Source organism: Oreochromis aureus, linkage group 14, assembly GCF_013358895.1.
Source record: "Oreochromis aureus strain Israel breed Guangdong linkage group 14, ZZ_aureus, whole genome shotgun sequence".
Taxonomy (NCBI): Eukaryota; Metazoa; Chordata; class Actinopteri; order Cichliformes; family Cichlidae; genus Oreochromis; species Oreochromis aureus.
In genome coordinates, this window is record NC_052955.1 from 2,505,977 (window position 1) to 2,641,370 (window position 135,394).

At 42.9% G+C, this 135,394-nt stretch overlaps 3 protein-coding genes and 1 long non-coding RNA gene across 8 annotated transcripts in view; 2 read left to right on the forward strand and 2 right to left on the reverse strand.

Annotated features, from left to right (window-relative positions):
* Positions 1 to 51,531: 51,531 nt before the first annotated feature.
* dlc (deltaC) lies at positions 51,532 to 71,791 on the reverse strand. Its single transcript, XM_031751866.2, has 10 exons — positions 71,580 to 71,791; positions 71,106 to 71,348; positions 70,853 to 70,910; positions 70,347 to 70,604; positions 69,096 to 69,284; positions 66,310 to 66,479; positions 65,305 to 65,524; positions 55,353 to 56,076; positions 55,003 to 55,117; positions 51,532 to 52,944 (listed from the first exon to the last, which is right to left on the reverse strand). The coding sequence occupies exons 1-10, from the start codon at positions 71,652 to 71,654 to the stop codon at positions 52,939 to 52,941; spliced, it is 2,058 nt and encodes a 685-aa protein (XP_031607726.2). The 5' UTR covers positions 71,655 to 71,791; the 3' UTR covers positions 51,532 to 52,938.
* An 11,085-nt stretch (positions 71,792 to 82,876) lies between these two features.
* On the reverse strand, positions 82,877 to 121,284 carry timm50 (translocase of inner mitochondrial membrane 50 homolog (S. cerevisiae)). Its single transcript, XM_031751868.2, has 11 exons — positions 121,005 to 121,284; positions 118,952 to 119,108; positions 114,958 to 114,989; positions 99,425 to 99,446; positions 92,229 to 92,287; positions 91,927 to 92,046; positions 89,816 to 89,920; positions 89,496 to 89,594; positions 83,408 to 83,564; positions 83,103 to 83,209; positions 82,877 to 83,026 (listed from the first exon to the last, which is right to left on the reverse strand). Exons 1-11 carry the CDS (start codon positions 121,218 to 121,220, stop codon positions 82,928 to 82,930), a joined length of 1,173 nt encoding a protein of 390 aa, XP_031607728.1. The 5' UTR covers positions 121,221 to 121,284; the 3' UTR covers positions 82,877 to 82,927.
* LOC120432880 lies at positions 113,059 to 113,735 on the forward strand. The gene is made up of 4 exons (XR_005608159.1): positions 113,059 to 113,076; positions 113,158 to 113,266; positions 113,471 to 113,541; positions 113,660 to 113,735. It is a non-coding gene; the product is annotated as an uncharacterized LOC120432880 (long non-coding RNA).
* A 12,590-nt stretch (positions 121,285 to 133,874) lies between the features above and the next one.
* Positions 133,875 to 135,394, forward strand: part of LOC116323309 (NACHT, LRR and PYD domains-containing protein 12-like) — a 41,548-nt gene continuing 40,028 nt past the window's right edge. For 3 of the 5 annotated variants that reach the window (XM_039622209.1, XM_039622210.1, XM_039622212.1), the window contains exons 1-2: positions 134,897 to 135,029; positions 135,167 to 135,188. In XM_039622209.1, the coding sequence (XP_039478143.1) occupies positions 134,921 to 135,029; positions 135,167 to 135,188 (131 nt within the window). In that variant the 5' untranslated portion in view covers positions 134,897 to 134,920. Of the gene's footprint in view, positions 134,011 to 134,115; positions 134,328 to 134,896; positions 135,030 to 135,166; positions 135,189 to 135,394 lie in introns of those variants that run through there. The other 2 variants (XM_039622213.1, XM_039622211.1) reach the window with 1 other exon arrangement.

A 135,394-nucleotide genomic window follows, 5' to 3' on the forward strand; every position in this document is an offset into this window, starting at 1 on the left:
TTGTCTGACATTCAACTGGTCTGTGGCGCAAAAAAGGTTGGGGACCGCTGAGATAATGTACTCAAAAATACTCCAAAAGGGTCCAACAGCACAAACACAGTCCAGAGGTCCAGTTTTGGGACTCCAGTTAGCTGAGGTGAAGCGTAGCGGACAGCTAGCAGCTACAGCTACCTGTCAGTCAAAGAGGCCACGCCCCTAATAATGGAAACTTTGAGTTTTTGCAGACGGCTGTGAGGCAGCCTCTTGTGGACGTTAGAGGTACTGCGGTGCAGTTTTGGCACTTCACTGGTGGTTGCTGATCATCGTTACTCCGATGTAACACAACAGTCTGATCCCAGAGGGAAATCTGAGGAGACAGAAGCATTCACCTCCCTGCTGTCCCTCTGCTTAAGTCTGGGGAAGTTGTCCTCTGGGCTCAGCTCTCGGAGAAAATCATCGACAGTGATGGTGTTGTCACTTTGGATCACAGCGTGACAATGAAGACACTGACTAACACAGAGGAATGTGCGCTCAGAGCTGCACGGCCACCCCAGCAGGAGGCGAGCAGACGAAGGTCAAACACATGCCAGAGTGGATGAACTCCTCACTGCAGCTACACAGCACCCCGACACTTCTGCACATGCTGCCCTTCCTAAACACTGAACACTTCTTTCAGATCAAAATACAAACCTGCTTCTTAGATTTTCACAACTCACATTTTTGAATAAACATAAGTGAGCAGATTGGTCTGCCACACAGAAACAGCTAACAGTGGGACATAAAAAAATCCTGGTGCACACCACACATCCAGATAAACAGATGAGGAGTGGATTGTTCTGCAGGGGAGGCTGGAATGAAGAGAGGGGGAACCAGCTGAGTGTTTCCATTTCAAACTCATCTGAACATCAACTGCATGTGCAGCGATTCCAGCGTTTAGTACGAGTACATGCAGAAGGAAAAAAGGGATGTGGGTTTTGCAGAGTTACTGTGTCAGATTCTTTATATTGAGATGGAATTAAGCATTAATTCCATGCTTAAGCTCAGAGGTTAACTCTTTGAGCTCCTTCGGGCACAGACTTGAAAGCTGCAGGCGTACAGCGATCCCTACGCGTTTGATACGCAGGACTGTGACTGCAGCAGAGCTCAGGTGGAGGCCGGTAGTGCCACATAGCAGAGAGGAGCTGAGGCGTGATGAGACATGCAGCACCAGAACACTCTGCACGCTTTTCTGGGTCACGGCCAGCCTCAGAGACACAGAAGCAGCAGCGCTGACGTGCCGATGCACAGCAGCTGCCGAACGCAAAGTTTAAAAGTCATGATAAGCGGCATCTGGCACCGTGTGTTCTGTTTTTACCCTCGTGAGGACAGAAATCTTAAAGCCGGGATGAGCTTTAGCAGCACAAATCCAGGGTTAGCAATACTGCTGCAGGTATCACCCAAGGATCTAAAATGAGGCCAGTCAGACTGAAGCTGTGCAAATACTCCCTGAGATACAGCAGCAGTGCGGCGACTACAGATCGGTTGCCCTCTGAGCCAACAGGACGTGACCTTTCACCAACAGGAAAAAGGATATAAGCTGAAAGGAAATGTTTTTTTCATCGAAACATTAAGAACCTTGGTAAAGGCACTGACTAGACGAAAGGAGACAGAGAACAACAGGAAAGCAGACAGAGGGGTAAAGAAATACAGAAATACTGTATTTATCTTTGTTTTGTCAGCTCATTAAGCGCCCCTCATTTCCCTCCACTCTCTGCGCCTTTGTTTACTGACCTGTGATTGGTCAGTCGGCCTTGATTAGACGTACAGAGGAAATGTATTTGTGCCTCCGCTCTTCCTCTTCATCCCTGTATGTATTTTTAGGCCGGCTCTTCCTGCCTCAGTGAAAGACACAAACAAACATTTTCAGAGCGGGCTCAGAGGTGGGAGCTGTCCTATAACCTGACCACACAGTAAAGCAAGTTTTAACTATTTTAATACAGGATTTAGTTCTCCAAAAGTTGATTCTGTTCATCTGGACGTTTTCAGTGGGAGAAACATTTCGTCACGTATCCAAGTGACTTCTTCAGTCTTAGCTGACTGCAGGTTTCCCCAATCTTATAAACAGGACATTTGCATAATGACTGAAACCAGCCCACTGACCGACACATCAAATTCACCAGGGAGGATATGAAAAGTGGCAGGTTAGCCTTCTTAGACTGTGAGATTTCCATCAGTAATGGGGGACATCTAAAAGCTGATGTGAACCATAAACCTACTCATACGGATCAGTATCTAAGGTTTGACTCTCATCATCCACTGGAGCACAAACTGGGTGTCATCAGGACGCTACAACACAGAGCGAACACCATCCCCACTGACACAGCAGCCAGGGAGGCAGAAGAACAGCACATCAAGAAGGCCCTGAGTAAATGTGGTTATCCCAGCTGGACTTTTGTCAAAGCTGGGAAGGCTCCTAAAGAAAGCTCCAGCTGATCCAGGCCTCGAGGGCCAGTGTCCTGCAGGTTTTAGATCTCACCCTGGGTCAGCAGACCTGAATCACATGACTAGTTCATTACCAGGCCTCTGGAGAACTAAAAGACATGTTGAGGAGGTCATTTAGCCATTTAAATCATCTGTGTTGGATAAAAGTCACATCTAAAACCATCCAGGAGATCACAAAAGAACCCAGGACGACACCTGCACAAACCCACTGAAGAACACAAAGGCTCGTCTCATATTTGCCAGAAAACATCTGGACGATCACCAGAATTCCCAGAAGTGACTTCTTCAAACTTTTGGGAAAAGTATGCCGAGACAAAAGCCGAAGCTTCATCTGGCATCAAACTAACACAGCATTTCATAAAAAGGAGATCACAGCAACAGTCAAACCTCGTGGTGGTAGGGTGATGATCACACATCGTGAGGGAAGAAGAAACACCCAGTGCATCATGGGAATCTCCCAGCATCCGAGGCCTGCTGGGAGAATTCTGCTCTCCATGTCCGAGCGTCAGTTTGTGAAACTGAAGCAGACAACGCTCCGAAACACACCAGCAAGTTTAGATCATGAAAGGATCTCACGATGTTCATCGTAGGCTTCGATTTCGCTACACGTCAGTAACCCTAACCCTGTGCTTTAGAGTCAGAACTGAGTGGAACTGTAAGATTGCCACCAAGATTCCCAAGCTAAAGTGTGTGTGTGTGTGTGTGTGTGTGTGTGTGTGTGTGTGTGTGTGTGTGTGTGTGTGTGTGTGTGTGTGTGTGTGTGTGTGTAGACATAACAGGAAGAACACGTGGTAAAGTCATCAGCAGTCCATAAATCTGCGAGGTGACCATCTACATGAAACAGTAGTCACAACATCCTCCGCTATCTCGGCCCTCATCTGCTCCCAACTTATCACTGTGAACTTTTTGCCATGTCAGCCGGGACTTTCTCTTCCTATTGTCCTCCCTGCACCGACCTGGATATTAACGGATATCAATTTAACAAAACCTGGAAAAATGAGTAGATTTCTTCTGTCCACTAAAAGAAAACCAAAAACCCCCACGACATTTAGACATTTCTATTTTTTAGGCAGAGCAGATGAAGTTGAAAGGTAAATCTTTCCACAGCGTCACTGCTTGATTATTGTTGTACGGATGTTTCTGCATCTAAAAATGGTCCAAATTAAAATGGCTTTGGACTCATTCATGATGACTTTTTATTGTCTGTGTTTAAATGAGCTGAAAACTGTTCACAGGTGGACACATGCACCATAATTTACTCTTTAAGATGAGGTTTTTGATCAAACACTTCAAGATAATGAAGATATGAATGGAAATGGATTCTGCTTCAAATCAGATGTGTCTTTTTATATGAGGTCACGCGCCACCATGAAGACGTCTGCTGCATTACATACACATATATGAATAACCTGCTAACAGCAGTGGAGTCAGTAATACTCTGTTTCAGCGCCTTTCCTGGTTGGAGCCCTCACACTCCTCACTGATTATTCCGTTCTCACCTTTGTCCCCCAAAAACAGAATAACTAGCTGACTTTCAAACTTGATGATTGGCTAACGTAACAAACAGCAGTCACAGTAGTATCTTCTACATGCAGGGCTGCAGCCTCCTGATAGGAGGATGACCCGCACTACCTTCGGAGCCACAGCTCCCCAAATACAGTCCTGATCAAAAGTTTAAGACCACTTGAAAAAAAATGGTAACAAACCCATATTTTGCATGGTTGGATATTAACACATCCTGCGTGTTCCCATGATCTAAATTCAATTGAGAACCTTTGGGGATGGATGCCAATGGAAGTTTACAAAAATGGACACTTGGAGAAATGTTCCCACTCATCTCATGGAAACGCTTGCATCAAGCATGACGCAACAAATTTTTGAAGTGATCAACAATAACAGTGGAGCGACTCATTACTGAGTTCATGTTTGGAACTCTAAATTCTGTCTTGGGGGGTTTACAGGCTCTTTTGGAGGTGTGGTCCTAAACTTCTGATGAGCTGTAAAACAGCCTGTTTCAGTTTTCTGTTTCCATTTCTGCATGTTGAATGTTGAAGCTCTACTTGGAACCTTGTTCAGATCCAACCACGCAAAATATGATTCTTTGCCATTCTTAAGGGGTCTTAAACTTTGTATCGGGACTGTAGCTGCTTGTCAGGTTCATTTTTGTTGATGTGATGGTAGATGATTATCTAGCTCTCTCTGTTAGCCCGTTAAAATAAGGAGCACACACACTGATGACAGGGTGCCACAGTATGAGAGAGCCATGGGTAAAGGAGTCCTTGTGCATCAAATACATGATTTCATTCAACTGCATGGTAATAAATCAGCACTGGATTCACTGAAAGCAATTCAGTGGTTCATTCTGAAGTGAAACAGCCGTTTCGTGACATGGAAGTGAGCTCGGAGATCTGTTAGGTCTTGTTTTTAATAAAACGGCACTTCTCTGGATGAATTTTGTGCTGTGAGCTGTCAGATCTGTTCCTCCCTACCCTCAAAGATCCCGAACAGTCCCAGCAGCATCTGTTGGGACTGTTGCCTCTCCTCGATCTGAGCTGCTTTGCCATTTCAGATTGGCCCATTTTCTGTATTTTACATTTGCGAACTGACCTGGGTTCATCTGTGCGCTGTTTGGTCGCCCGCTGTTAGACTGACTCCACGACAGTGAGTTTATGGTTGTAGTTATCTCCCACTGTTTCCTGTCTGTTATGTAATCCCAGACTCCGTGACATCACGTCACATCGGGGCACTGCATGTTTCTGGACGTGGTTCAGGTCCTTTTTGAAATTCGTTTTGGAGCACATTGAAGATTTCTGTGGGTTTAGGCCTCTCATTGTGTTCTTTATGAGTCTGGCTGGGTGACTGTCTTTGTTCTGCTCCCATCGGATGAATTTGGGACAAACATCCAAAGTGAACACAAATGTTCCGCGCCTTCAGCCTTTTGTGAATCACAAACCTTCTTGCACAGGGGAAAACCAGGTTTCCACCCCCCCCCCGATTACAGGACATGGCTTCAGGTCACGTCCGAGTAAAACTATGTGAGAAATGAAATAACTGACTGAAAGCAAAGATTTTCCTTGTACACTTCTCTCTCCTGTATCTTTGTCATAAAGCTTGCTGTCGGGCTAATTTTGTCCAGGATTTTTCTGATTTTCCACAGCTGTGTTTCAGGTTTCTCCTCTCGTCTGTACCCAGCAGCAAAGCAACTTATTGCAAACATTAATGTCCCGTAAGCTCAAACTGAAAATGAGAGGTGGTCCTTAAAGGTTTCCATGGTGATGTGTAGATTACTACATCAATAATTAGGTAATAAGCTAGTTGCACCACATTTCCATCTCTGTAGTTTTTAACCACATTTAGCGTGTTATCTATTCCTCACACCCACACAGCAGATGTTCGCTGATACGCTCTTCACAGTCTTGCCAAAGAAACAGATGGAGTTTAGATTGTTTGAAGAGTGTTACAATAAGCGGAGGAGGGAAGTGCACTATAAAAATCACAACTTTCTGGGCAGAAATAGCAGTTAAAAAAATGGTTACGCTTACGAGCAGCTAAATGTGTCAACTTCACAGAGACCTGATGATACTGACCATTCAATCCTTCATGGACTTTCTGCAGCTGGCTGCTCTCAAGCTCAGCATCTGAAAAATGAAGCTGTGCAGCCTGGACTCCTTTTTAATGGGCAGCAGGGAGCGAATAAGAATAAGAGCGTATCAGGGTCTCCTCAGTAGCCACAGAGAGCGAACGATTATTGTTCACACATGGAGGAAAATGCCTCACGGCTCCCATGCTGTCTAAAACTGTGCAAACGCACGCCAGGTGTGCTGCTCGCCCCAAATGATGCCAGCCTCAGGCATCCTGCCCCACAAACAACAGCCACCATCACAAAGAAAGCAAAGACGAATTCAATGAAGTCTGTTTAGCAAAAAACAGCCACGGGAAAGTTTGTTGTGTTCACAAAGTGTCAGTTTTGTCGAGACTGAGTCGCACGTTTGTGAGATGATTGTTGGATTTTTGGCCTTTTAAAACTGACGCCTTCATTTACAGTGCATCTGTGTTTGGGTCTCAAACTGAAAGGTCTTCAACTCTGTAAAATCGCCTCTGCCTTCCTTTCATTCCTCCTGTCAGACGTTCTGCTGCTGTTTCAAAATAAATCGACACATAAACAGGATGTAAGGGTCAGCAGTCGCTGAATTAAAGAGGGGGTGAGGATATGTAATAATTCTTTTCAATAACACTTACAGTCAAAGTGAGAGACCTTGAAGAGATAAACAGTGGAGACAACAGCATGGAGAGGAAAGTGCAGACATCCTAAAACGATCAGGACATTTAGCGGTTTTGTAGATAAGCGTTTCTTCCATCAGCCTCAAGCATTTTCCCAGAGTTTAAAAAAACTTCACTTTTATCCGTTTAGGAGCAGCGGACAGACTGGTAAACACTACACCAGCTTTTAACCTTGTAGCAACAATTTAATCCAATTAAAAAGCCAACTGAGATATTTCAATAAATGTCCCGTTATTAAAAACAAATCAACTTCTCAAAACTTAACAGAACAGCGGTGAGTACAGCATCACGTAAACTACACTTCTGGGATGCTGATCAGGTCCGTGGCGTAGCAGAGAGGCGGATAATCAGGTTCAGCTGCTTTGGTGTTCATGAAATTAACAACAGGTGCACTAAGGGGGCAACGATGAAGCAACTCCAAAAACAGGAATGGGTTCCCTCCTCATCTTTTATCATTGTTTTTCACTAGTTTTGCATTTGGCCAAGGTTGATGTCACTACTGGTAGCATGTGTTGTCAGATGACGATATGAAAACATCTATGGTTTCATTTTATGCTATCGTTTGTTTCGTATTGTCGCAAAATAAACTGTTTACGGCAATATTTATTTGTCGTTTTGATGGTCACTGCAGTGGCTATATTAATTTCTTAAAGTTCTTGCTTTCTCTTATAGTTAAATAACCACACTATGGACGGATAAGCGACTGTTTTTACTTGTTGTTGTTAGCAATAACGACTGTAAAACCATCACCTGGCTCCGCAGGTCTCACAGGTCCTGTTGAGACTTTAAAAAAAAAAAATGAAATAATGACAAAATACATTATTCTCAAACATCAAACTTTAGAATATGCATCAAACAAATTTCCTAAAATAAAAACATGAAGTAACTATAAATGGCGCTTACAGTCACCACGTGGATGCAGGCACAGAGAATACCAGGATGGCCAGTAACGATGAGGCAGAACCGAGAGAACAGAGAGGCGTCAGGTGCTCAAAATAAACCTTAGACTCAAACGTTAGAACAGGCCTTTGCCCGCAGCACGCCGTGTAATGATTACTCACAAAGAAAATGGCGGCCGTTACAAATTATGTCTAAAAATGTACAGTTTCATTCATCGGTTGAAACACTTGACTCCAGGTACACCCAGCTGAAAACACTTCACACAAGTTGAGTTGCCTGAGATTCACAGAATTTACAGAAAATGTGAAATTTTTGTGATAAATATCGTTGTCAGGATGATAAATGTCTTTTATCGGGATATGAGAGTTTGGTCATATTGCACAGCCCTAGTAGCATGAGGCAATACCTGGACCCTGCAGAGGCCGGAGGTAGTCCTCCAGGTTGGCACATCCATGCATGCCAGTGCCAGAAGCTTTGTGGTGTCTCCCAGTTTGGTGGTGGGTCGAGGTGGTCTGGGGAGGCTTTTCCATGGAGCTACGCACAGACCTCTACAGGCTAGGCAACAACAACCTGCCGGCCATTAGGATGAAATCCTTGAACCCACTGTCAGACCCTACACTGCTGCAGTTGGTCCTGGGTTCCTCCAGGTGCTCAATAATGCCCGGACTCATGTGGCGAGAGTCTGCAGGCAGTTCCTGGAGAATGAGGGAATTGATACCATTGACTGGCCCCCATGCTCGCCAACAGAGCTCCCCTGGGATGTTTTGGCCCATCCAACACCACCAGTTTGGACCTCAGCCTGTCCAGGAGCTCAGCAATGCTCTGGTAAAGATCTGGGAGGAGATCCTTAGGACGCCATCCGTTGTCTCATTACATTTCAGACATGCACACACACTCACGGGGTCAAACAAACTACAGAGTACCACTTTAAATTTGCAATTAAAATTACGGCAAAATGGGCTCACCAACAGCATCACTTTTTCACTTTGGTTTCTGGGTGATTAATGATTTGCATTTCCATCAAAGTATTCCGTGCCATCCTTTCTTTTAAAAAGTAATGAAAGAACAAATGAAACCAAATGAAACCATTAAAAGTCCATATAAAATATAGATATCCTGCAGGATTCTTTTTCCCATTGAGATTTGATGTTTTTCAAAGTAAAGTATTCCTTTACATTTTTAAACACTGTGTATATATTTATTCCTTTTAAAAAAGTAATGAAAGAGCAAATGAAACCAAATGAAACCATTAAAAGACAAGTATGAAATAAACAAATGAAGTGGGGCTCTTGCATCCCCCTTTGTTAATCTGACAGATCATTTTTTAGTTGTTAAGAAAAACTGTTTATCCATATTTAAACAATCGGTTCAACAGTGGTTCCATGTTGACCAGGTCATTTGCATTTAAATCAGCTGATGGATCAAGGATACATCTAACACCTGCAGGACCCGGCCCCGAGGCCTGGAGTTCGACACCTGCATGCTTTTTTTTTGTACACAAATTGGAAGATGTTTTCTTTTAAAAGCTCAGTTGTTAGTGACACACCTGAATCAAATGAATGTCTTGTTATCAGCTCTTTGCCAAACTTGATGACATGCTGAAGAGGTCATCAAACCATTTGATTCAGGTTCTGTGTTGCCATGCCAAGAGCGACAGAAACATGCACGTTCACGCATGTAGTTCAGGAGCGAGGTCAGGCTGTGGCTGGATTTATTCCAGTTTGCTACGACATCGCCGACAGTGTCCCACGGCTCTGAAGATGCTCCAAGTTCTCCACCTTAAATCTTTTAGCTCCTCCCATTCAAGAGCCTCACAGCTTTTACTCCAGATGCCCTCCCTGTCTCAATCCTCCGCATTTATTGGGCTCGGGACCGTACCCCTCCGTTGCTGGCTCCACGTTAAATACATTTAATTGTTCAACACTTTATTTTTCTGTGCAGTAAAAATGAACTTCAGTTAGGATCCACTTCACAGTGAATTTAAGTTTGAGCTGGGTTCAGGTTGCAGGTGTGTCGGCTGTAGGAGATGATGGTTTGCATCCGTTTTGCATTTTGTTTTCTTTTTCTCACCTGAATTTTGATTCCATTTGTGGTTGTTTTGCGACACAGTGGGTGAGACTTGCCCAGAGTTTATTCTTGTTACTGTTAGTTAACATTCTGATTGATTGATTTAACCATAGCTCATCTTTATTCTGTAGTTTGCAAACATTTACTGTCCTGGGTTTGTTTATGTTTTGCACTTTTACAGATTCCTTAATATAACATTTTAGTCTTGTTAACATTTTATTTATTGTTTAAACTGTTAATTTGTCCAGTTTACTTTGTTTGAGAACTCATCTTACTTTCCTGTGTTCCATGAGCAAAAGGAGGAAGTCCTGCCTCACTTCCTGTATTTGTAGCTTCCTGTTTAGTGCTGATGTCACAGGAAGGGAGCAGGTAAGGGGGAGAAGATAATTGTTGTGATTTAGGGTTTTGTTTGTTTTAGTGTTTTTATGCATCATTGTAAAATGTGGCTACACTTTAGAGTTGGGTGTTTTGTTGCTGGTGAAAAGAAGCATCATAATGTTTAGTCTTACATGTTGTATGGAATATTCCACTGTGTTTGGATAGCTTTAGTATTTAAACAGAAGAACTCAGGCTACGTCCATGGGTATTTTTGAAAATGCAGATTTTTCTCTGTGTTTGGGCATTTCATCCACACATAAACGGCGTTTTGGGTCACAGAAAACTGAGATTTTTAAAAACTCCAGCCAGGGTGAAGATTTTCGAAAACTCTGTTTTTGTGTTCACGTGTCGACGAGGAAAACTAAGATTTAGTCATGCAATGCTGCCGTTTTTGGCATCATGTTGTGCGCCACGTTGTTGTTTACATGAGACAAATTTCTACAGTGATATAAACTGTACTGTACAATATAAAGCGCCTTGAGGCGACTGTTGTTGTGATTTGGCGCTATATAAATAAAACTGAATTGAATTGAAGAAACAAAATACTGCTGCTGTTAATCTATCTGCAGTTTTTACACGCTTACATGTACACACAGTTACTGCATTTGACTTTTTTTGTGTTTACACATGGACAGATTTTCTTTTAAAAACAATTACGGAAAATCTCCGTTTACAAGAATACCCACATACGTGTGTACGTAGAGGACCAGGTCAGTGTAGCTGAGCGCACTTCTCATTATTTTTGGTTCGGTTATGTTTATTTGTGCCAAGTTAACTTTGGAGTTATTGAGGTTTTTTTTTTTTAATTTTTGTGAATATTTTTGGTCACAGTGACTTTAAATAAATCACCTGCTACACTGAACAGCAGCGTCTCCTGCCCTGCTTCGGCCACCTTGGCCAAGCTATCTCATGTGTATTTAAAGCTATTTGATAAGATTTAGGCAAATATCTTGTTTGGTTATTAAAATAAAGCATTATTTTTATACCAGATACTTCAAACATTACCCACATGTGAGAAGCATCTCCACCAGTTTCCAGTGTGATGAATTTACAGAGTGCACTGTTTTAACTCGAGCATCAAAATCAAGCAGCGTAAAATGAATTTAAGCAACAATGTATCAATAAAAATCTGAAATGTGCTTTTTTTTTTTTTTTTTTTACTACAAAAGAATAAACAAAAGGTTTCATTTTGCTTCCAGCTGGAGACACAGATCCCTTTGTGGTTGCATCAGAAAGACAATCCAGCACCAAAGAAATTAACACACATGGAGCTGAAAGCAGAAGAACAAAAGCAGGAGCGGTGGGACGTCTTATTTAGACAAAAACAAAAAGTTGACACAGAGGTAAGGAACGTTTTTCAGGTTCATGACTTTGCAAAGTAATTTCTCATGAAAGCCACTCCACAGCAGTTCCCAGTTTGAGACAGGCGGTCTGAATCTGGAACAATTCAGCCCAGCAGCCACATTAGAGTGAAAATGACCTTTCATACAAAGAGCTGCATATTTACAGCCCAGCCAAAACTCCGAAAACAGCTTACAGAGAAAAAAAAAAATTCTCGAAATCGTATCAACAATCACCACAATCTTTCCGCCGATGCACAAACACATCAGATTTCATTCTGAGAAAATTATAAACAGGTTTGTTTCTCTGGAAGATGTCCTTGCTTATGATTAGGAGAAACACTGAAGTACAATTCGGGAAAAGAAGAGGAAAGGGTTTCCATATTTGGGGAATTTCTGTAAGGCCTTAAGACACAGATCATGAAGGAGTTCAGAGAACAATGTGGTGCCTATAAATAAAAGTCTGACCATAATCAAGTTTGATTTCCTTGTAATCAAATCTCAGCATGTGGAGAGAAAATGTACTGTGTGCATCTCAGAGCCTGATATACTCAATTCCCCTGAGCCTTAAAGCTCCACTGGTGTCCAAAACCCATCACAAACCCATCTGTGGGACATGTTCCATTATAACCCCCACACACACTGTCTGTGTATCTGACACAGATCCACACACACTATCCGGCTGCAACAATCAGATCACCACAGGTGGATTAATTCACAGGTTACAAAAGTTAGCGCAGACGATTCTGATGGGCTGCACACAACATAAGGAACCCACTGGGGCTGTGACCCAGTGTGCTCATGTCTACATCACTGTGAACATGAAGGACAACTGTTGAAAAATGTTTAGTTTCTATTATTTTTAGCCTTTATTAATTATTATTGTATGGAAAGGATATGCCAGAGGCAAGATTTAGGAAAATCAGTGCAGGTACTGAACGTGCAGTTGACTCAGTCTCGTAGACATCCAAGGTATCAATAAATGAGTCCATCAAAGCCTCATAAACCAACTTTTGATCATTTTTTGGTAACCGAATTGACAAACTCTAAGGATATTTCCTCTAGAGTTTTATTTTATTTATTTTGTTTCCTTCTCTGCTTAGGCTGCTGCCCCCGCGACCCGATCTCGGATAAAGCGGATGAGGATGGATGGATGGATATTTTGTTTCCAAGTTAGCAAAATTGTTTCAGTTTTTTCAAAAGGTTTAGTTTTTATTTTTATTTTAGTTAACAATGTTTTTTTTTCACATCTAGTTTTAGTTGTTAGGTTAGTTTTAGCAGCACTGTAGCCTCCATTTCTACTTTTTTTAACAGTAATCGAATCACCGTGACGACCACTTTAAATTGTCTTTGGGCTGTTTTTCATATTTTCTCTGTGTTCATATGTAAACACATATATGTTTCTCCTCATTAGAATATGGATTGGTGTTGGTTTGCAGGACGCTAGCATGTTTCAAAAATGTAACAAGTAGAATAACGAATTACTTTCTCCGATGAGTAATTAAGTAATGAACTGGAATATTTTTAAGAAAAGTAACGAGTAATGTGTAATAGATTACTTTTTTTGAGTAATGACCCCAACACTGGTTGTACATAAGATAACCTTTATTAGTCCCACACATGGGAAATTTGTTTTGTTACAGCAGAAAGTGGACAGTGCAAAGTTACATAGCAAAAATGAGAAAAGCACTGGAATAGGATAAGAATAAGAATAAGATGCTGCACACAGCTGTACACAATAAAACAGGAGGGTCGTCGACCAGGCCTGTGTAACTGAAACCGTGACCGAACGTTTTTCAGTGCTTGGGTCACCGTGAGCACTTGGATGTAGTCACGCTGTGAGTTTAAAAAAACAATCATCTTGAAGACGTACTGCCATGAACTTTCTAATAAAGAACTGAAGGATCGCGTGTGTCCAAAAAACCAAGAGAAAAAGCACTGCTGCGGTGTTGTCCAGTGAGGATGTGCTTGGACCACCAACAGAGTTTGTGCATCTCTTCACAGGAGAACCAGCTTGTTAAAAAATCCTGGGAAAAACAAAAAGACCATTTCTTTGAATGCCTGCACAGCCTGCTGTGATGCATCATTCGCTGGAATTACTGAGTCCTCAGAACGAAAGTGCCAAGTAGTGATGCGCGAATCATGAACGAATCGTTCAATACTCGAGAATCACTTTACTGACTCATGAATCATGATTCACAAGCCCACCTGACTCACTGACTCATCCCTGTTGCTGTTAGCAGCAACATATCTAGCTTATAGTTAAAATTGTGGAGAAAAACATAACATCCAGTATCTTAACAAAAACATTTCTGCTCTGAACTGGAAGAAAAATCCCTGAGTAGAAGCTCACATCAAGACAATAGCTCCTCGGTTCACAGTAGCATCGCTCTGCTAACATGCTAACAGCACATTTGAGCTACTCACCCCCTCCTTTCCTGTGCTGAACCATAGCGCAATCGAATCACTCATTCACTCATCCCCTCCCTTCCTGTTACGAATCACTCACTCACTCACTCACCCCCTCCCTCCTGGCTCACAGCTTCTTCTTCTTCTTGGTTGGCAACCAATGTTAAGGCGCATTACCGCCCCCTGGCTCACAGCTCAGTGGACATTTAGATGAGAAAATATATATTTGACACATGTAAGGGAAATACTAATAAAATAAAAATAACCAAAATAAATGTTCCCTTTAGAAATTTTTTGCTCTTTTTTGCTCTATAAAATAGTTGTTTTCTTTTACAATCACTGATCTTAGCAGTAGGATTTATATGAAAAGAGAAAAGAAATTAAGTTTGAGTGAAAATGTACATTTTTTGCACTCTCTGGTTAACTGACTCAGTGAATCAAATGACTCAAAAAACCCGATTCACTTTGGTGACTGACTCATTAGAACTCGATTCAGTAAAAAGAATCAGATTTACCATCACTAGTGCCAGGTTCAGAAGAGCGACAGATAAAAGAAATTCATGGGTAAACAACTGTTGGATGGGAATTCTGTGGGTCTTTTCCATGTCAGTAATTCTCAGACTAAACTCTGCCTATCCAGAGCTGCCTCAGAGAAATGTCTTCATTCCAGCAGAAGAGGTTCAAACTGCAGGCGTTTTTTTAGGATGATAATCTGTGACACAGTAGTTTCATAAATAATACCAAGGAAAAGATTTCTTCTCCTTCCAGCAGTGCTGGATGTGATTTCATATTTAGTTTGTGACATGCAGCTGCTTGATTCATGATCATCAAAACTCACCAAAGACTCAAGGCTAAATTTATTACACTAATAAAAGTGTTCCATAAACAGTGAACAGCATGGTTTCTCTTCATTTTGCACTTTGACAGGACCATGTGTCCATCTCTCAGCATAACAATGGAGATATAATCACACAAACTGCACTGAAGATTAAACCACCTTTTTCTAGATTATTTATTTTTATTTAAATGTATTTCCAATTAATGTGTGCATTATGTCTCCAGAGGCTAGTTTTCGGAGGGCGGTCACCTTCAGTTCTTGGCTCCAATGATGCACAGCCAGCAGGCTCTGATAACATAGATAAAAAGATAGGTACTTTATTGATCCCACAAGGGAAATTTTTGTGTTACAGCAGCATGATAAAAAGTTAAAATAGTACAGTCTACAATACATAACAAATAAACAACACACTTACATAAAAGTGCCGGCCTCAGGGGATGTACACATGTGGAAGTTTACCGGTGTACACTGCTGCTTGTCCATGCAGAGCTCCAACAGTCAAAGCCAGAATCCTGAAGTGCAACTGAATCAGAAATGCTGTGACATGTGAGGGCTTGGAAGCCTCGCTGTGACGTGCCGAACAACCAAGTAAACAATGAATTACACTAATCCAGATGTGACAAATTAAACGTTAGAATGACAGAATCTCCAGTTCAGAGGAAATCGACCTGGAACTTAAGGGAAAAAACATTTCTTAAGAGATGAACCCAAGAGCTAACTAAAGATTTCTTGGGAACATCCAAAGTCGAGTGTCACGGCAAGACACCTGACAGAAGAGTTCGCAAATGTAAGATTCAGCATCACCTTAGGCACAAATCTGTTGAGGACTTCTGTTTATTCTTCATTAAGTTGGGGAACGCTGTCTACTATCAAACTATCAAACGAGAATTTTAAGATAAGGTCTGTAGCTGCTAAGAAGTGAAGGGTCAAGCTTGACCCTTTGGGTCGACAACAGCATACTGAAAATAAACAAGGACGACCAGACACCCGTGTGGTGTTTACTGTAGTGAGCACAGGGACCGACTGACTGATTCGAACAGAGATGGAAAAAGCAGAAGGAGGAAGAAACGTGGAAAACAAAAGTAACATAACTGGCCGAGCAGGAACAGACAGCAAAGATGAAGATTATTACAGACACATGTGGGGTGACACGGAAAGACTACGATGCTGATAAAACTCCTGGCAAAGAGGTGAGAGTCATCATCAGTGTGTCTGCTACCTATATGTGACCTGGAGAGCTTCATGGTGGAGGATAAAAGCCCAGAGAACTCCTCTAAAAACAAACTATTTAGACGATGCACCAGAGCACAGTAAAGGGGATCCCTATTGCTGACTTTGATCTACTGCAGATTAAACTACAAAATATGTCTGAGAATCACTAAATGACATGAGAACCGGTTTCCAAACACGGCAGCGAGAGGTCCTCGATTGCACGTCTGAGAATGGCTAATGAAGGCATAGCTGCCCGGGTAAAGTTTGAGGGTTTGATACATGACACTCATCGAGGGGAAAGAAGACAGACAAGACCAAAGTGCAGATGTTTGTCCATAATGCACAGCATATCAGTTCAATCACTTCATAGCAGCTGTTAGCACGACGGTGGTGGAAGGATTTGGGCACATTGCATGAAATCCTCTGTATACCAAAGTACTCTAGAGTCAACGTGAGGCTGTCTATCCCACAGCTAAAGCTCGGACCAAACTGGGTTATCAGAAAAAGAAAAGAATCAAAGTACTGCAAAGATCCAAAGTCCAGACCTCAGCCTGACTGGGATGCTGTGGTGGGACCGTCATAGAGCTGTGCACCTAAATTGCTTCATGGTGATGTGAGACTGAAAGACTTGCACAGAAAACCATTACTGCAGGTTACTGCTGAGGATCCTGTAGAAAACCCAGTGCAATATCTTCAAAAGTAAATAAAAATAAATGTTCTGTATTCATTACATGCATTTTAATCCTAATGATCATGGCTCATAATTCATGAAAATTAAAGTCAAATATCTAAAATTATTAGTATATTTCATTTGGAGTTTCAGTTAATGGTTTTTCTGACAGTACAGAGATACCATATATCTCTCAGTCACACTCAGTACTCCTCCAGCAGCTACATGATGAAAAATCACATCCAGAGGTATCAGAGTATTTCACAAACTGCTGTGAGATGTCGCTGCCTGACACGAGCCTGCACGCTTGCTGGGAGACGACAGCGGTGCTGACTCACTGGCTGTGGGTAATCTGTAAGTGGAGCCGTGTGTTTGTGGGCTAGCTTGCATTGAAGTGGCTCTAATCCTGAAATCCTGCGGTGTGCTGTATCTGATCGTATCTGGTCGCTGATAATCCTGTCTGCATTCGTAACATGTTACTGGCTGTGATGCTTCATCACAGGAAGCAGAAGGCTGCTTGTTTCCCTGAAATGGCTCTTTTTGTAAACATTTCTAAACATATTCGTGCGGCTCATGCAGGAAAAAATCCTGTGACCCTGCAGAAGCTGCGTGCACCAGTTATATTCTCTAGAAAAAATGTGTGAACGAGGAAGCATCAGAGATGTGGTAGGTACATTTACATAAACAAAGTTTTAACTGTAATTTTATGTCCAGTCCCCCCCCCACCACTCATATCAGCTGCCACTTTCAGTTTAACTTGCTCATTGTAAAATTCATCTGACAGAAAGAACATTTCCAACCTTATAGTCATTTTTCATGATTCCTCATGCACTGTGTCTACACAGTACAGGGTGTATCAAAAAAGAAACCCCATTTGATTTCAAAAGGCCAAGTTTTATTTATATAGTGCCAAATCATAAGGGCAGTAACCTAAAGGCACTTTATACTGTGAGGTAAACACCGTACAATAATACATCAAACCCCTAACAATGAAACGAACTCTATAAGAAAGCACTTGGTGACAGTGGGAAGGAAAATCTCCTCCTTTAACTTGAAGAAACCTCCGGCAAAACCTGACTCAGGGAGGGGCGGGGCCATCTGCTGCGACCATTCAGGTTGATGGTAGGAAGACAGGACAAAGAGATGCTGTGGAAGAGATCCAGAGATGAATAATAACTAATAATTAAATGCAGAGAGGTTTATTATCACATAGTGAGTGAAGAAGAAACACCCAGTGCATCATGGGAATGCCCCGGCAGCCTACACCTATTCCAACATAACTAAGGGAGGATTCAGGGTCACCTGGTCCAGCCCTAACTATATGCTAAGGCCAAAGACAAACATGAGCCTAAAATCCAGAATTGAATCTGAACACAAATCCCATCAGTAGCATACAAAGGCTGAAGCACACAGTGCACAACACATGGGAGACACAAACAGCTGGTTACAGGAATCAAGTGTCATGTTCCCGGGCTGGACAGGGTTTTTCTCTCTGTTCGCTCTCACACGCCTTCTCCTTTCGGGTAAGTCCTATCTTGAGACTACCTTTTCCTGCTTCTCAGCTGACACACCTGTACTTCATCAGTGCACTGCCTACCAAATCTTAAGGACCAGCTGAAGATCCCAGCTGTTGCATATCGAGAGCCTCAGTGAACTTCCTGTGCTAATATCTTTTCTCTCTTGGCAGGTCAGGTGCCCTTTCTGTTAAAGAAAGGAATTGTTTTTATTTATCGGGAATCTCACGTGCCTGTCAACCCAGGAAAAAGTAAAAGAAGACAGAAGTAATTATTATATAAAAATCTTCAGTATAAGACTGCCAACAAGGCAAAAACTGCTCCCCCTCTCTGACACAAGTCTGCTCTCACTGTGTGACCAAACCTGAGGTTCAAGATAAACCTGAGTGCATGTAAAGAAATAAACCCTTTAAACTGCAGGCTGTGTTTGGGTCCTGCTTCAGGACCGTTGCATTAATTACTTGCATCAGTCATGACAACAGAAAATGAGACGGAAGAGGAAGTGAAACTAAATGCAAGCATGAGACAAATACCTATTAAAGTAAAAGAGGAAATGAATAACAGCATAGCTGAGGCACAAAAACATGAATGGAGGGGAACCCAGAGACAGACGGAAACATCAACAAATACTGGACACAAAAACACAGTAAACACAGTAACACAATCCAGACACCTGAACTACATCCAGGAGACAAAGTCGTGCCAGTTTAGCTGAAATAGAAAATGAGTGCAGGAAACTGGCACAGAAAGCATGGAGCACAGTTTTCTGGCTCATGGAGCCGTTTGTCCTGTTACAGATTTATTTTGTGAAAATTGGAGGTTTACAAGACTTTAAATAGAATTTGTGTTGGATATGCATGTGTGGGAAAGAGCGCATAAGTTTTGACATAAGTGAAAATTATCATTATTATAATAATATGATCATTCTTAAGATGGTTACTCGACTCCCGTACACTGGGTGCCGTTCAGTTTTCAGTACTTTCCACAGTATTTTTTGTACTTCTGTGATCTTTGAACAAACTTCCATGTGCTGAGCAGATGGTCCGGATTACAAACACAGGACATCGGGCCTTTGCAGTAGCTGCTCCTAAACTATGGAACAAACTGCCTCTTCACATCAGGACCAGGGCAATGTTTTAAACCTTGTTTTTATCCTTTGGCCTTTAAACCAACCTGCGCTCTGATTGCTTTTTACTTATTTTGCTTTTATCTCTGATTTTTCTTTAAATGCCATGTTCTGTTTATATTGCTTAATTTTCTACAGTTATAGTTCATCTACTTTTGTTTATTTTACCTTTTGTGTTCTTTTCATTTTTATTTTTCTTACATTTAAGATTTGACTTTTAGCACAAGGCTGAGTGAAGAATCTATAAAACATTTGAATCCAGTCTTTATTAAAGTTAGATGGCAGATTAGGAAAAACATGTTTAAGTCATTCAAGAGAGATCAAAAACATTCAGACTCCATAACATCTGACATATTTCTACCACTCTGTGATTTAAAAAATACATATTTGTAAACACTATATTTTAAAGTATTTGAATATCAACATTTAGCGTAAAGTCAGGAATATTCTACAGTTTCAACCTCAAGTACACTTAAAAACTCTGGTCACTGTTCAGCGATAGTGAATCTACCAGGATAGCAAAGGATTACGATCTGGCTCAGAGTTTTTCCCTGTTCGTGGAAGGCTGTCAGTTCGCTGTATACCTCCGCTGGCAATGCCGGGTGACAAACATCTTTATTTACTCTGGAGGTGGCTGTCAAACTTTAAGAAACAAGTCAGATAAGAGTCATGAATCACTAAAGCTCACTTCTGGTGACAGCGATACTGAGGACATCCTGAATTTTTCTAATGGTAGTGCTGCTGTTTTTGCCACTAAGCAAACCCTAACATTAGTTTGCTTAGTGTTAGCTTATAACTAGCTGTTGTTGTTGTTTTGCCACTCTTGCTAGCTGCCCAGAGATGGGAGTGTCACATGTCTAACCTCCTTCAGTTCAGGAGATGAGGCTCCAGGTGAGGAGGAAGTGGAGAACATTTTATTAAGAAGCTACTGTACCTTAAAACCAGAGTATTGCTGTCATATGACTCTGAAAAAACAGTGCCATTTAAAAGCATTTACTCCTTCCTCGTTCCTTAATTTTTGCATATTTGTCACACTTACATGTTTTCAGATCAACAAACCAATTTTAATATTAGACAAAGCTTTACCAAATAAACACAAAACACATTTTTTAAATGATGGTTTAATTTATTAGGGTAAAAAATCCTAGTGAAACTGGGTTTTGTGAAACTGGAAAAGCAATTAAATCCTGCATTGACTGTGATTAACATCTATTTTGGAGAGCAGAGTTCAGTTTCAGTGCAACACCCACATCTGATTACTGCCAGAGCTCCTGCATAAAGAAATCACTTAAATGGAAGCTGTCTGACAAAGTAAAGCAGGCTTAAAGATCTCAAAAAGCAACATGTCATTTTGCAATCTAAAGACACAGCTTAGACTCAAAGTCATTGATATCTATCAGCCTGGAAAGGGTTACAGAGCCATTTCTAAGGCTTTGGACTCAAGTGAACCACGGTGAGAGCCATTATTTGGAACAGTAGAGAACCTTCCCAGGAGCATCCGTCCAACCAAAATTACTCCAAGAACGTCTTCAACTCATCCAGGAGGTCACAGATGAACCCAGCACAACATCTAAAGAAGGGAGGCCTTACTTATCTCAGTTAAGGTCAGAGTTCATGATTCATCCATGGGAGAGCGCCAAGGAGAAAACCACTGCTGACCAGATTTTGGCGGAAATATTCTGTGGACATCAGACCACCAATCAAGCATAGTGGTGGTACTGTGACGGTCTTTATATTGCAGCCCGTCCAGACATGAAATGATCTTCTCTGTTAAACTGGCAGCGTCCAAGTGTCCTGCTCTGTGGTGTTCAAGGAAGCTGTCCTGAACCACACCATCATAGTGATATCTTACAATGTCCTTTGTCTCATTTGATAAAATAGAAAAAGTTCACTTTCTTTAACCTCCTTGTCAGCTGAACATCCCAGAATCTCATTTTGAGGGACCTCGTGACAGTCTTCTTTTCACTAAGGCATCGTGTTTGCTCATAAGATCTAAGGTCTCGAGGACATTTCCCCGTTTTTGGGGGGTTTCTGTTTCATCGTGGCCGCATTGAGAAATGTTCAGAGTTGCTGTCAAAAGCAAAATTTCAGCCAGAGTTTTAATGTTAGTGTGATTTTAAATAACTTGTTTTTATTAACATCTCCCATCAATCTTAGCATACATGTATCTTTCCTTGCCATACTTTTGCACTCACTTCAAGCTGTCATGGCATTCACATGTGCATCTGGCTTGGCATGTGCATTGAACCCATGTCTGACATGAATAAACAATTTTTTTTGTCTGCAGGGAAAGCAATAGACTGCATCTCTTGACAGAGACTCGTTATTCTCATTGTAGCCTCTTTGTAACGCGGTTTCATTCTTTCAGAGCCAAAGTGAAACTTCAGCCCCTGAAACAGTGACACCCCCCCCCCAATTTTTTTTTTTCATATCTAAACTCGTATTTATTGCAAGCAAAACTAAGAGCAATGACTTTCTCACGCAGGGCAGGTGGGCTTGGAAAACGTTTGTCCCTTAATAAATTAATTCAACATCTAAAAGTTGCGTTATGTATTTACTCTGCTTAACTTTGTCTAACAATAACATCTGTTTGATGATCTGAAGTATCTAAGTGTGAAAATATGTTAAAAACAAACAAATGCTTTCTTTCAGTGCTGTGTATGTTGCAGTACCATCCTCACTGTCTGTTTTTCCACAGTATGAGATACAAAGCAGATCTGTTCCCCTGAAGACTCACTGGGTCTTTTGTCAGGTATCACTGAATGAAAATTTTCTTTAATTAATTTGGAATAACAAACAAGGGCTCTGAACATGAAAGAACATGAAACACATGAAAGCTTCGTGAAAACAACAGGAGTGCCAAGATAAGCACACAGGTTGGGCAATAAACCCAAATAGGAACTGCATGACAACAAAGTCGCTGATGCTGCCATGTGTCAGCCTGCAGGCACAAATGGAAACAAAGCGCTGGCTGTGCGCCCATCAACCACTTTTCACCCATTCTAGCCACTGGTTTCTGTGGAAGGAAGGTGATAACGATATGCCAACGTTCTGCAGAAACCAAAGGGACCAAACCCGCAATGAAGCAAACAAAGATGTGAATCAACCTTCTCAACTGCAGCAGTGACACAAACAGGGCTCCTTGATGTCCAGCTGTGCTTCCTTTTAACATAAGACGGGAGTTTTTCATGCCTGTGGTTCACCATACATGCGGCTTTGTGTGTAGCCTCTCTCTGTTGTCAAACAATATTCAGTTCAGTCATTTTAATTTACAGTAGACAGATTAACAAGAGCCTGAGTGATGCGGGAAAATTCAGAGAAATATCTCAAAATATTTGAGCTGATAATTGCAAAGTGGTAAGTTAAGGAGAAACAAATGAGAGCAAAGACTACCATACGTGTGTGAATAAACAGGAATGTTAATAAAACTGAGGTTGCAGGTAGCGTCTCAACGATGTGATTGGAAGGATGTGCTGTTGGTGGTGTTTTAATATAGGATGTATTAAAGTTGTTTCTTTCTTTTAATTTGCTGGTGCGGTCTGTGTAAAGGTGACATTTTTCTCTTTGTGCAATTGTGTTTGGCTGTTTTTTCCTCATAAATTTCAATTCAGTTCCTTTCTGTTTATGTAGCACCAAATCAACTGTTGCCTCAAGGCAAAGGCCATACAATAACGCCAACAGTCAAAGCTTATGAGCAAGCACTTGGGGACAGTGAGAAGGAAAAACTTTTAACAGGAAGAAACCTTCGGCAGAACCAGGCTCAGGGAGGGGCGGGGCCATCTGTTGTGACTGGTTGAGGGCGAGGGAAGGAAGACTAAAAACACCAAGAATTTGGTCCTTGTAATCTTAAAAAGTGTGAAAATATTCGTAAAAAAAACCTTTTTCTATGGGTTGTTTTTGCCTTTATTTCCACAAGGATGTAAGATCACATCCCCAATGTGGTTCCTGTGTGGTGAAATATGTTTACAGAAGAACATTTACATACTTTGAATAATGTTTCACTGCTTTCTTTTCTCCTTTACAAAAAGTTAAATTTAAAATATAGAAGAAGAAAAGCATGTCGCACTAGATCAAACACATATGAGATAATAAAATTTCCATGGTCAGCTAAATGGAGCCTTTAGGCAGAGTAGTTAAATCAGGAGGCACCTGTTTAAATCCTAATTTCCTTGTGCTGCCAACTGTTCACCCTTGCATTCAGACTTCCCGGCACTGCAGGTCTGGACCTGCTGCGAGTCAAACGTCTCTGTGATTGGGTAATGTTTGGTAAGGTGAAGTACAAATGAAACTGTGCATTTCAGTGCAGAGCAGGATGTTGGAAAGCTCTCAGGTACATCGGCACAAACATCTGACTAAAAACACATGACAATTCTTAACTAAAGGTCACAACAGATGGGAAATTCTGCTGACTGGATTCTGATCAAACACGTTTTTCCTGGTTCACATTTCCTGTAATCTTTGATCAAACAACACACAGATATTTTGATCTCTGTCTTTTATTGGTTAGGGTGTGATCAGGATTTCAAAATATTGTTCTCGAGTCCACTCACCTTTGTTTTTTTCTTCTGTCTGAATAAGCATCAAGGCCTCACAACAGCAAACTGGAAAAAGAAAAACTGGGAAACTCTGCTGTGATGTTCTTTAAAAAATACTAACCAAAACCACTCACTGATTATATGCTCACAGTCTCATTTCATGCTTTGATCTATAGTTTGACTGTTTTTGTCATTTTCTGGTTGTCTGCTCACGTGCACAAAAAGTAGCCCGAAAACTTGCTCAAAGTGCTAATTAATAAGAATTTTCTAAACGCAGTCATTAATGGAAATACTTTGGGTCTCTAAATATTTATTTTCCTTTGTTTTGTTGAGTGTTCATGAAAAGGTGATTCACCTAAAAGCAGTCAAACGGTGCCAAAACACAACAGTTGACGTAAGGTGCTTTATATTTTAACATTGTGGCTACAATGTTACAGAAAAGCCCAACAATCATATGACCCCTTATGAGCAAGCACTTGGTGACAGTGGGAAGGAAACACTTCCTTTTAACAGGAAGAAACCTCCGGCAGAACTCAGGGTGGGTCTACCTGAAATCGTTCCCTGCTTCTTTGTCCTTTCTGACTCTAATAACGATCTGGGATCAGCCTGGGGGGCCACAAAGACTCTGATAATAACCTTATCTGACCTAACAGGAAACCCCTCACTGATGTCTTGGATCAAGTGATTAGGCTCATTGTCTCACACTTCTTTTTATAATGGAGTGAACCTGATAAAGGTGCTGAAGCATTGGCTTTAACAGAGTGGCAGCCATTGCATTGTAACCCAAATCAGCCATGGACATAACTCTGTAAATATGAGACCAGTGTGATAAAACAAAAAAATGGGGAAATATTTGGAACGATATACACAATCCAAGTGTACAAAGGAAATTTGATTAAGTAACTAATCACGTTAAACTTCTGCTTTCAGGTTTCACCAGTTTGTCAGCCATTTCTGCTGCACATCTGTAATATGGATATTTCACCAGAAATCATACAGATCAGTTCTTCATTACTGCTGAACACTTCTTTGGAAGTGCTTGTCAGATTAGGGGATCTGAGTCTGACAGTTTGCCCTCTCAAAACCACTTATATTCACGCCCCATTTTTCACCAGGATCGCTGCACTCTGCAGACGTGAGTGAAGCCTTTTACTCTTCAGCTGCTAACAACCACCGGTAATAAAGATTACCAGCCCACACACTGAGTAACAATGAAACTACATCTGCCTTTACCTGGAAGAGAAGCGGTTTCCATTCCTTCACTAAACATGTCCAATCACGTTGAAGTTAAACCCCTGTTTAAGACCCCGAACAAAGCAGAGTGCTGTGGAGTGAATATGGGACATTAAATAGTACGTTCTGTAGATTATTGGTGCAAAATTTTGTCGCTTTACAACATATTTGCCTCAACAAGTCATTCACTTTAATAATACTTGTCATTTGTTGCTACCTTTGGATATGGCCCATGTAAGAAAAGCCAAACAGGGCAGGGAAAGTAAAGTTAGGCTCTTAGATAATGACATAAGGTCGAACCCAAAGAAAGCCAAAGAGTTACAACAGTTTGAACAAGGCGGGACCACCAATACAAACCTAACCTTTAGTTTCCTCTAACTGAAGAACTAATTAATCACGTGAGCCGTATTTGGCGTCAGAATTTCCACTCACAGAAGTCTAGGATGGACTTCTTCCTGTTTGTCGGGTCGGGTCCCTTTGAGGGAACGTTTTACAGTTTAAAGAAATAGAGCACATCCTTGAACCACTGTGGAAAGGGCAGAGAACTGAGATATGTCCATTTTAGAAGAATCATTCAGGAACCTTGTAAGCAGTGATCAGCTGACTGTGGAGGCCATTTGAGTACAGTGAACTCACCGTCCAGTTCAAGAAACCAGTTGATTTGAGCATTGTGACACGGCATGCCATGACTGTGATCGTAAAGGATGACATAGCAACAATACTCAGGTACGCTGTGGCATTTAGATGGTGCTCAGTTTGGTACCAAACCCAAAATGTGCCACATGCCAACAAAGCACCAACCTCCACCGTTGACACAAGGCAGGGTGGATCCGCGCTTTACAATGGTTACAACAAAAAATTCCACATTGATAAGACATTTTCACCTAAAGAACTGCTGCTCACTGGATATTTTTTCTCTTTTAAGATCATTCCCTGTAAATTCAGAGATGGTGGGACAATCCCAGCAGATCAGCAGTTTCTGAAATACTCAGACCAACAACAAGCTCAAAGTCACTTACATCACCTATCTTCCCCACTCTGATACTCAGTTTGAACTTCAGCAGCTCATCTTTACTGTGTCTACAGAAGTAAATACACTGAGTTGCTGCCGTGTGTTTGGGTGATTAGATATTTGTGTTAATATGAAGTTGAACAGGTGTAACTAATGGATGACCAGATTGCTCTAACCCCTTTGTTAGCCCACAAAGTAAGCATGCAGTTCAAACCTCACTGAAGTTCCAAACGGAGCCCATATTCTGATGAACTCTTTCATTTAGAGTTAGGTTATTACTCAAGAGGGACAAACCTGCATCTACTGTTGAGTTCAGATTATTAAAAGAAGATGCAAATGCGCTAACTGAAGATGTTTTGAGGGAAAGGACTTTTAACAAAGTAGTTTTCGTTAAGGGAAAAGATGCGGGCGCCATTGAAGTTTAGTTTCCACCTGACTCTGAGTCTCACTCAAAGTCATGAATGGACATTTTTACATTTACAGAAAATCACACAAACGACGAACCCCTCAGTATGAACATGCAAATCAGGGTTTTTTTGGAGCAATTATTAGAAGCTGATGTTGCAAAATTAGCACAAGTCATGAACCCACAGCGGCGACATTAAAGGGAAATAGAGCATGCTGAAGTAAAGCAGAATGTAAATGTTCAAACCTCAGAGGAACAGAAACTAAAAGTAGACTGAAAGCTGCTGGACAATAAAACTGCAATGTGACAGGAAACTCTGAGCTTCTGTCATACTATACACACCAAGAGGTCAGCTAAGTGTTATCCAGCAAACTCAATCAACCGGAAAGACTAACGTCCCACTGTGGATGCTGAGAAAGTCGTAGGGCACCGTCATCTGTCGGTTCACCCTCTAAACCATCAGTGCCATCAGGTGTCTTTGTGATTCTTACGTACGTTGACAACAAGAAAAGCCCCAAACCAACAAAATGCCAATCTCCAAGTATTTTCACTTCCTGCCCAACACTTACATCTTTGAAAACAACAATAAGTGGTTTTAGGGCCCTGCTGATTTTGTAAGGTGTTTTTGAACAGAAGTAAACAGTGGGGACTACTTACAGTGGTGGATTAATCCACAGTTGAAATAGTCTTTCACACGGTAAATTCCCCTAATCAGAGATGTTTTTCATAAGCTTTCAGGAAAGTCACAAAACACATGACTCATTTCTCAAAAACGTAACGTGTCCAGTTAGTTTTGTTGTCAAAAAGCACAACAAAATTAATATCTATTAATATAAACAATACAGTAGTTACTTTTCATATAATATCTAGCTGATCTTTTTGTCAGAGTTTCACAGGAGACCATGAAAATTAAAGTTTTAAAATTACGTTTCAATTTAAAATGAATTTATACAATTTTAGCCACAAATAATGTTTCTTTTCAAATAAACTGATTTAATAATACATCAGAACATCCCCGAGTTTGGATGAATTATCCACTGAAGACATTGACGACAGGGTTTTGCTAGGTGAGACAGCTGTCTTAGCTAGCATTAGCAAACTAGCATTAGCAGACTTTTCTGTGAATTTAATGCCTTCCCAATGCTACCCATAGTTTTCCACTGACAGTTAAATTTCAGTTTGTTTCTAGAATAAAAACAGGGAGTGACTAGAAAGGAAACATTGCTTGGCTCGTGTGATTAGGTAGAGGATCAATAGGGGGTCCATGACCCTCTTGGGGACACTCCCATAAGGCTTAAAATCTGGGACTCTCCACCTCTTAGGATGCGTTCACACCAAACGATGAAGCTTAAAACGCCCTAAACGCCCCTAATTTGACGCGTGCACATTCGCACCTGTGTCCAAGAAAAACCCATCGCGCCTCAAAATTGCATCTTTCCACTCGCGTGGACCGGAAATGTGGGAGGAAGTTGTGCCAGATGTGTTGTGCTGCAGATGTCCTCTGAATAAACACATTATCTTGTTAGCGGAAAGGTATTTGTACATCAGTGGGAAAATAGCGGGACAGTAGGCGGGCTTGCTAGCTTTTGCCACGGCTTTATCGGGTCAGTCTGAAAATTAAAAGGAGAATGAATGAACTTACCAGGTTGCCCGATCTCCTCACTTCTGTGCCTCAAGCTCGGTCCTTTTATTCCTGTCTCGGTAGAAGTAGCAGCTGGCATCATACAGCTCTGGGTGATTAGCCACGGCAGTGACGAGTTTTTCCTCCATACTGAATGAAGAATGAAGGGCTTTGGTTTGATCTTGTGACCTGGTTACAGCCACGTCACCGCCTCCTGATTGGTTGTCGGGCGCGATTTGAGTTCATATTTTCCAACTCCAGCGTTTGGCGCGGTACGACGTGTGCACAAAATGCAACACACTCTGACACGCGTGGTTTTCTTCGCGAGTCAAACGCGCCCACGCGGTACACTGACGCGCGTTTCACGGGTTTTGGCGTTTTCGCGACGCAAATCTGCTTCCGCATGTTCGCCGGATGCGCAATCGCGTGTCATCGCGCTCTTTCCATTGACTTTACATGTACACCTGACGCTCTGGCCGCCTCTATCGCGTTCGGTGTGTGCGCACCGTTAGAACTGAAGAAGCTTGTGGGATGAAGTGTCTTCAAGGAAACTTAAAGAAGACCAAATGCTTTTCTTTCCAAGCTCCTTAGACTATGATGACCTGGAGGACTGAGAACTTTCACATACACATTGCTTGATAGCAACCTTGGCATGTTAGCTAACCTTTACCTTCAGGCAACCACTGGGGGATAAATGTGTAAGCGTACTCTGTGGTAGTGCAACTGTGAAAAGTGCATGTGCTGGCAGTGACAAGGAGCCAGAAATTTTAATTTAAAGTGAACGTACTCCACAAAGTTGAAAGTTGCAGGCAAGCTGGCATCTTACAATGCAAACAGCCAATCACAGCAATCTGTGCGTGACCAAAGCCATCTCTGATTGAGTTCGGCCTACAGAAAACCACTCAGCGAACGATCTGGGAATATATATTGTTTTCTTCCTGCTGCTTGCTGTATATGGCTCATATGAACTACAGCTCTCAAGCAACATGTGAGTAACATCACATGAGAAACTTCTACTGGGAAATCAAAGGGAGGAACTCAGAAACATAACCACCACACCCTTTGGATTTTTACGAATTCAACCAGAGTCCTTCACATAGAAATCAGTCCACAGGCTGTTAGAGGCGGCGAGATTTGGCGAAGGTCTCATTGTGTAAGTGTTACAAATGCAGACGCTGGCAATGGAAAAGAAGAAGAAGAAGAACCCATCAACATCGTCAGGTTTAACTGAATGCGCTTGGAGAAGAGTTTAGTCCTTAAAACTGTTAGTCTTTAAATCGTAACTTAACAGAGGGAACTGAAAAACCTGCACACACGCCTCTATATCAACTCCTTTCACTTTCCCTGGAATCACACCACAGGTGTAATTAAAAGGCAGCACAATACAAAAGTCATAAATGACGCAGTTTTCTGTTGTTATTTAACCTTTAAACTCAGGAATCTCCTGTGAACACCGTGAAGGCCTACGCTCTGACGTCAGTCCGAATTATATCATATTCTGAGAATTCAGGTTTTATCATTTGGCTCTAGTCTAGCAGTTCCTAAGTTGTTTACAGTCTTTAAGATGAACTTAAAGGCTGTAAACATTTGACTGAAATTTAGTTTTTCAGGGTCAGTCAGTGGAAAGATTGGGAGTTATTGTCTGTTATTGTGTCTCCTTTGTTTTCTAATGTCAGTAAAACGGACTACAGGAATCAGAAAACATGCTACGTTAACACTTCCTCCATTGTGCCCTTGACCCAGTACTAGCCAGCACTGAATCATAAAAGCATATCTTACCTTTTTACTGTAACTGATGGTCATTCATTTTATTATTGTCTCATTAATAATGATTAACCAGGAGAGGTTCAGATATAGAAACAGGCTATTCTGTATAATGAATGCTAAGTACGTTTTGATGTTAATACCTTTGGTATTTTACTTTTACTTTCGCCTACCTTAACTGGTCTACATGCTTCCTCCAGCAGTAAACAGTTAGCAGTGATTCAAAACAGACGATTTTCAGACTTTTATCTCAAAAATAAAATTATAACTCTGTCAGCCAGTTTCTTTGGCCCACGAGCTCAATGAACAATTTCCTGAAAATGGTTATCACTTGCTAGTTTCAGGTCATATTGGATAAATTTAGGAGATTTTTAGCGTCAGAATGTAGGATTATCCAGGTTTGTCAGTGTTTGTGCCTATCCTCGATTAGCTTGATCCACCTGTCACTCGTCAGTTTACAGTCAAATAACCACTTTTATTTTGTAAGATTCCCAAGAGCCAAAATAACAGCTTGTTAAATTCTCCAAATACTAGGGAGAAGTGCTTCAGTGCTTCCTGTATTATTGGATCGTTTAGGAAAGGAAACGAGTTCATAGCCACGCATTGTAACACCATCATTAAATGGTAAATGTCCTGGTTCTTGTATAGAGCTGTTCTAGTGTCCTTAAATCTGGGCTCAAAAAAGCATTAAAACAATCAACATGAGTGATAAGTGTCATAATTCTTGTAAATGCTAATTAACAGTGTGTTTTCCATTTCAGGACATAACCAGCTGATATGGTTGTGAACCTTCAATGACAGGCTGATAAAGTGTTAGACAGCTGTGATAACATCTGCTTCATATCAGGCTGCTGCCACGTGTGAAGAAAGCAGATCTCTTAAAAAGCTTATGAGCCGCATTAAAACGATCGATGTGACTTTAATGTTTGCCATAATTCAGTTTGCATTGTTTGTACAGTTTAAGTGTGGCTGACTTCAGGTGTTAATATATTTGATATCAGTCCCATGAAGTCTGCAGTTGCGGATTTCATTTAACTTTATGGACTGTTTATTCTGATGTATTTATTATTATAACCCTGTTAAAGAGGCGGTATTTTCCACCCCGTGGTTCTCTTTTATATGACCTTTGTGAAACAACACAGCATGACCACGTTTGCCAAACTGTCTTTGAACTCCACCTTTGTGTAGTTTTACCACAGCAGACCCACATCAACAACCTCTGCTGCACCAAGCCTTTCCTTTCCCTGTTACTCCTTGTTTCCGTCTGTGACAGCTGAGCAGCCGGGGTCTTGTGGTGTGGACCCAAAAGCAGACACGGGAAACGAAACTAACTATAACAAAAAGCGAGTCATTTATTAAAGCTGATAGCAAAACACAAAACAAGGCGAACTGAGGCAAAACACGGGACTTTCAGAATAAAACAGGAAACATGGAGAGATGTAGACGTGACAACACAAGCTTGACGGTAGAACGTGGAACACGCAGACATGAAATACATGACAGAAAGGAACACAGAGAGAGGAACATGGGAACAGATAAGGGGGACGAGGCACGGATGTAACTAAAAGTTATACATAGAGAACATGACAGACTTAAACAGGAAACAGGAAAATGAAACATAAACCACAGAGCATGAATGACAATATTAACCAGACTAAACCCCAGCTAATAATAACACTAGAACTGAACATTATCCACAGCACATCATGAGAAATCAAAATGACAAAATAACAGACACCCTGACAACATCTTTGCTGTTTCCATCAAAGTCAAGGTAAAGTGAACGTGTCTTCACATCCCAGTGGACAACATCGAGATGGTGACTGAGCTGGTGGACAGGTAAATACTAACAGAATTTCACATAAAATAACTGCACAAACAGTTTTACTCAGGAAGTATCACCAAGGCAAGAAAGAAAACAACCGTTTTTAAACTGTTTATTAGGCAGTTGTTGTATTTTAACCCCGAACTTTGTAACCAGCTCTTTTTCATTGCCTAAGGCCATGTCCAGTTCAACTAAGATGGCGGACGGCATTGTACAGCAGTTGTTTTGTTTGCTGTCAATTTCGACAGCCCTATTAAAGATTAATATCAGTTTGTACATGATCCAGATAGTTTTTCTTCAAAGGAGACGTTTACTCAGAGCGGTTGTTCAGAAACTTTGTGCTCTTGTGTTACTCGCAGCAACAACTCCACCTCATTGTCAGTGCATATAAAAAACTTTGCTTTTCCTCGACATTTTGCTGGAAAATATATAAACAGTAGACGGAAATTATGCAGGTCGAATCGTCTTACGTTTCACGCGTGCGCGGTACAGGAACGTAAGCGTTTTCAGTGTGGACGAACAACAATCTCAGAAACGATAGTGTTGAGTTTTCAAATTTATCCGGATTAGTGTAGATGTAGCCTCAGCCTATATATACATAGCTCCTGATTACTAAACCTAAATGAACAGCTTTAGTCACTAAACCAAGCCTAATCGAGTAGGTTTTATTTCTTAGTTCTTAAACCGAGTGCATGCCTAAACTTAACCAAGTGATACATTTTTAATGAATAGTGTAAATAATAATGTATTCAAAAATAACACCTCAAATGTGTGATCCTGGTGTAAGCAGTGAAATGGTTTGCTTCAGCACTGAGCATGTATCCACACAAGCCTGTAAATGAGACTGGGCTGATGAAATGTTGCATTCAGGGTCACAGGTCGATAGCCTGAAGGCTGCAATTGTTAAAAATCCTGGTATCACTACCACTGCGCTGTCTGCAGATGACAGGTTGGCCTTTAACAGTGACTTCTAATAAATGAGAAGCTTCAGACTTTGATCTGCAGAAACCAACATGATGTCATTCTCTTGGTTACTGAGCAGTGACGATATGGAGACTGACTAACGGGAATAAAACAGAGAAATACAACGAATTTGCTGCATAATGCTGCACACACCCAACAAAAGGAACTTTAACACACACACATGCAAACATGCTGCCTCATGAGAAAAGTCCCTGACTGCTAGCAGCAGATCCTTATCAGCCTTTGACACAACTCTCCTCTTCCTCTTTTCTCACAAGGACTCCAACACTGTGCTCGCAGTTCGTCTGTCGGTGAGAAAAAATCTGATAACTGGTCAGCATTTGGCTCAAAGACTTGTTTTCCTTTTACTAATGAACTGAACAGAAGAAAAATAAGAAATGGACGAGTGTAAATACCGATGTAACTTTAGTGCCATCGACATTACCAAACATGTAACTCCTTCTCTTCCCATACACTAAACAAATTTCAGTGATTCTTCCACATCAGTTGGCTTTTAGGAAGATCAGTCTGTGCTGTTCTGCTTCTGCTTCCTCCCATAGAAACTCCCAGCGATGTCCGACAGTCATGCTTGTGGGGATGTGTCAGATTAAAGTATCGCTGCATTCTCAGACTTGACTAGAGTAGCTTTGCACGGTGTGTCGTTCAGAATAGTCCTTATTTATCATATTGCGATGCCATGGTTCAGTTTCTGAAACATCTGTCTGTTTTACCTCACTTTCGTTCTCATTGGCTGCCCCTCACAGCAGGTGGGTGGAGTCAGGCTCCATAGGCTACCATGTTTGCAGCCTGACACTAAAACTGTTTAGGTCTCTAAAAAAAATTAAATCCATAATATTTATGGATGCAGCATGTTAGCAGTAGCTGCTAACTTAGCCCTCCTTTCATGCACATTTGGTCACTTCTGGCCCCAAACACCAAATTGGCAGTGGCCGAATGCCAACATACAACATCTGCTGACAGCATCTGAATTCTCAGAAGTAAAGTCACAGCAGCTACGTACCGCTATATACATTTGTCTATTTCTTTTATCAGATATAAACTGGCCTATTTATGGCACCACTTTTTGAATTTGCTGTGCAGTTTCCGGTGGAGTCTGACGCTCCCTCTCTCTCGTGTGTTATCAAATCACGTCCACAGACTTCCTTTGGATTCTCCCCCGGACACATTTGCCACATCTCATAATTTGTCTTCTGCCGGCTCGTTCAAATGTGACGACCTTCAGCGGAGTGCAGGTTGGAGGCTGTAGAGGTTATCGGTGAAATTCGAGGGGAGCAGGAGGAGCAGCTTCCTCTGGCTGCTGTTCTGCTGAGCCGATATTCCTGGAAATGTACGGTTCATGGCTACATTTGAAAAACAAGGCAGAACACTTAAGCTTAATTTAGACAGAAGCTTCCTCTAATATCCAGTGAGCGGCACTCGGATATTATGGCAGTGCTCTGCTTGTCTGCAGTAAGTTCTCACTTTAACCTCAGTCATGAGGAGTGAAACTATCGGGAATCATCACTATTATCACGATTGCTCCTCTGTGGTTTAGTCCTGCAGGTTTGTTTGCTTTGATCGGAGCAGCACTGACCCCTGAACTCTGACATATGTCTTCAGTTTAACTGGATATTAAAGCAATTTGAAAATAATTAAACAAATCTGTCGTGTGATTTCCTGATTGATCAGGCAGCCGCCTGCTGCCAGTCGAATTTATAGATGTGCTTGTTTATTTGTGGTTGGAGAGGAATGCGGTGGGAACAACAGCTGTTTCACACCGCAGGCCGGCTCCCAGTCATTCACACACTGTCGCTCTCCAGACCAAAGAGATCGGATTCCTTCATCATTCCCTGAGTCTCCGTGTCAGAAAATAGACTCATGTGTTTTTTCACTTATGGAACAAGGAAAAACGATTTATTAATTTCTGTATTTTATTTAACCAGGAAGTCTGTTGAGATTAAATTCTCCTTTTCAAGGGACGAGAAGGCTCACGGTTCAAATCCCATCTAACATCCTAACACAAAAAAACACAGAAAGAGTTAAAATAACACAAAAATGAGGTCGAGCTTATGAAAAGCAGTTACAGTCTTAATGAGAGACACAAGCATTCAGCTTTAATGTGCTCTGAAGGTTTTTCTGTGACCGAGGCGCAAAATAACAGAACGCCGTTCCTGTCCTGGTTCCACTAAAGAGGAACCAACCAGAGAACCACACGTCATAGCAGCTGTTTGAGGGTATTAAGAGTTTACACAGATAAGAAGGAAGTTCAATCAGGATGGTTTGTACATAAAAAGAAACCAGTACAGTCGTTTAGTGCACAGTGAAGTTTAAAGGGCAACATATCTGGATGTAAGAGCACAGAGAAGGAAAAACACATCTAAATAATATCCCTATAATCCATAATATTTAAGAGAGTAGCCTGTCTGATAAATCACAACAGACCATATTTCAGTAAAACAACTCCAATCTAACCTTCTGCTCTCTCATCAAATGCTCAGGTATGAACTCAGAAGGAAAGTCTGTCAAAGGATAAATAAAGTATTTCCAAAACTATTTCAGTAAAATGTCCTCGGGAAAGAATACCAGCATCACCGGAGATCTGGGAGTCATTTCTGGAAAACAACATGAATTTGGTTTGCTAGCATTAAAAGCAACTGTAAACTGGACAACAGACGTGGCAAATGTACACACATTTTGTACTTGAGCAGAAGTACAGATACTTGTGTTAAAAATACTCAAGTAAAAGCTGAAGTACTGATTCAACTTTTGTACTCAAGTAAAAGTGAAAGAGTACCGACTCTAAAATGTATTCAGAGTAAGGAAGTAAGAAGTAGCGCCTTGAAGGACGCCGCTAGCACCTATTTTTATGCACAGGTAAATATAATATTAGTACATGACAATACAAATGTTCATTAATCTAAGTTCTGATTGTCATGAATGTACTCATCAATCATTTCTGCTCAGAGCTCCAGGAAGTTTACTTAGTGCGCAGGCTGTGATCAGCTGACCTGCTGCTCTGCACACAACTCAGTTCAACCAGACGTGAGCAGATGTTTCGCAGGTATCTCGGCTGAGTTCCATTTAGTACACTGACAGTATAAAGTTGAATCTCAGCATCATCAGCTCAAATGTAAAGTCATCTCTGCTACACCAGCCACACCCTTACAACCATAATAAACCATAGAAATAGAAATAATACGTTTGCAGTGAGCTGTTTTCTGTGCTGCCCACACTTGACTAGATAGGAACGCAAATAAAGTATTAATAATATAGAAAAACGGTGATTTAACTCTGTGCAAACTTTCTATGAGGAGCTGCATTACTTATAAGGTGTAACAGTGGCTTCATCAGATGGTCTCAGACTGCATGGCGTGCACGCAGCGAGGCTTTAAAGCTGCAGTCTGTCTGTTTTTCCACAGTTCCCACAGTTTGTGATTGATGACAGGTTGTAAATTTTTCTCGTCATCTCCTGACCGAGTGATGGAGTCGAGTTTCAGTCTGACGGTGGGAGAGTTTCCTTTACAGGAGCACTTTTCTTTCTTCACACAGTTCTACTGATCTCGTCTTCAGAGGCATTTTTAAAATAAAAGTATCAGATAATGCATGTTTCATTTAATCTTCAAGTCTCTGGTGTCACCTCGCACATTTGTAATCTGATTTTCATGCCAATGAATTATGCTGCTGCGACCTTGTTTCCTTGATTTCTGCTTAAACGTTGAAACTAACCTACCAAAGGCTTTGTGGCAGTCACACAGAGCTTTAAGGCTGGTTAACGTGTTGTTTATTAGATTTGCTCTTTGGCCGTTTCCTCTACCTTTAGGAGAGACTCAGGAGAGTCACAAGCCGTTTACGCAGCACAGATGATGTTTCTTTTATTTTGTGTACCCACGTCTGTCCGTGCTCTGATAAATGGTCTCTTTTAGTGTTTTATTATGAAAGGTTCAGGAAGCAGCATCCGCATTCAGACGTGTGCGTGCCGACAGGTGCTGGAGTGGTCTGTTAGAGTCATCATCGCCGTGGTAATGTCCTCCCGGTCGTCACGCCAACTCATCCTTCTGACGATGTTCCCACGATGGGTGGGTTCAAAGGTCGGGTGCTAGACGGATGTAAGGAAGGGGGGGGGGAGGAGGAGGAGGGTGGGAAAAGTGTGGAGGAGAGAGGTGGAGGAGTAAAATGTTGCAGATTTAAAGGTGATGGTTTTAATTATTTAGTTCATATTAACAGAACAAATTTTGTCAACTTTCCTGGAGAATCATGTGACTTCTTCTTCCGCTGATGCTGCACAGGTCTCAGGAGTAGGTTTTCATTCGTAGGTGGCCAGAAAGCCACAGCTGCTTTATTTTCCAACAGTAAATGAAGCAGCTGCGACTGACATGTGAAACAAACATGGCCACTGTACAGCCAGGTTTGCTGTGCAGTGCAGCGACAGCCTGCAAGAGGTCGATGGGAAATAAGGACTAGTAGTAGATATAACTACACATGAGCACACATCGTGCAGTTTTCTTTTCAGCCACCGAACACTCTTTGATAAGCTTCATATCGGAGAATGGCTTACTGTTTTTATTTTGATGACGCTTTTGTTTTGCTTGTTCTTCATGTTTGTACACGTGTGCGAGCAGCTTCACTGTGGGTTGGAACAGATGTTTATGAGAGACGTGGGTTTGAAAGATGCCACCTCACACTCAGAAAGGAAAGACTGATGCAGATTTTAGAGGTTTTCACAACAAAAGGACCCGTAAGTATTTAGTTGTTGAAGTCAGAAGTAAACCTAGTGCTTAGTTTATGGAGAGCCGACTAAACATACAGAAAAATACAAGAACTTGACTGAACGTTTGTGAGCAAAGTCGCAAAAGCAACAAGCAGCTTTGTGATTTCCCACAGTAATCGTAAAGAACAGTCCGCAGCTCTCTGATGCAGTTTATCAAAGAGTGTTTGTTAGACTCTGCCACTCTAATATGCTGTGAACAAACGACACATTGGAGAATATACCAAGGACTAATCGAGGACATCGAAAGAAATCTGGAGCGTCACTTGTAAAACAAAGCAGACAATTTTGACTTTTACTCCATGGCTCTGGATGAGAGCTGCGACACAAATAACCCAGTTTCACTCATGTTTTACATGCAACAATAAAGGAGTTTGAGATTACAGAGGAGCTGGCAGCGCTGTGCTCAATGAAAGGGACTACGGCAGGTGTTCCAACCGACGGCTGTCCAAATCTGACAAAAACGTTTGACTTTTGAAAACAAAGAACTGAAACTGGTATTTTTGCAACTGCATCGGGGTGAGAGCACTAAATCCCAGTTTGTTGAGTTTTGTGAGAAGGACATTTCACAGCTCTCAGGTGCAGAATGGAAAGCAGATCCTGTATTAGCTGTTGATGCATCTGCAGTTTATTTGCACATGAAACGTACAGGCTGGTGAAAACTTTCATGAGAAATTTGCAGTTTCTTTTAACCCTGCTGGAGACCAAGATCCTTACTTGGACAGCAGCAATAAAGATGTTGGTTCTCTTTGGATCTGCGTGAAACATAGTCAGTTATAAAGTTCAGATACAGATCCTGATGAGTCCATCGCATTTCCACCTCAGACACTGAATCTGACTTTATTGCACCTTTGCAAGTTTAAAACACACCAAATTTCTCTCACTAAACAGGAAAAAACATTTTAATTGAACAAATGCAAAATCTATTCTCACCAGCAGCAGTTTATAAAGAGATCAATTAAAACTGAGCAGTACTGAGTTCAGCTTATTGGTGCAGCCCTCTGCAACACTCCCAGTTTCTCACATGGCCCCTTGAGACAATCAATTGCCCACCCGTGGTCTAAGAGTAAAAAAAGGAGGAGAGCAGGAATGCAAACACGTCGTGACTCGGAGCATAAACAGTGTTTTTACTGTGCCGTGGCCTCTGCTTCCCGTGCAGTGACCTGCAGAGGGCTGGGTGGCCCTGACTGTGTGACAGAAGAGATTTATGCCACTTTAAGCATCAAAGTCCAGCTGAGATGAACCAGGGCCGTGTGGAGGAGGTGCGAGAGTGTGTGCTTGATGTTGTGATGGTATGAAGCTGCACACAGTCACGCTGCGTGGCCTTCATTTTCTCAAAGCTGCTGCCGTGGTTCATTTATGCAGGAGGTTTCCTTTGTTGGCTTTACCCTCAGTCATGGGGTTGTGAGATGGATCTGTCGCTCCCAGCTCATCACTTACCTCAGAATATGTCCTTTTACAAAGTGTAACCACTTACCTCGTCCTGCACAAGCCTAGAGGGTGCATCAAAGAAAGATTGAAAAATGAATTAAGACAGACAACAAAACAGACCCTAGGAGGGGAACCACGTCCCAGGGTCTAACAAACGGTTACATATCACAGCATCACCCCACCAAACCGCTAATGTGGTGGCAAACGTTTACATGGTGTTCCTGTGACAGCACGAATCACAATAACAGAACCAAAGACTTGGAGGTGCATTCAAATACTCATATTATTCTAGGCATGTAGCGTCCCACTAAAAACAGTTCGTATGAAGGATAACTCATTCAGTCACTGAAGGAAATTTCAGTCTAAAAGTTAGAAAACAAAATATCGAAAGCTTAGCAAAATCCACCAGATGAGGTTAAATACTGGTTATGTTCATACTTCCTAATAATAACAGTGTGCAATACACATACACTTATTCGTCTTTGTTTATTACTAAGGTAATATACTGTGTTGTGTTGTTTGTGTTGTGATGTGTTGTATCGTGTTGTGTTGAGTTATATGTAGTGCCGACATAGGACAGTTTTCCAATTTCATTGTGCTATTGTGCTATGTATGACTGTGCAATGACAATAAAGAGTTATCTTATCTTATCTGTGTATAAATAAGAGCTATTTAGAACTGTTAATTACATCCTGGATAATCGATTACGTTCCTATTGGCCTGTTGAGTGTAGCTAAGGTTAGCAGTGCTAGCACAGCTGCCCTCAGAAAGAAGAGAAGATTGACGAAGCCGCTGTCGACCTGTTTGTTTGACCTTCCGAGAGACGAGCGTTTCTGGATGCGACGAGCGAGGGAGGGATCTCGCTGTGAAACTGCACACTCATTGGTTAACTAACTCAAGAGCATTTCCTGGATAAACCTTAGTATGTAGCTAGTGCTGCAATGCTGTCTGTATAATCCAAATGTTCAAATGGGAGCACACCCCATCCCCCACCCAAAAAAGTGGCCTTGTCTAAACGTTTTAATGATAATATTTTAACTGGAGTTAGATCCTTTGTTTCAGTTAAACAAATAGCAAGTTAGACTTACAGATGCATGTGAGGATGGAGTGTGCAGCACTTTGTAAAGGCAGGTAAATAAGAAACAAACAATTTAAATGGGACTGCAGGTTGGTGTTGTTAATCAAACTTTACCCTTCACAATAAAAGCCCACACACAGCTTGGCTGTTCAGCTCCTACAGCAGAATAAAGTCTCACAGGAACATGATGTACCGCAGATTCAAGGATTTAAATAAAGAATAATATTACTAATAGTCAAATAAATGATGTTTTTCTTAAATTGCTAAATTGTCCTAATAAAGCATGAACCTAAGTATTTTAGACCCGCTTATTCTTATTTTGAAGAATGTTTGTCCAATTTTTTGTCTCATCAACAAAAAACTGATAAATTACTTTTAAATAGTTAAATAAAGTTTTTTTTTTAAATTTCTGATGAACACACTGTGGATGATGTCACAGAGAGTGGATATTCTTAACGTGGCTGCGAGGAGGTCCAAGACAAGATAAACGAGGATTATTTTGAAAAGCGAGTCATGCAGAGCTACTCTCAGAGCTACAAGTCTTAAAATATGGAGCTGAAAATGGGATTCGTGGTACTCGTTGGGTACCTGCGGAGAAGAAAACTTTACGTTCTTTTTCTCATCACCTTCCTGACCTCTGACACACAAACGCACACATTACAGCTCTCTGTCTGTCTCTCTGTCTGTCTGTTAGCTCTCTCACTTCCTCCCTGGACGACCTCTGACCTTCCTGGGTCACAGCAGCTGATTTTGGGGGGGGGTTGAAGCGCCTCCATCACGATGCACTCCTGCTGGGAGAGTTGTAATCCTGTGGTGTTAAACAGGATTTGGAGCTTTCCTAGTTCCTTCTGTTTTCATCTCATAGTAAACTGTTTCAGAATTTCAGATTAAAGCAGTCAGAGTGCACGCAAAATAAAAGGTCGCCTGAATTTCCATAACTCCTCTTAGACATCACTGACCCTGTAAGAGTCAGTGCTGAGAGATGTAGAAACAAAGCAAGGAAAGAAGAAGGCTCAGAACAAAGTGAGTTTACTCCTTCCATCCAGCAGTCGATGACTCCCAGACCTCCCTGTCCCCCGTCCCCTCTTTCAGAGGAACACCATGGCATTTACCGCCCAGCGTTTTCTGGGTCTGACCCAGGATCTCCTCCCAAATGGACTGAATGCCTGAATCGCCTGTGAAGTATCCTGATCAGGTGCCCAGAGCAGCGAGCAGCTCCTATCGATGGAGGAGGGTGACTCTCTGTCCTGAGCTTGTGCTGCATGACTGATCTCTTCACCCTGTCGCTCTGCAACACTCATTTCTGCTGCTTGCAACCACAATCTCATTCCTGTGGTTTCTACCCACAGTTTGTGTGCAGATGTCTTATATTCTTACCTTTTTGACAAACCCCATTATAACGGAAGAACTGTAAGGCCAGAATGCCTTTAAGACCATCAACTTGAAAGTTAACTGAAACTCTTCTTGTTTGTGGTTGGAAAGCTGCCCAGCCTGGAGCGGTTCCACGGTCACTTCTATGACCATACCTGTCTTAACCACCTCCATCAGGTCTCGGCATGACTGAGCTTCTTACTGTATCTCTAAGGCTGAGCCCAGGAATGTTTCAGAGGCCCTTCTGCCCGTTCTCCACTGAGCAGCGTGGCCTCGGACGTGCTCGTTCAAATCCCAGCCAGAGAGCCGACACTGACAGTAATGATGGACTTCATCTTTATCAGTGTGCTACAAAAACTCTTGAAATGTATAAATACACATTTACTTGTAACAGGCGTGAAGTTTTACTTTGGAATGACCATAAATGTTTCTGGGTATGGCACATGAGAATTTCCAGCACACACAACATTAACTGGGTTACCCACTAACACTTTTAGACTGTTTTACATATGGAAATAAGGTTACAGTAACACGAGGCTGACAGCTAATGTAGTTCATGTCCCTGTAAAAACATCAGTTGTAGAAATCCTCAACTAAACTTTCAAAATGAGTCGACCAAAGTTTTTACAAAACCAGATCATGTGGACGTGTAAGTGTGCGACCAGCCTGACTTCATGCACAGTGTGTGTGTGTGTTCACGAGCATTATCAGGGTAAATGAGATGTGGTGCAGAAAGTGTAGACAAAACCGCAGCAGCACAAACAGTCGATGAGAACATAAAAGCTGATAACAGCGCTGCAGTTATGACGCCCAATGAGCCTAAATAAAACACACTCTTTCCTCACACTCTGATCCTATCTGATCGTCGGGCAGCAGATCATGTTTAAAGATTTCAATCATTAGTGTTGGTGCCAGTTCCTCAGAATCAAACAGCAGAGGCGGTTTTCCAGTTTAGAAGATAAGCTGAGTGTTTCCAGAGTCTCCCTCCAATCAAAGGGGGATCTTTGCACCACTTTAATTGAAGAAATTTGCTTATTTGTAGATTCTGCACTTTTCTTTCGAGTAAATGAAGGAAGACTTCCGGATATCAATTTTGAACTTTCTGCAGCAAATGTTAATGGTATTATGCCACCAGCTGAGTTCCTCATACTTGGGAACTTTGGTACCTGGGCATTCCTGGGAATAATATCCACTTCCCTTTTCTTGGAAACATATCTTTAAACATCCTGGAGCATCCCGGGACATTGAGCATGTATTTGCACATGGGTTTATGCAGTAATAATGCAATGACATCCTGACTTATAGTCAAATTTAAGGTCAGTGCAGGACTTTGCTTGGCTCACATGTAAAGGAAGGAGGAAGGAAGAACCTGCACATAATGAAGTCTGCCAACTTTAACCTTAAAATATGAAAGTGAAGACTTAAGCAATGCTTTGAAAGTTAAACACATTACTGTTGTGCATGTATGAATGAAGAGGTTTGGTATTTAGGAACTGCTGCTCTTTGTGACAGAGACACGTCAGGTTGGGACGGTCTGCTGTGAGAGAGAAACCGGACGTGTTTCCATGATTTTCTCAATCATAGAGGGACTTGTTACTGTGTGTGTGTGTGTGTGTGTGTGTGTGTGTGTGTGTGTGTGTGTGTGTGTGTGTGAAATATTCATTACGAGAGAGAAGAAAGGCGAAGAGAGCTGATTCATGTCTTTGTCTTTATCCTTCCTGTTCTTATTTCCTCTTCACAACTTTCTCTCTCTCTTACACACACACACACACACACACACACACACACACACACACACACACACACACACACCTTCATGTCAGGACTGAGGGTAGGGTGTGTGTACCCAAAACAAGCTGGGAAAGAGAAGAGTGGAGGTCAGAGGTCAGAGACGGTGATGGAGTGATGACAGGTGTGTGTTTCATCTGTGTGTGTTCTTCACTCTCTTCTTCACCTCTCTGCTCGCCGTCTCTCTCACAGTAGTTTTACTTTAAAGAGGCTAGAAATGATATTTTACAGCATTTTACAATGAAACTGTGTCTGATGACGACGGTCAGCTGTAACCTACAGATTAATAATAATAATAATAATAATGATGGATTGCATTTATATAGCGCTTTTCAAGGCACCCAAAGCTCTTTACAATGCCACTATTCATTCACTCTCACATTCACACACTGGTGGAGGCAGCTACAGTTGTAGCCACAGCTGCCCTGGGGCAGACTGACAGAGGCGAGGCTGCCATATCGCGCCATCGGCCCCTCTGGCCAACACCAGTAGGCGGTAGGGTAAAGTGTCTTGCCCAAGGACACAACGACCAGGACAGAGAGCCCAGGGATCGAACCGGCGACCTACCGGTTGCACACTACAGTAAAAATAGGACACCAGCCAATCTTTGGTGGTTGATTTTTAATTGCACTGATTTTTTGTTGTTGTTAGAGACCGACTGCAAGTCATTCTAGCGCCCTGCTGGTCATCCAGAGTTAAGCATGCAACACATTAAACAGTCCAAAACTATCCAAACAGGATGTGAAGTCTCTGAAAAAAAAGGGTTACAGCGGCAAAGTCATTAAAGATTCCTCGTTGGGTTTAGGTGATGAGTAAACAGTACATAGGATGGTGGGAGTAGTAGCAGTGTATTCAAATGAGTGGAAGACAGGAGCAGAGGCAGGAAGAGCTTTCTATCACATGCAATGGATCATCGTGACACCCCCGCCCCTCCTTAAGCCGTGAGGTTCACAGGTGGAAACAATCTCCGATGGAGTAGCTTCCATCCCAACGGAGGATGGAAGGCAGGTCAAAGTTCGTCCACACAGCAGCAGCACAAGTATTAGCAACCCACAAAAGTAGAAAAAATTCAAAAACAGTTCAGGACAGGATTACTCTTAAACATCAATTATTGTTGTCGTCAGGCAACTAAAAAGCAGTCAAAAATCTCCAAAGATGGTAACCGATGAGCTGCGTCCATGCAACCAGCAGATCCAAAGTGCAGATGTTTTAAGGCCTTAATGGCAACAGATTTGTGTTTTAGCTTATTTGTTACCATTATCTGCTGGATTATTACAGATTATAAGAAACTGCCAATCGCAAACTGTGAGTTAAACCCCAGCAGGAACCTCGGGGGGCCAACACAGAAGCATCAAAAGCTGCAGTTCCTCTAATGTCCACCAGAGGCTCCAGCAGTGAGTCAGTCCCCACAGACTGCCCTTTGAAATCTTTACAGCAGATATAAACATGTTTAGAGCCTGCTGTAAAAAATTTGTAAAAATTCCCTCATAACCTGTTTCTACTTTCGGCATCACGACGAGTCAAATATTAAACGTTTTTGCCAGTTTCGATTACCGCCTGAGTTCTCGGTACTTCCTGAGAATTTTTTTATTAAAATGCACCTCCCTGTTTGGCCCTAAAATTGTGCTTAGATTGTATCTGCTGTGTAGTGTCCTGAGAGTCACCCAGTGTCGACTTTAGAAGTCAGTACAGGACAATCAGTCTGATATATAAAGTTGGGATATGGATCCACATGGCTGTATTATTACAGGGTTCATACCTGACAATATAAAGCACTTTGTGGTGACTGTTGTTGTGATTTGGTGCCATATAAATAAAATTGTACTGAACTGATGAGCGTTTCCTTTAGTCAGGAGATCAGAGTTTACTTCCTGTCATGGACCTTCATTGCAAACCCAAATCCTCAAAGTAGAACTCTGAGAAGGTGTGTGAAATAAAAACAAATGCAATGATTTGCAAATCTCATAAATTCATATTTTATTCACAATTAATGTTCACATAATTTCTTAGAAAAATCAAAGTATGTTAGCTTGAACTAGTGTGTAGGTTACTATATGTTTCTTTAAACTGATTAAGGAGGCTTCACCTCAGCTACCTGGAGTCCCTGAACTGGACCTCGAAACTGTGTTTGTGCTGTTGGAGCCTTTTGGAGCATTTTTAATGCAAATATCTGCACAATAATTTGGCTGCTTTGTGGCTAATTGCTAAACTGAAGAAAATTAGGCTTAACAGGGGGACAGGTGGGGTTTTTGTGTGTGGGAAGCATCTGATATCCTCTAATTTGGAGGGAAGCCCTGTATGTCCAGAAAAAAGAAGAAAAAAACCCCACACATACATGTGCTACTAAACATGAAAAACTAAACTGGAACATATGACAGTAAAAAGTCAGCTTTCAGTGCTGAGCCTACAGACGTGATGTAAAAGTAACTACAAGGAAGTAAAGAAGTGGTGTTATTTTCCAATCAGGTGAGCTGACAGGCTGTACTTGAGGCACATTCACAGTGCTGAGCATCGCTGGCTTGTGAAGCACTCTGGTGTTGTCAACCTGATCAGAGGATGAAGACTGAGAGATGAGAGAACACATTTACTGAATCTTTGCTGGAGAATAAAAACTGGTCTTAGACAGAGGCCACACAGTCAATGTAGGGTGCAATTTTCATCTGCACTAATTTATATTTGGGGCTGGGACTCTGTAGAGCAACAACAGATAGAGCAGCATCAATAACAGGAGATATAATGTTAAGTCAGAAACAAGAAAAAGATGGAGCTGGAGATGATTAGGGTTGCAAAGAGGCTTGCAGATGTGACTGTAGGCAGGTTAAAGCAGACCCAGCAGCATGTCTTATATGAGGTTTACAGACTGGATGCAAAAGTTTTGTGGTTGAACTGAGACGAATGCTGCGCTTGATTAGTATCAGTATGAGGTCCAATGCACTAAGAAAGAAACTGAAAGCTGTTTAAACTGTAACTTTATGGCATCAGGAGTAAATACTAGCTACAAATATGATTATGAGTTGCACCCTAACCCAACCGGTCGCAGCAGATGGCCCCGCCCCTCCCTGAGCCTGGTTCTGCCGGAGGTTTCTTCCTGTTAAAAGGGAGTTTTTCCTTCCCACTGTCGCCAAAGTGCTTGCTCATAGGGGGTCATGTGATTGTTGGGTTTTTCTCTGTATGTGTTATTGTAGGGTCTACCTTACAATATAAAGCACCTTGAGGCGACTGTTGTTGTGATCTGGCGCTGTATAAATAAAACTGAATTGAATTGAATGTCTTTCAGTGTTTTATTTTTGGATTCGGTCTTGGCACTTTTGACTTACTGTACGCTTTTACTGACTCAAAGCATCACTTAGATATTTTGCTTAAGAGCTGGCAGAGACCAAAAACAGAGCTCAAAGAGAACGACTGTGTTCCAACGAGCCCCTCACAGTGTCCTGTAGGTTTAGTCCTGACCCAGAAAGCTAAAGTATCGACCAAAGTGGGGCAGTACGTTTTTCACGCAAGCAGCTGCTCTTTGTGTTTTTGCCTTTTGTTCCCTTATCGCTCACTGCTGCTTCATGTCATTCACATTTTGTGCCCCTGCTCTGGGTCTTACCCCACTACAGGCAAGTGTAAGTCCATCCAACTGGGACAAGAGAACAAAGCAGAGGGAGGATTTTCTATCCCTTAATGGGCCGAGAACACCTCAGGAGCAGGTGGCTAAGGACTGGGCCAGCTTAGACTACTCTGCTACCTCATCTTTGCCCTTAACCTTGATTGGCCCTGTAACAGAACCACGGCAGACCCGATGACATGCTCATGCTTTCCAGCATAATCTTTATTTACACTCACGGTTGCTGTACGCAATCACACGGCTGCAGCTTTTCAGCTCAGCCGAACAGTTCGGGAGCTAGCTCACACTTTAAGCCGGCGATGTGTGACTGCAGATGTCGCTCAGGTGCGTCTGCCTCCCCTGCAGCAGCACCGCAGACCACGCCCCACCACAGGCCCCCTCCACACAGTGACGATGTTAGAGGTTCAATAAAATTCAACTATTAATAGGTTCACTGCTCAGAAGTCATGACCTTTGAGCTTGCTGCAGGTCCAGCAGTTTCTGAGATGATTCAGCAGAGTTCACAGTTCAATCAGAGTCCTGAAGACGTGTGTGTGTGTGTGTGTGTGTGTGTGTGTGTGTGTGTGTGTGTGTGTGTGTGTGTGTGTGTGTGTGTGTGTGTGTGTGTTTTCAGAGACAAAGCCAGCCAGGTGGACAGCAGGTGAGCCAGAGTCAGAAGTGACACGTGGCAGAAGCTACTCATTAGCCAGGAGTCAAAACAACATCAGATCAAAGTTTAAACTGAGAAGGTGAAAGTAAAGAGAAAGGGAAACAAAAGAAAAGGAGACAAAGGACGAAGGGGAGAAAAACAGGAGGGAGGTGAACCAGCAGGAGACGAACAAAGAAGGAAGTTTGTCACATCCGTTGGAAAAGTTCTTCTTTTATTCAGCTTTACATCCGAGGTGTAAAGATAAGACAGCAAAGATGTGGGTCACTCTGTGCAACACAGAAAACCTTTATAGCTTCTATCTCAGCCTAATATTCATTAAAGCACCAAATGTGGCTCCAAAGTGTGGATGAGATGTTTGCAACATTAAAACTTGTTGTGTCATAAACACAGTAGGACAGTAGCACACAATATCAGTCTGCACCTACAAACTTATGGACCTTTGTTTTGTGGTTTTGCTTTCATTAACCAGTGTAGTGGATTTTAAATCAGACAATCGAGGCTCAGCAGCGGCTGTATTTCCTGAGGAAGCTGAGGAAATTTGGGATGTCAGCCAAGATCCTCAGCAGCTTCTACAGCTGCACTGTGGAGAGCACACTGACCAGCTGCATCACTGCATGGTACTGCAGCACTACTGCTATGGACCACAAACGCCTGCAGAGAGTGATAACAACTGTGGAGAAGATCAGCAGGACCCCGCTGCCCTCTCTGCAGAGCATCTACCATCACAGAGTCCAGAGGAGAGCTGCCCCCATCCTCAAAGACCCCACACACCCCCAACATGGACTGTTCACACTTCTGCCCCCGAGATGAAGGTTTAGAAGTGTGAAATCCTCAGTTTTGAAACGCTTAAAAGGACATATTTATTAGAAAAACAAGACTTCTATCGATATCTGCAGCTACGGCATTATGTTGATACGAAGACGAAAAATGCAACAAAGACAGGCACACGTTTGATTGATTTGTTTATAAAAAGCTATAATTCAGAAACTATTGATAGAATTGTTTCATGTCTGTATAAGGGTCTTTTGGACTTGACATCACATTCAGCTTCATATATTAAAATAAAATGGGAGAAGGAAGGAGGGATAAGTATATCTGAGGAAGAATGGACGGCAATATGGAGGTATCAATGGATGTGTACAAGCTCCCAAAAATGGAGGGAATTCGGCTGGAAGAGCCTAATTAGGTACTTTATAACACCCTCCCAGAAGTCTCACTATGATAATAACTCCCTGTCTGCTGGAGAAACTGTGGAAATCAAAGTGCAAACCACTACCATATTTTTGGGACTGCTCTGTTTTGAGGGACTATTGAGAGAAATACACAACGCTCTACAGTATATCTTCAAATGTGAAATACCCTTTGAGAGTAAGACTATGTTTTTGGACACGTACCTCAGGAATGGCCGAAAAAGGGATAAACATTTAGTAAATATTTTGCTGGTGGCCTGTAAAAGGGTATTACCAGAAAATGGTTATCACCGGAGAGCCCAACTATAAATATATGGATGGACATTACAATGGACATCTATAAAATGGAAAAGATAACAGCTTTTGTTAATCACAAATTGGATAAATTTACATCATATTGGGAAAACTGGGTCAAATATGTCACGCCTCATAGGCCAGATTTTATTTTCACAAACCAGTAGTTATGATGTCTGAGAGTATGCAAGAGTAAGATCACTCCCTATCAGTACATAGTTTTTTTTTTTGTTTTGTTTTTTTTTTGCCTGTTTGTTTGCCTGTTGCTATGGCTGTAAGTTTTTTTTTCTTCTTATAACCTGGATATAAACTAAAATACTATTTCGGCAATAAGGGCAGACAACAGATGCAAGAAGTATCCTCATGTGATGTATATGCTGTGAATGTCTGTTTCTGAATGTCAATGGAAAAATAAAAAATTATAAAAAAAAAAAAAAAGAAGTGTGAAATCCAGAACATCTAGACTCAACAACTCCTTCTTCCCCACTGCCATCAGACTCCTGAACAGCTGACCTACCTCAACTGCAATTTGCACATCAGGACAATTTGCATTTACATCCTTTTACATTGACAACTGCATACCTCACTTGACTTCATTTACATATTTTGTACTTATTTATCTTTCACTATTTTTTATCCTTATTTTTACCTTATTTATCTTAATATCTTCAACCCTATATCAACCCTACCTAACTTGGTATTTGTGTATGGACAGCAAAGGAAGAATTTCATTGCACAGAGAAATGCTAATTTCTTCTGTACACATGACAATAAACACTTTGAATCTTGAATCTTGAAAAGGTATGACCAGCCGGTTCTCTCGATATTCCCTGACAAATTAAACAGCTGATTCCATGATACCATTGCTGGGTTTATTTGGGTTTCTTAAGCCTATCAGGTAGAGAGCAAAAACGTTTGGAGCATCCAATCTACAACTTAGTTCATTCTTATGGATCCAAAAGACCACAGAAGACACATGAAGTGGATGATGACAGGATTATTTCTGTGGTTCAGAAAAACAACGTCACGACTAACCAAGTCAAGAATGTGCTCGAGGAGACAGACACATTGCTGTCAGAGTCTATGGTCAAAAGGTGCAAACCGCCGGTTACACTCAAGAAACAGAAGGCCAGGCTGTGTGTAAAAATGACTGAAATTCCTGAACAGTTATTGCAAAATCTTTGTAAAAGCACCGCCAGGAAATGTCATTAAAAACACTCCAAAAAGGCTCCAACAGCACAAACAGTTCAGGGACTCCAGTTAGCTCAGGTGAAGCCTAGCAGACAGCTAGCAGCTACAGCCACCTGTGTCCCCATCCACCTGTCGGTCAAAGAGGCCACGCCCTTAATAATGCAAATATTAATGACTAATGCAATCTAAACAGATGAGTTATAAACAGTTGTTATGAAGGGGGAAACGAGAGAGTTCCAGCTAACTAGAAATGGTAAATGACCATGATCACATGGCTCTCCTCTTCCTCAGCTTAGGCACTCGTTAGCCTGATCGCTGAGAGAGAAGGCAGTCATCATGAAGTCCTGCCTGTTGGAGCAGTAAAGTCACATGTATCAGGACACTGTAAACACTGGGCTCTGGGTAAACGGGATAAAGTGCAGTGATGAGTGTGTCCATGTTTTGGTCTGATAACTGCACAGCTCTCTGTGGACTACTGTGAATATTCTGCACACACACACACACACACACACACACACACACACGACCAAAGAGCTTGCCAGCAGCTGCTGATCGTCCTGCTTATTGGGCAGCTGCCAGTGTGCGTTTCATGTCTCTGGAGGCTTTTTAATCATAATTTTCCTGCATCTGATTCCATTTACACGACTAATAAGACTTCATTCAGTCGTCGTTCTGTGCAGCGACTGTGGCTCGGTAGTGAAGGTTAAAGAGGCCTGTTCCTCATAAAAATAATCGATGTTTGTACTAATACAGATACTTTTCATTAACGCTGGGCTTCACTGTCTCCAGGACCACGGGAACATTTTTTAAGCTGTCATCAGTAATGACAGAGAAGGCGATCAGTGGACATCGTGGATTTATTATCAGCGCAGAATAAAACAGAAAGATGGCGTCTTTTTAAAACTGCGACTCGGTGGAAACAAAGGCGGCTCTTACCGAGGACCAAAACTGAAACACAATTTGGAGTTAATGCACCCAAAAATATTTCAAATAAAAGCAGGGCCGAGGCATGTGCAAGTACAAGGAAGGAACTACAATATTTTATAAATTTTATAAATGAAATAGAAGAATTAATAAAAGAAAATAACTACAGTGTTGTTTTAAATACATTTAAAAAATGGTTACATTAATATTATTGTTTGTATTGGACATAAATGACCATTTATTCATGTATTTTATTTTCATTTTTTATAGTTACTTATGGTTTATAAAAAAGAAAATTACAAGTAATGATTATTATTAATACATGAAATAAATAAATTATTAAACTGAAGAGTTTATACAAAGGAAATTAAATAGTGAGTTACTATAAATGAATTCTTATTAATGTTGTTAGCGCTGGACATCAAGAAAAAATGATCAGTATAATCTGTAAATAAATTAATTTACTCTACGACTGCTTTCATTATTATTATTTTTCATGTATTTAACTACGTTTAACACGTCGGCAGTTTTGGTCCTCGACATAAAATAAGCTGGAAGTTTAAGTGAGAGCCTAAATTTAGTTTGTAGACATGGAAATGTACAAAAGCTTCACGTCATCTTTAGTGTGTGAAGACACATTTTTTGGTCGATTACACAGACAGAAAGAAACAACACAGTACAGATACTATTAATATTATTTTCCTAATTTATTTAAGAAAAATATATATTTGTTGATTCTGATGGAGACATTAGGCACATTAACATAGACATATATACAATTCTCTTTCATAAATACAAAATTATTTACAACGGGCAAAATTAAATAGGAAAACGTTCTTCTGGAAGGTATGTACACATTGCATTGTTCTCTTAAATTAATGAAGATAATACAAAGACACGTCTACACAAGAACAACACATATTTTTGGTATCAAATGGATTATTAAAAAAAACAAAGGAATAAAAACTCTCTTTAGAGTCCTTCACTGATATAAAACATTTTCTTTTTTTTTTTGAATATAAAAAGCAAAACAACCCGTCAGCGGCGTTTTTATTGTTAGACCGACTGAACTGGGTCTGCAGCGGTTTCATGAAGGCAGCTTTGAAGTTTAGCTTTTTGATTAATAGAAATATAAAATTCAGCTGGGAACAAATGGACCCGTACGATGAATCCAGCGCAACGCTTCGACTTTGATTATCTTTCAATTCACAAGGCAGAAAGGCAGGAAACAGCTGATTGTTATTCGGGGAACAAAGTCTCCCCAGTTACCTGAAACATCATTTACACAGGGATTAACATCCAGGGGTGAAGGCTGGAGATACAACTGGGCTCAGAGACGGGTGGACTGACAGGCTCAGCTCAGGATTTGAACACAACTTACCATAAAAAAAACCATAATAAAAATCATCCAGTCTTCTGGGAGAACATCAGACAGTGAAGTTCTCACTCTGAATGCTGGCTTCAAGTCTTTTTGATGTTTTTAGGGACAGAGGCACTTTGGATTGTGCAGGCTCGGTGATTGTAAGGCGGATATTGTTCTTACTGAACAGGCCACAATGTGACGAGGAAAAACTGGACAGCGATTGAAGGTGGACGACAGAAACGTTGTCACAAACTATCCGGCCCAAGTCGCAGATACATCATCTGTGGAAAGGTACGGGCTGTTTGACCTAAAACAAAAAGGTTTGCCTCCCATTTCTGCGAGCAGGTCCTCTGATGATTGCAAAGTTAGGGAGGATAGCTAAGGCACCCGTCTGTCCGAGCGGCGGACAATTCTCGCTTCGATCGTGTTGGATCCAAAGAAGATTAAGAAAGAGTGCAGAGACAGAAGGTCAGGGTAAGATTTAAAGAATGAATAGTGCAAATGATGCCGGACGTTCAGTCTTTCCTCCCTCGTCTTCTCATTGCCGTCCGAACATTGACAGTATCCAAGCAGAATAAAAAAACAGAAGTCTCTCCATTGAGCAGCAGTAATAAATATTAAATTAAACAACCGTGTGTAGAATAGATCCTCTGGGTATACTGTCCTGGACAAAACGCTTTCAGGCCTTCAGCGGAAAAGATCCTTTGCTGGTGGTCTGAAAAATCTCAGGTTATACCTGAGAATGAGACAGAAAAGCAGCGGTTAGTCATCAGCATACGGCATCACTGCACCGCGTGGTGAACATCACTCATGAAGCAGGATCACAACGTTAGAAGAAATATTAATAAGTGTAGTTTAACCTCTTCCACCTGGAGGCACTGGGACCAGTCCGTACCTGTTAGAGAAAAGCAACCGCCACAGTTTTTCAGTTTGCACTTTCAGCAACCGCCTGAAACAGCGCTGTGCTTCATTTCTCTGCAATTTATGGAGCTGCAGTGACGTTCAGCTTCAGTCAAATCAGTGCTGCTGACTCTCTCGTTCTATGACTGCTCTCACATTTACAGTGGTGATTAGGTCAGCACAATATTTATACAATACCTCACTGACGACGGGATATTGAAACTTTTTACATTTTGTGATAGGCGGAGTATTGCAATAACATGGTACAATTTGCACGTAGTTTAATTTAATTTATAAGACATTAATATTTTGTGTCCTTGTATCGTCACACAGAATACTGCAGTACTATGATGCATTGATTTTCTCTCTCACCCCTACAGGAGGGACGTCTTTTTTATGAATTTCCAATTTTTTGCAAAAATCTCTTACTCAGAAATCACATATTTGTTACTTTTATGGACTTACAGTTAAGCTGTAACATTGTAGCCAGAAGACATGGAAACATTTCATCAGTGTCGAGCATTAGAGTGAAAGGAAGGGGCATCTGGTGCATATCATATTACTGCAACCGACCAATCACAATGTTGTGATGTCACAGCTGTGAGACCTGGGAGCAGAGCCTACATCAGGGGTCTCTACTCCAGTCCCTGAGGGCCGCTGTCCTCAAACTTTTCCATGCGTCCGTGCTGCAACACACCTGAATACGATCAGTATGTGATTAGCAGGACTCTATAGAACCTGACTGCACGCTGAGGTGGCAACTCCTAACCCTACTGATGTAAATTTAAGTAAATGTAAGTGTTTGGAAAAAAGTACTTTTATTGCACCGTGTTCATTCATTCACGAGCTGCTGTAACATGAATCAAATGGCTGAATTGCCACCTCAGCATGCCGACAGGTTCTATAGAGTCCTGCTAATGACCTACTGATCGTGTTGCAGCAGGGACATGGAAAAGTTAGCGGACAGCGGCCCTCGGGGACTGGAGTTGGAGACCCCCGGCCTACATAAAGATGAAGTTCTGACATGGGGCTTTCAGACTGGGTACATTTAGAATGAATATTTTTAGAATTTAGATTTTAAGTAAGCTTAGGCAAAAAGTTTGCATAAAACAGACGATTAATAGAATTAATGTTTCTCTGTGGCAGAAAAACCCTGAGAGTGAACCTCTGCCATGCACTGAGCAAGCAAGTCAATAAACAGGTAAATACTATTAATGATATGAAAAATACAATCCTGGTAGCTTCTTTCTGCAGATGTCAGCTGCTCTACATTTGCCTTCTCATTTCCACTTTTAGAAGAAATGTTAAAGTTTATTTTCATAAACCAATGCAGTTACTAACTTGTTTTTTATCTAGATTATTTTGCACACACTGAAACCCACACAAACAGCTGTCCATCATCCTCATCAAGTTCAAGTCATTTGTATGACAGTATTAATTTAATGCTCTTGAAATGCTGAGCAAAGAGACGTTTAGTGTCTAATATAAAATTATAGAAGACACAACACCTGGTCTGTTGGGTTAATGCTGTCTAAACATTTTTAGATTGAATCTTTTCCATCCTTTCAGTCGGCTCTCTGCAGAAACCTGTTAAATCATCATAAAGTTAAACTTCTTTTTAAACTTTTTTCTTTTTAAACCATCTCAGTTCAGGTTTCACCAAGAGTTTAATTTTGCTTCCTCGAGCTTGCAGAGAAAAACCAAAGTGTAAATTCAGTGTCAGATAACAGATGTTTAAAGACGACGGAGACGGTTGAACTTTGAACCTTCTTCAGCCTCCCAGGCTGCGTTTCGCTGCCACTCTTCCATTAACAAAATCAGTCCTTGGAATAGGAATGTGATCGACCCAAGTCAACAACAGAGAGACAAACACTCATGTGGTTGTGTCGCTCACCTCAGTAGCAAACACACACTGTTCCAGCTGGTCTGGGATGATGAACACTGAGTGATACAGACTGTCCTTTGCAAAACTGAGAGGAGGGGCGATGACAGACGGCTCGCATTTCTTACTGTTAGAGAAAACAAGAGCGAGAGAGAGAGAGAGCGAGAGAGAGAGCAAGAGAGAGAGGGGGGAGGTTGGTCCAACAGCAAACAAAGATTTTGACAGCAAGCCCCCCCACCCCCCATGGACTGATCAGTTAAGAGACAACGAGCTGCGACTTGTCTGAATTAAACTCGAGGAAAAGTCACAGAAATGAAGCACAAACAGAAACAGAGATAACTATCAAACCATCAGGTCCTTACAGGTCAAACTTGTTCTTGTCCAGGTGCTGCTCCTCCTTTGCCAGGTTGCAGTCTGCCATTTTGTTTTTAAACATGGCCACGTTGTCGCTGCCCTTGTCCACCAGCGCTACATCCTTATTGGACATTTTAAGATGAGCTCCTGGGAGGAGAAAGGCCTCCTTCTCCTTTAGGCTGCCCGGTAAGCTCCCGTTCTTGGGCACCCCTCCGCCAATCACCGCGTTGCGGTTGTTCACCGTCTCCAGGTCATTTTTTACTGACGTGGAAAGGGCTCTCAGCTCCCTGCCCCGGTAGAGGTGGCGCAGAACGAAGATGGCAGCGCACACCAGCAGGGAAAATGTCACTATTCCCAGAGCAATAGCAGCAATCATGGCAGCGGGAGGGTCTCCGTTCACGGCCGGTTTCACAGTTGGCTTGAGAGAGTGTTCGCAGCGCGTGCCCATGAAGTTTCGCGGGCACTGGCACACGGGGCCGGTGAAGTGGGTGAAACACGTGCCACCATTTTCGCACGGGAACTGGTCACAGAGGCTGGTGCGCACCGTGCAGTCTTTGCCGGAGAAGCCGAGGGTGCACGTGCAGCTGTAGTTGTTGATTCTGTCAAAGCAGGTGCCGCCATTCCGGCAGGGATTGCTGGCACAGTCGTCAATGTTGGTCTCACAGCGAGAGCCGGTGAAGCCTGGCTGACAGCGACACATGATGATGCTGCCAAAGTCAAAACACTGAGCACCTGCAGACGGGGAAAAAAACAGGTGTGTGTTAATAACACACAACTGGAGGACGTTAAACCAGAATGAAGTAGAAACACTAATGTTGCATACACAGAAACACCTGGCAAGGTAAAGCGGAAGAGGGCAGGTGTTCATCTGCTACAGACGGATGTTGAGACTTCAAAGATGTAAAACACGCCCCAGTTTCAGGGTCATTTATTCTGCTGACCAGTAAGTATAACCAGATATGTAGTTAGCATGGTGGCCATGAAGCATCATTTGGAAAGGAAATATTAAACGTCTACACACTTTAGATTCTGATGCCTTCAGCCCTGCTCACAAGCTAAGACCATAACTTATGCAGGGCTGACCAAAACAGTGAAAAAGTAAATTTCAGTCACTGATCATTTAACACAGCGTCATCGACATACAGCAGACAGGAGACAAGACTTTTGTGAAATACTCTGTGGGTTCATAAGATGCCTGAGGATTTCTGTCATTGAATCGCTCGAAACATCTCATATGTTCACTGGTATTTCTGAGTATTAGTATGTGGACTAGAAAAAAAAACAGGGGAACCACAGCACACACTCCACACTCCTCCTTGGGGGAGGCCAGAGGAGGCTTAATACTCAGAATCAGAGTGCAGTCTAAAAACCCGAAAATAAGAAAAGAAAACAGGTTTCTGAAAATTTGACAAACTGTGGTAATAATTAAGCCAACAGTGTGCAGAAGCACAACACCTTTGAACCCTGCAGACTCTCCACAAAGAAGCAAACTCCATCTGGTCAGAGGAAGGACGAGCTGGGGCAGAGAGCGGGAGGGGAAAATGTTCATTACAACATTTCCTCTCAACAGATGCCCCTCATCAGGAGAGAAACATGTGTGTGATTAGAAACATCCTGAGAAGTTGTTTTCCAGCACCAGGAAGTCATGTGATCTGCCAGAACAGTGGACTATAAAACCTAAACAACCATATCCACCATTTCAGTTTTCCTTCTCTGAAACAGGAAAAGATGCGCATCACAAATTAGCTAACAAATGATTCATTTTCGCTGTGATTTTGTGCTCTAAAAGCATTTTTACCAAAGGAGGGGAGAGGCACTCATCCTGCAGCCATGTATGGGTTCACGTTGGGCTGTTATTCTAAACTGCAGGCTGTGTGCTGTAAAAACAGACCCATATTTGGTTGTTCTATGTTGCAACACTGCAAACAGAGCACAGCGTCATCTATCAGGCAGCAGTATTTTTTTTACCCTCTGTCAGGCTCACTGAAAGACAGGAATGACTGCAGATTGAAGATAAGCAGGCAGTGGTTTCCACATGTTAATGAGAACCGAGGGGTCGACAGGCACCCCCGAGAAGCGTGGGCGGATGATAGGCCGATGATAACTGTTGTTTAATTCCTTTATTAATGCCAGGTCTGCCGGTGGAGCCGTCTGATCCTGATTATGCGTCTCCTCTCGTAAACGACGTGAAACTTTAAACTGACTGTTGGCCCACCTCGCACGAGAACAGGTTAGCCAACCAAAAACAGCGAGTGAAACGTCTTATTATAGAAATCAACACGTGTTCTTCAAACTGCAAATCCATCTCAGCAAAAACAAAACCCTGAATGTGTTTGAAACATCCTGCACGGTGCAACACATCTCAAGCTTTAGAGCCAGATTAACATCAAAATCTGAACTCCAGTGGGTTTGTTGTGTTTTTCCTCTCTCACACACACACACACACACACACACACACACACACACACACACACACACACACACACACACACACACACACACACACACACACACACACACACACACACACACACACACACACACACACACAGCTGACAGAGAATAAAAAACATTTTCCAGCATCTAAAAATGAAAGTTTTCGGCTGGCAAACCTTCATGTCTCACCAAAACCATTTTGCATATTAGGCTATGACAGTTCCTCATAGCAACGGCACTCCCCGATGGCAGTGGTCTCTACCAACATCCCAGTGCAGTCTACCACAGGACACTTCCGTCCCCAATGAGTCAAGTTTTAAAATAAAAAAATCTGTTTGTTTGTGAATACTTCTATACTATATCTGATGCTCTTCTGACTCTTTATGGCAGCAGCAAAGATGTAAACCTGTTGTGGGAAAGAAATCATGTTTATCCGCCTCCTTTATTAACACACAAACATGGGGAGTCTGTGGGTGCGAAAAAGACAAGAATGCTTTCATACTGTTTTTGATAACTCCCTCCTACCCTTAAAACTTTCTCAGAGACTTTCTCTGAGGTGAGGATATGTTTATCTGTTACCCCACGGGTCTAAACAGCTCCAGACATCTTGTCTGCCTGACAAGGCCACGATATCCCCAGACGTCCCCAACCCCCAAATATAAAACGGTGGATTACACATTAAATATACTGAATTAAATCACATGAAATACTGTGCAGAAGTCTTGAATTATCAGATTTCCTTATGGGGTTTTTTGGGAGTTTGTCCAGTTTCAGCTTGAACTCTCTGTGGCAGCTTCTGTAACGTCTGCGAGGATCTTCAGGAACAGTTCTCCAGACTTCCTGAAGGACATTCAAAGCTCTTCTTTCTGCCTTTTGTTCTTCTCTCTGTGAGGATGATCCCAAACTGAGGTCCAGGCTCTGGGGAGGCCGACCCATGACTGATTGGATTGTGTGTTTTTCCATGAAGGAATGGTTTCACTATATTGGCCCTGTGTTCGAATCATCGCTGTGCTGAAAGATGAAGCCATTAGTAGACAGACGGTTTCCAGGTGGTACTGAAAATCTGATGGTATTTTGTCCGAGTTCATAGTTCCACCAAGATCTCCAACACCACTGACTGAAATGCAGCCCAACCATGACAGAGCGTCTACCGTGTCTCTCCCGACGTCCTCTCTACATACTGACCACGACCCTGCAGCGTCAGGATGGCCATGACCATCATCCCGACACACTGCACACCATGATGAGACACGACCAGCTGTTTGGGAATCACTTTTTTCACCCAAAAGTGCTATTTTATGTCAAAATGTGAAATATTTGACATTCACTGATTGAACTAAAGAAATGGAAACAACTGATGTGTGTTTATGACAGGCTGCTGGTAACAATGAGCCTAAAGATACAATTTCAAAGTGGTTCTTTGCCAAGTTGTCTGTTATGAGTACACGACACTGGTTCGCTCGTTGAGTTAGGAGACTTTGTGTCGTCAGGTAAAAGATCGGTACAGAACACGAGTGAAAACGCAGCCAGTGTCTAAAAATCTGTACGGAAATCAGGCTCCGTGTAAGGAAACGATGAAGAAATGAGGGGTGACTCAAGACTTTTGCACAGTACTTTAAGTATATGATGAGTAAATGAGGTTAAATCACAGTTTAATTAGTAATATTTGTGACATTTGGATAGTCAACGTATATATGACTGAATACTATCAGTACCAAAAAGGTTGATTATTGACCTGGAGCAGTTTGAAGTTCTGGATGCAAATAACAGAAAATAATACTGATAAGAATAAATGGCTTGAAAACTTTCACTGTGTATTCTGGAACCGTTTTGCCCTCGTTTGCATTAACTGTGATAAATGTGCAAAAACACCAGACTTCTCAGGAATCACACACGTGGTCTACGTATATTTGCGTGCCACTATGAGCCCGCTTTATGGTTATCTTGCTGTTGTGAAGCTCTGGTCTGCATTTTAAGGAAGAAATGAGCCGTGGATGAACACTCTATCAGACTGTTAGCTGCTGGCGGCAGAGCTGGATTCTTGACAGAGTGGAGGCTGAGTGCAATCAGGTAGGTGAAAAAAGGAAAAGGACGAGCTCGGCGCGTCTCCAGAGCTGCTGCGAAAACAGGTTTGTTTACGACGGCAGCAACGAGGACAGTGTTTGCTATTGTGTGGGAGGTGACGAGACATGTTCGAGAGCTCCCGCCAAGCAATCCAGGGACACACACATCCACAGCACTAACACCCCTCGCAGGTGGAGCATCTAACGTTGATTATACTGACCAATCGCACCCTTGTCATTGCAAAGACGCCTCCACATGGCAGCAGTCTCTTCAGCCTCCAAGTCTTCCGGGTACCAAACTGATCTAAACGAGGTCCCAACTGGACCCCAAACCACTGTCCCATCCCAGCGCGAGACATTACAGGACACTACAGGACTCTCATCCACACGTCCTGAATCCATGCCCTGATCATTAGCAGCTGCTTTGGTGGTCCCAGAAAGATCTACCCAAAGCCTGGCACTCGTCCTGACACATGTCTTTAATTACAAGTGTTGAAAGATCGCAGGTCCACGTCTGCGCACAGTTACTGGTAGAAACGTTTAACTTTGCATCATAAATTGTGCTCAGAGCAGAAATTACTCAACATTTTCCAAACATTTACATGGAAATTCAGTGCAGGGTTGACGAGTGCCTGTAAACTTAACTGTAACAGCCGTGTGACATGCACAAAGGTCATGCTAACCTGGTTCCATATTCTGCTTCCACTGATGCCTGCAGTAAGAGACTGTCCTCAAAATAAACTTTGGCTCAAAAGCCAGCAACAGACAGATATGACCATCATGACCGAGGGCAGGTGGAGGAAGAACAGAGCTACAAATGTGCTTTTAATTGGATTATTTCTCCCTGTGGAGCTGCTGAAAATATACATTTCTGCAGCTGCATGTGCTGAGCGTTGTTGGTGCTACAGTCATGGCAACGTCAAAGCTCTGAATTGTGTTAAGGAGCTCTCAGCTTACGTTGGGCTGCGGGTAATAAAGCTGATGTCATGCTTCATCAACTGAAATATAAACCGAGAAGCATAAGCAGATGTTTTATCCTCTCCTATCCTTCGTGCGAATTTGGCAGCAGAGAAATATTTGGGTTCACAACAAAAACAACAAATGACAACATAACAGTTCCCAGGAAAGAGTCGGGACTGGTAATTCATGTTCTATCACATCTGAAACGCTCGCTGTGAGGTTTACAGGAGTTTAGCGGGACAAAGCTCCGATTCTATCCACACCAGCCTCCAAACTCTGGGCAAGACTAAGCCGAGCCCCTCTCGAGTCGCTGCAAATGAATGCATTTCATCTAAGCATGCAAATTCCAAATACTCATATTCTGAATGCCACATTTAGCGGCTCCAGGACCTGAATTCATGGCTGTTTGGATTTGTGAGGGCTTATGCAGCTCTGCAAAAACTGCAAAGAAACGTGTACAAAGTGTCTGTATGCGTAAGGATGTAACTCCTCTGTAGTGTTTATTTTTAACATTTGGCTGATGGTACAGTGAAGGAAAAAAAGGAAAATTGAAGAGGGGACATCAGGGGAATGACATGATGAGCATGACCTGGCAGCCTGGGAATCAAACAGAAGCCTGGGAAGTGATGAAGACGGCTGCAGTAAAAATACAGATGTAAACGACTGGTCTGGATAACAGCTTAGGAAGCACTGTAGTGTTAGCGATGGACGTTTAATTGGAGAAGTGGTTTCAGAGAACAGCTGCTGAGATGTGCTTTACGCTAATTTGAACTTCAGGGAAGAGAAGATATGAAGGATGTTATCAGTACTGACCGGGAAACAACTTTGATCTGCTCCAACACAAACATCAGGCCTCGTCTCAATAATACTTTTATATTTCTGTCACACAGAGAGCAGAGATTGTTAACTAATGAAAGCTGCAACCAGACAGGTCAGTGTCACCAAACAGTCGGTCAGTCACACCATTTGCTCTTTTTTGTTTCTTATTACCAAAAACACCTCAAACCTGAACTTTACCAGAGCTGCTTCTTGTGCAGTTTAGAGCAACAAGCTCCTGATCAGCAATGTTTACAAAGTCAAATACAGACGACAGATTAACATCCCCAGTGACGCAGATGATGCACTGAGATACATTTGATTTTCCTGAGGCTGTCTCTGCACCTAAAGCCACATTTACAAGCTGCCATTACAACTTACACTTTAGTTTTAAAGTCAACCCTCTGATGTCTGACTCCTCCTCGGTGACCTCAGTGACCCTAATCAGAGTCATCAAAATATGTCATTTTTGTTTTTATTATCAGGAAACAAAGAAAACGATCGTTGGAACTGAAATGCTTTAAAACCTCAGAAGGTTAAGCAACCTGTCTAAAATATGTCTTCAAGCTAACACGGCGCCTACAAAACACTGAATCTGACATTCCGACAGGAGTGACCTTTCACTTAACCTGACTGCTGAGTGAAAACGAAAGTAAACACAATGAAAATGAAACTGAACTGGTTGCATTTCTGTGTGTTGTGGTTGTTTCATTATTTAATCATTACTCCAGTCTGTTCTTGTGCACTGGCACTGTGGGACATTGATTTGGAGCAGTATTTAAATTAAAGATTAACTTATGGACGGCCCAGCCTTCGGTATGTTGAGGCTTTAAGCCAAGGTCGCTAACGCAAAGCCACTGCAGTAAAATCATCAGAGCTGAAGATTCACACAAACAGGCAGGTGAGAAAAAGCACCAAACTCCGATAACCCAAGACCCGAAGCATTCAAAGAATCTGCACGTAATCAAAATAAAGCAGTCAGACTGGACACATTCCTGCAGCTCCCTCGCTGTTACACTCTGAGTTGCAGCAATCTCATTCAGAGACTTCGGCTGCTATTTTTAGCTGCACAGACAACAACGCTGGTTAGAGAACAAATCGGATATTAGTTTCATGGATTAAGTGCATGTGAATGTCCACTTATGCATTGTTTACATGGATGCCAGCCACTTGCAAGTCTGAACTGCAAAGGCAGAGTACCTCTGCTTTGTATCAGCTCCCAACGTGTTTTTAACACACAGATAGGAGGCTGCTGTTATCTGGTTCAGTCTTATCTGGCAAGTACAAACAGGACTGTTGGAACAATAAAGCTGAGCCTGCTGTTCTCTTTATATTCAGTTTGTAGCAGCAGTTCAGAAAGCACGCGATCGATCAGACAGACCGGGCGCACAAGAAAATCAACCAGCACGACCGTCTTTGTCCTTTACCAAAGTGTGTCCCTCTCCACAGTCACGTCTGGAACTCCCACAGTGTGTGAAAAATGCCTGTGATTGGCTCAACACACGTAGGCCAGCTGAAAATGCAAACATGAGCTCTGTCGTTACATTTGTTTCTGAGGAAAGTTAAAAAATGCTATTAAGTCATAATATCTGCCTGGTTCTTTTCACTGTATAAAAGTGGTTAATGGGGACCTAATAAGCTCCATCAGCCACATTAACATTTTATAAAGGAAAGATGTTTTTTCGATATATGTTGTGGCGTCAAACCTTCAGTAGGAATGCACGAATCACTGCAAACACACACGTGCAAGTCTGCAAAGTCTACAAAGTCTATGAAGGCGTTTGAATGGTTTTCTGTGTGTTCAAGCATAAAGCAAACGTATCTCAATATTTCACACACAATTATTAACTGTGTGTGTGTGTGTGTGTGTGTGTGTGTGTGTGTGTGTGTGTGTGTGTGTGTGTGTGTGTGTGTGTGTGTGTGTGTGTGTGTGTGTGTGTGTGTGTGTGTGTGTTAGCAGAGACACAACAGTGGGTGTAAATGGGATAAACATGAACTTACTTGAACTTTATTTTGTGGAAAGTCAGTTTTCTCTGATTTTTCTGATGAGTCACATGACGCATGCTGTGATGACGCTTCAAAACAACAAATTAGTGCCTGGACGGCTGCTGAGTGGTGACACTTGCTTCCAGCAGTTTCTCACTGACCTGCTTCTTCTCAGGAACTTATCTTGAAGTATTTCGCTGCTTCTATTTATTCTTTCCTTTGACTTGCAAGACTTATTCCAAATTTATCTGCAGGAGAGCAAACGCAACAGCGTGCACCGTCTCACCGCGGCACTGAATTAAAAGTGTTGCTCCACATGTGTGGATTCTGAGAGGTCTGTCAACTATTTCCTGTTAATCATCAAGCCGACTGTTCACAGGAGGCTAAACCAACCCTTAGACTGTGCCCAGGAGCTCCTGACGGGCTCTGCTGGTGACCCTGAACAGGTGCTGAATCCAGCTGCGAGGCTGCAGCTGATGGAACTTTGAAATATTCTCTATTTATTACCAAAAACATGAAAGTTTTATTTTTACGCCTTATAGCTCATGAAAATCAAAATCCCAGGATCTCAAATTATTAGAAATATTTCAGGTTTGAGTCGTTCGCTGTTCCAACAGTGTAAACACTGTGCTGCTCTTGGTCGAATTGGCTACATGCAAACACAACCGTGGGGACGACTGCTGACCTGATGGTGCTGAAATGCTGATTATGAGCTGCAGAACATCACTGCTGCTGTTCATAAACTGCTGACAGGAAGAAAATAAAAATCAGGGATGCTCGCATCCTTCAGAGGGTTATCGAGAAAAGTCGATTCAAGAACTTAACAGGAAGCCGAGTGAGCCTGGTGTCAGAGCATGAAGAGCTGTCACCGTCCTGATATCAAACCAGTCCTGAACCACAGACCAGGTCAGAGGTCTGCCTGAGTGAAGGAGAAGAAGAACTGGACTGATGCTCGAGGAGCCAAAGTTCTCTTTTCACTGAAGTAAATTTTGCATTTTATTTAGAAACAAAGGTCCTGGAGGAAGTCGGAGAGGCACAGAAACCAGGGGTTTGAAGACTAATGTCAGGTTTCTGTGATGGTTTGGGGTGTCGTCCAAAATCGGCGCAGCCATCTACCACAAGATGCTAGCGCACTTCCTGTTTCTATCTGCTGACAGAGGTTTGCTAACCACGATATTACTGCGCTCGACCGACAAGAATCTGTGGAGCTCTGTCAACAGGAACACGAGACGCAGGAGCTGGTGGCCGTCACAGCTTCAACCACACGCTCGCCGTGTCCACGCCACACTGATGCAGTGATTCGTGGTAATGGAACTCCAACCAAGTACTCAGTGTGTGAATCAACTGCTCTCAGAAGTCTCTGTATGCAAATCTTTATTTATATATATTCTAATAATATGAGATACAGTGCTTTTGATTTTCATGAGCTAAAAACAATAAAAAGCTTTCAAATATGTGACTTTACATGTAATAAATATAGAGTATATGAAACCTGCAGCCTTGTGGATTCGAGCCCGTTTGGAGTCATCAGCCTGGAGGTCTGAGGGTCGTTGTGGCCCTGCGTGAACAGTCTATGGCCAAACATCATTCAAAAAGAACTTAATGTACGAGGATAACATAGAAAGCGTTAATTGTGAACTTTAGCATCGGTGTCTCTGATGATGTGAAGTGCATGAAGTGAGCTACACTCGACTGGTACCATTAGTGCAGGGGCTGCTGCTGCTGCATCGATCCATCCTCTTCTCGCAGTTGGAGCCCGTGAAGTTGGACGGGCAGCGGCAGGTGTAGCCGCCGGTGTCTTCCTGTATGCAAGTGCCTCCATTAAAGCACGGCCCGTCAGTGCACCTCATGGCGCTGATCTCGCAGCTCTTCCCGTAGAAACCCTGAGGGCACGTGCAGGAGTAATCGTTCTCCAAGTCCTGGAGGAGAGACGGAAAGGAGAAAAACAAGGTGAGGAGGCGACGAGCAAAACTGCACGTGATTCTGAGTGCAGCATCGGTTAGCAAAGGTGCGGCCTGGTGCGAGCAGTTACTGCAGGTTATAGTTCGGTGAACTATTATATCATCAGCAAAATCACACAGACTTTGTACCAGCGATCTGGACCGTTACCCTCTGAGGTGTAAGCACTGCTAACTCTGTGTTGTCAGAATTTGTCATAATTAGCTTTGCTGAACATTAGTGTGAGTTTTTGTTTAATAAACTTTTTTAATTTATCAGAAGGTTAATTAAACAAGATTGATGAACACAGTTTGTTAAAAAAATAACATTTACTGACAATTAATTCATACTTCAGGTTTCCTAAAAGATGATGATGAGCTAACAGTGTTAACACTAAGATCCAAACCATCATCACCAACAACCCCATTCCCCTAACCCTAACCTTTACATCAGTTGTGGAGAAAAACACGGTTTTGGAAATGCACACCAGCTGATTACTCTTTGTTTGTTCCTCCCTGATTGCTAAGACTTTGGACAACAAGATTTGGATTAGGGTCATCATCAGTGATGACTCTGACCTGCTAACAGCTTGGCGTCCAGTCCGACTGCGTCTGGCATTTTTGTTCTAACATGCTACTCCACCAGGAAACGCTCTATCCTGCAGTGCACGTAAGACTCTGGTAAAGTTGGGAGTTATTTCCTAAACGATCTGAGTTTGAGGTCAAGAAAAGGAGGTTTGGCTGCATTGAGCCTGTTGCTGACTTACGTTGCAGCTGCCGCCGTTCCTGCAGGGGTTGCTGTCGCACTCGTTGATTTTGACCTCGCAGTCTTTGCCGGTGTAGCCGGGGGGGCAGGCGCACGTATAGCTGCCCTCACCGGTGTTGGTGCAGGAGGCGCCGTTCTGGCACGGCTTGTGGTTGGTACAGTAATTCAGGTCTGGAGTGAAGAAAGAAAATTACAGTAAACAGGAAACAGCGCCACCCACAGCAAGAGATGAGGCCGCTGGTGGCGTCTGTTGTTTTAGTGTTTTGATTGTTACCATCATCCTTTGGTATTTGAAAATCAAACTCAAAACCACAACAAAATCCCCTCAGTGCCACTAAATTAAAGTGTTTTTGGTTTTATTATTATGATTGATATTTCTAATTTCACAAAGGCACATCTGTGGAGTTCCCTGTTCAAAAATGCAATTCATGTGTTTTCTTGCAAACATAGTTCATGAGTCCAGCACGTCTCTGCAGTGACAGATGGAGCTGCTGTAAAACGTACATTAAACAACATGTTTTCTCTTTGAAATGCTAAAACCAGCTGACATAGTTTGAAACTGTCGGATTAACCATGACAGCAGCAGGCAGGTAATTTAATATTTACAATCATATTTATTCTACTGCTATTATTTTTGCTGCAGATCTCAAACACAGATCCATGTAACCCTAATCAATCACCAGGTGATTGGTGATGTATCTTAGAGGTGATAGGTTTGGTTAAGCTGACACAGTTCTCTTTTTTTTATTCAAGTTTTTACTGTTTGGAACGGGAAAAGCAACAATGTATGCACAGGAGTTTATTTGAAATGCAACATCTAGTTAAGTTTTAGGTACCTGAACATTTTTAAGTCTGAACAATCACTTTAAATCAATAACTGGTCCAAGTGGAGATCAAAAGATAGAACACATTTGCTAAAATTAAATCTCAGAGTAATTATCCATAACCAGATTATGTAAACCATGAGCGGTGCACGGAAAGGCAAAAAGACAGAACGTTTTCAGACAATAGCTGATGAGTTTGCAGACTGTTTTTTTATGTGAGCTGTTATTAGATTAGATTGTGTGAGGATATGCACAAAAAAGAAATAAAAGTATAGGAAATATGAAAAATGTAAAAGGACTGAGGATAGTGCCCTGAGGTGCCCCGCTGCACCAACCTCAGCTCACACACAATGCTGTCAATCTCGGTGCCTTTGCCTAAAGGTGCTGCTGAGGAGCAAATCCTCGTTCCCAGAGTGCCAAATACTGATGTTTTAGCAAAGCATCTTTAAGTTAAAATCGAGCACTCGGTGTCCTCTGTGGACTGTTTCCTGAGTCATCAATGGAAGCAACAGTGAGACCGTTTTGCTCCCAGCTCGTCGCATAAGGATGTCCAGTCAGGCACCAGCAGTGTCACGTATGAACACAGCACAGCATTCCTCAATGTGAGGGGAATATTAGAAATGGCTTTTCTACAATCCCACCACCACCCTCCCACCACCCAGTCTGGACTTAAGAGCTGGAAAAACATATTTATTGTTCATGTTTTAGTTATACTGGCCCAACATCACTGTCTTCATTTAAACACAGTACACGTGGCTTTTTTTCTGCATAAATGCAGATGACACACAACTATACATAAAAACATTCCCTCACACGAATCTGTTATCAAATGTGGAAATTTGTCTTTATTGTGTTCAACCTTTAACCTGAAATCTATTGATATTCTACAGACGAGCAGGGTCAGAGGTCATACCTGCTGATCTCAGTTCTTTTCAGTTCTACTATTTTGTTTTTACTACATGTGGGATTTAAAAAGCGCTGCGGTCAAAGGTTTTTGCAGCGTCACCAAAGACAAAACTAAATGTTTTAATTCTTTATATGAAATGTTCATGATTATTCTTCACTGCGTCACAGCAAAAACAATCTGAGCAGCAAAGTGCATGAAACACAACATTTGTGTCGCTGCCAAAACTTTGGCCATGACTGCTGTGGTGCATGGGTTTAAAGAACCAGCTTATAAAGTAATCACTGTTACTGTTATTGGCTCAGAAATAAAACTAAATCAGCAGCTTATTTTTAAAGATTGTCCGAAATGCATTTAGAGCTGTTGACATGATGTCTGCTGACATTTCAGGTAAAAATCTTCTTTGGAACAGAAAAAAAATAATGCAGTGAACCAAAAGCTTGTCTGCAAAGGGGTTTCCACACGAATGCAGCCCTCATTTCATATCAGCCCCAAACTTCATCTATATTGTGAATAAATTGCATCATATCGGGTCATTTAAAGGTATAAGTGACAAATTAATCTGATCTTAGTTAGATGCCTCCAACATCAGAAACTACAGTTAAAAAACAGCTCTACACTTCCTTAAACTAAAAATAAAACATCTTTAAAGAGTACTTTTGGTTTTTACTCGCTGTTTGATGAGAGTTATGAAATAAATCATAGTTTCAGCTAAAACGCGTCACTGTGGGAGGACAGTAAAAGCTGATGTACAGGCAGAAAAACACTTCATACTGAAATACATCAGCTTTAAAGTCACACTGGCTTCCTGAAAGTTTAAATCATTGCCAACAAACTGGTTGAATTTTTTTGCAGCTCTGAAAGTGTGTGGATTTATTTAAATAAACAGAAAAAGGAGAAGTTACAAATCAGCCGCAGCGGGTCATTCGCAGTCAGTAAATAGTTGGTTTGTTGTGGGGGTGGGGTGGAGTGGAGTGGGGGTATGCTTGAACCTGAAAAAGAAACACTCAGCTGCCCGTTAACCCCACCGGGACGACACTCCCGCAGGTTTAAACCCACCTTGGTCGCAGTACAGGCCGCCCCAGCCCTCCCTGCAGTCGCACTCCCAGGGCAGCTTACAGGTCCCGTGTTTGCAGCCGGGGTGTCGGGCGCACTCGTCGCAGCTCTTTCCCTGCCAGCCGTGATGGCACACACACTCCCCGGGAGAATTGCACCGACCGTGCTGCTTGCTGCACCCTGCACAGATGGCTGATGGGAGGAGAAGGAATGCAGGGAGAGAGAGGGCAGGAGGAGGAAGGTCAAAGAACGCAAGGAAGAGAGGGAAAGGGAGGAAATATTACCATGACTGTATGTGTGTGTGTGTGTGTCTGTGAGAGAGACACAAAACAGCTCCTCAGCCCTCTAAGGGCCTCCTCCTTAAACACACACACACACACACACACACACACACACACACACACACACACACACACACACACATTTACATGACTTCAGAGGACATCACATTAACTTTCTTTAATTTCCTGGAGACTCACTTTAATCTGAACCTGTCGAAAGCTCACCTTAAAACTGAATGAATGAACACACACACACACACACACACACACACACACACACACACACACACACACAGCTCCCCTACAAGTGCTTGTTAAGTGCTGAACGAAGCAGCTGGCCCGCACAACAAAAGCAACACATGCTGTCTCCTTTCACGCAAGGCAGCACACATTAAGCTGCAGCACGTGTCCCCTTAAAGGCGGGCGGGCCAGGGGCCGACTGGGGGCCCATTGTTGATCTCAAAACAAAAGGAGCAGACCTCAGAGCCACACGTGCACACACACACACACACACACATGCACGCACACTGGAAACGACATAAGCTCTTTTTTGTCCCCTGCAGCCACCAGGGCCAGCGGTGGCACTGACAACTGCTTGACTTCACAATTTCAAGGCCGCCAAGGGTCCCATTCTTTACCCCCCCCCCCCAAGCTGGAGAAACGTTAAAATAAAAAAATGGAGGGAGCTCAGGAGGAGGAGTTGCACTTCTGGTACTACTGTAAGAAAACAAGAGATCGCTGCTGATTTGGAGCCAGTTTTGTTGCTTCATTGAACATTTTTAGTATATTTTAGTGAAACTAGAGCCGATAAAAACAGCTTTGCTCAGCATCCATGTGACTCTGGGTGCAATCTTAAGTGAGAAGGGCACAAATGACTCCCCTAAAATGATCATAAACAGTAAAATTGCACCTTAAAGCATTTCTGTGTCTTTTTTTAGGTTGAATTATTTAAAGCATCACAGAGGATACTCACCCTCTGTGCAATACTCTCCTTTCCAGCCCTCCAGGCAGTTATGCTTCCCTTCCTTGTCACAGGTGTAGTGGCCGAAGGTGTCGTTGCGTGGCCGGCAGTAGGCGGAGCAGGCCTCCCCGTGGTAGAACTCATTGCACACGACGTGGTAGGAGTAGCGGAGCTCGCTCTGGTTGCTGAGGTTCTCGCCCTTGGTCCAGCCCTCTCCAACCGTCAGCTTGTGGCGGGTGGCCAGCCGGCTGATCAGGTTGTTCTGATTCTCTGGTTGGAAATTCATCATCATCATCAGACAAAAACACCAATCGTGTTTTTAATTATGGTCATCTGTGGCGATGGTAAACATTTACAAATAATAGTCTTAAGTGTCTTTATCTGGTGCTTGTGGATGTTCACAGATATGAATCACGAGTGGATTCTCTGTGCGGGAAGATGAACTGTGAGCGTGAGGCCTGCTTGTGTGAGCTGTCGCCACCTGCCGGTGAGGCGGCGGCGATGCGTCAGGAGTTTACCTGTGGACTGTCCTGGAGCCTCCGCCTTCCAGGCTTCAATGATCAGAGAGAAAGTCCCCTGAAAGTGACCGGGAAAGGAAACATTTTAGTAGATGTGGAGGGAAACGGCACATCTGAGTTTGCGTTGTCTTTTTGAGGCTTTTTGAGAAAAGTTGCTTCTTCTATGGATGTTTGTGGCTGAAAATCTTTAAGATTTCAAGAGCAATAAAGAAATAACTCCTTCAGTGCATTCGCTGAGACTGTCGTCACTTACCGGCCACTTGAAGGGAAAAGGCACTCTGATGGGCGCGCTCTCGGAGATGGAGTTGGAATCGGCGTCGAAGATGTCCGTGAGCGCGTCGCCGTACGTGCACGGCGGCTCCGGGTTAATAACGTTCTGCGAGTGTTTGAGGCACACGCGGAAAAAAATCCGGCAGTCCTCAGACTGTCGGCCACAGATGCCGCTGGAGCTGGTGAAGGAGTCGATCTTGAGCTCGAAGACTCCGGCGGTGAGAGCCTGAGGGGGACAAAGAGAGGAGAGAGGGGTCACCTGGTGCAAAGACGCACACGCATTCATCACTGCAAAACGGATGCATCACAAACCCGACGCGCGCGATTTCTGCAGCGCAGTGTGTCCGAAACACGTAACACAACAGTTTAACAAAAGCACCGACAAAGCCCCACGCCCCCCCACACGGAGGATCCACAGAGAAAAGAAGCCGTGGGTCCCGTGAGCGCTGTCACTCACCGTCTGCGCCAAGGCGAGCAGCAGGAGATACGGCAGCAGCGAGCATGCCATGGTGCGTCCACAGGTCCAGTGCATAAAGTCCAAAGGATCCAAAATCAAACGGAGAGACGAAGAAAAACCTCCAGACAGAGTGGGCAGTGTGCGTGTCCGCGGCGTGCAGACCGAACTGAGACAAAGTTTAATCCGCTCCACGCTGAACTCTGGACCGTAGCTCCCGTCCCACCTCCTTTATACCTTAGGAGGAGGAGGAGGGAGGGCAGGAGGGAGGTGCGTCGACTGCAGGGAGGGAGGGCTGCTGTGAGCCTCTGCTGATGTTTCTGTGAAATGAGTTTAGAACGAAAGAAAAACAAAAGCAGCAGCAAGTGAAACTCGCCACGCCGCGCGCCGTTACGCACGCTTTACGCGTTCTTTTAACTTTTTATTTTCCAGGCGGCTTCTTTTCTACAGCGCTGTGAGAACACGAAGCCTGAGCCACTCAGATTCTACAGATTTCAAACACTCTGTGTGACGATGTCCCGAGGGACGGGGGCTGAGGAGGGGGGATGCTTTGATTGGTTTTCACCAGCTGATGGTGCAATTACGCAGCAAAGTGCCAGGAGCCAAACGCTCACGACGGAGGCGCTGCTTTTACTGTCTCTGTGACGTCACAAAGTGCCCGCAGGTATTTATCTTCTGCGGTCAGCACGCTGAGGCAGTGAAATGTGCTGTGGAAGTAAAACTACCTCTGCGCGCACACCGCACGCGCCTCTCCTGTCGCGTGCCGTCCCACGAGTGGGGAGGAAGACTGGAATTATGGTGGGTGGTATTGAAGCTCTGAAGCGCGAAACAGCGAAGACAGAAGAACCTGAACGTGGTCTTCTAAAGTTCTTAGTGTGACAGGATTACATCACCATGGTAACTAATCCTGACACGTCACTGGGGATTTATATATTCAGAGTTTGAGTTTAAAAAACGGAAACTTTTATTGTTTGATTTAGAGCTGCTGAAATCAATAAAACCAACAAATTCAGCTGTTTGTCCCGAATTTTCAGTTTCATTCATTCAGTTCAGTTTAAAGTCTCTGGCTCTGCTGTGAGACCTCGTGTTAGAGAAGAATGAAGAGTCCAGTCCAGCTGTGCGTCACACACACACTTACAGCCACGTCGGACACCACAGCTGGTTTGTCCCGTTTGCAGTTTTGCTTCTTTTCATCTCTGGTTTGCTTTTTACCCTTCAGGGCTCTCCAACACCAACCGAGTCATTTTGGGGGCCCAGTTATATTCACGGTCACTCGGTGTCACACGTCACAGTGGGACAGAGTGACGTCATTATTTTAAATCAACATAAGCAATGGGGCGAACATAATGGGACCTTAAACCAAACGAAATAATCATTTACAGGGATCTCTGCTCATTTGACATATTTTTACTCTTGGACTACAGCAGCTCTGCATGATCCACAGTTCATAATAATCCTTCTTTATCTAACACTCGCCCTCAGGTGCAGCCTCGGAGCTGCTGTCTGAAACGAGCTCCTCGCTCCTCCACTTTTGCACCTCCAGGCTGCCGTAACTGATGCAGGCCTCACACACACACTTCAACCACTGAGATTTCAATCTAGATTACATGCACTTTAGTGTGTGTGTGTGTGTGTGTGTGTGTGTGTGTGTGTGTGTGTGTGTGTGTGTGTGAGAGAGAGAGAGAGAGAGTGTGTGTGTGTGTGTGTGTGTGTGTGAGAGAGAGAGAGAGAGTGTGTGTGTGTGTGTGTGTGTGTGAGAGAGAGAGAGTGTGTGTGTTGGGGGTCTCAGCTGTATGATAATGACCCACCTTCAGGCCGTGGAGCTTCACTGATGTCGTTAACGTGTCACCAAAAACAGAGCCATAAACTGTCTGCGTACAGTGTCAACACATGACAGTAAATAAGGCCTGCTGCATTCACTCATTCATTCATTCATTCATGTATTGGTGGTAATGTCTGAGCCCTGAGCTCACCAGGTGTTTCCAGGGGTGTTTAAATGCACACAGATCTGCTGCTGTCAGTTTAACCAATCAGAGCTGTTGTTGCAGCGGCGCTGTGAAGGTGCCAGTTTTCAGTCGGCTGCCTTCTGTTTGCAGCTAAACAGCCGTGAGCTGCTGCTGCTGGTGGGCATCTAATCCACAGAGAGAACTTTAAACCAGTTTAACAGCTGTGGAGCTTTCAGGTAACTTGTGAAAGATACACTGGTTAAATTTAGAAGAATAAACCTGATCTCAGAGCTACCCCGCAGCTTTGACCTCACAGGTTTGAAGAGCACTTCCATAAATACAGATTTCTGCTGTCAGCTGTGAAAATAAAGACACTCCGGCTCAATTTCAGGAAAATGTTCAGTGAATGGACCGAAACACAGAGCTCAGACCTCCCCTTCACCTCAGGTGTATGAGGAGGAGGAGGTGTAGCTTTTGTTGGGCTGCCACCCCCACCACCCAACCCCCCACCTCCACCATTTGTATTTGAAAGAGGGCAGCGCGTGCCTCTGCTGGTCCTGAATTCAGCCCCCCTCCTTCCCGGCACGAGGCACGCTTCATCACACCCTGTTGTCTGTGTGTGTGTGTGTGTGTGTGTTGTGTGTGTGTGTGTGTGTGTGTGTGTCACAGGGATGAATTCTGTGATACAAACCAACAACAACAGATGTTTGGCTCGAGACGAGTCAGCAGAGTCTCAGAGAAATGAGGAGGCGTGAAAACTCCTCCGAGCTGTAAACTGGATGTTTCACACACAAACTGGTCACATGACCCCAGCCCATGTGATGTCACTGAGGAAGAACAGGAGGAAGAGCTGAAAGTCAGAGCATCATTTTTCCAGCTGTGCAGGCTTCAGGGTGAAGGTCTGATCTTATCCTCAGACCACAGCACACCAAACCCTAAAACACGTTTGCAGAAACTTTTGACCCGGCTGCACATCCGAGTCCAACAACATCCCAGAACCAATTCTGCCGTTTGGTTTCACACGTGCAGAAACACAATGTGCCACAGCACATCATCTACAGTTCATATTAACCTTCATCATGTCGTGCTGTTTAAGCAGGGAACGCAGTGCTGCTCGTGAATCTCTGGGAGGATGTGCAGAAACATCAGAGCTGCAGGTGACATGCCGGTGAAAACTGCTCAAACCACATTCTCACATAATTTATTGAATCTGCTGGAAAGCGAGGAAGTGCTTTAGTGCACGAATCCATGTTTAAACATTCGAGTGGGGCCGTCTCAGTCCTGAAGCAACCGCCTGACGCTGGAAACACGTCAGCTTCATGCAGTGTTTGTGTATGGATGCATGGTGGTTGGATGCATCAGCAGGGGTGATGAGTCAGAGTACCGGGCTGTGATCAACTTCTTTGTCATGTGGTGCAAGCAGAATCATCTCCGCTCAGCGTGGCAAAGACCAAGGAACTGATTGTGGATTTTAGACCAGGAAACCCTTGAGCCCTGTTTCAATCCAGGGGGTCAACGTGGACATTGTGGATGACTATAAATACCTCAGAGTATTCATAGACAATAAACTGGACTGGGTTAAAAACACTACTACACTTTACAGGAAGGGCCTGAGTTGTCTCTATTTTCTGAGGCAGCTGAGGTCCTTCAACATCTGTCGGACAATGCTCAGGATTTTCTATGAGTCTGTTGTGGCCAGTCCTCTGTGCTGTTGCATGCTGGGGCAGCAGGTTGAGGGTTGCTGATGCCAACAGACTCAATAAAATGATCTGCAAGGCCAGTAATGTTGTGGGGAGCTGGACTCTTAAGGTGGTGTCGGAGAGGCGGATGTTGTCCAAAATAAAGAGAATGTTGGATAATTCCTCCCACCCACTCCATGACGTGCTGGCCAGCCACAGGAGCACGTTCAGTGAGAGACTGAGATGACCAAAAAGCACCACTGAACGACACAGGACATCATTCCTGCCTGTGGCCATCTCCCTGTACATCTCCTCCACCTCACACACTGTATACTGCAATAGTTACATCCTTTCTCTTTCTTATTTGGTAATGTTGTTGTCAATTTTCATGATATTTATTTATAATCACATCTGCCAACCCTGGATATTTATTATTTGGTGATTTGTATATATTGTGCTATAACTTATATCTTAACATATTGTATTGTTTAATAGTTTTGTCTGTTTTTGTTAATGTTACTGTACTGCAGCACCTGCCATCCACATAATTTCCCCAGGGATTAATAAAGTATGCTGATTCTGATATCTCTGTGTGTGAGTTTGTGATATATGAATGAAAATATGAAAAATGGCCAACTTTTATTACATGAATGAGTTCTAATGTGGCGCATGCGCCTCAGGCTTCACAGCGTCTTATTTTTACCTGCTGAGCACGTGCAGCGTCGGCACCCAGGGGAGTGAGGTCGCGTGCACACACCAGCAGGAAGCATCAGCGGACAATATGCACATATTCGATCGCGCGCCATCTGCTTATCGATCAGACCTCCCCCCTCCTCCTCAGACACACGCGCGCCACGCGCCTCGCCTGCTCCAAATGAGTATGTGCGCGTGCCCCTACGCACGGCAGCGTCAGGTTGATGCAGGTGAGACTCAGCTGCTGCTTTTGTTCAAAGCTTTATTGACGAGGTGAAACGCCGCGAACTCGTGACAGCCTGCGTCACACCATCGCAGGTAAAGCTTCGTTTACATTCGAGCGAAAGTCAGAGGTTAAAGGTCAGCAGGTTTCCTCGTGTGTCTGTGTCTCTGCAGTGAGGAAGGGGAGGCCCAGTGCTCGAGCTCTCCTCCTCCTCCTGAGGTGGTTTTACTGCCGCCGGAAGGACCTGAAAGGCTTCACACCTCCATCGCCTCCTTTTGTCCTCCAACACGTGCCCAAATGGCCCGACGACAGGCGGCACGAGCTTTTGTTCAGGTGAGACGACACATGGCGTGTGCCGCCCGCGAGGAGGAGGAGGAAGGAGGTGTTGAGGGGGGGCAGGCCGTGGGAAAGTCTCAGGTGTGAACAGCTGGGTGGGTTCACAAAAGTGAGCGAGGAGCCCCGCGAAGCGTCAACTCTGACACCTGAGCAGACATGCGCAGATAAACAAACGCTCTGCATCTGGTGGAGGAGGGGCGTGACCTGGAGGGTCCTAAAGGAGCAGGCAGGTAAATGACAGAGCACGGTGAAGTCTCACCTGTGAATCAGGGACTGTTAGCCCCGCCCACACGTCAGTACATCAATGACTCGAATGAACAAAGTTTAATTTTTTATTTGTTTAAAGGTTCATTTAGCTAATTTTATAGTTAACTTTCCTGAATTTATGGAATTCATAATTTAGTCTCTGAAACATTTTATTCTACTGTAGAGGTTTTTTACTCAGTATTTTTTATATTTTCTTATATTTTTAAAGAGTTTTTTTTATTGTGTCTTTTTTTTTCTTCTTTTTTTTAGACTCAAAATTTTCATTTAATTTTCCGGATTTTTACTTTGAAATTGCATTTTTATTTTTTAGGTTTTTATTTATTTGTAATTCTAATAATAATTAGTTTCCTCTTTTTTATGCGTCCTTACTTTAATTGTATTCATATTTTTACTTTAAATATTTATATATTTCTCATGTTTTTTTGTTTTTAACTGTCATTTTCATTATTATCTCCTTTGTTTTATTTTACTTTTTATAATTTACTTGAGCCCTTGTCTCGTGAATTTTACCTTTATGAGATATTTAGCTTTGTCATGTTGATAATAAAATGTTGAAGCTATCCCCCCCGGTGTAAGTAAAGTGTGTTTCAGTCTAAATGCGACACCTGAGCTGGTTTAGTGTTTTTGGAGCTGCAGTCTGCTGCCTTCTGTTAACGTGTGACAGCTGAACAGCCGTGAGCTGCTATGAGGCAAATGGAGGAGTCATAAAGCTCTGCGGCAGCCTTGCGTTCCCAGGTTCACACCTCCACACTGTGCTGCGGGAAGTCTGAGTGAAAGCACATTTAGGTCCCAAACCTCCCAGCCTGCACTCAGAAACGAGACAACACGCGGCTCAGATCAGTGCAATCGAAGCCAGACTTTGTGTTTGCGAACATTTCAACTACATCGTGCGTTCTTCTTCGTCTATTTGTCCTTTATCTCCGCTCTTATGTGAGCTTTCTCAGATCGGGGAATCAAACGAGCAGCTCAGGGTCCAGTCTGGCCCACTGGAGCTTTTGCAGAGTGTAAAAAATGCAGTAAACTCTTGAATACTTTCAGCTTATCAGAAACGCAGCACAGCACCTGCTGAGGCGATGACAGCGTGGGTGGAGATACTGTTGGAACGTCTGTAGATATGTGATCATTAAATGTGAACTTTTACTTCTTATGGAAGTTTGACTCCTGGAAGCCTGAGACTCAGAATCATGGCAGTGTGTTTGGGATGAAAAATGAAGCTGGTATCAATCAGGTGGTTCCTGATGGTCCTTCCATGATTTGATGGTTCTTTCTGTATTTGTTATTCCATCAGTTTTATCAAAGATCTCCAACACCATTGGCCTGACATCCAGCCCAAACCATGACAGAGCCTCCACCATGTTCACAGACGGCTGCAGACTCTGACTGCTGAGCCTCACTCCTGACCGTGACGTGGATCCATTTCTCCATCAGACCCGTTCCTCTGATCTTCAGCCCAGTTCTTGTCGTTTTCATACTTCCAGCCTTTCCTTCAGTCTCCCTTCATTATGCACAGCTTCCTGACAGCCGCCCATCCACTGCTTCAGTGAGCAGTAGATGATCATCTCTCAGGTCTTTGAGGCTCTGCTCATCTGCTGCAGAAAGATTTTTATAAGCAGGTGACCGTCACAGATTTGTTGTTTACTTAAAGGAAAACTTCCGACATTTGGAAGATGATCTTTTCCAGAAGGAACGAGTCTTTAGATTTTATGGGTGCGTTTTTATCTTTGTGATTTATGATCTGGGAGAACTGAAGCGTTTTTAGTTCATTAAAGGTTTAATCTCACGGTCTGAATGACGTCAACAGAAATGATCTCAAACTGATCAGCTGTATTGATCTGTGAAAGAAAAACTATGGACCTGATGGTTTCTGTTTGAAGTGGAAGCTCCACAACTTAAAAAGGACTCGTGCACACACCCTCGCTCACTCACCTCACTGGCTGTTTGCAGGTAGGTGGGCACTCTCACAACATCATGTGCTCGTTGTGTCCACATTTATTTTAAAGCAAATCAGGACATTTCCAGCATTTCAAGCAGGAACCAGCAAATAGTCTGTGTCGGGATGATCACACCTTCCTGCATCGGTCTGCAGATGGAAGGAGGGGGGCGGTGCTGATGCTTCCCATTAACACGGAAAATGGAAATGAACTTTCCATTTCTGGTGTGAAACGGGAAGTTCAGGAGCCTCACCTGTCTGTCAAACACTAATCAGTTAACCAATCACAACAAGTCTCTGCAAATGAGGTTGTGAAGTTTGAACTTCAGTCACATCGTTTCTGAGTTCAAATCCTCTGCGGTGGTGCACAGATGGAAAACTACATCAAACCTTTTGTTGTCATCGTGGACCTCACATCACGTGCGCAGAGACGAAAATCAAAGCTTCATTTTTACTGAGAACATTTCAGAAGAACAGATTGTTACTGTTGTTATGAAATCATGCTTTTGTGCTCTTTTATGAATGTCGGTGCTACATTTAAGAACACAGCGTGCATTCGTGCTTTATGTGCATCAGTTTGCATCAGCGGGAAGTTAAATCTCAGACAGGACTGAGAATTGAAACAAGCTATCCAGGAGGAGATCTGGATCTGTGTCATGAGTCTGACAGAGCATCAAAACGTGATGAGTTTGAGCCGAGGAGCCGTGCTGGCGGGTCGTTTTAATGACACTGGACTAAATGTAGAAAAACACTCATTTTTTTCTGCTGCTCATTATAAACCGACGGGTCATTAAATGTGAACTTTTCCGGGATGCACTCGTACCGATTTCACACCAAAATAAAAGAATCTGGAGCTTTTTTTTGTGTTATTATGCACATGTTATGATTTCAGGGCCCACCTATGATTAAATGAGCCGCCCTTGCTCTGTGAAGTCAGCCTGTGGTTTACTAATTTAATCCTGTAATCTGTAAAAACAGACTTTTTAAACCACTCGATCCTCAGCAAACGGCAGGATCTCGGTTTAAATCCCAGCAGGAACCCCCTGTGGGGGGCTCATCACCCACTCCGGATAAATGAAGATCTGCTTTAGTTTGTGTTTGAGCTTCTATTTAATCTGTTTGCCTTAAACCCCGAGCAGCCCACAGCTCCCACTGCATAAACAGCAAGAAAGTGGAAAGTTACTGCTTCAATTCATTTAAAGACGGCCGCCTCCCCTTTGCTAAGAGTCCAAAGTAGAGTTTATGAGAGGGATTTATTATCTCTAATATATTTTCAGTTGAGTTTGGCAGGACTCGGTGTGTATTTGCACTTTATGAGCAGTTAGGAGGGGCAAATATTTGGAATCTGAATGGCAGAGTGTTCCAAATATGCTATTTATACATTTATTCATGCAGGAGTGTTCTGGGCTTCATCACTGCCTGATGTAAACACCAGGAAAACATGCAAAAATAACCCTGAGCCTACCCAGCACATAGCCTGGACCAATTCATGCTTTTCAGTGATAATTTAACACGTATAATACATAAAAACACACAAATAACACCAAGCTAAAAAATATCCTGAACGATGTTTTGACTGCGGCGGGACATCTGCATCTCACAGGTGGTAACTGTCCCAGCGCCTTCACGGGACATAAACGTGCTGTGAAGAGAAAAACACATTTACAGGTTGTGGGCACGACGGGGCTGCTGCTGTAACTCCAACAGAAAGCACATTTCTCATGTTCGGCCCAGCGCCGGCCTCATTTTTCCGTACATTAAACATATACAGCAGCGCTGCACATGTTCTCTTAAAACTCTGCACAAACGCTTCCGCGAAGCCGGAGGAGCAGCCAGAAGATCAAAAGCATCCCGGCCGTGTCCTCCTCTGTCCAACGCGCTCAAGAACAGCATGTTTCAGATGCATTTGTTAGAGGGAAGCACCCTGAACCAGTGGAATTTCATTAAAAGAGGGAAAATTTAAAGCTTGTAAACAGCGAAGGGAAAACTATAAAACCTAAAATGATGAATAGAGACTGAAACGCCAAAGATTCCACCGATTTGCAGTTTAAAAAGACCGAACAAAAACAGGAAAATACACACATCATCACGTTGGTCGGTTTTATTTATTCTGGGTTTATTACCGATGGTGAGTTTACATCAACATGCACATCGAGATGAATGATTTCTGGACTCGTTGCTCTGGAGAAAGAATAAAAATCAGAGGCCTCGGAGGGCGGCGGTCATCGGTTTATCTGCAGCAGATCTGACTGAAAGTCTTTTTTCCTAAATCAGTGTAAACCAGAAATGCAGCACATCGTCCTCTTTGTAAAACACGCTGCTGTTTAGAGCCAAGAACGAGCCAACATCAGACTCGTGTACAGCGCTGTGCAGAAGTCTTACGCCTCTCCTCTAATCTTTATATTCTGCAGGAAAATGAGAACCAAGTGCAACAATTTATTGAAACATGCAAACAGAAACACGTCTCTATGAGGCAGAAACAGGTGAAAGTCAGTATCTGAGTGGACACCATTATTCTCCAGCACGGGCTGAAAACTCTCTCCAGGCTTCTTGAAGGACACTCAAAGCTCTTCTGTTTCAGTTCTGCTCTGCCGGGATGATCCCACACTGCTTCGGTAATGTTAAGCTCCATGAGGTCAATCCATGACAGAGTTCTCCACTGTGTGCTTTCACTGCGCTGGGATCAGTGTCAGGCTTTCCAGAAGGATCAAATTCACAGTCTGATGGTACTTTGTTTGAATTTCAGCCAGTGACGTTTGAGATTTATCAGTTTTAACAGCCTCGACTGTGGCCTCACTGTTGGGCCGCCGCTGTACATACCGCCAAAGATTTGGATTCCTCGCTCCCTCGGACCTGTTGTCACTGATTTTCAGCCCAGTTCTTGTGTAGTTTGGATGGTTCAGCTGAAGGCCTCGTGATTTTTAGGCTGAACACTTCTTTTGTCCCCTACTTGTCCAGTTTCCTCAAATTTTTTAAGGACACAGGCGAGATCCGCCTGATTATAGTTCTTTCAGAATCACCTTGTTGGTGCAAAAATGACATTTTATGACAAACTATTACCTTTAGCATTTTTCACAGATTCAACTGAAGAAAGTAGAACAAATCATCGGTTTGTGTGACAGGCTGCTTTCATCAAAGAGCCTGAAGACACAATTTAAAACTGATTCTTTGGCAAGTTGTTATGTGTAGATGCAACATGGGCGGAGCCTTTGTAAGGCCTGGGTAATGAGGTCAGAGTTAAATGGAAACAAAGAAAAATGTCTGAAAATGGTCAGGTACAAGGACTGGACTGTAAATGAGGGAACACTGAAGGATCTTCAGAAAGCTGGAGGAGGATCCTCTTTGAAAAATGACAAGTCGGACTGCTTAGAAGCAAAATAGAGAGAAATGAGGGGTGGCTTAAGACTTCTGCACAGCTGTGTACAGCATAGGAACTAGGTGTAGCTCGGCCATCTTTGCATCTTTGGTAGCTTCGTCACGTAGAGGTGATCGTTGTGGATCGATCACGTTCAGTCAGGAAGGTCGGGTCAACACCAGGTACGACAGGTGAACCACCCCGAGCCAAACACTGTCGCTTCTGAAACAGTTTGTTGTTCTTCCTCAGACGCCACGTCCCAGTCTCATACACCAGCATGTGCTCACACACACAGAATATCAGACTTCAATCTCTGTAAATGAAAGACCTCTTCCCTCGTCCTCACCTGCTGTTCCGGTCCTGGACGCGCATCCGTCCACGCCACGGCGGCAGACGCTGCTCGGCGTGCTGACATATTCACCAAACTCTCATAAATGCTACTTATTGTTTATTTGTATCATTATAAACAATATTCATGACGTGACGTTCGCCTCCAACAGCACAGTCTGAGACACACACACACACACAGGAATAGAAAATAAAATACACATTCTCAAAGTGTGGCAGATGACAGCTGATCTCAGGTCAGATCCTGTGAGCGGCGCGGCGACTGGAGCTGGAGTGGCGATGGCAGCGCTGGCCCCGATCAGCCTCCAACCACCAGCAACCAGAGTTCAGACCGACCTGGATCCTCTCCATCAGCAGCTTAAAAATCCATCAGGTGACACAAAGATGAGGTCCCGCCTCCACAAAAACCAGGAAGTGCAGGGCCAGTCAACGTCCTCGCTCCGTTCCCGTGCAACAGCCCCGCCCACTGAGACGTCCGTGAGGGCGGAGACCGCTCACCTGCAGCACGGGTCGGTCTCTCTCCCTCCTCTCACCTTGGACAAGTGATGGGTTGAAAGCGAGGAGGGGGCGGGGCTCACTGCTGCTTGGAGCGCCAAAACCGTGAGGCGATGGAGCCGATTGAGAGTCCCTGTTTCTTCTGCTGGGAGAGCTCGGACAGACGCTGCTCCTCCTCCTGACGGGCGGAGAAAACAGAGTCAAAGCTGTTCCTGGTGAAACATGTGACAGGTGCGTTTGATTTCTCCTCCTACCTGTGCCAGCTGAGCCTGTCGGCGCTTGAAGGCCTCGATGGGGTCTTCCTCCAGCGCATAGTTCTCCAACACCGAACGCACGTCATCCACGCCGCTCATAGCGATGGCTGACAGAGAGGAGGAGACAGAGGAGGTGAAACAACAGACAGGAAACACGGGAAGGTCAACCAATCAAATACGAGCATAGTGACAGGAGAGGGATGCACTGATGAATACAAGAAGCAGAAGTCAACTACAAAAACAAATGAAATTAAGCAGCGGTTGGATGACAGGACGGTCCCCGAACGCCTCGCCGTGCGTCTTACTCTTGAGGAAGTTGGCGAGGTCGTAGAGCGTTCGGTCCTCAGAGTTTCCGTCCCATTTCTTCAGAGCCAGGCCGTTGAAAGGCTGCAGGCTGAACGCCTCCCGCTTACAGTCCACCACGATGACCTTACTGCTGTCGCGGTTCAGACACGAGACGTCCTGAAAAAGACACACACACACACACACACACACACACACACACACACACACTTTTACTCTCCTGCTGCAGATAAAATCACTAATTAGATGAGTGATGAGATAAACGCCTCCTCCATCACTCCACCCCGACTAAAGTTGAGGGACGCTGGTGATCTTTCATGCCTAATCAAATAAGAGACTTGATTACCTTAATGACCCTTAAGGTAACACTTGCTAGCCCCAGCTGCTGTGTGTGTGTGTGTGTGTGTGTGTGTGTGTGTGTGTGTGTGTGTGTGTGTGTGTGAGAGAGAGACAGATGGAGAGGGACACTGTCTGTGGCCCAACCATCAGCCACGTCCTCACAGCTGATGAATAAAGGCCACCGTTCTCTTTAACGTTGTGTTTGTGTGAAGGAATCAAGCTGCCACTGAATCGGACCTTCTCAGTCTTTTATGCCATTGTGGAGGAATTCTGGCCACTCTTCTTTCCAGCATTGCTTCAGTTCATTGAGGTTTGAAGGAAGGATCTAAACGCAGCTCTCTGAAGGTGTCAGCAGGGTGACCAGTCTGGACTTTTTCTTTTTCAGCCATTCTGTTGATGATTTGCTGCATGGCTCCACTCAGCGACTGCAAGGTGCCTAAATTGTATCATCCCTCGTCCACCGTGCTGACTGTCGGTACGAGACGTTTGTGCTGAGTTTGGATCTCTGCAGTTGAGGACAAACGTCTCCACGTTGGTCTCATCTGTTTGAAGGATGCCGTTTCAGAAGTCTTCTGGTTTATTCAGCCTTTGTAAACCTCAGTTAAGGAAATGGCCTTGTAGCCCTCCCCAGCAGATGCTTCTCTAAGATCACTGCTGATTGCAGACCTGCAAACTGCCCAAAGCTCTGCTCTTATAGGGAAGCTCAAGCTTTCAGATGATCAGCACATTTGATAGTCGGCACCTGGCTGCTGCTTTCCCTCTTCCACATATTGTTTGTGCATTTCGTCTTCGTCTCAGGTAAATGAATAATGCCTGTGAATGTAAGTGACGTAGAGAAGATGCAATAGAGCAACATGGCGTGGACGTCTGACAACGATGGTCTCTGAGCTTAAGTAGAGCTCTTATGATGCCATGTGACCAATAAAAGCTGTCTGTGAAGCCTGCCATGTTGAATTTTCTAAATACGTTTTGATTCAAACTGTGAAACATTGGCTTCACTCTAGAACGGCAGCTGGAGGGGACTAAAGCTGGAGTTTGCTCCAGGTTGGGGGTTAACTCTCTGGGCCTGCAGTCATTTACACACAGAGTTACATCAATGAAAGGTCGCGCCCCGACAACTTCCCCAGCACCGCACTTCTCAGTCTTTGTATGAAAATTCCTCTCATCAAATCTGCCGTGCGATGTTATTGGCAGGCGCCATCTGTGGCTGCCCTCTCCGTTGGCAGATTAGAAACAGAAATGACATCTACTGCTGTGCAGCGTCCAGCAGAGGAAACTTTGCCGGAGCCGTCACAGAAGCTCACAAACACCAGCGTGACCCCCTCCTGTGAGACTCTCGGCTCATGTTCTCTGCAAATTGGGCAGCAGCATTTTTACAGAGTCGGGCAAGTGCTAAGAAATGGTGGACACACTCACGAATACAGTTTACTGTACTGTAAGCCGACAGCACTACTTATCCCAATCATATCTGAGGCTGACTCCGCCCACTGCATGGTCTTGAAAAAGACAAACATTTATTTGGGTCATTTCGAGCTGGATCTTCTCCCCTTGATGTCTTGGAGCACTGCAGTAGATGCCACATGCATCAGGCTGAGGAGCCGCTCGTCTTGCTATTGATGGCCCAGCATGCAGTCAATACTTTAGGCACACTTTGCTAGTACCGGGTTGAACCTTCTTTTTCCTTCAGAGCTGTTTTAATTCTTCATGTCTCAGATTCAACAAGGTGCTGGAAACTTTCCTCGACACAACAGCGTCACACAGCTGCTGCACGTCTATGACCCCCCCATTCCGCGACATCATAAAAAAATACTCTATTAGGTTAAGATCTGGTGACTGTGGATGTTTGAGTGAACTTCACGGTCATGAAACCAGTTTGAGATGATCTGAGTTTGTATCGTGGTGATTTATCCTGCAGCCACTCAGGCTGTGGAGTTCGAACGATGCTCACCAGGGAAATATCCCCCACACCATCACACCAGCAGCCTGAACTGGTGACAAAGGCAGGATGGATCCATGCTTTCATGATGTTTAGCCAAACTCTGACCAGGAAATGTGTTTCCAGTCTTCTGCTGCCCAGTTTTGGTGAGTCGGTGTGAGCTGTAGTCTCAGTTTCCAGTTCGTAGCTGACAGGAGTGACACCCATTGCAGTCTGTCCATTCTCCTCTGACCTCTGGTATCAACAAGTCATTTTCTCGCAGAGAACTCCTGCTCATAGGACATTTTCGATTTGGATCTTTTTTGGACCGTTTTCTGTAAACTCAGATGGTTGGTGGGAAAATCCCAGCAGATTAGCAGTTTCTGCACCATCCCATGGTCAAAGTCACATTTCTTTTCCATTCTGGGGCTCAGTCTGAACTTCAGCAGGTCTTCCTGGGCGTGGTTATATGCTCTACATGTGACTGGCTGATTAAATATTTATTGAAACAACAAAATATCCTTGAAATCCAAGTCTTAAGTTTATTATTTAACTGTGTGTTTAAAAATAGTATTCTGAGCAGCTCTGAGGAGACCCAGGTGGTTTCATTGGGATATTTTGTGAGTTAATGAGTGAAATGTACTTTAGATTAATGTTAAATGTATTCTGAGTTTGTTATAACAGATTAAGGTCATTTTTAGAGTGAGAAGAGTGCACATGTACGTGCACCAATACAAGAGCAGGGATCACTTCACAGTGTGTTTTAGTGTCTGCCGACCTCCTGATTTGGGGTTTTGCATATATAAACTAAACATCAAGCTTAAAATGAATGATTTAAAAATAACTAAGTTAATCCAACGGTTGTGCTTCTTATCCCGGCAGCAGCCAACAAACAATAAGACGTCTGATCCACTTCAGGCCAGCAGCCGATGCTCGGATGCAGGCCAGCCAACAATAGGCAGAGGAAGGGTTAACGCTGAGGTAATTTATCTCATTGTGGTGTTAGTTTAATATTCCTGAAGGAATATCAGACAGTGGAGAATAAAACAGCTGGTAGAACAGGATCAGTATGCCTCATTAGACCGAACGTTCGTCACAAACCCAGATTATACTTTTTCCAACTCAGTGGTCAAGCATCCAAGCAGAGCAGCTTTGCTCATTTTTAGGTGTGGAATAAGAAAAAAAAAGCTAAAATAATAACTAATGCAGATGATGCACAAATATAATTACATTTTTACGTTTTATTTAAAAAGCACCGAATCACAACAACAGAACTGCCAAGGTGCTCGTTATTATAAGGTAAAGAGTCCTTAATAATACAGAGAAAACCCCAACAGTCAGATGATCCCTGTGGAGCAAGCACTTGGCAACAGTGGGAAGAAAAAACTCCCTTTTAACAGGAAGAAACCTCACAATCCGACTGACAAAGGAAAGAGCATCCATAAATCTGAGGGACTCGTCGCTTCCTGTGTCCGTGTTCCAGTGATCCCACGCAGGGATACAACCCTTGGAAAAAACATTGTACCAAAACCGGAAAATTACACAAAATGCAATTTTTGAAGTTTTCTCCAGTTACAGAAAAGAAAACAGACTTCAGATTGTGACTCTGTGCGAGTGAGAAAGTGATGTCTGTTCTAAGCCTGATGGTGTTTGTTGGATTATAATCGTCCACGGCTGCTAAAAGCACAGCCACAGGCATCATTAAACAACTGTTTTAATTTCACAGGGACTTAATAACTTTCTCTTGTTGCCATATGCAGCACTTTAACTCTCTCTCAGCATCTGTTGCATTCAGCCTGTCTTGGCATTATGGAGATGAGCTGGTAAAGTGTGTCTTTGCTCTGGGAAGTAGGTTAAACCGGCTCCTTCCAGCCTCCACCCTGCTCTTTAATGCACAGAGATGGCAGTTGGAGGGAGACAGAAGGAGGAGGACGACGAAGAAAGTGGGGTGAGGGAGGGTGAAAGGGAGGTGACATAAGAGGAAGAGGGGAGAAAGGAGGCAGAAGGTTAATGAGGCCTGAGAGGGAGAGCGAGGGGAGGAGGAGAAATCAATTTGTGCAGCAGAAGGCGAACATGGAGAGGACATGGGGGGTAACGCGGCACCGCCGAGCTGCTGTAACAGAGTTTAGAAACTTAAACATTCTTTTGTTACCAAATAAACTTCCTGCTCAGGATTTTACCTTCAAGTAGCTGGAAAGTAAAAGTTTGGATCAGGCAGTAGTAGTAGATTATCGATTAGTTTGGTCTGGTGGTGCAATGGAGGAGATTAAGAAACTGCAAATGGTACAAAATAGAGCAGCACGAATGCTTCTTTGTTGTGGGCAGAGAACAGATATTGTTAACTGTGAACTTCATGCTTGGATTTATCAGAAATACGGCCGCCGGGCTCGTATACTGACATGCAGAAATATAATGCAGTTTGTGCTTTGAAGTGACTTTTTGTGTTCGAGAGGATTTGTTTGTTGTTGAGTGCAATGTTGAAATAAGTTCTTTATATGACTGAATATGAAGGTGATCTGAGCAGGAAGCACAAACCTGCTGAGGCTGTGTTAGCTCAGTGAGAGAGTCACACACTGATGTTTGTGTTTGGATTGTGTTAAATACGAACACAATGAGAGCAGCCGTGCTGCTACGTGTGTGACAGAGAGAGGACCAGTGTTTGTTTGATAGTTCAATGAAAGGCTTCAGTTAAGAGGGAGGAAAAATGTGTTCACGTTTGCAGTTTTGTTTTGTTATATTTGAAATTTATAAAACAAACAAACAAACAAACGGCTACATTTTCAGAAATATTTGTGGGAGTTTTCTTGTTTGTTTTTGTACTACTCGAACACTAAAGTGTCCTCCAATGAGACGACAGTGCCAACAGTGGCCCACGACTCATTTCAGTTTCAGACCCCCGTCTCTGAGCAGAGACAAGAGGACGGTTTTATTACACAGAGCAAAAACCAATTCAATTAAATCCAGTTTCATAACAATAAAACTGGGCTTAAAAACCTTTTAGAACACCTCATTCGGTCTGACGTTTGACTTCAGGTAGAAACTGTGTGCTGAGGTACGGACGGTGTTTACCCCGACAGGAGGCATCATCGGTGTGTTTTGTTCTGTTGTGTATGTTTCACTGCTGCAGGTCACGAGGATCAGAAACTAAACGACCACACCACCCTGATCTCATCACCTCGAGCAGAGCAGCTCTATATAAGAACCAGTCGACTAACCATAACCCACACAGTGAGTGTGTACGGACACCTCAGTGTGTTAATGAAGAAAGACAAAATGAACAAAGTCAGATTATGTTAGTTGTACGTGCTGCACTGTTAACAGTCGACTTAAGAAGTGAACGAGATGCTTTGGGATGATTTTAGTTAAATTCATCACGCCCCACCCTTGGCAGAGGGGGCGGGGTCTCATTTACATCAATCCAGAAATCAGCGCTAAAAATCGTTTAACACACGAATAAAGTTATCTAACACAAGCTGAAGACTTTTTATTTCCAACAAACTGAATCTAAGACTTTAAAACTTTTTATTATTAAATGTGTAAAAAATAAAAAAATTTAAAAAAAAGGATTTTTTGAGCCACAGTACAAATTCAAACTGATGTGAAACATGAGAATATTCAAGAGCAAAGGTTTGTTGATCTAAAGCACCTTTAAATATATGTTATTGTGTCCTTTAAATCCTGAAATCAATCAATATTTCTGTCATGTCAGGCTGATATAACACGTTTCTAATATGAACACTTTTTATCTCAGTGTTTGTGTCAACAGTCACTGCGTGTCCACACAGAGGAACACCTCAGCAGTACACACACACACACACACACACACACAGTCCTACCTTGATATGATGTCCCTCCACGTAACGTGTTGCGTCTCTAAAGAGACGGTACATGACGAAACCCTGAGGGTCGATGCTGTCGATCAGAGGATACGCCGTCTGCACACGAGAGGAAACAAAAAGCGTGGACGCAAAGACCTGATTTAATGTGTCGTCACGCCTCAGATTAGTAAATAAGACAGATATACGCCCCCTCCCCCCATGCAAGAAGTTCAAAGTGGTACGATCCCATTAAAGAGGGCCGACCTGACGGCCCGTGTGGGAGCAGCAGGAGAGCGAACTGTAAGCTGTCTCTATGAGCAGCTGCTGAAACGGCTCACCATGCCAGTCTCTGCGGTGAAGATGACGATCTCGTAGAGCGGCGCCACCTGCTGGAACAGGTAATCAATGCCCGGACGTTTCTTAAAGCGCCAACCCGTTGCCAACTGGAGAGAGAAAGAGCAGCTGTTTAAACACATCTGGATTAAAGAGTAGGGTTCCAGCTGCTGCTCGCATTCATGAACAAACGCATCAAAGTCCTGCAGCTTTTTCTGCACTTTGGTGAATGCGAGCAGTTTCCCTTTCTGAGTTTCTCTGTGTTTATCACAATAAAGTTTTATCACACATTGTTAAGAATACAACAACACGGAAAAGAGTCGTTAATAAAGTTTACATGAATCGTTTTACAAAAGTATGAACGTGCGAGGCACCGACAGCTGCAGGAAGGAGATCTGACAGCAACTGTCTGGGCACGCTCAGAGGTCGTGACCTCATCGCTCAGGTTGCTTTGAGTTAAACAGATAAAACAAGCTTTGTCCCATTATCACCTCTGTGTGTGTGTGTGTGTGTGTGTGTGTGTGTGTGTGTGGGGAACAGGAAGGAAGGCTGACACGGTCCAGCAGGTGAATGTGTGTTTGCCTGCTTTAACCGGCGGCAGGTGTCGGCTGCTGCGCACCTGTCAGGTAAGAGGCCTGTTTTACACGAGTGAAAAGGAGCAGGCACTGAGACGAGGGGACAGGTGGTGGGACACGCCTCCAGAACATCCTCCACCTGTCTCTCCTTAACTGTAAGCTGTTTGTTAAAGGATCATTTCAGGATTATTCAGTCTTGAGGAGTTCACTGTGGCTCTTTGTGTGCTTCAAGTTTAAGGGAACGAGGACAATAAGAGGCCAAACACAAGCTCACAGCAGCGCTCTAAAAAAACACCAGGTGAAGCTACGTACCAAAGCTCTAACCGGCACCGCAAACTCTCGTTTCTTTGTTGGCGATCGGCCACTTGTCAAAAGGAGAAGATGTTTTTAATCCTGCACGTGCGATTAAAACGACTGATTGAGTTCATCTCCTGAGACACTATTTGGCCAAACAATTAACATCCATTCTCTTCTGTTTATCTAATTCAGGGTCATGTGGATGTGGAGCCTATCCCAGCTGTCTCAGGGTGGGAGGCGGGGCACATCTTGGACAGGTCGCCAGTCTGTCGCAGGGCTAACACAGCGAGACACCCATTCGCACTCACATTCACACCTATAGGCAATTTAGAATCGGCATTAGAGACAGCACCCATCCCGTTTTGGTTGGAGCAGCTCTCCTTTCTAGAAATCTGGCTAAATTTATTAAACCCTCCAAAACGTGACGATCCAGAGTTGCAGTCTTACACGCCTCTCTGCAGCTTCTCTCCTCCTGTTATCCCCCAAAACCCATCTCCATAGAGACTGGGTCAGCTCCCAAACACACAGAAAACATTATCTACAGCTACTCTCAGTACCATTGATATTTAATTAGTCTTCATCTCCAGTTGATGTTTCTGAGTAAACTTCAGAAGACATAGCATACATTTTCACTGCTATGCAGATGACACGCAGCTCTCTCTCTCCATGAAGCCAGGTAACACACACCAGTTAGTTAAACTGCAGGAATGTCTTAAAGACATAAAGACCTGGATGGCCGCTAACTTTCTGCTGGCTCTCCAGACTGAGGGTGACTGATGCCCATGTCTGAATAATCACACCACCAAGCTTCTTACTGATGGTCTTGTAGCCCAACACAGCTGTGCAGGTCTATGATGAGCTCTTTGGTCTTAGCCATGCTGGACAGGTGTGTTTTATACAGATAAAGAGCTGGGATCAGGGGTATCTGTAATCAGCCGATTGTAAAGGCCACAGGTTAAACGTAGTACATATTTAACAGGTAACTGTGTGCATGGGTTTGCTTTAGTTGTTGCTTTGCTCCGAGTTCATACCTCTGCAGCGCTGACAGAGCATGCATCTTCTGTTTGCTGATTTCTCACATTCATAATGTTCTGAAGAAAGTTGGAAAAACTCGACTAATTTAACTTTAAAAGTTTTTAGTTCTGTTCAGTTTCAGTGGGATTGCTGCAGTGTTACCCTCCAGCTTCCAAGTGCCCCGTTTATAATCTACAAAGGCTGTAAAGCTCCCGGAGAAGCAGACGTACCGACCACTCTGGGTGCAGCAGGACGTCGGTGAGCTCCAGCACCAGCGTGTAAGGAGGCTGGTAGTACGGCTCCTTCAGGGGGTCGGGCAGCAGCTTTGGGCTCGTTGGCTCGATGATCATCTGACATCATAAACAAACAAACAAAGACGAGGTCACAGAGAGCCTCCAAAAATGGAGAGCAGCGTATAAAAGTCCTAAACAGGTAATGCAATAGTTGAACTGGCTGAACTAAAGCTGGGTCTTCACTTTAATCAGATCTTGATGTTTGAATGTTTCCATGCACTGACACTGACGGGACTCACCTGTCTGTAGTCCTTAAAGTATTTGTAGGTTCTTCGTAACTGTTGGATGACTGGAGGGTCTGAAAAAAAAAGGGAAAAGTGCTCAATTAATTCACTGTGAGACAGAGGCTGACGGTGCAGTAAATGCTGAGGTGTCTTCCACAAAGAAAGAGCAGCTGAGCAGGGAGGAGGCGGGACTCCTCTGTTAGCTGCTTAGAGCCCATTTAAAGCCGACAGATGACTGAAAGTCAGCACAGCTGTAGTTCTAATGGCTTCCGAAACTACAACTCCCTGAGGGCATGCAAACAGCTGATAAGATCTCAGCGACTGTGCGTGGAGCTGGACGTCCAGCCAAGCCAAGCCGACGCTGAAGCCGCAGGTCTCTGACAGCTCGGCAGACATCACATATTCAAGTAATCTCCTCAAAAAGCAAAGAATCATTTAACATGGAGGGAAAAACCTATTTTGTTGGCTGTGATTTGTGTGAGCAGTTTTAAACAAACCAGCAGGAAATTTGGGGGAAATGAGACATTCTAAGATCTTTTTATTGTAATCTTTTTCTCGTTTTTATTTATCGAGGTTCCCATGGGAACCCTGGTAAATAACAGCAAAACACACAGCATCCATGATTTTCTTCATACATTTCCGTGAGACAAGCTGGAGCATTGAATGTGTTTATTTTAAATTCACTTTTAGCTTCAATGAATACTGGAGAAGCAGGAGGAGATCTGATTGGTCAGAATGAGACCCAAAGCTGAGCTGATTGGTTTTTAACAGCGTGGTGATCGGGGGAGACGATGCCGAGTCTTCGTGCTAATGACTACTAAATAACAATGACTCTATTTCCCATGGGGCAGTGGGCTCATTACTGCACACCTCTCTATCCTTCATCTCTCTCTAAACACAAGCACTGAGAGTCGCACGCTGTGCTCCCGAGGGACTCAGTCCCCCAGAGTTCATTGCAGGAAGCGAGGGAGCCATCTGCCTGATGTGATGACACGCTGAGGAGGTGGACACACACAGGGTGTGGAAATATGTACATGTATATATGGTTAATAATTAGAGAGGGGCAGAGCAAAGGAGAGCGTGCATGACTCCAAATTAGAAGGTCAAGCATCCATCCATCAAAACACGGACAACAAAGATGGAGCCACCTCAGATTCCTTATCGTGTTCCACCATCCCTCAGCCACATCGCCCTGTGAAGACGAGGCCTTCATTCCCACTGCACCGATCTGCTTTGTGTTATTAAAAATAACAACAGATCTTTTAAAAGAGGACGGGAAGGCCAACCCAGCAAGCTTAGAGGATCCAGGCAGTTTTCAAAATAAAAGACCCTGTGGAGAACTGGATCACTGCACTCGAGCTCCATCAGTGAGTCAGTCCTCATTAAAACTTTACAGCAGAAATAAAGGTATTTACAGCCTGATTTTCAGCGTTCAGGCCCCAACAGCAGCAGAGAAGCCGACGTTTCCCTACAAGTCATTCACATTTATGTTAGCGGGGACATCACGGCTCATCTTGGCCCGACTTTGACCACCGTCTGAGCTCAAACCAAACCTTTACTGTCATTTAAGAACTTTAGTAATCCTGTCCCGTCTAGATTACTGTTGATTACTGTTCAACACTTTTCACCGTTTGGACCACACAGTCTTCCTCAGCTGGGCCGTCTCTCATATTCTTGCTTCCTTAATTGGCTTCCAGTGAAATCTGGTATTTATTTGAACATTTATTAATTATGTGCAACACCCTACATGGCTCCTGCCTATATCTCACATCTCCTCTGATTTTATTCCAGCAGTCTGCCTCGCCGATCATCTAATCCACCACGTCCTTTTATATCCACATTTTGAGGTTGGATCACCCAAACTTTGGAAAAGACTTCCTTCTTCCATCAGTGCTTCATTTTAAACATCAAGCTAGCTCAGTTTGTTCTGGTTAGATCCCCTGTACCTTTGTCTGTGTATATGTTGGTAATTCTTTAATGTTTGCTTTTATGTAAATAATAAAATACTCTAATACTAACCGTATCCAATCATTACTAATTCACCAACAATATGGCTGCTGAACAGTGAAATTCTGAGATTTTATTTGGATGTTTTAAAATCGCAGACAGACCAACTTAAAAACAGCTGCACCGCGTGAAGCTCTCTTCCACAGCATGTCTTTATCCTGTCTTCCTTCTCTCACCCCAACCGGTCACAGCAGATGGCCCCGCCCCTCCCTGAGCCTGGTTCTGCCGGAGGTTTCTTCCTGTTAAAAGGGAGTTTTTCCTTCCCACTGTCGCCAAAGTGCTTGCTCATAGGGGGTCATATGATTGTTGGGTTTTTCTCTGTATGTATTATTGTAGGGTCTGCCTTACAGTATAAAGCACCATGAGGCGACTGTTGTTGTGATTTGGCGCTGTGTAAATAAAACTGAATTGAAGCTGTGCAGAGGTGAACAAGGAGATGACCATGCAGGGGAGACTGACCACATTTAAATCTGGTTTGTTTTTTGATGTATACTCATATACGCATCGACATTTACGGACATAAAAGACGACAAAATGCCAACAAATATACACAAAATTACCTCAAAGTCCATACAAAACAACCACAAAACACAATAAATTACCTCAAAAACAGAAAATGAGACCAAAACACCTGCATTAAGATCCTAAAGAAGCCCAGAAATAACTAAAAGCGAGGTTTTTCCTGCTCAGCGTGAGCATCTGCAGAAACGCGAGTGTTCAGATTATTGGTGACTACAGCTAGATCACACACAGGAAAAACAACAACAACAAAAAAGTAATGTGTGATGTCAGAGAAGCTATGTCCATCTTTTACATACAGGCTGTGGGGTCCTAGCAAACAGATGGTGTGAGAGTAATGAAATAAAAGAGGAGCGATAATATCCTCAGGGCTGAAGAAGAGGATGTTTACGCGTGCAGGCGGCGTGGGGTGTAAAGCGTGGCTGCTGAGTAACCTCTCCCCTGGGAGCCCCACCAAACACACCAGGAAAAGAGTGTGTGTGTGTGTGTGTGTGTGTGTGTGTGTGTGTGTGTGTGAGTGAGTGTGAGAGAGAGAGAGAGAAATCTAGGACGCCAGTGTGTATCCTCCATAGAGGGGAGAGGATTAATCTGGGCTTTTATCATGTTAATGGAGCAGAGGAGAGGTGATGGAGGTGGTGATGGGGGAGGAATCTGTCTTTCTGACAGTTTCTACGACTGAGAGGAGGAAGGTGTGTTTGAGGCAACACTGGGATGTTAACCACATTTTACTGGATCACACTGGAATTTGTTTCAGTTGTCAAAATGCAGCCAAAGACAAACCGAAGACTTCAAATCTAACGAGTACTCAACGTGACTGGTTTCGCTTCCTAAACGAGAAGATTTTCCCTTTGTTGACTTTTCTTTTATTGTTTGAGTTGGAAACGTGCAACATACTCCAAACATGACCACTGTTTCCAGCTCTGAAACAAGCCGTTTTAGCACCACCTTAGATGACCCTGTCTCTATGACCTCACAAAGATCCAAGAGCAGAGAAAACAATCTGAATCTGAGTGTTAAGAGCAGAGAGAAACTCAGTAAGTTTTTACTGTTTCTGAAGCTGCTGCTGAAGTGTTTTTTTATCATGACACACAGGCGATGACAGGAAAAGAAGAGGAAGAAAAAAAAAAAAAGGGGGAAGAGCTGCATGAAATCAGACAGGAAGAGGAAAACTAAGGAAGAAAGGGGGAAATAAAAAGGTGGAGGAGGAGGTGGTGTGAGGAAGACGACAGAGAGAGAGACAGAGGGGTAAGGGGATGAAGAAAGAGTTAAAGAGGGAGGTGTGTGAAGTGATGGAGGTCTCTGGCCTTAAACAAAAGCCACGGTAAGGCCGGGCATCTGCTGCACAACGCCACCTCCTCCTCTTCCTCGGATATCAATCGTTTGTTTTCTCTCCGGGTGACAAATGATGGCACGCCGCGGTCTCTTTAATGTGTTCGTCCGAGGCCCCCGGGGGCCACAGCGAGGGGATATTAATGCTCCAGCAGCAGGATGCAGTACGAACGTGTCAGGTTCAAACACCACGGAGGGCTCGGCGTGGACAGAAAGACGAGTTTTAGACTTTTAGCGCCACACAGATCCACCAACGTATCAACAGGAGACATTAAAGCGCCGTCAATGTGCGTCACGATATGAAGCAATGTGAATATGAAGTGCATTCTGGGTAAATGTTGAAGGCTCATATCAGCGTGCGGGACAGGTGGCAGCTCAGATCGAGGATGTGAGAGGTCCCCTTTTCACCTAAATGTGACACCGGGACCATCTCCTAGTCTCGTCTGTAGCTCTGAAGGTGAAACTTTGTGTGTGAGGCGGTGTCACATGCTGGTTGCTATGGTATCCAACACTGCTCAGCATCGTGGACACAAATGCCGCCACTTGGCACACGAACAGATTCTGCAGCCAAACGTGTCCCAGAAGTCCCATTTGCACATCCATCGCCCCGCTCACCTTCTGCTGCTCTCCGAGGAGGAGGAGGAGGAAGGTAGAATATGAAAAGGAGGTGAGGACTGAGGAGGATGAAAGAGGTGGAGGAGCCTCTCCCTGAGGGGTGGTGAACTTTTAGGAGGCTCCCTAAGCTCATTCCCGCAGGTCATGATTGGCTGTCATTATGTGCAGGGGGGCATTTAGAGCTGAGTAAGCAGGAAATCACTGAAAATCATCATGATTCAATAATCATTCAGTGATGTGATGATCACGCGATCCTTCCAATGACGGCGAGGCAGGAAGGAGTAAAGCTGCCATGCTTCTTAAACGTGCTCACATAAAGTTGACCTTTAACCCCGCTGAGCACGCTCTTCATGATTCACTCATAACAACCTGACCCACAAACACAAACATGTGCAGCACATCCACCACTCGTCACCATTCTGACATTTCTTCTCCATTTAGAGCCCCTCAGACCACATGTGAGAACTAATGATGAAGGTCGGCTCTTCTTCCACTTCTTCAGCATCGTCAGCGTTCGATGGATGGTCTGCTGTCAGACAGCGTGAGCGCCAGCAGCGATTTCTACTCACGAAGCAAACTGGCTGCAAACATCAACAAGCGTTTTTTTCCCTTAGTCAGTATTTCATAATTAAAATACCAATAAAAGTCCTTCCTTGCACAGTTTAAATGTGACGCAAATCAGTTTTTGTCCGCTTCCATCTGCCGCGGGTTCGTTTCACACGGCGACGGCAGCGCTGAAACTGAAACCGAGTGTCTGAGCTTTGAAACCTGCAGACTTCTGTTTTATTTTATTAGTTTGTATTAACTGGTGTATGGATGTGGATTTAGATGCATCTGTGCTGCTAATTTATGCAACGCAGGACTGTAGTGCTGTCGTTTTAATTTGTCTGTTTAAATAAAACAGACAACTTTTAATTTGCTTTAGCTATAGATACAATATCAAAAACAAATCTGACAATGATTTGTGCTTTAATCGTGCAGACTAACCTCTTCATATAAAGCTGACACGCCGGTCCGAGCACAAGGAGGGAAAATTATTATTTATTATCGCTCTACAAAACTTTCTGTTCTGCACAGAACTTTGAATTAAAAACAAACGTTTTGTGTATAAAAACAGTTTAAAAGTCAAACTGCTGGTTTAAGAGGATAAAACTGTGACCTGGTGAGCCGTCCATACTGTAAATGAGTGTGTGGTGGACAGCTGTGAGCGTCACATCAGCCCGGATCTAATCCACTCATCAATACTCAGTGTCCCTGAGCTTCAGCCCAACTGTTTCCTCGTCCTTCTGTTCATCAATCAATCGATCAATCCTCACATCCTCCCTCTCTCCCGACCGGTTCCAGCCTCGACATCGCGAGCTGCCGACTGCAGATGGAGACGGACGGGCAGAGAGGGGGTGAAGGCGTCACCCACAGAGGGAGGGGAGACGGAGGTTTGCAGCCAGATGAGGACAAAGTGGACCTTAGGGAGTGATTCAGGCTGGAAAGAGAGGACTGGAGGAGAGGAGGAGGAGAAGAAGAGGAGGCAGATTGGACCCCCGGGAGGAAGAGATATTGATCAGCTGATTATTAGGTTTAATAAGCAATCAGAATAGGTTTTTAAGAAAGAGAGCAGATCAATGTGAAGAGCAGAAAGGCCGGAAGAATGAAGATTTACTCTGTTTACATCATGTTCTTCCTCCTGCATGTAGAAATGATGCAGCTCTGGGATTCACTCTCCATTCATTTATGAACAACAAAGTGGGAATTTAATTTACATGAACCACGTGTGTAACCCAATTAATCATTTATAAGTATGTGTCATGAGATGAACTTTGTCTTCTTTGCTTCTAAAGCTTGGAAAACACGTCAGGCGAGATTATTTCTTTATCACTTCATCTTTAAATTAAGGTGCTGCTTCAGTTTTATCGTTATAAACATCTTGTGAACCTGTTTGGGCGGGGCTTGCAGTTTTCTGCACGACTCAACAATAAAATCAAATCAATAATGATTGACATGCATGAAGAAGTATGCAGACGAGCATCTCAGCTTGAGCAGATGAGCTAGAGCAGCAGAAGACAGAAACTTTTCCAGGCACACTTTGAGACCCCGGAATACCTGCTGAGCTTTATTTAAACCTTTCAGCCCGTTGCTGTGGCCGACCACGCCCCCGCCAGTTCTGAAAACTAAACGCGGTCCAGCCTGCTACTAGTCATCTGTAGGTGAGTGCATGTAAACCTACTGCTGCACAGAACTGCACCTCAGCTAATGACACACCTTCAGCCTCTGGCCCACAGTGTGTGTGTGTGTGTGTGTGTGTGTGTGTGTGTGTGTGTGTGTGTGTGTGTGTGTGTGTGTGTGTGTGTGTGTGTGTGTGTGTGTGTGTGTGTGTGTGTGTGGGGGGAGGAACTAATGCTATTTTTAGCATTAGTCCAGTTAGTCTGTCATTTTCTTAAGAGGCAGCGAGTTATGGAGGAGATGAGGTGTAGTCTGTCTCGCTGGATGGAAACGCATTTGTGCTGACAGGCAGTTCGGGGGGGGGTGCATGATGGGATATGGGCATATGGATGATTGGAACAAACACAGAGTGAGAACAGTTGGCACTGAGTGATCAATCATTCACACAAACAGGAACCAGAGAACGCTCCGCAGAGAGCGCCTCAGCTGTGAGCAGTAAACACAGTTTAAGATCAGTTTAGATGTGAGCTCGAGCTGAGACGGCGCCTCAAAAAACTCAGAGTCAATAAAAAGTTCACACTCACCTTTGTCGAACTCATCTGGAATCTGTGAGGAGCAGAAAGGAGAGGAGGTTAAAAATCTGCTGCTCATCAGAGCTGTGAGGGCACAGTAAACACGCAGCTCCACATCTGTCTGCTTACTTATAGCTGTGCTGATACACTGCAGAAAATAAAAGCTGAAGGGATGTAGCCTCTGATTATTATTATTCTCATGACACAGACTCGGGTGAGACAGGTATTGATCAGCTAATCTTTAGCTGTAACAGGCAAGAATTCAAATGAGACTTACTTATAAACCAAAACAGAGCTTAAATAAAAAAAAAAAGCTCAGAAAAATACAACAACACAGCAAAAAAGCTCAATAAAGTCTGAATAAAATGGCATTTATGTATCGGGACATAATAAAACAGAGGTAAAAATAAAATAAATAAATAAAGCAAAACCATAAAAATCTATCAAGTATCACAGGTATAATGTATAATTACTTATCTGGGACATGACTTGTATGATTCATCTCAGCTTCATGACTTTTTCTGGGCGTAAAAACTACACAAAGATTTGTTTTTAAAAGTTCAATTCAAAATTGAACTTTTAAGAAGGACTAAGAAAATCTTTTTAGAGATAAAACAGAAATATAAGATAAGATGATGAAGGAAGTGAAAGAGAGGAGGCTGAAAGAGAGAGATCTGAAGCCAGAACTGTGATGAAGGCCTCCCCCTGGTGGACATGCAGCAACACTGCACGTACTACACTGGGCCACAGGTACGTGTCACTGACTCTGTTGGACTTTGCTCACTTTAAGACTTTTAGGAGTTTATTCTGGAAATAAAAACTCTGGGATTAGAGACACGAGACTTTATTGTGAAGTAAAAAAGGAAGTGAAGTAAAAAAGTGTCGGCTCTTCATGGGAATTTATTACTGATCTGTATGAGACAATAAAACCTCCAACTTGAGTGTGCGGACCGACTTGTATCCACCTTTGAAAGATTTTCCAGGGATGGTAAATAAATAACCGTCCTCACCTTTAAGGTTTAATCAGTTAATAAAAAACAAAACAAAACAAAGCAATTAATGATTTTAATGTTATTCTGATGGGCAGAAGTGTGGGATAAGGATGGATGTGCATGAACCTCGTCTGGTGAACCTCTTTTCTTTTTACAGAGTGGTGAAAATGGCTAATTAGAGGAGTGCACATGCTCTCATGTGGGGGTGAAGTGATGTCAGCACAGAGCTCTCAGTGCGGAGGCGAGGAAGAGGCCGTTAAACCCTCATCGACACCTCGCTGCGACTGCAGAGCAGCCTGGGAGAGCGGGACGGGTTCCCACACTCCCCAAACTCGACGTGTCGAGGACAGAAAGTACGAAAACATCCCAGAATCTGAGCTCGCAAACGGAGAACACTGGCCGGACATGATTCACCATTTAAACGTGTCACGCTGGCAACATGAGAGCCCTCAAACACACAGATAACTCGACACAGACATCCAATAAAACCAAATCATTTCACTGTTTCTGTGCAGAATTCTTCTATTTTCTTTAACAGGCCAACCTGGCTGTGCAGGAACCTGCATGACTAGAACAGGAAGTAGTTTTCGGTGGTGGAGCTCACGTGTACGAAACATCAGAACTTTTCTTTGTAAAAACGTTTCATTCTTAGAAAACTGAGATCGGCCTGTGGACTGTTTATCCCAGCGGTGCCTCGTTTGTTCACACACGCCAGCTCAAACTTCGGCGGTCATGAATTCAAACGTTATGACCACAAATCGAAAGAGTTTCATCAAGTCTGAGCTCGTACACTTCCTGCTGCTCTCTTCATTTATCCTTAGTTTCTTCAGGTTATTGTTTACCTCAAAATCAGACTAATATGTGTCGAGTAATTAGCACATTATATGGAAATATCTGTAAATCACAATCATAACAAAGGTTTTAGAGATGGCACGATACCACTTTTTTATGTCTGATACCGATATCATAAATTTGGATATCTGCTGATACCGATATGAATCCGATATAGTGTGTTTTAATCAATAAAACTGTTTTTTTAATATCTTGCTGCATTTTGTATAAGTTCATACTCAAGTTTAAATAAACAACAACACTAAAGCTATTCTGTTATACCTGTATGTAAAAAATACACTGCACCCAAAATATTTCATAGTTCAGCAACACTGATCAATCTAATAAACTTAAACCTACTCCATCCTCACTTTTCTGGTATTTTAAAAGAGAACTTAGCAGAAATATTAAGCAACCTAACTAATAGGGTTGCAAACTCCCAGCAAAAAAAAAAAAAAAAAAAATAGGGAACCACCCCCACCCTCCACCTCATGATGCTTAATCGATGTAATCAACTTTAATTTGATGCAGGGTGGAAAAAAATTGCACAGAAACAAATTATTTTTCAAGAATAATTAAATAGATTCAACATCTTTCTTCTACAGAATTGCAGACTGCACAGATGGTACCTTCCCAAAGGAAAAAGTACTATAGCTTACTAGGGTATATTAGACTTAACAGTTACTATATACAGTAATGGACTTCTATACATTTTACATCAGATTAAAACTTTGGGTGTAAGATTCAGATAATTATTTATTAAAAGCTAGACATTTTAAATGAGGATAAGAAAGAAAAGTATGTCTTTGTGCCCCTTTTCCTGTTCATGCCCCTATCGGCCCCCTGGCTACACTTTGCTAGATCCGCCCCTGCACAGTTACCAGCCGTCAGCTACGTAGAAAAGGATCCTGGTGTAGAAAGTAATATTAAATAAATTCTAACAACAGCTTATCAAGCTTAAACGTGCTGCTGTTGTTCAGCCGCTGGTTTCCTCTTTCTGGTGCAAAGTGGGCCAAAAACAAAGAAGAGAGACGGACTCGCGACAGAAAAGCTGATCAGCTGATCATTGATCAGTTTCATGATTGAAGTAGCAGCAGCAGAGGGAGGAGAGGCAGTCGCTCCATATATCGGTTGTTAAGCTTAACGCGGAACGCTTTACAAACATTCAGAGATGAACTTACACACTTGCTTTACTTCTCTCTGGGATAACTTCCTCGGAGATGAAATGCTGGTTTGGTAGCTAGGCTACAAATACACACAGCCGCTCTATCACGTGAGGCACACTGCTCCGACGTGCTACGGTTATGAGCCGAGTTACACCGTGTCGCATGTTTTGTGAGGTGCTTTTTTGATATTTAATGGATCGATTACATTTTTTATTTCTCACCGATATCCGATCCAGTAATTTAGGTCAGTATCAGACCGATACCGATACGTAATATCGGATCGGTCCATCTCTAAAAGGTTTAATAATTTTATTAAGAAAATATAATTTTCTCTAGACAAAAGTGGATTTTTGTTTGTATTTGTTGTCATTAATGGCCATAACCACGCTGACCTCACACATGCACCGACAGTTTCACCCCTCCACACACAGACTACACCAGCTACCATCACCACTGTGAATATGTACACAGTGGTGCAGAAGGTGTTCTGCACTGTGTTGGAGATGATCTGAATCGCACTGAACATGTGCACAGTGATAATAACAAAGGCAGCATCACAACCTGCAATAATTCCAACTGAAAACAAATCTGTGTTGATGCTTTTCAGGCGCAGAGCTTCACTCACTGCAGGCTCGTTAATAAATCGGAGCTGTTGTTCTTTTCAAGCCAGAAGAGAATTTTGTGCTTCTGAAAAACACCAATAACCCATAAATTATGTCCTAATGTTCTGACTTATTATACTGTTTTTGCGAGATGTCTCATACCTATAGATTTATCACTGTTAATATTAAAATTTATATCTGATATAACTATAACTGTCTTGAGTATGTAAAGATAAAACTTTACATTTTGTAGTTATGAGAAAGTCATTATGAAGTCAAAGGTTATCATTTTGCCTGCATGACTTACAGCGTGCCAAACCCTGTAACAGGTCAACAGCTTGTTCTTTAATGTCTTCAGGAACACACGGAGCTGTTCCTGGAAAAAGCCTCAGTGCTACCCACTTCTCCCAAAGCTGAGAGCTCCAGCATTCGGCTGTTTGCTGCTCTTAATTCATCTGTGCTTCATTGGATTTTTACCCCGACGGCCGCCGAGCTGACCGTAACACGTAAATCTGTTCAAAGTGTGTCCTCTGAAGGGTTTCTCCTCCTGACAGCCGGGTCATGTGACCTCACGAGGGGGGCAGACTAGCAGGAAGGCGTGAGAAGTGTGCCTCGGCTTTGAAGTGGTCCGGCCCGCCTCCTGGCTCGACAGGATACAGCCCGAGGGTTTATAATGTGAGAGAACGGCCCTCACGGTGCAGCACGGAAAAGAGGCCGGCCTGCGGTTCCCGTGTCCTCGCGGCGCTTCAGAAGAAACCAAACGGCGCTGATTTTAGAACATTTACAGTTCCATCATATTGACCACAGTGTTAAATAACAGCAGAGGGTTCCCACAGGCCCGCTCAAGTGTGAGACCTTGCATGCAGACAAACCACAAGGACGTCCACCAAAACCCTAAAAACAAACCTCTGCATGTCAGCGCCTGAGCTGCACGGTAAAGACACGGTCCAGTTTTCCAAGAGTCTGAGATTAAACTTGAGCTTTTTATTAAAACAACAGGAGCAGGTGTCCCCACGCTGCTTAAACAGCCAACGCTCTGGTTTATTTTAGATGCACTTTCACAGTTTTACTCTCACACACTAACGGGGCCTCCACAGACGTCCATGTTACTCCTGCATGTGCACTTATGCCCCCGAGCACCACCAGGGCGCTTTGTGCTGGGTTTCATGTGTAAACAACCTTCTTTGTTTTACCGATATCAGTCACTTTTACAGTCTTTTCCCCTCAAATCCAAACTTTTAGGAAACATATGCTGCCAGCATACTCAAATATGAGTAAATACATTTCAAAATACTAAAGAATTTCTCAATTTCAACATTTAATATTCTCTTTACTCAGCTTAAAAATATAACATTCATTAAGGTTGGGCGATATTCATCAGTCCAATAAATGACGATAGGTGATATATTCGTGAAGTCCAAACATGGACGAATTAGTTGCCCAAAAAAAATACAAAGCGCCCATCAGGGATTTGTTTGGCTTTAAACCAGATGAAAGAGGCAAACCTGAGGGTGTAACCAAAGGGCTGTGCCGCTGGTGCACACGTACAGCACCAGCAAACACGACTAACCTGCATGAGCATCTACGTGTCCACTATCCAGCTGAGTATGCTCTGCTATCGCCAGCTTGTGCAGCTCCATCAACAAGCTCTGGAAAAGCTTTTCACCAGCAGAATATCAAAGTGCTTTTGCTAAAACAGTTAAATATTAACCCTGTCATGCATCAATTATGAAAACCTCAATCAGGATTTTTTTCTTAAGTATTTTTATCATCTTTACACATGAAAAAAATATTTGAACTTCTAAGAGGTTAAAGAAATTTAAATTTAAATAAGTATTTGTTGTGCACTTACACTGGCTGACCAGTGGGTGGCAGGGTATGGAGTGACACATCTGTGTCCAGTGTAGTGGTTTATGTGCAAGTATACCATCAACACTGACAACAGGCTCAGGCTATGGTCGATAAATACGTCTGACTCCTCAACCTTAACATCCATCTCAGAGTTTTAATATTGAATTGTTTCCTTTTGACAGTCCAGTCGGTTTTAGCAGATAAAAATACTGATGACACCCCTCAGCCTCCTCACTGATACTCCTGTAGTATCACCTCAAAAGTCCTCATGGACTTTCTCGAGTTACAGCATTCACAAGATTTACAGAACACTTGACCTTTGACCTCGACGTCACTGAGATTCAAACCTGTCTGAGATTTTCAGTAGATACACCCCCGGTATTAATTTCACACTCCTACGTCACCTCACAGACTCGTGTGTCCACGCTGCCCGCCCACCCCGCAGGGTGACGACAACACCCCGTCAGCCTTTCACATCAGGGGGGTGAAAACGTCTAAAAAGTGAAGTGATCGTTTCGTTTCATTTAATTACATCTGTAGAAATGTGACATCGAGATGAATTACTTATGGTTTCACCTGTGGTTTCAAACAGCAGGGAGATCAAACTGTGGAAAATCATTAAAACTTTATGACTAACGAGCAGCTGAAAACACACACACACGCACGCACGCACGCACGCACGCACGCACACGCACACACACGCACGCACGCACGCACACGCACACGCACACACACGCACGCACACACACACACTTACTTTCTGGGAAGTAATTTCTACATAAACACCTCTCTGAGCGCCGGCACACGCCGCGCTGCTGTTAAATCCCCTGAAGACGACAGTTTCAGGATGAGGAGTTGGGGTAAGTGTGGCTTTTGTTAGCGCAGACACACTGCAGAAGACGGGCGTCACGGCGACATGAGAAGTGTGCCGTCTGATTGGAGCTCCTGACAGGAAGTCAGGCGAGATAAGTGTGCCCTTTGAAGAGAGAAATCCTCCCGTGCTGGGACAAAGAGAGCTCATCCTTCCCACAACCACACCTCATCTCATCACAGCCGGCCTCAAACTGAAACTATCCTACCTGACCAGACATCCGATTGGTCGATTCCTGTCAGTTAAAGCCTGCACGGTCAGGCAGATCAGATTTTAATTTACTAAATGTACGATAACTAATACAGTAAAATACATAATCAGGGTAAAAAAATTTTTTTACTACTTTTGGAATGAAACACCAGTTTCCTTTGCAACCTCCCTTCCCAGTTTGGATCGTAGCTGATCCTGAGGTGGATGATTCACATGGAGATAAAACACGACCCTGCCCGTTTCCGGTGTGTGACTGATAACAAATCAGGTGTGCTTCAGGTGTGCATCACTCTCTGCACGTCTGTTACCCAGGTGTCTCAGACGTCCTGAGATAGACGACCGACCTGACCCACTAATCTAACCCAGCTTTGCAACAGAACAACCCCCCACCCCCCCACCCCACCTCTGTTTGCTTTTCATTTGGATTCAATTCAAAGCTCAAGGACATCTGTGTGTAAAAGGACACTTTAGAAAGCTGTAAGTGAGCAGTAATGAAGTGCAGAGCAAGTTTATGAGACAACTGAAGAAAACAAACGACTGTAAAGTTACTGCAGGCTTCAGTCTGAGGTCCTTTTCTCCGACGCTGATGTCCGCGGCCGGTGTTCTGACAAAACGTCCTACCTATCAAGCTGTCCTACTTGTTGTTACTGCACATGCGCACAATTCAAAATGGCCATATTTCCGGTTTAAATAGTACACGCCTATTATTTCATCCTACCCCGATCTTGTGCCGATCTCGTTGCTTTTGTGCCGATCTCGTTCATATTCCAAGTGTTTATTTGGTGCTTTTAAAATTTATTTTAGTCCTCCTGCAGTTACTGGACACCACTCGCCGTTGTTATGTTGAATAAAGTACTTTTGCACCACATACTTGTTAATTGCGTGATAACGTTGTGTAGTCGTTTTATTTACTGTATGGATTCCGAAGCCATGTTGAAATTGTCCAATTTTCTCCTTAGTTATGGAGAACAAATACGAGGAACTGCTCATGTTTCTGTCTGTTGGGTCCTACCCATCTGAATACGATAAGTCCCAGAGGCAAACCGCCGCAAAATTCAGGCTGAAGGGTCAGTATTGTAATGTAAATAACTAAATGTAATTATTGGTTAAATACATGTTATAATTATTTTACATTTTTTAAATACAGGAGAGTGATAAAAACAAAAGAAGAAGCCATGGGACTATTTCAAGAGTTTCATTCAAGTCCCATCGGTGGACACACTGGTGTACTCAAGACTCGAACTGCAATGTGTTCCAGATTTTACTGGTATGGAATGTCGGTTGACATTGTTAATTGGGTATGTATTTTTTAAAGTTGTCATTTATATATAGTATGTTAATAGTGCACCAATAGAATGCATAGTTATCCTGAAGACCTGCACCAGATTGATGTACAGTAATTAACACTGTATCGCCACTTGATCGAGTATTTTATAGAACATTTGCAGTTTTGTTGTTTAATTAATTGCGATTGTTGGATAATATAAAGATCGTTCAATATGTTTAAGGTCCTGGCTATTGACCAGTGTCAAAAAATGGGAAAGCCATTGGCTGCTGTGCAACCACCTGTGGCGTGTCCAGCGGGGTGGCCTGGGGGGGCACAGGCCACCCCCCCAAGCAGACTGGCCACCCCAGGTGCCACCCCGAAGCCAAGACAATAAAATCCAATGAAATATCAAATGTACGATTATGTTTTCACAGTGAAGCTCAGATATCCTAGTGTAAGTGAATGCAGCATCGGCTTCTGCGCTATGAGCATCATGTTAGCAAAGGCAGGAGAGCCAAGCACGAAAGACAGCATCACAGAAAACAGTTTTTCGGCGAAAGATTTACAGTTTAACATAGCTGGACTGGCCATCGAGCATGGCGGAGCTTCCACAGCGGCTAGCAGGTGGATGAGGGAAGGGTAGGCAGGAGGAGGAGAGACCCGAGGCAGCCGCCAGTCCGAGTGTCAGGTGAACTGAACTTCAGGTAAGAAGTTATGACCTGCAGTCTATCTGGGTCAGATATAAACCAAGTTTAGTTGGAGTTTATTTTCGTTGTGCTGACTTTTTACAGTCAGTTACAATAACTTGTACTGCGTACTAGCTAGCATGACAGTTTCTATACAGCTGGGTGGGTGCTGTGATGTTACTGATGGTGAACTTTATTCTATTCATAAGTTTAGTTAGTAGAGTTTACAACGGCTCCTTAAAATATGTAATGGTCCCTCATTCAGAGAAAATATTATGTGTTACGTATTGAGCTGAGAAGAGACGCAGTTTGTCCTGGACTTTAGCTAGTATGGAAAAAGACACAAAGCTGGAGTTATTCTGTCTTTGCGTTGCAGCTGCCTCTTCTTCTCTCATTTTCTCCCCTCCCTCTCCTGCTGCTACTTCAATCATTAAACTGACAAATGATCAGCTGATCGGCTTTTCTCTCTTGTTTGTTTATCGCTCACTTTGCGCCAGAAAAAGTAAACCAGCAGATGTCGCGTTAAACAACAGCAGCACCTTTAAGTTTGATCAGCTGTTGTTAGAATGTATTTAATATTAATTTCTAGTATCAGCTGATGTTTGCTGGAGCCACAGCTGTAAAGCTGCTGGTCATGATATCGGTTTGGATATGTGGTGAGAGGGAAACATGCAGATGAAACCAGGAGATGTCCTTACTGAATCATCAGAGCTGAACAGGTGATGGAGAAACAGGTTTACCTTTTAGGTGACATGAATGAGTTGAAGGAAGTTATGAGCTGTTTCTGAGAGACAAACAACACCAGGATCCTTTTCTAAGTAGCTGACAGCTGGTAACTGTGCAGGGGCGGATCTAGCAAAGTGTTGCCAGGGGGCCAGGTAGGGCATTAACAGGAAAGGGGGGACAAGGAAATACTTTTCTTACTTATTCTCATTTAAAATATCTCGCTTTTATTAAATAATTATCTGAATCTTGCGAACAAAGTTTTTATCTGACGTAAAATCGATAGAAATCCTACATATACCAACAAGACTGTACATCACTGTCACAACAGCGTTTGTTTTCATTCAAAGGCTTTATGGCTTTAATACCTGGTGGGCCGGTCTGTAGTCAAAATGCCCAATTTTTTGTCCCAGTTCAGCCCTGCAGGTTAATACTGGCAGTGTCACCATGCCAGCTGACTGTATTTCATCATCAGCCAGTGTTGTTCTTTATACATCTATTTACTTGCTTTCAGGTTTCATTCAAATGTTAGTCTTTTCATTTGTTTCCCACTTTTTCCTGTTTCAAAATCAAACACCAGTTTGTGAGAAGATTATCTTCTTTTTTTTAATAGGCAGATAAAATTTTGCATGGGCTAATTTGCCAATTGTATGTTAAAAATGTTTGTATTTTAATATTCAAAAATGTTTTGCCCAAAACATATGTGCACTATATGTCAGTAAAAATACTATGCAAATATTGCTGCACCGTAGTGGTTAAAACCTCATTCTAATAAGAGTCAAAAGCAAATTCAGTTATTTGGTTTACAGGGTTATTGAATGATGGTTAACTGTTGGTAGAAATTTTTTTTAACATTATCTGCCAATTACATCTGCCACCCTTCACCAAATCTGTGCCCCTACCTGGCCCCCCCAACAAAAATTTTCTAGACACGCCACTGGCAACCACTGCAGTGTATAAAGGTAAATATCAGTAGCATTTTAGTAGAAAATAGTAATGTTATCATGTACATTATATATTAATGTGATTCTTTTATCACTGACAGGTGTCACATGTCTGGGAGCTAATCGGAATAGATCTAACTGGACCTCTTCCAAAAACGTCTAGTGGCTTCCAGTACATTATGACTGCAACAGACTATTTTTCAAAATGGGTTGAGGCTTTTCCATTAAAAAGCAAAAGTGCTGCTGAGGTAGCTCATCAGTTGTGCTCACTCATATATAGACATGGCTCCCAAAACGAATTTTATCCCACCAAGGAAGAGAATTTGTTAACGAGGTAAGTGTTAGGTTTACTTTTCCATACCTCTTTAGGTAAATACTTGGCCACAGTGTGCCAAGTAGCTGCCAGGCAAAGGTTTTGTGTGATTGTTTTAAAAACAATTTTCTTTTTCTTTGAAGCTCAACTCAAGACTTTGCAGCTTAATGAAAATAGATAGAAGTGTCACAGCAGCGCATCACCCTCAGACAAATGGCCTCGACGAAAAGACAAATGACAACATAAAAGGTATGTTTTATTTGTATGTAACATTTCATTTGCTTTTAAGACACTGTCACTATTGTGGGTTTTTTTATGTCCACATGTAGAGCCCTGAGAAAATTCAACAGTCAACAGAATGACTGGGACGTGTATCTGGATGCTACACTGTTTTCTTTGAGGTCCAAGGTCCACACCACAACCAAACACACACCATTCCGTTTAATGTATGGGAGAGAAGCTACGGATCCTTCTGAAGTTCCTGTTGAAGTTCCAGTAAGTGTTATTAAGGAATTTTATTTATGCAACAACTATGATAATGCATAAATTAAATGTCATCTTAATTGGAAATTGTGCATATTGATATTGGCTGCAGCTTTAATCTTCTCTGCTTAACTTCTATATGCAAGATACATTTAAAAGATAAAGTAAGTGACTAGTTACTTTATGTTTGTATCTTTATGTAAAGTAATAAATGTTGAGGAGACCTTTAAGTATAATGTGTTCACCTATGGAAGTGTATCAAGAGGAAAAAGTGACTATACAAAAAATGATAGGAGTTCATCTTTGAGGCTTTCTGTGCTCAAAGCTTTATAATAGTACATTTACTATTAAACATGAGTTATTATAGTTAGAATTTTCAGTTCATGTTTCACATGCATTATTTGTCTTTATGATTTTAATTGTAATTTAAAATGTGAACATTTTAGCTGTCCTCCATCATTCTCCCTGAGGAGTCGAGTTACGGTGACTTTGTATCTTCTACAAGAGACGCACAAGAGCAAGTTAAAAAAACTGTCGAGGAAAATATGGCAAAGTCCCAAGACTTACAAAAGGAAGCCTATGCCAGACGAGTCCAGAAGAAGTACAGAAACCTCGTGTACAATGTTGGAGATGAAGTTCTTCTCTTGAACATGAGGAAACAAGGAAGGAAGGGAGGAAGGTTTGATCCAGATTTTTCAGGACCCTACACCATTCAAGACATCGCTGGCAAATGTGTGAGATTAAAAAACACGGAAGGAGCAACTTTAAAAATCACTACAGCATTGACCATATCAAGCTGTACAGAAGAAGCCACCATGTAAATATCAGTGACAATGAAAAATACCCAACTCACAGTCAGACAGTGAACAGCAGCACAGACCTGAAGATGCCCCCCTGCCATCCTCCTGCTGACCCTCAGTGCCAGCAAAGTCCAGAGGATACCAGACCTCTATTATTCATTATGCACCCAAAACGGCTGACAAAAGTTGTTGCTCCCACAAGCAGTTTATTTCTGTTCCAGGACCAGAAACGCGTGAACAAGAACTTCCCTCCCGGAAACAAAGCTTAGAAAGTGAAGGTGGCATAGTGAACAACTCTTTTTGACCCGTTGGTCATTTGTTGCCAGTTTGGCGTTGCAACTTGATTGACCATTGCATGACTTTGTTTGCATTTTGCAGTCTTCAACTCATATTGGATGTAAAGAAACATGCAACATGCACTGAGCTTGTGGAAGTCTGGAAATGGATCTGCCTGTCAGTAATTTTTCTTTTGCCCACCCGCTGTACCTTTCCTATTTCTCTGCGTGAAAATGCATGTTTATTGTGTTGACTTTTTTCCTGTTGTGGCCCGTTGGCCTTTACCCAGCGTTTCCACTAAAAATCTCATGCATGCCTGAGCTAACTTATCATAGTTTTCTTTCAGTAAAGAGGCTATGGGCTGCAAAGGATACTGGGCGCTTGGAGTCAGTTGTTGGACCATACAAGTTATTTGATTCCTCTTTTCGAACACTGCAGCGGTCACGGTGGCTTTCTGATGAGGTAAGATAACTTATCATTATTGATTCAGATTTTGAAGTGCTGCTCCTTCTGAAGCATTTGCAGTGCAGACACCATTAATAGTTTAAAATGTGCGGGTAGGTGGGGGGGTGGGGGTTATATAGCAAAACTCTGATAAGGTTTCACCCATTCACTTCCATAGGAAAGACTGTTATCAACCACAACACAGATGTTGTGACATCTGTGACATCATAATACCCAGTTCCAGTATATGCAGAAAGAACCTTTATCAGCAATTATATTTCTTTCCAAGTTTTTGTGTACAGCACTCAAACAGTTACTTCAGAAATTGTTGCTGCTGGTGTATAAACTCTGATTTTTCAAAACAGGTCATTGATGCATACCTGCACCGTGTCATTGAGAGACGAAAGGTAAGTAAGAAATGTCCTTTGCCCACTTACTTTGAAATACAGAAAAATGTATTTACTGTTCTGTAACATTGTTGTATACTTATACAGAATGCTGCACACCTGCTCTGTTCAGTAGTTGCAAGCTTGTTGTTTTCTGGGCAGTTCAGATGCATCACCAAGGTAAGTTGAAAGTTCAGAAGTGGTCCAAAAAGTTGACTCATTTCTATTTCTGAGGACAGAGTTCGGTTCCTTTAAACAAGACTATATTTGAAAACACCCTGAGACGCACGGTACCTAAGTAAATCGAAATTACTCTGCACTTCCAATCCCACAGATGAAGTTCCCAGTTGAAGACATGTGGCTGTGCCCTGTGAACTTTGGTACACACTGGATTCTTGTGGTATGTGTTCATTTAGTTATTAATTTGCGTAATTTGTTGTGAAGCAGTTTCTTGCTCAAAGTGTTATTCTTAAATAGGTTTTCAGTGGCAAAAGCTATTGTAATTTTTAATTTATTAACTTTTTCTTTAGATTGTCAACATTTCTGCACAGAAAATACTGCTCATAGACCCCATGGGCAATGAAGGTGTTTATGACAGGAAAATTCTGCTAACTGGAGGTATGTATGATACTGAGGTATTATTCTTGTATGTTTTATGTTTAGGTATTAAACATAAAACATTTCTTGTTTCATTACAAACATTTTTGTTCAACTAGGAATTTTCTGAGGATGAGAGAAGACACCATGGAGTGGCAGTTACACACTATGCAACACAACAAGCAACAGGATTCCAGCAGTTGTGGAGTTTTGCTGTTAAAGGTAACCCTTATCCAAATGATTCCATTTATTGTTAGCTACAATTAGGGCTTTACATTACAATCATAATGAGAAATCTCACAGTTTGCAGAACAGTACCTTGCTTTTGGAGAGGTCAGTGAGGTGTTAACCACTACAGAAGCAGTTGTGCTGGAGCGAATGCAGATAGCTTGCACCCTACTTGAACATCGAGGTAAGTCCAGTAAAGTCCTTATCACGTTAGAGTGCGTACTTCCAATTTAAATAGTGCTTTTCAAACATTTTCAGATAAGACCCTTCTTAAAGTCTAATTAAAAAAATTCAGGGGACTAATTTGCCATGAAGTATTTGTACTATTATTTCTTTAATTAATCAATAAATAATGTTTGATTAAAACCTAACCATGAATGTGTTTCAGGGAACGCTGAGGACTACTGCACTGTTTGCTCTATGTTAGATGCTGATGCTGACCGCAGCATGATTGAAATGGTAAAACAAAACAAAAGAAACACATAAGTCTTAGTATCATTACTTGCTCATCATGTTTAAAATGTTGACTAAAAGTATTCACCAAACATAATATGAGCTATTTATTTTTCCTTTCCAGGTGCAGTGTGAATCTTGCCAAAGATGGGCACATTTTGCATGTGCAAAATATAAAGAGAGCAACCAAGAATATAAATGCAAAATGTAAGGAAAACACATAACTTCAAATCAAAAAAGCTGTCTTTTCCTCCATGTCTCTTTGTATTCTTTGTCAACATTAGATGATTGTGTGCTGGAGGCACGTTTTGATAGTGTGATTTGGCCACCTAAACATCCTACCTAAATAAATCCAAGCAGGAAGCATGTTCTCAACGTCCTAGCGAAATAAATCCAAGTTTTTAAGTGTGATTTGGCCATCTGAACGTCTTACCTATAGATATGTACGATGGAGCCATTAACCATGTAAGGCAGCATATTCTGATAAGGTAGCACGGATTGATAGACAAGACCATAAATTTACGCTACGGTAGGATGTTTTGACAAGGTAGGACGTTTTGTCAGAACACCGGCTCTTCTGTTCTCGAGCTTCAAATACACACCGAGCAAACGACACGCTCACCTCTTTGTCACCAACAAAAGGATCCTAATGAGACTGAAGTGTGCCCTTTGAAGTGGCCATTAACACCTCCAACAACAGATCCTGTCCTAAAGACCAGGATGACAGGAAACCCGAGAGCTCAAGCCAACCCCCACCACTCCCTCTAATCTGACAGCTTGATCCAAGTTTTCAGCTGTTATTACTTTCAAAATCACCATCAGCTCAGGTCTGTCACACAGACACTGCTGATGTGTCCAGATGCTAATAAACATCTGTTTCCATCAGTAAACACTGCCCTGGAAGGTTTACGATCTTATTACCTGGGAGAACAAAGCAAAGCTTCTGCACTGGAAAGGCTGGTTATCTGAACACAAATATGTATAATCTGAAGGCGATGGATGGAGCTGCACATGTTTAAAATGCTGATCCTGCTCTCGCAGCCTGCTGAACATCTGGATCACCGTCTGGCTGGAAGTGCAGGTCGTTACTGTGTGAGGACCCTGAGCCACCCGGCAGTTGTCCCGCTGAATCACGTTACAGTACGAAAGCGGACAAAAGGTGAGATAAGTGTGCTGCTTCCTCTCCCACAGCGACACCTCTCACCCTCCATCAGGCAGCGAGCTGTTAAGTGTGCCCCTCACATGCGCCAGATACCTGATTTGAATCTGAACAGGTCACTTCACAATCAAACGCCGTCGCCTCAAAGCATGAGCACGACCACACCTGTGTGTGTGTGTGTGTGTGTGTGTGTGTGTGTGTGTGTGTGTGTGTGTGTGTGTGTGTGTATGAGATATTTGTGCGAGAGAAATAGCAAAACTTACTGTGTTTCCTTGTTCATCCACTGAATTTGTGCCACAACACACACACACACACACACACACACACACAAACAACAGTTTACACACACACACACACACACACACACACACACACACACACACACACACACACACACACACACACACACACACACACACACACACACACACACACACACACACACACTAATGCTTGAACCTTCCAGCAGAAATATTAGCAAACACAGAGAAATCAGTATTTGAAAATCTGCGTGAATAAACAGAGGTGCCCTGCAGGTTAAAGGTCAGGTTACAGATCTATTTATACTCATCAGAAGCGAGCAGTTGTTTGGGAGCTCTGATTTCTGTAAGCTTGTAAAGATGAAACTCAGTGTCTGGGTTTCCTATTTCAGCTGCATCTTCTCTTTTGCCTGCACCGACACCGAGGTCGTTTCTGAGTCAAGACTGCAGTGAGGCCAGGGCGCCTCAGGTGCTAGCACACAGTCAGAGACTGTGGTGGTGGCTTCACGTGCTGCTGGTACTATCACACAGCGCCACCTCAGCCCTGACACAGGAAGAGAAGAAGTCAGAACCAGAAGCTGAGTTTTCAAACTGTCAGCCTCTCCCGCCGTGTGTCTGCCCATCTCTGAGCTTCTGTACTGACACGTCGTTACAGTCGTGGCTTCAGCACAGTGCAAACCTGCACAATGCACCAGGTTACCACAACGAGAAAAATAACTTGCATGAGCAGCTGAAGTGACAGAGGTGCAGGTGTTAAAGTGCTATAATGGGCTGTGATGACATCACACACATCACTGACTATGATGCTGATTATTAAACTCAGCAGCTCTTACATGAGTCTGATCACTGTAATAACCTCCTTTCAAAGAACCATCACAGTCTTTACATATTTATGTTCATTTAAACCTTCAGTGCAGTCGCTCTGAGCCGAAAGCTACAAAGCAAAGCACAAAGAAACACATGGAGAAACAGCAGGTTATAATCCTGAACATCTCCAAGTAGGAGCCACAGAAAAGATGTGATTAAAAACAAAACTAGCCACCATAAAATCCCTTCTGGCATTCTCACAGTGCAGCACAAATATTCCACAAATAAAGGAGAAAGTCAAAGTGAAAAAGGTGGAAAATCTCCAGGAGGAACGAACTTCCAAAGGATCTAAAATACGATCGAAAACCGTGGAATTAAAGACATAAAATCCAATTCCTGTGAAGACCGAGGTCACAGAGACGTGTGCCACTCTCTTCAAAACACGCAGAGAAAAAGCAAATCAAAGAAAAATAAGAAAATCTCCAATAACTTCATGAACGACTTGGTTCTGAAGAGGATGACTCCCCAACCAAAGAAATCCCTCATCCTGTCCTCACCCGAGTCCGACTCCACAAATCAAAGATTACATTTCCATCCTCTCCTCCTCAGACTCTTTAAACGGATCACTCTGGGTCCATTTTTCTACTCGACAAACCTGTCATCTAGGGCTGCCACAAACGATTATTTTGATAGTCGACTAGTCACCGATTATTTTTGCTATTAGTCGACTAATCAGATCATGCATCCATTGAAAGTAAAACATACAGCTTATTGCACCAGCATGCATCTGCTCTTATATAACTATCATTAGCTTACAGCTTTAAGTGTTTAAGGTATGTGCTAACTAAAAATAAAGACAAGATGATAGTTTATTAAATTTAAATGAAATTTGCAGATTGTTTTGGTGGAGTTTAATAAACGCAGCCGTCTGCTCCTTGCTATCTAAAATATAACAGGACACCGGAGTATGTTCTCGAGCATCTCACACTTCTGATAATCACTTGTCTGCTTGATGTTTATTCAGCTGTGTAAAAACTATAACTTTAATCTCAGCCAACCCGATTTACTCAGGAACAAATAAAATACTAAAAAAAGCCAAACAATAACATTTTTAAGTTATCTGAGTGACTTATATATCGAGGCGATCGTGGCTCAAGAGTTGGGCGTTCGCCTTGTAATCGGAAGGTTGCAGGTTCGAGCCCCGGCTCCGACAGTCTCGGTCGTTGTGTCCTTGGGCAAGACACTTCACCCGTTGCCTACTGGTGGTGGTCAGAGGGCCCGGTGGCGCCAGTGTCCGGCAGCCTCGCCTCTGTCAGTGCGCCCCAGGGTGGCTGTAGCTACATGTAGCTTGCCATCACCAGTGTGTGAATGTGTGAGTGACTGGCTGAATGACTGGATATGTAAAGCGCTTTGGGGTCCTTAGGGACTAGAAAAGCGCTATATAAATACAGGCCATTTACCATGTTTCACCTGAGTAGGAAAGACGGCGGTGGGTTTGAAAACGATTTGCCCGGAGTCCGGTGTTCTCACCGGCTCTAGTGAGCCTTCAACCCCAGCTAGCTATCGAGCTAGTGGGTAACAGACGTCTCCGAAAACGTCGGAGCACTTTTGAAAATATGATGTGTCTTGATAAACTACGCAGATATTTTAAGTTTACACAGCTACATTCTTGCCTGAAAATATGTTAATCGTTTATTTTGTGACCCAGAAAGAATAATAAGAGTAACATTAAAACTAACTAGCTGCCGCCATTGTTGGAAACTGAGCAGGGCCGCGATGGGTCGCGCTATGAATTCTGGGACAGTTTCTTCTTCTTCGGAGTGTAACGGCAGCTGGCATCCTTGTACATGCAGTGCTGCCATCTTCTGTTTCAGTCCGTTATTACACTCTTAAATCCTACTACTTATTCCTGCGTCTTTTGCGATCTTACAAAGCTTCAAACGACGTGGTGACTATTAAATTAGTCGTCGACGATCGTCGACGTAATCGTGACTAGTCGACTAATCGTGGCAGCCCTACTGTCAACGATGCTCTTCACCATCCTCAGTCTGACTCTCCTCTGAAGGACAGGCTGCTAGCTCCACCCATCTGTCCCTGCAATCAGGGAGCCGAGTGTGACCAATCACACCCACCTTTCCATCACAGGAAGAGGAAGTTCAGAGCCTCAGCGCAGCCAGACATACAGATTATACCTGCTCTTTTGTTTTTTTGTGGCTTTTGAAGATGGCTCAAAGAATAAAGACCTCCTGCTGCATCTCCTGGAGGCCGTTTGAAGTGCCTTAAACTGACATGTTTAAACCCAGCAGCAGAACCAAACATCTGATCCATCTTTCATCCATGACCAACAACCACGTGCTGGGTTCATGTTTTCAAACAGGGGTATAAAAGCGCCCGGCCAAAAAGCCCACTGTGATCTTTCCAGGAGTTTAATATTACTGACCCCCAGGGTAGCTGTGGCGCATTTATTCCAACAAAACCATCATTAAAATCTAAAAAGAAAAATACAGAGCTGCCCTGCATACATATCCCCTGTATCCTTACAGCACACTCGCATGAAGGAAACAATAAAAACCCTCTTCTCTGTTAAAAATGCCACACCACACTAGACTCTGTCAACTATTAGTTTAAAAAACGCTCCTTAAACCTTCTCAAGAATTTCTCAGTTTGTCCTCTGACTGATCTGCTTTTCTTTCTCATGGGAGGTTTGACAGGATCAATCTGATGTGTCCTTGATCCAACACAGCTGATTCAAATGGTTAAATTACCTCCTCAACATGTCGTGAAGTTCTCCAGAGGCCTGGTAATGAACAGGGTTTAGATGACCCATGCTGATATCTAAAACCTGCAGGACACCGGCCCTCGAGGCCTGGAGTTTCCCACCCCTGATCTAAAACATTAAAACTCTGCAGCTCTTTAATGTTTGTCAAGTTTCTGGATAGAAACCAGGTAGAAACAGCTTTGTGTCTACTAAAATTTATTTTCAGCTCCTTTTGCCACATCACTCCTACAGAAAGAGGTCGAACCAGATTTTAACATAGCGACCTGCTACTGAGCAAGCTGATTGGCTGACAGTGACTGTGTTTCCACCTGTGAAGCAAACCGGCTGAAACTGACCCTAAGTGAGGACGCTGCCAGGAGAGGCAGCAAAGACTCTCCATCTGAGTGCACAGGACGAAGCTTAAAGACTCACCGAATATATAAACGATGGCGACCGCGCCGCCGACTCCCATGAATCCCGCCAACCGCAGCACCATCTTCTTGGCGTAGGCCGTGTTCTCCTTCTGCTTCCTGTCCTCGGCCTTCTCTCCCTCCCTCTCGCCCTCCCCTCCCTCTGGAGGAGGCTGACCCTGAAACAAAAACAAGCATTTCTGTTTAACTCTGAACTAACATTAATGAAAAGTGCTGCACTGATGCGCTCACCTTCAGTCTGAACTGAGAGGAGAGCGTTAGAGATGTCAGCTTCAGTCAGTTTAACACAAGGAAATGTTTTTCCTTGTGTTGTAAAAAAAACAAAAACCCAACAACTTTATTCCCAAAAAGAGAATTTACAGAAACAAGATAAACTGACAGGAGGCGGTTTGGTGTGTGTGCTGGCACAGTCGACAGAGTGTGGAGGAGACGAGGAGAGCTGTGCAGGGCATTAGAGGAGCGCTGCATGACTGCTACATAGCAGCCTTCATCATGCTCCTCTGGCATGTTTCTGAGCAGATTGTCAGAATCAGACCGCATGTAGCAGGGCCCGGGCTCACAGCACAGTGCAGCAGAGGACACCACAACCAACAGTCCAGCTCTGGTGGATGAGAGCAGGTTCACACTGAGCACAGGAGACAGGTGAGAGTCTGGAGACGCAGCGGTGAACGTTACGATACCTTCAGGCTCATCCAGCATGACTGGTTTAGCTGGATAAAGTCTTCAAACCCAGTCTCAGGTCTGATGCTGCTGCAGTAGGCCCTCGTGTAGCCGGGGTGTGTAGTGAGTTTCTGAAAGATGATGACACTCATGGTCCCCAGACTTGAACCCAAGGAGAACCTCTGGGAGGTTCATGCACCTGATGCTGAAAAACAGAACTGCAGACTGCAGCACGCACAGATGCACTGGTCCATGTCTGGGAGGAGATCACCCCTAAAACACCGTCCATCATCTCATCAGGAGCATGCCAAACTAACTGAAAACTTATGGGACAATTTGATTTGGAATCCAGCAGTTAAAGAGTCGATTCAGTTTCCACTCATCAGTGTTATTTTATTCAACATACGTCAGCAAAGATTGTCAACCTTAACATTTCATTCATTTGTGTTCCTCAGCAGCATTCACACACGCAGGCATGGATGTGTGAATGTGTGCATTTTTAAATGTTATACAGACTGACAGAAACCAAAATGGTCTAATGGAAGGCTGTTGATTTCCTTCGTGTCCAATTAAATTCATGGATTTTAACAGATTTCAGCACTTCCTGCATCCGCTGCTGGGAAGAAGTGTAGTGGCAATTACTCAGTCTTTGACTAAAATCCTTTTTACAGTTCGTCTGTAGATGTCACAGTTTTATGTTTGGAGTCTGTGGGAAACACACGGTTAGGAGTCACGTGGTGGGTGGCTTCCTCCATGACCAGACACCACATCTGCGCTGCACATGGAGGAGGAGGGTGGGGGTCTGCGCTGACCTTCAGAGCGAAACAAACCTCGGCTGCTAACGCGATTTATCCAGCAGATAAAATCAAGCTGTGCCCCTACAAACACACACACCTGCAGGTGAAGGGCAGGTAACCACAGCAGTGCCAGCTGCACGCTCACTGTCACACCTATGCTCAGATGTACACACACTGTGAGGACACTCACGTGAGCCAGACTCAGGTAAGCTGTGCTGCTACAGCCAGACTCTAGATAAACGCATGCTAACATTAGCATGCTGGCTAGCTAGTTAATGCCGGGTTCATTCATTCAGCAGACAGCTGAGCCCGCGTGGGGTGGTGCCGTCATAACGTCACATTTGTGAAGATCACGTGTGTCGCGACAAACCCCACAAAACACACAGTTTAGTCCGTCTGGGCCCGCGTGGGTCAGGAAAAGAACTTTATGTAAGCTAGCTGTCAGTCTGAGCTAAGGTTGGAAATGTTCGTTCATGAGTTGATTTACATCACCAAGGCGGCTCGTGAGGGAGGGGTTTCACGGTCGGACCTACTACTTAGTACAGTTGCCCCCGCCGACGCCACTGAGTGCTGTTAAGGTTGTAAAATGAAGCGCACCTGTGTCGGCTGCTGCTGCTGCTGGAGTCTCTCCTGGAGGATCGCCTGAGCTAACCCGCCCGTCGCACTCCCCGCTGCGGCCGGCGGCTTGTCCGTGGACAATGTCCGGATGACGTCCACCATGGCTGGGGCGGAGGCACCCGCCGCCGCGCTCCTGAGCCGAAGGAGGCCCCGGCTCGCCCGTAAACACATGGGGAGCACACACACAGCCGACATGTTGGAAAGTAGCACTAGAGCTAACGCAAATGACGCGAGTAAGAAGGACAAAAGCACCCGATTGGCCGAGGCCATGTGAGGGGCAGGCAGACGTCCCAATCAGAGGAGTGGAAAGCCACGTGGGGCGCTAGGAGGGAGGGCTTTGTAGGGTTGACACCAATCAGAAGAAAGAGTGAGTCTGACCTTCGATTGCGACATTAACCCTCATATTCTCCTCAAATATTACTAACACGTTTTACCCCCAAGAGATATTTGCCTCCAGAAAATGGTTTGCATATAACTGATGAGGAAGTGTTTGTGTCAGGCACTTTGTTTATTTATTGAATACATAAATAGCCCCTTGATAATGAAACTCTAGCGCCACCATCGGGCCAGAATTTTAATTTAGAATAAATGTATCTTGAAAAGTTTGCATTCAAATATTTTCAAAATTACTGTCAACATTAATGACCACAAGTGGATGAACCCTATTGGTTTTTGTTGATGACATGACCTTTTCTATAGCGCCACCATCAGGTCAAACTTTTAATTTTAGATTTAGCACATCTTCAAAATCTTTCATCCAATATTTTTCTAATTATGTTTCTAATCAGGTGCTTCACCAGGGGATTTACCTGTGTAAACGTGCATATTCCAGGCAAAGCTGGACTGTGCATTACATGCTGCACATATTTTGATGCCACATGTGAGCATTCGAAAAGTTTGGTTTACAAGACCTGTGCTGGCAAATGATATGGGGACTGTAGATCACTTTAAATAGTTACTTACTGAGCACTCAAACTAGTACAAAAGTTATTATTATTGAGGGTTGTTTGTGCAGACATGATGGAAGGCTGTGTGCAAGAATGCAGGAGTGAACCAGAGCAAGGTCAAGAAACAAAAGCCCTCGAGATAGATGCTGCCTCAGATGCATGAAACTGGGTAACAGGTGTGTGTGTGTGTGTGTGTGTGTGTGTGTGTGTGTGTGTGTGTGTGTGTGTGTGTGTGTGTGTGTGTGTGTGTGTGTGTGTGTGTGTGTGTGTGTGTGTGTGTGTGTGTGTGTGTGTGTGTGTGTGTGTGTGTGTGTCCATCCCTAGGTGAAGTTGCAGCTGAGGGAGCAGAACAGAGCACAACCAGGCCGTCAATAAGGGGGGCTAAGGCTAAACCATGGCCCCTTCTCAACGGTTTTTGACCAATCAGGTAGACGCATATTCTCTTTTATAAATATGGGTACCGTTAAGTTAGGGCCATCTATTTTCCGTGAGTTGGCTACAGAAAACCGATGCAGACTGTGGTTTTCCAATGAATTATTATTTCAACAGCAATAAATCTGTTTAACTTTAACTGGACCTGAGCTCTCTTTCTGCGAGAAAAAAAGAACACACAACACATATTTGGCAGGTTTTCTCAGCATATATTGCCGATATGGACAGCAGCTACGAAGCGCAACCAAGCACTCATCAACAGTCGGATGTGGGGCTGGATTGTACAGCAGGGGTAAATGCTGTGCCCACTTGTTCCACATGTCCTTTTTTGCTGCAAGTTTGTCATGATCTCGTCGGCCCTGCCTTGTTTCCCTGTCATGTATGACACAGGACAAAACGTGAAAGGTCCTGAGAGACATGGTGGCTGGAAATATTGCCCTTTCAGTCTCAGCATTACAAAGGCTTGCTGTTGCTTCACCTTTTGACTTGTAAACTCCTGCCAAACAAGCCAATGTAGCCTTTCAAGTCAGTTACATCCAAGTCTTTCCAACTGTCCCTGTACACATGCGTCCCCTCTAAATTTGTCATCTGAAGTACAGCATTTTCAGTTGACTGTGTCATGAAGAGCTCAAATAATGACTTGATGTCCTCAACATGGTTCACTGCATATCTGGTGAGGTCTGGAAACATTTTGATAACAATAGCAGCACTAAGTCTACCCTGTTGTTGGAGTTGGAAAAGGGACCAAATTATCGTTCCATTTTTGGAAGGGATTGCTTCTGCTGGTGGGTGAGAGCCAGCCGGAGGGTCAACACTCTCATTCTCATCAAATGAGAATTCTTCAAAATCAGGGTCCTCCTCAACACAATCCTCTGTTTCTGATACATTTTCCTTTATGTCTCTTTCACTGTCAAAGAGTTATGCCAAAACCTTATTGACAGTAAAGCTTTTCCCAGAGGACATTTTTTTTTCTTTTTATAGAGGATACAGATTGGACAGTACACAGTGCACTCAGACTAATGATTTAGATAGAAGGCTGTCATGGAAGCTTTTATAAGTTTGCTCCTCCCTTATTTTACATGAGCTGAGTCCATGTCCTTGTGGGAAATTCCCAGCCACCACTGCATGAGAAATATCAGTTCTAATTTCGCAGGTATGAGTTTAGTAGCACACACACACATCTTCAATACTTTGGCTGTGAGGTCAGCTCCATGATCGTTAATATGCAATATGTACCATTCACAGAGAGTTGGGAAATGGCTGCAATCACAGCATTGTAAGATGGTGACAGATAACACATTACCTCTTAAGTTACAAAGTTTGTTTGTATTGTGTTCAGGAAGTGGGGACAGTAGAAGGAAGTTTGACTTTAAGCATCAGTTTGCTAAGACCACACAAAGGCAAATGTGTCCGACAGTCAAAGGCATAAGAATGTGGAATTCTCTCGAAGATAATCTCAAGAGTTGTACAAACATGCACCGTTTTAAAATGTGTTACATACTTAAAAGGATAAATCAATATGAAGAACATGAAAGTAATTAGGGCTAAATGTGGAAGAAAAATTTTTCATTGCCATTTAATGCTGTATATTGCTGATTATATTGATTTGTTGTTTAGTTTTGCATTGTTACATAAAGATACATGTTAGAGGGTTTTTTGGGGGGTATTGGCGCCCTCTTGTAAGAGTATTTGGATTGCAGATAGGGGGCAGGTGCTAACAAGAATTTATTCTTCTTCCTGCTCCTTTTCACCCATGGGTGCAGAGTTATATTAATGGGAAGGAGGTTTTGTATGTAGGAAAAGAAACACTGCTGAACCATGTGTGAAATAAATAAAGAAATGGCCGCCTCCTCGATTCAGAGATGCCTCTTTGACTCCGCCCTCAAACCAGCGGTCCTCCCTGTCCAGGATGTGTACATCCTCATCATTGAAAGAGTGTCCACTGGCCTGTAGGTGTAAATAGACTGCAGAGTCCTGGCCTGACGAGGTTGCTCTTCTGTGTTGTGCCATCCGCTTCGCCAAAGGTTGTTTGGTTTCCCCGATGTATAAATCCTGGCAATCCTCCTGGCACTTAACAGCGTACACTATGTTACTCTGTTTGTGTCGGGGGACCCGATCCTTGGGGTGGACCAGTTTTTGGTGCAGCGTATTTTGGGGTTTAAAAGCCACTGTTCCGATACTCCTGACACATACGGGATCACTATGGGTTTTCTCTTAGGCAGCGGTTGTCCTTCTCTCCTGGATCAGCTGCAGCTTTCTTTAGGTGCCTTCCCAGCTTTGACAAATGTCCAGCTGGGATAACCACATTTACTCAGGGCCTTCTTGATGTGATCTTCTTCTGCCTCCCTGGCCGCTGTGTCTGTGGGGATGGTGTTCGCTCTGTGTTGTAGCGTCCTGATGACACTCAGTTTGTGCTCCAGTGGATGATGAGAGTCAAACCTTAGATACTGATCCGTATGTGTAGGTTTACGGTACACGTCAGACTGGAAATCTCACAGTCTAAGAAAGCTAACCTGCCACTTTTCATATCCTCCCTGGTGAATTTAATGTGTCGGTCCACTGACAAATAAATAAAGGATAGATAAGAGTCACTTTGCCAAAAACTGATTGTGGCTTCTACCTTGTGTGCTGAGCTGTATGTGTAGCTCAAGATGAGTTGATATCATTCATGAGAATACATTTGACATATGTTTCACATATTCTAGGCCAACACGTCATTTACAGTAGTTTAAACACAGATATTCATTTTTTGGCAAATCGCTCTTTGACAAACATCACTCCCTGGACAAAACCTGACCCGTAAATAGAGGTTTTAACTTACCTGTACAGGTTTTATGATGGTCCCAGAACATTTCCCTCTCTCTCTGGTGTCTTTTCCCGCTGCCCAGCCTCACTTTCACATGGCACTTTACGAGGGACAGGCAGAGGTCTTATATCAGACCCAGACTCCCCCGTGCACGGTATCGGTCAGCGTTGGCAGAGATAAACGGGAGAGATGTTGAAATTCGGCTTGAAGGAACAAAATGTTAGAAAAATTCTCGTGAGACACACCGAGTAACAAGTTTCAACGTGTTTATTTTACTTGCAAGGAAGCAAAAGCATAAACAGTAAACATCACAAAAATATAACAAAGCTTTCAGAGCACAAATCAAATGATGCTAACATCAGTTAACCATTGCTATACATGGTCTTACAAAAAGTGCAAAGAGAGGCCATGATGGCACATGCACATGAAAAACAAAGTATGTATGAATTCAGGGTGCTGAGGTTGGGGTCATCCTGTAATCTCTTACAAAGTAGTTAGTTCTTAAGAGATTACAGGATGACCCCAACCTCAGCAACAGGACCACTCTCAGCATTGACCAGGTGTGTTTGCTTTTGGAACTATGTCTTCATTCCACCTGTTTCACATACAAGGGTCAGTACTACAGGCAGAAACACGGGTGTGCCATGGGTTCCCCAGTTTCACCCACTGTGGCCAATTTGTACATGGAAGAAGTGGAAAAGAGGGCTTTGCTATCCTACCCTGGAACACCAGCAAGTCATTGGTTCAGGGATGTGGATGACACCTGGGTGAAAATCACATCTCAGAATGTACCACACTTCACTGATCACACAATAATAATAATAATAATAATAATAATAATAATAATACATTTTATTTGAAAGCGTCTTTCAAAACACTCAAGGTCGCTGTACACAGTAGAGTAAAAAGCCAGATAAAAGCAAGGAGTTTATACAATCATAAAAGCATAAGACATAAACAAATTTAAAATAGCAGAGTGGAGAGGTTATGTAGGATAAGCTATTTTGAACAAGTGGGTTTTGAGTTGGGACTTAAAGAGAGAGAAGGTAGAGATATTTCTTAAATCAGGAGGTAGGGAATTCCAGAGTCGAGGAGCAGAGCAGCTGAAAGCCCTGCTCCCCATGGTGACAAGACGGGGGGAGGGGACGGAGAGTGAAAGGGAAGAAGAAGATCTGAGACAACGAGATGGGGCGGTGATGTTAACCAGATCAGAGAGATATGGAGGAGAGAGATGATGAATAGTTTTAAATGTGTACAAGAGTATTTTGAAATTGATGCGATATTTGACCGGGAGCCAATGAAGCTGCTGCAGGACAGCAGTGATGTGGTGGACAGAAGGGGTCCTGGTGATGATACGGGCAGGAGCGTTCTGGACGCGTTGAAGCTTGTGGATGGATTTTTGAGTAAGACCAAAAAGAAGTGAATTACAATAATCAATCCGGGAAGTAACAAGGCTGTGGACAAGAATGGCAGCGGCATGTGAGGTGAGAAAAGGACGGAGACAATTAATGTTGCGCAATTGAAAATATGCAGACCGAGTGACATTATTAATGTGTGAATTGAAAGATAGAGTACTGTCGAGGATGACACCCAAACTTTTCACAGAGTATTTCACAATGTATGAGATGATGCATAAGCGTCCGCTGTGTTGCAACTATAACAACAAAACACATGTGGACATAGCTGTCCACTGTAGTGACCACTACACTTGAAAGGGTTAAGATGACTAATTTAGTGCAACTTATTTAATGTGAGTACATAGTATTTAAAATAAATTGATTATTTTGAGTAGTACTAACCCAAGTACTGAACAAGATGCCCCATCAAACTGGTACTAAACAACTGAACTCTACTGGTAAAGACAGCCTAACCTATTATAATTTACTTTCCATTTTCAGTGTATTTCCTTTCAGAATTGAAAATGATCAATTCTGCTCATGTTCAGATGAAGTGCTTAAAAAACCTAAAAGGAGGAAAAGCTTAAATTTCCTCTTTTCTGTTTCACATCAAAACTGAACACTCTCAGTTGGTTTTACAGATAATGAACATATTTTAACAGGTGAACAATTTTAGGATCATATTTAGTTTTTAGTTGCCTCAGTTTTGTGAGTGGAGCCAAACATGGTTTCCTCATTCCTGATAAAGTTTAGGTGATACTATAGTATCACAAATAAGGTGTCGTCAATAAGTCTTACTAGGAAGTCATTCTCAAGAAAAAAAACCCTCAAAATTTGTTATTTTCTATCTTGTCCACATTATCAGCCTTGAGCGAAATAAGCCCCTAACACCCCTCTCCATATCCGTTAAACCTTAAAGCTAGGATGGTAAGGAATTGCAAGAAATTGTAGGAAAACAAACCGTATTGCAAGAAGAAACTATTTACTCACAAAATCAATGAAGGAAGGGCAAAAATTATGCTGATACTGACAGTAAAGGGCAGAAAACTGAAGTAGTGTCCGGCTACACCAGGGTGGGGTCCGTCATGCTCCAGAACAGACTGAGCGCAAAGTCCCAGCAGATTCATCTGCACGTCTAAATTTCAGGTGGAAAAGTAAAGCCACATTCTTTTCAAACATTAGTATTTGATCCATGTGCTGACACTGTAGTGCCCCTTCCCTGTATAAATAAGAGATACATATGTCTATAAAATCACAAAATCATCACGTCAGACATTTGACTCACCTGCAATTTGCTGAAAACATTTCAAAATGAGTTGAAATCAGTAAGATATTTTAAGATATGTGGGGTTATGAAACTTAATTATTTTAGCTTTTTTTTTTATTATAAAGAGACACTGACTTAAATATTATAAAACATAGCTTCCAATTTAGTTCTATAAATCATTAGCCATTAATCAATTAATAACAATCAAGAAATGCATGCTTATATACACTGCTTAATTGTTTCTTATGTTTGTTATTTGTGCAAGTATTTACAATACTACTACTACTAATAATAATACATTTTATTTATAGGCGCCTTTAAGACCCTCAAGGTCACCTTACAATAGCACAAGAACAAGAGCAGCAATAAAATATAATAAGCACGGCAAAATAAAATTTAGACATAAGGTAAAAGGTAAAAAAAAGAAAAGAAAAGGGAAAAAAAAGATGTAAACAATCAAAAATTCACAATCTTTATTTTTCACTGTTGGTAGAATCCTAAGTACCTGGAGAGAACATGCAAGATGCAAAAAAAAAGTCAGGCTCAATTTTACCCTTACTATAAAAAAGTCTTAGTGTTTAGTCTGATATAACAGCTAGATTGATTTAGATTATGAGATAGGTGATCAGAGGGAGAGGTGAGTGAGAAGTCCAGATCTAAATCCAATCCAGAATCTGTGGCAAGATCTGAAAACTGCTGTTCACAAACGCTGTCCATCTAATCTGACTGAGCTGGAGCTGTTTTGCAAAGAAGAATGGGCAAGGATTTCAGTCTGTAGATGTGCAAAGCTGGTAGAGACATACCCTAAAAGACTGGCAGCTGTAACTGCAGCAAAAGGTGGTTCTACAAAGTATTGACTCAGGGGGCTGAATAATTACGCACACCCCACTCTGCAGTTATTTATTTGTAAAAAATGTTTGGAATCATGTATGATTTCCGTTCCACTTCTCACGTGTACACCACTTTGTGTTGGTCTTTCACCTGGAATTCCAATAACATTGATTCATGTTTGTGGCTGTAATGTGACAAAATGTGGAAAAGTTCAAGGGGCCGAATACTTTTGCAAGCCACTGTATGTGTCTTTCTGACTGCTGTTACAACCAAATTTCCCCTTGTGGGACAGTTAAAGGATTATTCTATTCTAGAGATCTCAGACCTACCATTCATTAGCTCAAACATCAAATAACAGATATGCTTCAAAAGCATCAACATCAGTTCCTCTCTGACAGCATGGTGTCTTCGTTTATCCCAAGCAAACGTGTGCCCATCTGGAACAACCCTGACATACTACAGAACAATAATATGATTAACTTCCCAGACTGGAGTCGTAAAGGAATTAAATACTTGGAAGATATATTCGAAGGAACAGACTTTATTCCATTTGACAGATTAGTTATACAATACGGGATTAACAAGAATAGATTTTTAGAATATCAACAAATCAAATCTATAGTAAAAAAGAAATTTAAGCCTAATCAAGTCAAATTACAAACACCACCAAGTGTGGTACAAATTCTTTTACATCCCTTGGTACAGTTAATACAATAATACATAGAGTGCACTATACAGATCAACGGATGTTCAGGATGGGTTTTACTTCTTCTAACAACTGTTAGCACTATGAAGGCAATACACCTAAAAATTACATCCATGCTCTTAGGTTCTGGTGTTGGATATGCAAAAACTTATCCAAGATTTTTAAAGTAACATTCCAGCCTCCACTTCAGTTTGCTTTTCGGGTGACTTAGATGATGTCACCGTGGAGATGAGTACAGTCCACATGGCTCTCGCTGCCTTATCCATTGCTAAGAAGACTGTCCTCATGAAATGGAAAAATAAAAATAATTTTAATTTTAACCAATGTAGAGACCGTTTGTTGGACCATTGCCAGACAGGAACCAAAAAAACCAAAGAAATTAGATTCTGGGAAGAGACAATGGAGTAAAAGTCAAATGCGATGGACGTCCTCTCTCTGGCTCAGAGACAAACGACTGCCACGACCAGGCAGTGACACTTTTTGTTATGGGTGATAAACAAGATACTAAGGTGATTATTCAAAACAGTTTAAGGTGGCCTTAGGTCTGATGTCGGCTCACGTTTCTTCTTCATTACCAGGACTCTGGAGAACTTCAAGACATGTTGAGGAGGTAATTTAGCCATTAAATCAGCTGTGTTGGATCAGGGACACATCTAAAACCTGCAGGACACCGGCCCTCGAGGCCTGGAGTTCGACACCTGTGTTCTTGAACTGTGTTCACACAATCTTTGTCACTGATTCAGATTATTAGTACAGAATTTCAAGGCAAAGCCAGGTGGTGGGAGGTTTCATCCCTGCTTTTTGCAGATGATGTGGTTCTGTTGGCTTTATCAGGTGGTGGCCTCCAGTTCGCACCGGAGCAGTTCTCATGTCAGTGTGAAGCAGCGGGAATGACAATCAGCACCTCCAAATCTGAGTCCATGGTCTTCAGCGGAAAAAAGGGTGAAGTGCCCACTCCAGGTCAGGGACCTGGAACCTCCTCCCCAAGTGGAGGAGTTTAAGTATCTCGGTGTTTTCTTCACAAGTAAGGGAAGAAGATGGATTGGTGCAGCAGCTGCAGTGATACGGACGCTGTACTGGTCTGTCACGGTGAAGAGAGAGCTGAGCATAAAAGTGAAGCTCTCAATTTACCGGTCGTTCCACATCCCTACCCTCACGTATGGTCACAAGCTGTGGGTAGTGACCGGAAGAACGAGATTGCAGATACAAGCGGCAGAAATGAGCTTTCTCCGAAGGGTGGCTGGCCTCTCCCTTAGAGATAGGGTGAAGAGTTTGGCCATCCAGAAAGGGCTCAGAATAAAGCCGCTACTCTGCCACAAGGATGCAATTAAGGTGGTTCGGGCATTTGACAAGGATGCCTTCTGGGCACCTGCTGGATGAGGTGGTGCATGGGAGGAGGCCCTGGGGCAAACCTAGGACAAGCTGGAAAGATTATTTCGGCAAGCCAAGGGAGGTCTGCGCTTCTCTGCTTAGGCTGCTGTCGGCAACTTGGCCCTGGATAAGCAGTAGAAAATGGATAGATTAAGAACAGTAACAAAATATTTGTACTTCGTTACTTCTCACCTCTGCTGATTACTGTCTAGACCCAGTTCATTACCAGTCAGTGAAGATCTCCCAAGAACTGCTGATCAATATCTTGGTTAGGTTTGGATTGATCTATGCACTGCATCTACTACTGCAATTATTCCAAGAACTGAAGATGACATTATTCATTTGTACAGCAGTCTGGATGCTGGTAAACTGTTGGCGAACTTTGGCTACGTTCACACTGCAGGCGAAAGCGCATCAAATCCTATTTTTTTGACCCTATGCGACCCATATCCGATCATGGTATGACAGTGTGAACGGCACAAATCCGATATTTTCAAATCCGATCTGGGTCACTTTCATATGTGGTACTGAATCCGATACATATCCGATGTTTTAGAAAGCGACTGCTGTTTGAACGGTCATGTCGCATTAAATCTGTCTTTTACGTCACTGACACAAGACAGACGCCAGTTATCAGCGCCGGAGAAGACATCGCGAACGCTTCCTGGCCATCCAGTGTAGATGTTAGTGAAACTGTTGGGAAGACAACCTTGGAGAAACGTGAACATTTAATTTGTACTGTATAATCTGCAGATTCTGACAGAAATCTGCGGATTCTGACAGAAATCTGCAACTATCCTTTGAAGCACCGCTCCTCTAAAACAGCAATAAGGATCATTATTAGGCCATATGTAAATAACAAAATAACTTTACGACTTAAAGCAAAATTGGGAAACGTAAAGTCCGAAACAAGTCTTTATATTAAGGGCCATCAGTCAAACAATACTGTTTGGTCTGGGTCTAAACAGAGCGCGTTGTGTGTGATATCTTCTTTTGCGCATGCGCTCCGCTTTGAGCGTTCACACTAGAGAGCGTTTGCTGTCGCATTTTATTTGTAGTGTGAACAAGCAGACAAAAAAATCGGATTTGATCAAAAAATTGGAATTGAGCATTAAGACCTGCAGTGTGAACGTAGCCTTAGAGACTCAAGAGCAGAGATGGGCAGTAACGCGTTACTGTAATCTGATTACTTTTTTCAAGTAACGAGTAATGTAAGGGATTACCATTGCAAAACGGTAATTAGATTACCGTACTTTTTCCGTAGGAACGCTGCGTTACTGCGTTACTAAAACCGTGATTTTTTGCGAGAATGTCTCATGACAGTGACGTAAGCGAGTGCGACGTTCGTGACAACAGCTGTCTGCAGATCAACAATGGATAATATATCGAGTGCGGGAGAGAGCATGAGCATGCAGCGTTTAAAGCGTGGAAGTACTGACCTTACTTTGAGTTTGATTCCATAAAAAGTGACAAAAACATTAGTGTCCACTGTTCACTGCGTGGGAAGAAAACTTCTTTTTAAACCCCTCAACTTCCAAGCAAGCAGCGAGTGCGCTACGACTGTAATGTGAAATTCACAGAGAAACTCACAGATTCTTCCACTGACCGCTGCGGCACACCTGCACCAGGGTAAACCTCCGCCTACCCCACTCCTGCTTTACAGGTGAAAATAGAGCAACAGGACCGCTAGTCTTTGATTTTATTTATTTTCTGCTGTGTTTTACTTTCATCTATTTGAAAGTCTGAGTGTAAACACAAAAAAATATTTTATTTTATGTGCTGGAATGTGCAGAAAATAGGTTTAAATGTTAAACAAATTTCTTCCAGTCAGAGAATGTTGCATATAATTAAGTTTTGCTTGATGCATAAAGTTAAAAGATTAAAACTAATAAAACAAGTTTAAAAAAAGAGACGTTTCCATTTGATTACATTTTGTATGATGGATTATGCAGAAAAAGTAGAATTGGGCTGAAAGATCTATCGCTTTATCACCTATTCAGGTTGTAAATCGTGTTTTCAAAAAGTAACTAAGTAACTAAGTAATTAATTACTTTTGAAAATAAGTAATCAGTAAAGTAACAGGATTACTTTTTGGGGGAAGTAATCAGTAATTAGTTACTGATTACTTTTTTCAAGTAACTTGACCAACACTGCTCAAAAGTCTGGATTGCTGTATCAGAGCACAGAATCTTGTTTTGATTTTGTTTTTTGAAGCAATAACTGGACTATAAGAAATTTCAGAGTCATTATTTTGAATATGAATGTGTCACGACGGAGCAGGATGGACTCACCCCCAGACTGTGAATCACAATGAACAGTTCCTTATTAACACAACACCAAGTGCACTATATACAAGTGGGGAAAAGGGGGTCCAGGGATCCCAGGGGTCCACGGGGAAAGTCAGGGGAACAGGGTCTTCACTCTCACACACAGTTCACTGCTGGTCGACTCACTCCACATGGAAATCCTCCTCCTCTCACATGCCACACTTAAACTGCCACACTCACATACAGGTTCTGGGAAACAGGGTCTCAAGACAGGGCAAGGAGAATCTATATACAGGGTCAAGGTATTTAATACTAGGAAAACATGAATAGAACTCGAAATGTTGGAAAGGCCAGAATTACACTAAGGAGTGTTACACAATAGTCCAGCGACGAAGGGCTCACAGCCACTGCCTTAAGAAGCGGCAGACAGACAGGTTGATGAATCACAGGTGAGTAATTACTGGAAGTGCGAGGACCAAAAGCGGGAGCCCATGATGGGCTCCACCCAGGCAGACCGTTGCAAGCAGGGAGGAGAGAGAGAGAGAGAAACCAGAACAAACACATGTAGCCTCACTGGGCCGACCAGGCAGGCACAGGGACCATTGACAGTACGTTACCCAAGCAAAATAACCGAACCAAAAGAGTTGTGTTGTCATGGTCCTCCTGGATGTCCCCCGCCCTCTCTCACTCTGGTTTTTCTTTCTTTTTCTATCTGTCTGTGTTGTGTGGGTGCACTAACCACACCCTGTGTTTTAGAGGCGGATCTTCTGCCTACTCCTGCCAGCCTGGGCACACCTGGGTACCTGAGGTGATTAACCCACCTGTTTCTGAACTTGTGATCTGCCGCTCACTACTAAGGCTTGAGGAAGACGTCCATTTAAAGCCAGACTGTTAATAAAGACCTGTTAGTGAGATTGGTGCCTCAGTACGGACATGTCTTGAGGCATGCTCAATCATCCAGGTAAGGAAATCCCAAAAAGCTGATTCTGGTCATCTGGAGTATGGAAATGTTTGTCTGCTTTTTCTGTGAGAGACTGCAACTTACCTTCTGCTTCTTTCTGTGCAGATATCTGGACCTGGGGTGTGAGTTACCTAAAAAGGAGGATTAAGGATCTGTTGAACTGGCGGAGTGTTGTAGCTGAGAGAAGAGTTATGGATCAGATGGCTTGAAAGTTCTGCTATCACTGACAACTTGATGTTCTAATTGGAAAAAACAAAAACGCACTGAACTTGGATTCCGAGTCTGCGTTTTGAGTCAGAAAACCTCAAACATGACAGGTATAGTACATGTACATTTTAAACCAGGAGTTTGCAATGTAACTAATTAACTGTCTTATAAAACATGTTAGTGTAATTGTAGTCAAAAGGTAAATCTCAAATGTAATAAAATATTGAAGTTCTGAGAAGCTTTAAGTTCCTAAACTTTAAAAAAGGCAACTAGTTTGTTTTTAATTGTGATAAATTTCTACGAGTTTAAAATTGTATTCAATTTTGGTTTTTGTGTCCACTTGTGAATAACGTCCCTAAAACACTTACCTTGTACAAGTCTTTAATTTCAGTCACTTTTTTCTTTGTTAGATCACCTGTTTTCCCATCATGCCACCTTTGTGCTCAATTGAATTTGGGTTTTAGCTCTGGAATTTTTTATTTTTTTTTATTTTTATTTTTTTTTGGTCTTGGAGCTTCTAAAGTATTCAATTTTTGTGTTGTGAGTTCTTTAAAGCTCTTATAATTATGCACCCTGCTAGCTTCTCCGTTTACTACATTTCAGTTAACATTTGAACACCACTCAACAATTCTGTTTCTACTTGCTGGACTGGTTTGATAAGGTGTTAGAACTCAAAGGGCATAAGAAGCGTCTCCAATGCTGTATGAATCTAACGTACTACTTTTGCAACTATCCCACTCAGATAAGTTTCCTTAGAAGCCAGAGTGTGCAGCATGCAGATGACCTGATGGATCCAAAAATGAATAACTCCAGTAAGTCCTAATTATTTTCTTTTTCATATTTATTGTTTGTTGAGGACTTTTAATAATAAAATGAGTAATTCAAATAGTCTTCAACCTCAGTGTTAATTTTGGAAAAACTCACATCCTCACTTTGTTTTTGCTTTTAGGTGCATCCTCCAACAAGAAAAGGTAATCCCGTGTTTATATCGTGCTTTCATTCCCTTAAACACATTTCTCATGTACTGATGAAGCTCATGATCTGACTTGTTATGAAATTGAAAACCATAAACAATATGTTTAATGTATAAAAAAGACAATATGTGGTTTTAATTTAAGTGTTGTCCAAAGAGTCATCCTAAGGATGGTCAAAACTCTGCAGATGAAAATTAAGGACT

Excerpts from the sequence above, each read along its gene's own strand:
- dlc (XM_031751866.2), bottom strand. The coding sequence starts at position 71,654 with ATGCACTGGACCTGTGGACGCACCATGGCATGCTCGCTGCTGCCGTAT. Across the intron at positions 70,911-71,105 it reads CTTTTCCCTTCAAGTGGCCG|GGGACTTTCTCTCTGATCAT; the intron begins GTAAGTGACGAC and ends GGTCACTTTCAG. Across the intron at positions 65,525-66,309 it reads GGAACGGCGGCAGCTGCAAC|GACTTGGAGAACGATTACTC; the intron begins GTAAGTCAGCAA and ends TCTCTCCTCCAG.
- timm50 (XM_031751868.2), bottom strand. The coding sequence starts at position 121,220 with ATGTCGGCTGTGTGTGTGCTCCCCATGTGTTTACGGGCGAGCCGGGGC. Across the intron at positions 119,109-121,004 it reads AGCAGCAGCAGCCGACACAG|GGTCAGCCTCCTCCAGAGGG; the intron begins GTGCGCTTCATT and ends TTTTTGTTTCAG. Across the intron at positions 89,921-91,926 it reads TGCTGCACCCAGAGTGGTCG|TTGGCAACGGGTTGGCGCTT; the intron begins GTACGTCTGCTT and ends TTCTCTCTCCAG.